Source organism: Mobula hypostoma, chromosome 5, assembly GCF_963921235.1.
Source record: "Mobula hypostoma chromosome 5, sMobHyp1.1, whole genome shotgun sequence".
In the NCBI taxonomy this organism is placed as follows: Eukaryota; Metazoa; Chordata; class Chondrichthyes; order Myliobatiformes; family Myliobatidae; genus Mobula; species Mobula hypostoma.
Window position 1 is genome coordinate 2309438 of NC_086101.1, and position 108779 is coordinate 2418216.

The 108779-nt window shown below is 52.1% G+C and overlaps 1 protein-coding gene and 1 long non-coding RNA gene across 2 annotated transcripts; one reads left to right on the plus strand and one right to left on the minus strand.

Moving 5' to 3' along the window:
- Window positions 1-13185: 13185 nt before the first annotated feature.
- rnf5 (ring finger protein 5) lies at window positions 13186-40363 on the minus strand. The gene is made up of 6 exons (XM_063047860.1): window positions 40158-40363; window positions 27997-28015; window positions 26559-26671; window positions 25203-25257; window positions 19307-19409; window positions 13186-13406 (listed from the first exon to the last, which is right to left on the minus strand). The coding sequence occupies exons 1-6, from the start codon at window positions 40316-40318 to the stop codon at window positions 13270-13272; spliced, it is 588 nt and encodes a 195-aa protein (XP_062903930.1). The 5' UTR covers window positions 40319-40363; the 3' UTR covers window positions 13186-13269.
- Window positions 40364-55110: 14747 nt separating this feature from the next.
- LOC134346076 (uncharacterized) lies at window positions 55111-61086 on the plus strand. Its single transcript, XR_010017821.1, has 3 exons — window positions 55111-55415; window positions 59020-59215; window positions 60427-61086. It is a non-coding gene; the product is annotated as an uncharacterized LOC134346076 (long non-coding RNA).
- The last annotated feature ends 47693 nt before the right edge of the window (window positions 61087-108779 follow it).

Sequence of the window (108779 nt, forward strand, 5' to 3'; positions counted from 1 at the left end):
TTAAATCTCGCACCATCCCCCGCGTGAATCTGTCCCGGTCCGATGTCCCGATTAAATCTCGCACCATCCCCCGCGTGAATCTGTCCCGGTCCGATGTCCCGATTAAATCTCGCACCATCCCCCGCGTGAATCTGTCCCGGTCCGATGTCCCGATTAAATCTCGCACCATCCCCCGCGTGAATCTGTCCCGGTCCGATGTCCGGATTAAATCTCGCACCATCCCCCGCGTGAATCTGTCCCGGTCCGATGTCCGGATTAAATCTCGCACCATCCCCCGCGTGAATCTGCCCCGGTCCGATGTCCCGATTAAATCTCGCACCATCCCCCGCGTGAATCTGTCCCGGTCCGATGTCCCGATTAAATCTCGCACCATCCCCCGCGTGAATCTGTCCCGATTAAATCTCGCACCATCCCCCGCGTGAATCTGTCCCGGTCCGATGTCCCGATTAAATCTCGCACCATCCCCCGCGTGAATCTGTCCCGGTCCGATGTCCGGATTAAATCTCGCACCATCCCCCGCGTGAATCTCTACCGGTCCGATGTCCGGATTAAATCTCGCACCATCCCCCGCGTGAATCTGTCCCGGTCCGATGTCCCGATTAAATCTCGCACCATCCTCCGCGTGAATCTATCCCGGTCCAATGTCCCGATTAATTCACCACCATCCCCGGCGTGAATCTGCCCCGGTCCGATGTCCCGAAGAAATCACGCACCATTGCCGGCGTGCAAGGTTGAAGAGCTTGCCGTCGGACCTGGTGTGTAGGTATACCCCGTCATCAGATGTCCTGAAAGCGCACAACAGTTCGAGGGAGAAGATGATCCTGAAGAGCGTCGGGGCATGGACGCAACCCTGTTCCACTCCGCTTCGGATGGGGAAGGGCTCTAAGGATGATTCATCGAGTTGTACTGTCCCCTGCATGCCGTCATGGAAAGAGTCGATGAGATTCAGCAGCTCAGAAGGGCATCCGATCTTCTTCAGGAGTGCGAAGAGGTCTCTTCTGCTAACCAGGTCGAAAGCCTTGGTCAGATCGATAAACCATATAACAATTACAGCATGGAAACAGGCCATCTCGGCTCTTCTAGTCCGTGCCGAACTCTTACTCTCACCTAGTCCCACCGACCTGCACTCAGCCCATAACCCTCCATTCCTTTCCTGTCCATATAGCTGTCCAATTTAACTTTAAACAACAACATCGAACCTGCCTCTACCACTTCTGCTGGAAGCTCGTTCCACACAGCTACCACTCTCTGAGTAAAGAAGTTCCCCCTCATGTTACTCCTAAACTTTTGCCCTTTAACTCTCAACTCATGTCCTCTTGTTTGAATCTCCCCCACTCTCAATGGAAAAAGCCTATCCACGTCAACTCTATCAATCCCCCTCGTATATAGGCAACGTACAGAGGCTGTTTCTGTTCCCAGCTCTTCTCCTGTAGCTGCCTGAGTGAGAAGATCATGTCGATGGTGGGTCTCTCTGCTCTGAAGCCACACTGGGACTCAGGGTAGGCGCGTTGTGCCAGTGTCTGCAGTCGCTTCAGAACCACTCGGGCAAATGCCTTGCCAATGGTGTTGAGCAGGAATATGCCTCTGTAATTGTTACAGTCGTTGTGGTCTCCCTTATTCTTGAACAATGTGATGATGTTTGAGTCTCGCACGACTTGGGGAACTGATTCCTCCTCCCAGCACTGACAGAGCAGCTGGTGAAGATGGCTCAGGAGCACTGGATCACTTCTGCAGGGGTGCTGTCGTTGCCTGGTGCCCTGCCGTGAGCAAGCGAGTCGATGGCCTTGCTGAGTTCTTCCTCCGTTGGGGGGTAGGTCCAGCTCTTTCATGACGGGTAGGGCAGGGGTACTGGCGAGGGCTGACTCAGTGACCATGTTCTCAGTGGAGTACAGGTTCTGGTAGTGCTCGGCCCACCTCTCCATCTGCCTGGCACGGTCTTTGATGACTTCACTGTCCTTGGACTTCAACGGAGCCATCTTGCTAGCGGTGGGCCCGAAGGCTTTCTTCATCCCCTCATACATGCCTTGCACGTTGCCACTGTCGGCGCAGGTCTGGATATTCTGGCACAGGTTCTGCCAGAAGTCAATTGCCATCCTTTGAGCTTTGTTTCTTGCCATTCTCAGTGCAGTGAGATTCTTTTCTGACGAGTCTCCTTTGTAGTTGATCAGAGCTTCCCTCTTGGCATCAATATACGCACATTAAGCAACCACAACTCACCACGTAGGTAATTGATGACAGGCAGTGAAAAGAACTGACAGGCACAATAGCAAAAGTAAAATGTTCAGCACTTTATTAACAACGAATTACCAACATCCATTCCGTGTTGACTGTTACAATTTGTAACAGAGTTGTAACTTGAAACACTGATAATGTAAATATGTGAAACTCTAAAATGTTTCAAAGTAAAGGTTGTGGTACTTATATTAATATAGAGAATTTCACAATTATATTAAAATAGATTTCAAAATTGTATTAACATTACATAAAAAGAACATTTCAGCTGTGTGCGTGGGAGCATTTCAGTTCCTGCACAACCACGCAGCTTTCAGGGAACGGTAATCCTAGGCTCAATGCCCCGTGTTGGGAGGTAGCTCCGGCACTCTGAGTATTTGGATTTGATGGCTCTGGGCGGGGTCTTGCATGTTGAGTTGGCGATAAGGAAAGCGACTGCAATATTAACATTCATTTCAGCAGGACTACAATACAAGCAAGGGATATAATGTTGGGACTTTATAAAACATTGGTCAGACCGCACTTGGGTCATTGTGGGCAGTTTTAGATCCCCGATCTAAGACGTATTGGCATTGGAGATGGTCCTGAGATCCACAAAAATGGTAATCCATGCAGAGCGTTGGTGGCCCTGGGTCTGTACTCGCTGTAGTACAGAAGAATGGGGGGGGGGGCGGAATTGACTTGAAACCTATTGGAAGTCCTAGATAGAGTGCATGTGGAGAGGTTTCATGCAGATGGGGAGTCTAGGACCAGAGGGCATGACCTCAGAATAGAAGGATGCCCATTTAGAACAGATATGAAGAGGAATTTCTTTAGCCAGGCAGTGGTGAATCTGTGGAATTCATTGCCGCAGACGACAGTGGAGGCCAAATCATTCAGTATATTTAAAGCAAGAGATTGATGCGTTCTTGATAAGTCAGGGAGTCAGAATGAGAATCAGGTTTATTATCACCGGCATGTGATGTGAAATGTGTTAACTTAGCAGCAGCAGTTCCATGCATAACATAATCTAGCAGAGAGATAAAAATAATAACAATAAATAAAAATGAAACATAATAATAAATAAACAAGTAAATCAATTACATGTATTGAAAAGATGCCCTGGGTGCTGGAGGTCTTTAATAATGGACGCTGCCTTTCTGAGACACTAAAGATGTCCTGGGTACTTTGTAGGCTGGTGCCCAGGATGGAGCTGACTAGATTTACAACTTTCTGCAGCTTCTTTCAGTCCTGTGCAGTAGCCCCCCCATACCAGACAGTGATGCAGCCTGTCAGAATGCTCTCCACTGTACAACGAGAGAAGTTTTTGAATGTATTTGTTGACATGCCAAACCTCTTCAAACTCCTAATGAAGTATAGCCGCTGTTTTGCCTTCTTTATAACTGCATCAATATGTAGGGACCAGGTTAGATCCTCAGAGATCTTGACACCCAGGAACTTAAAACTGCTCACTCTCTCCACTTCTGATCCCTCTATCAGGATTGGTATGTGCTCCTTCATCTTACCCTTCCTGAAGTCCACAATCAGCTCTTTCATCTTACTGACACTGAGTGCCAGGTTGTTGCTGTGACACCACTCCACTAGTTGGCATATCTCACTCCTGTACACCCTCTCGTCACCACCTGAGATTCTACCAACAATGATTATATCGTCAGCAAATTTATAGATGGTATTTGAGCTATGCCTAGCCACACAGTCATGTGTATACAGAGAGTAGACCAGTGGGCTAAGCACACACCCCTGAGGTGCGCCAGTGTTGATCATCAGCGAGGAGGAGATGTTATCACCAATCTGCACAGATTGTGGTTTCTGGTTAGGAAGTCGAGGATCCAGTTACATAGGGAGGTACAGAGGCCCAGGTTCTGCAACTTCTCAATCAGGATTGTGGGAATGATGGCATTCAATGCTGAGCTATAGTTGATGAACAGTATCCTGACGCAAGATCCAGTGGCAGAGTAGACTCAATGAGCCCAATGGCCCAATTCTGCTCCTATCTCTTGTGGGCCAATGGAACTGGGTTATGTAATTGTGAATGCGTACGTGGCTGATTCTGCAATGCCACGGCTCTTGATGGGACTAGACCAGGTTTGCTCTGGGTCTGTGGTCTGTGGAGCCAGGAAGGCGGGGGACTTCACCTCCACCCCGTTACGTCTGCTGTTTCCCCGACAATGTACTGGGAGCAACACTGCTGCTGTCCTGGTTTGCAGAGAGCCCCCCTCAGAACACAGAACAGTATGGCACAGGAACAAACTCTATAGAGCCCAATGTTGTGCCCGACTAGTTAGTAATCATGTGGTCGACTTTCTGCCTGCACAATGTCCACATCCTTCCACTGTCCTCACATTCGCTTCTACTGTATCTGCCCCTCGACCAGCACCCCAGGCAGAGACTTTACACTCAACACTAACCCCTCCCAGCTACAATGCATGCCCTCTGGAAATAGACATTTCAACCCTGGGGTAAAGATACCGTCTGTCTACGTCTCTCTTAGTCTTATCAACCTCCAGCAGATCCCCCCCTTCACCTCCGCCACTCCAGAGAAGTCAACCCAATCTTAGCACATGCGCTGGATCCTGAAGCTGGTCTGCACCCTCTGGAACACTTGGAAAGGGGAAAGGGAGAAGGGAATGCTCCAGACTGGACCGGCGGATGAGAGACAAACAAACCCAACCCGCTGTCGTGCTGTGCCTTACCTTGTTGTGTTTAGTGTCTGTTCTCTCGTTTTGTGGCCCTTCCTGGCTTGTTATTTTGCATTATTTCCATTACTGAAGTTATCGTTTACTGTTAAGTTGTTTCTACTATTCGGGGTTTGGGTCACGTTTCCTCTACATTTCCTGACAGGTGGTGACTGAACGGTGCTCCTACTCTCGGTTTGTAGGGAGTTTCCTGCAAAACTCTAACAGCTTGTGAGAAACCATAAGGCCATAAGACATTGGAGCAGAATTAGGCCATTTGGACCCATCGAGTCTGCTCCGCCATTTAATCATCACTGATCCTTTTTCCCCTCCTCAAACCCAGTTCCTGGCCTTCTCCCTGTAACCTATGATGGCCTATCCCATCAAGAACCTACCAACCTCTGCCTTAAATACGCCCAAAGACCTGTCCTCAACAGTTGTCTGTGACAAGAAATTCCACATTCACCATCCTCTGGCTAAAGAAATTTCTCCGCATCTCTGTTTTGAATGGACTCCCCTCTATCCTGAGGCTGTGCCCTCTTGTCCCAGACTCTCCCACCTGGGGAAACATCCTTTTCACATCTACTCTGTCTGGGCCTTTCAACATTTGAAAGGTTTCAGTGAGATCCCCTTTCATCCTTCTGAATTCCAGCGAGTACAGACCCAGAGCCATCAAACGTTCCTCGTATGATAACCCTTTCATTCCTGGAATTATCCTTGTGAACCTCCTCTGGGCCCTTTCCAATGCCAGCACATCTTTTCTAAGATGAGAAGCCCAGAACTGTTCACAATACTCAAGGTGAGGCCTCACCAGTGCCTTATACTGGGAGGGGGAGGGGGAGGGGAAAGAGGTGGGGGGGGGGGAAGAGGTAGGGGGAGGGGAAAGAGGTAGGGGGAGGGGAAAGGGGGGGAAAGAGGTAGGGGGAGGGGAAAGAGGTAAGGGGGAGGGGAAAGAGGTAGGGGGGAGGAAACACCCGAGAGACATTCTGTAATGATCAATAAACTAAATGTTTGTAATCAAGTGATTCTGCTGGTGCCTCAGGGCTGGGTGTGTCGGCACCCACACCACCCCCGCCACCTGTCCCACACCCCTCCGTGACACACCACCCCTCCACGTAACCCACACCCCTCCGTGACACATCACCCCCGCCACCTGACCCACACCCCTCCGTGACACACCCCCACGTGACCCACACCCCTCCGTGACACACCACCCCCACCACCTGTCCCACACCCCTCCATTTGAGGTCTCAGGTTGTGCCCATTGACAACGGGGGCGGGGGGCAAGTTTTACTTGTTGAGGACAGTAATGCAGGTGTACGCACATGTCGGCACGAACACCACGCCGACACACACAAAACACGCACGTAGCGGCAAGCATCACGCAGACACACACACAATGGATCCGCAAATGTTCCTCGTGTGAGATGTGGGAAATTTGGGAGACCTCCTGAATCCCTGATAACTACATCCGCGTGAGGTGCACCGAGCTGCAGACCATATTAAGGAACTGGAGCTGAAGAGGTGATGGCTGCAGGACGGTCATCCTAGGTTGCAGGAGGCAAGTACCGACTGCCGGGAGAGGGAACGGGGAGCCAGTTCAGAGTGCCCCTATGGCCAGTCTCCTCACTAACACCGCTTTGGATTTTGTTGGGGGTGGCGGTTGCAACAACCTGGCCTCTGTTCTGTGGCTCAGAAGGGAAGGTGCGGGAGAAGAGTTCAGTGGTGATACAGGATTCATAATTAGATGAGCAGAAATCAATGGTGTGGACATGTAAGAGGACCCGTGTGGCTTGTTGCCTCCCAGGTGCCAGTCAGAAATATCTCGGACAGCGTCCAGGGCATTCTAAAGCAGGGGACCGAACAGCCAGGAGCTGTGGTACACAGAGGTGATAATGGCATCTGGTGGGAAAAGGAGAAGATCCTGAAGAGACAATATGGAGATTTAAGTAAAGAACTGAAAAGCAGAGTAGTAATCTCTCGACTGTTGCCGGTGGGGGCACGAATCAGTTCAAGGAACAGGGGTTCAGATTTCGGGACCATTGGAATCTGTCTGGTGTGGAGGGGCTACTGCACAGGACCAAATGAAGCTGCAGAGGATTGTAAATGTAGTCAGCTCCATCTTGGGCACTAGCCTACAAAGTACCCAGGACATCTTCAGGGAGCGGTGTCTCAGAAAGGCAGCGTCCATTATTAAGGACCTCCAGCACCCAGGGCATGGCCTTTTCTCACTGTTACCATCAGGGAGGAGATACAGAAGCCTGAAGGCACACACTCAGCAATTCAGGAACAGCTTCTTCCCCTCTGCCATCCGATTCCTGAATGGACATTGAACCCTTGGACACTACCTCACTTTAAAAAAATATACAGTATTTTTTGCACGTTTTTATACGGTAATTGATTTACTTATTTAGTATTTTCTCTTCTATATTATGTATCGCATGCTGCCAAATTGAAGAATTTCACGTTGGTGATAACAAACCTGATTCTGTTGGGGAAGGCAAAAGCTGTACAAAAAGAACACCTTGGGAGGTCTGCCAGAGCTGATGGGGTGGGTTGAAACTAATTTGGCGCGGGGGTGGGGACCAGCCTGGTAGGGCTGAGGATGGGGCAGTTTTATACAAGGACAGGCAGATGACAGGGCAAGATTACAGTTAGTGGGATGAGTTAAAGTGTAACAAAGGGGCAAATCAAAAAGGGTAATGAACACAGCATTGAAGGTGTTGTGTCTGAACACACGCAGCAAACGGAATAAAGTTGATGACCTTGTAACGCAGTTAGAGATTGGCAAGAATGACGCTGTGGGCATCTGAGTCGTGGTGGAAAGAAGATTATACCTGGGAGCTTAACGTCCAAGGATACACATTATGACAAAATGATATACAGGTAGGCGGGTGGCGAGGCTCTGTCTCTAATAATAAAATCAAATACTTGGAAAGAGGTGACATTGGATTGGAAGATGAAGGATGCTTGTGGGTAGAGTTAAGAAACTGCAAGGGAGTTTTATACCGGCCTCTGAACAGGAGCCAGGTTGTGGGCTACAAATTACAACGGGAGAAAGAAAGGGCGTGTCAAAAGGGCAATGTTACAAAGTCATGGGGGATTTCAATAAGCAGGCGTCGTGCACTGGGAAAATTAGGTTGCTGTCGAGACAGCTTTTAGAGCAGCTTGCCGTTGAGTCTACTCGGGGAACGGCAATTCTGTAATGGGTGCTTTGTAAAAGAACTTTTGGGATGCAGTGACCATATTCGAGAATTCACCCTACAGTTTGAGAGGAGATCAGTATTACAGTGCAGTAAAGGGAATTACAGAGGCACGAGAGGAGCTGACCAAAATTGATTGGAAGGGGGAGACCAGCAGGACAGCAATGGTTGGAGTTCATGAGGGAAATTCAGAAGGCGGCGCAGTATAGATACATCCCAAAAAAGAAATATTCAAAAGGGAGGATGACACAACCGTGGCTGACAAGGGAAGTCAGACAGCATGAAACCAAAAGAGAGGGGATACAACACAGCACAAATATTGCGGGAAGTTAGAGGATTGGGAAGCTTTAAAAACCAACAGCAGGCAACTAAAAAGCCAAGGAGAGCAAAGATTAAATATGATAGTAAGCTAGTCAAGGTTACCAGAAGTTTTTTTTTCCCAGATACAGTGCCTATAAAAAGTATTCACCCCCCCACTCCCCTTGGAAGCTTTTATGTTTTATTTTTACAACATTGAATCACAGCGGATTTAAGTTGGCTTATTTCACATTGATCAACAGAAAAAGGCTCTTTCATGTCTAAGTGAAAACAGGTCTCTACAAAAGTGATCTAAATTACAAATATAAAACACAAAGTAAGTATTGTATAAGTATTCACCCCCGTTAATATGACACACCAAATCACTGGTGTAGCCAATTGGTTTTAGAAGTCTCATAATTATTTAACGCAGAACTGTTTTTAGAGACCTGTGTACAGTCAAGATGTTTTAACTGATTGTAGGAAAAGTACACCTGTATCTGGAAGGTCCAACTGCTGGTGAGTCAGTATCCTGGCAAAAAGTACACAGTGAAGACGAAAGAATACTCCAAGCAACTCTGTGAAAAGGTTATTGAAAAGCACAAGTCAGGAGATGGATACAAGAAAATTTTCAAGTCACTGAATATCCCTTGGAGTACAGTTAGTCAATCATCAAGAAATGGAAAGAATATGCCACAGCTGTAAATCTGCCTGGAGCAGGCCGTCTTCAAAAACTGAGTGACTGTACAAGGGGACCAGTGAGGGAGGCCACCAAAAGACCTATTCTATGACAGCTCTGGAGAGCTACAAGCTTCAGTGGCTGAGATGGGAGAGACTGTGCGTACAACTGTTGCCCGGGTGCTTCACCAGTCACAGCTTTGGGAGTACAAAGAAGGTTCACTAGATTGATTCCTGGGATGGCAGGACTTTCATATGAAGAAAGACTGGATGAACTGGGCTTGTACTCGTTGGAATTTAGAAGATTGAGGGGGGTTCCGATTGAAATGTATAAGATCCTAAAGGGATTGGACAAGCTAGATGCGGGAAGATTGTTCCCGATGTTGGGGAGGTCCAGAATGAGGGGTCACAGTTTGAGGATAAAGGGGAAGCCTTTTAGGACCGAGATGAGGAAAAACTTCTTCACACAGAGAGTGGTGAATCTGTGGAATTCTCTGCCACAGCAAACTGTTGAGGCCAGTTCATTGGTTATGTTTAAGAGGGAGTTAGATATGGCCCTTGTGGCTACGGGGGTCAGGGGGTATGGAGGGAAGGCTGGGTTCTGAGTTGGATGATCAGCCATGATCATAATAAATGGCGGTGCAGGCTCGAAGGGCCGAATGGCCTACTCCTGCACCTATTTTCTATGTTTCTATGTTTATGGGACAGTGGCAAAGAGAAAGCCACTGTTGGAAAAAAAACTCACATGAAATCTCAGCTAGATTTTGCCAGAATGCATGTGGGAGACTCTGAAGTCAGCCGGAAGAAGGTTCTATGGTCTGATGAAACCAAAATTGAGCTTTTTGGCCATCAGACTAAACACTATGTTTGGCGTAAGCCAAACACTGCACATTATCAAAAACTCACCATCCCTACCATGAAGCATGGTGGTGGCTGCATCATGCTGTGGGGATGCTTCACTATAGCGGGCCCTGGAAGGCCTGTAAGGTAGAGGGTAAAATGAATTCAGTGAAATACAGGGAAATCCTGATGCAGTCTGCAAGAGAACTGTGACTTGGGAGATCTGTTTTTCAGCAAGACAATGACCCCACACATAAAGCCAAAGCTACACAGGAATGGCTTTAAAAACAACAAAGTTAATATCCTGGAGTTGCCAAATCAGAATGCAGACCTCAATCCAATTGAGAATTAGTGACTGGACTTAAAAAGGTCGGTTCACTCATGATCCCCATACAATCAGTTTTGTAAAGAAAAATAGGGGAAAATTGCAGTGTCCAGATGTGCAAAGCTGATAAACCCAAGGCTGTAATTGCTGCCAAAGGTGCTACCATCTGCTAAATACTGACTTGAAGGGGGTGAATACTTGTGCAATCAATTATTTTGTGTTTTACATTTGTAATCTAGATCACTTTGTACAGATCTGTTTTCACTTTGATGCAAAAGTGTCTTTTTCTGTTGATCAGTAACAATAAAACCAAAATAAATCCATTGCAATTCAATGTTGTAAAACAATAGAACATAGAAGCTTCTGGGGGGGGGGGGGGCCCCCTGAATACTTTTTATAGACAGAGTATATAAGGAAGAGAGACAAGAGTGGATATTGGACTGCTGGAGAGGTAATGGGGGGCGGGGGCAATGAAATGGCAGAGGAACAAGTACTTTGCGTCAGTCTTCACTGTGGAAGGCACTAGCAGAATGCCAGGAATTTGAGTCAGGGGTAGAAGTGTGTTGTTGCTATTAGTAAGGAGAAGGTGCTTCGGAAGCTGAAAGGTGTGAAGGTTTTTACTTGGACCAGATGGATGACACACCAGGGTTCTGAAAGAGATAGTGGAGATATTAATAATTATCTTTCAACAATCACTTGGTTCTGGAGGACTAGTAAATTGCAAACGACACTCCACTCTTTAAGAAGGGAGGGAGGCAGAAGAAAAGAAATTATAGGCCAGTTAGCCTGACTTCAGTGGTTGGGAAGATGCTGAAAGTCCATTATTAAGGATGAGGGTTTGGGGTATTTGGAGGCACAACATAAAATAGGCCAAAGTTAGCACGGTTTCCTTTGGGGAAATCTAGCCTGACAAAGCTGTTGGAATTCTTTGAGGAAATAACAGTCAGGATAGACAAGAGAGGGTCAGTGGACGGTGTTTACTTGGATTTTCAGAAGGCCTTTGACAAGGTGCCGCACGTGAGGCTGGTTAACACAGTAAGAGCTGGTGGTATTACAGGAAAGATACTGAAATAGACAGAACCATGGCTGACTGACAGGAGGCAAAGAGTGAGGACAGGCTGGCTGCCAGTGACTAGTAGTGTTCCAAAGGGGTCAGAGTTGGGACCACTTTTTTTCATGTTCTATGTCAATGATTTGGATAAAGGAATTGATAACTCTGGCCAAGTTTGTGGATGATACTAAGCGGATAAGGCAGAAGAATGATGTTAAGAGGGATAATAAATCAGCCATGATGGAGGAGACTTGATGGGCTGAATGGCCAAATGTACTCATGTTTTATGGTCATAACTCACACACAGGCTCACAGCATCAAACAAACACACACACACACACACACACAACACTAAAGCCTGTTCTCCAGGTTACAATCATTTACAGAGCGAGCCAGACAGCACTGATTTTCGATGACCGCAGAGCGCAATGCATTCCAGTGCCGACGGTCAGGCAGGCGGGCAGGCAGAAGGAGGACAATCTCCACAGACGCCCGAGTCCGTTCCCAACCGCCCGCAGGGAGTGCGCTTCACACACCCAGCACAGGCAGTCGGCCCAGGGTCACACCGCGAGGCTGCTGATCGATCGCATTATCTGCCGGTGGACAGGATGAAGCTGTCTCCCCTCAAACGGAGGGATGTTGGGTCTGGTGTGAGGGGGGGGGAGGTGACTGCTCCATATACACTGCGTGCTTAGGGGAGAGGCAGCCAAAGCCCTGACATGTGGGGATGTGGGATAAACAGCGGCTGGGGACCAGGGCAGGGAGGGGGGGGAGAAAACAGGGAGGAAAAGGGGATACAACAGCTGGGAACTGGGAAGGGGGGGCAGAGGGGTGAGACAGCAGCCAGAGACGGGTGGGGCGGGGAAATATGAGAGTAGTCAATGGGGGAGGGACGGGAGAGACAGTGGCCAGAGATGGGTGTTGTAGACAGTGGAAAATGGAGGCGGGAGGTGGGAGGAGGGAGGGGGAGCAGCGGCTGGGAACTGGGTGAGCTGAGCTTGGGGAGGGGTGCAGTTACCAGGGGAGGAAGTGGAGAGACAGGGGCCAGGGAACAGGAGAGGGAGAGGCAGCAGTGGGAAAACTCACCCATGGATGGTAGATCCGAGCACAGATCTTGTGGGAGAAGGGCCAGCCCAGCTCAGAGTGGTCTGGGGGGGGCGAAGGGACTGGCTGTCCACCAGGTACAGGCTGGGAAAGCCCAGCCCAGCTCAGAGTGGCTTTGTGGGGAGGTTGCCCCTCCGAACCTGTGAACACCGACCCCAGGACAAGGGGACAAAGTGGCCACAGCAAACACCCTGAGGGCCAGTGGATATACCGACAGAGGAACTTAGCATCTGCGAGGGGGAATCCATATCGAATTCAATGTGCTGGTTTGACTTTAGCTTGTCATACAGTGGCTGTTCTTTTGTGTGAATGTTACTGGTTATCGGCTCCTGCCCGAACGTTGTCTAACTCCTGCGGCACTGTAGGGGCGGTCGGGGAGGATAGCCTCCTCCGGTGAAGGGGCTCCCTCAGCGTTGGCCCCCACCAGACACTCAGCTCTCCCCTGTGGCTCCAAGTAGCCGTTTGCACTTCGACAGGCCGGTTAAACCAGGTGGAGGGCCCCATCCCGTACCCCAGTGAGAGGGGGACGTGCCCGCTCTGGCAGACTGGGCAAATGGGATCCAACAGCCGGGAAGGTGGTTCGCACCGCTCCCCGGAGCTGGCACAGAAATCACCGTCATCCACTACAACCAAGGTGGTCTCGGACCACCGGGGCGGGGGGAAGCTGACCCTGAGAGTGGGTTCTGGAGGCCGGCAGCTGAGAGACGGGGCAGGAAGAACCAGAGGGAAAGACAGCATGTGCAATCTCCCATCTCTGTGGGCGGAGGCGGAGGCTGAGGCTGAGGAATAGGCCAAGTCTTTATTGATCCACAGCGGGGTAATCCAGCAGTCTACCCCGCGCACCCCCACCCCAGGGGAAGCAGCTCAGACGCTGAGCAGCCAGAAGAAGAAGAAGACAGCGATAAAGAGGAAGAGGGAGTCCCAGTTATTGTTGCTGGCGGCTCCGCGATTGGCCCCGAGGAAGGAGTCCCAGTCACTGGCGGGGTGATCGTATCCACGCTCTGCGAGGGCAGGGAGGGTAACACAGAATCAGCAGCCTATCAAGGGGGTCCATTCCCAGCACCCCCCAAAACACCCCATGTTAAACCACTCCCCACCCCAGTACCCTCCTCAAACCTTTCCCCAAAACACCCCACATTAAACCACTCCCCAGTACCCTCCCCAGTACCACCCCAGTACCCTCCTCAAACCTTTCCCCAAAACACTCCACATTAAACCACTCCCCAGTACCCTCCCCAGTACTACCCCAGTACCCTCCTCAAACCTTTCCCCAAAACACTCCACATTAAACCACTCCCCAGTACCCTCCTCAAACCTTTCCCCAAAACACTCCACATTAAACCACTCCCCAGTACCACCCCAGTACCCTCCTCAAACCTTTCCCCAAAACACCCCACATTAAACCACTCCCCAGTACCCTCCTCAGTACCCTCCCCAGTACCCTCCTCAGTACCCTCCCCAGTACCCTCCTCAAACCTTTCCCCAAAACTCCAAACACCCACAAAGTCCACCACCTCCCCAATCTTCCTGCCCTCTTACACAATCCCACTCTCCTTCTTACAAAACCGTCCCACCCCTCCCAACCCCCTCTCACTTCACAAACCCTCCCCATCAGATAACCCCAATCCTACACCTCCCACCACCATACACCTCTCCCCAAAACACTAACCACTCCCCAAAACCCTTCGCAAAACATCCTTGCACAAGCAGCCTGCCCCAAAACTCCTCCCTATTATCTAAACACTGTTCCACTTCAAAAAGACATAAACACTTATCCACTTCCCCATACATAAACCTCCTCTCTGCCACAAGACTTCCCCAGAACGCCTGTCCCAAGTCCACATCACCCCCTACAAATATCCCTCTCCATTCTAAAACAATCTCCCCAAATCAGCAACCCCCTCCACAAACCCTCTCGACCAGAGAACACTTTTGCCGAACACCTGTCCCAAATTCACTTCCCCATTCACGAACCCTCCTTCCACCAAACACTTCTCCCGATCACCTGTCCCAAATCCACATCACCCCCCACAAATATCCCTCTCCATTCCAAAACAATCTCCCCAAACGCCTGTCCCAAATCTGCATTCCTCTCTACAAACTCCCCTCTCCATTCCCAGAACATCTGCACAAATCTCCCTTCCTCTCTACAAACTCCCCTCTCCATTCCCAGAACGTCTGTGCAAATCTCCCTTCCTCTCTACAAACTCCCCTCTCCATTCCCAGAACGTCTGCACAAATCTCCCTTCCTCTCTACAAACTCCCCTCTCCATTCCCAGAGCGTCTGCACAAATCTCCCTTCCTCTCTACAAACTCCCCTCTCCATTCCCAGAACGTCTGCACAAATCTCCCTTCCTCTCTACAAACTCCCCTCTCCATTCCCAGAACGTCTGCACAAATCTCCCTTCCTCTCTACAAGCTCCCCTCTCCATTCCCAGAACGTCTGCACAAATCTCCCTCCCATCCACAATTCACCTCTGCCCCAGAGGTGACTTGCCCCCCCACCCGAATGCCCGTCCCAAATCCAAAGCCCCTTTCACAAACCCTCTCTCGATCACAAAACACTCCCCTGAAATACCATCCCAAATCCGCATCTCCTTTTCACAAACCTCCTCTCCACCATAAAACACCCACCCTAACCCTAACCCAAATCCCCTTTCACAAACCCTCTCTCCATCACACAACACCCACCCGAATGCCTGTACCAAATCCAAATCCCCATTTACAAACCCCCTCTCCACCATACAACAACCCGCAAGTGCCCTCCCCGAATCCGCCGTCCCCTCCCCGAATCCCCTTCCCCGCCCGATTCTCCTCCCCGAATCCCCTTCCCCGCCCGATTCCCCTCCCCGAATCCCCTTCCCCGCCCGATTCCCCTTCCCCGTCCGATTCCCCTCCCCGAATCCCCTTCCCCGTCCGATTCCCCTCCCCGAATCCCCTTCCCCGTCCGATTCCCCTCCCCGAATCCCCTTCCCCGCCGATTCCCCACCCCGAATCCCCTTCCTCGTCCCATTACCCTCCCCGAATCCCCTTCCCCGTCCGATTCCCCTCCCCGAATCCCCTTCCCCGTCTGATTCCCCTCCCTGAACCCCTCCCCGAATCCCCTTCCCGAATCCGCTTCCCCGTCCAATTCTCCTCCCCCGTCCGACTCCCCTCCCCCAAACCCCTTCCCTGTCCAATTCCCCTCCCCCGTCCGACTCCCATCCCCGAAACCCCTTCCCCGTCCAATTCGCCTACCCGAATCCCCTGTCCCCTCCCCGAATCCCCTTCCCCGTCCCATCCCCCTCCCCGAATCCCCTTCCCCGTCCGAATCCCCTCCCCGAAACCCCTTCCCCGTCCGATTCCCCTCCCCGAAACCCCTTCCCCGTCCGATTCCCCTCCCCGAATCCGCTTCCCCGTCCGATTCCCCTCCCCGAAACCCCTTCCCCGTCTGATTCCCCTCCCCGAACCCCCTTCCCCATCACATTCCCCTCCCCGAAACCCCTTCCCCTTCCGATTCCCCTCCCCCATCCGATTCCCCTTCCCGAATCCCCTCCCCCGTTCGATTCCCCTCCCCGAATCCCCTTCCCCGTCCCATCCCCCTCCCCGAACCCCCTTCCCCGTCCGATTCCCCTCCCCGAATCCCCTTCCCCGTCCGAATCCCCTCCCCGAATCCCCTTCCCCGTCCGAATCCCCTTCCCGAAACCCCTTCCCCGTCCACCGTCCCCTCCCCGAATCCCCTTCCCCGCCTGATTCCCCTCCCCGAATCCCCTTCCCCGTCCGATTCCCCTCCCCGAAACCCCTTCCCCATCCGATTCCCCTCCCCGAATCCACTTCCCCGTCCGATTCCCCTCCCCGAATCCCCTTCCCCGTCTGATTCCCCTCCCTGAACCCCCTCCCCGAATCCCCTCCCCAAAACCCCTTCCCCGTCCAATTCCCCTCCCCCGTCCGACTCCCATCCCCGAAACCCCTTCCCCGTCCAATTCGCCTACCCGAATCCCCCGTCCCCTCCCCGAACCCCTGTCCCCTCCCTGAATCCCCTTCCCCGTCCCATCCCCCTCCCCGAATCCCCTTCCCCGTCTGAATCCCCTCCCCGAAACCCCTTCCCCGTCCGATTCCCCTCCCCCAAACCCCTTCCCCATCTGATTCCCCTCCCCGAATCCGCTTCCCCGTCCGATTCCCCTCCCCGAAACCCCTTCCCCGTCCGATTCCCCTCCCCGAATCCCCTTCCCCGTCCGATTCCCCTCCCCGAATCCCCTTCCCCGTCCGATTCCCCTCCCCGAATCCCCTTCCCCGTCCACCGTCCCCTCCCCGAATCCCCTTCCCCGTCCGATTCCCCTCCCCGAACCCCCTTCCCCGTCACATTCCCCTCCTCGAAACCCCTTCCCCTTCCGATTCCCCTCCCCATCCGATTCCCCTTCCCGAATCCCCTCCCCCGTCCGATTCCCCTCCCCGAATCCCCTTCCCCATCCGATTCCCCTCCCCGAAACCCCTTCCCCGTCCACCGTCCCCTCCCCGAATCCCCTTCCCCGCCTGATTCCCCTCCCCGAATCCCCTTCCCCGTCCGATTCCCCTCCCCGAAACCCCTTCCCCATCCGATTCCCCTCACCGAATCCCCTTCCCCGTCCGATTCCCCTCCCCGAATCCCCTTCCCCGTCTGATTCCCCTCCCTGAACCCCCTCCCCGAATCCCCTTCCCGAATCCGCTTCCCCGTCCAATTCTCCTCCCCCGTCCGACTCCCCTCCCCAAAACCCCTTCCCCATCCAATTCCCCTCCCCCGTCCGACTCCCATCCCCGAAACCCCTTCCCCGTCCAATTCGCCTACCCGAATCCCCCGTCCCCTCCCCGAACCCCTGTCCCCTCCCCGAATCCCCTTCCCCGTCCCATCCCCCTCCCCGAATCCCCTTCCCCGTCTGAATCCCCTCCCCGAAACCCCTTCCCCGTCCGATTCCCCTCCCCGAAACCCCTTCCCCGTCTGATTCCCCTCCCCGAATCCGCTTCCCCGTCCGATTCCCCTCCCCGAATCCCCTTCCCCGTCCGAATCTCCTCCCCGAATCCCCTTCCCCGTCCGAATCCCCTCCCCGAAACCCCTTCCCCGTCCACCGTCCCCTCCCCGAATCCCCTTCCCCGCTTGATTCCCCTCCCCGAATCCCCTTCCCCGTCCGATTCCCCTCCCCGAAACCCCTTCCCCATCCAATTCCCCTCCCCGAATCCCCTTCCCCGTCCGATTCCCCTCCCCGAATCCCCTTCCCCGTCCCATCCCCCTCCCCGAATCCCCTTCCCCGTCCGATTCCCCTCCCCAAATTCCCTTCCCCGTCCGATTCCCCTCCCCGAATCCCCTTCCCCGTCCGATTCCCCTCCCCGAATCCCCTTCCCCGTCCGATTCCCCTCCCTGAATCCCCTTCCCCGTCCGATTCCCCTCCCCGAATCCCCTTCCCCATCCACCGTCCCCTCCCCGAATCCCCTTCCCCGTCCGATTCCCCTCCCCGAACCCCCTTCCCCGTCACATTCCCCTCCCCGAAACTCCTTCCCCTTCCGATTCCCCTCCCCCATCTGATTCCCCTTCCCGAATCCCCTCCCCCGTCCGATTCCCCTCCCCGAATCCCCTTCCCCGTCCACCGTCCCCTCCCCGAATCCCCTTCCCCGCATGATTCCCCTCCCCGAATCCCCTTCCCTGTCCGATTCCCCTCCCTGAAACCCCTTCCCCATCCGATTCCCCTCCCCGAATCCCCTTCCCCGTCCGATTCCCCTCCCCGAATCCCCTTCACCGTCCGATTCCCCTCCCCGAAACCCCTTACCCATCCGATTCCCCTCCCCGAATCCCCTTCCCCGTCCGATTCCCCTCCCCGAATCCCCTTCCCCGTCCCATCCCCCTCCCTGAATCCCCTTCCCCGTCCGATTCCCCTCCCCAAATCCCCTTCCCCGTCCAATTCCCCTCCCCGAAACCCCTTCCCCATCGGATTCTCCTCCCCGAATCCCCTTCCCCGTCCACCGTCCCCTCCCCGACTCCCCTTCCCCGTCCGATTCCCCTCCCCGAATCCCCTTCCCCGCCCGATTATCCTCCCCGAAACTCCTTCCCCGCCCGATTATCCTCCCCGAATCCCCTTCCCCGTCCGATTCCCCTCCCCGAATCCCCTTCCCCGTCCAATTCCCCTCCCCGAATCCCCTTCCCCGTCCAATTCCGCTCCCCGAAACTCCTTCCCCGTCCGATTCTCCTCCCTGAATCCCCTTCCCCGTCCCATTCCCCCTCCCCGAATCCCCTTCCCTGTCCGATTCCCCTCCCCAAATCCCTGTCCGTCGTCCCCTCCCGAATCCCCTTTCCTGTCCGCCGTCCCCTCCCCGAATCCCCTTCCCCGTCCGATTCCCCTCTCCGAATCCCCTTCCCCGTCCGCCAACCCCTTCCCCTTCCGCCGTCCCCTCCCCGAATCCCCTTCCCCGTCCCATCCCCCTCCCCGAACCCCCTTCCCCGTCCGATTTCCCTCCCCGAACCCCCTTCCCTGTACGATTCCCCTCCCCGAATCCCCTTCCCCGTCCGATTCCCCTCCCCGAATCCCCTTCCCCGTCCGATTCCCCTCCCCGAATCCCCTTCCCCATCCACTTCCGCTCCCCGAAACTCCTTCCCCGTCCGAATCCCCTTCCCCGTCCGATTCTCCTCCCCGAATCCCCTTCCCCGTCCCATTCCTCCTCCCCGAATCCCCTTCCCTGTCCGATTCCCCTTCCCAAATCCCCTTACCCGTCCGATTCCCCTCCCTGAACCCCCTTCCCCGTCTGATTCCCCTTTCCGAATCCCCTTCCCCGTCCGATTCCCCTCCCCAAATCCCCGTCCGTCGTCCCCTCCCGAATCCCCTTCCCTGTCCACATCCCCTCCCCGAATCCCCCGTCCACAATTGCCTCCCCAAACCCCCCTTTGCCCGGCACACACCTCCGTTGTGCGGGTTGTGGGTGGAGTTGAAGACAGTGGTGAAGAACCCAAAGGGAAATGCTCCGATCCCAAACGACAGGTGGAAACCAGTGTCACCAAAGCCCTGGGGGGATATCAGAGACAGTGAGAGGCAACGGCTCGGAGGGACCAGGAGCAGGGATGGAGATGACACTCTGTGTCAGAGACGGGTTCGATGCAGGGGAAGGAAGTGATGATCAAGACGGGGTAGGTGCTGTAGGGGCTGGAGGGTTTCACAGAGACCGGGGGGGGGGGGGGATACAGGAACTGGAGGATTTCACAGAGATCGGGGGGGGGTGGGATCTAGGGACTGGAGGGTTTCACAGAGATCGGCGGGGGGGGGAATAGGGACTGGAGGGTTTCACAGAGACCGGGGGGATATAGGGACTGGAGGGTTTCATAGAGAATGGGGGGGGAAATCTAGGGACTGGGGGGTTTCACAGAGACCGGGGAGGGGGATATAGGGGCTGGAGGGTTTCACAGAGATCGGGGGAGGGGGGGATCTAGGGACCGGGGGGTTTCACAGAGGCCGGGGGGGGGGTGGATATAGGGGCTGGGGGGTTTCACAGAGACCGGAGGGGGGGGTGGATATAGGGGCTGGAGGGTTTCACAGAGACCGGGGGCGGGGGGGGATATAGGGACTGGAGGGTTTCACAGAGAATGGGGGGGATTCTAGGGGCCGGAGGGTTTCACAGAGACCGGGGGGAGGGGATATAGGGGCTGGGGGGGTTTCACAGAGATCGGGGAGGGGGATATAGGGGCTGGGGGGTTTCACAGAGATCGGGGGGGGATATAGGGACTGGAGGGTTTCACAGAGACCGGGGGGGTGGATATAGGGGCTGGGGGGTTTCACAGAGACCGGGGGGAGGGGGGATATAGGGACTGGAGGGTTTCACAGAGATCGGGGGGGGATCTAGGGACCAGGGGGTTTCACAGAGACCGGTGGGGCGGATATAGGGGCTGGGGGGTTTCACAGAGAATGGGGGAGAATCTAGGGGCCGGAGGGTTTCACAGAGACCGGGGGGGGGGGGGGGATATAGGGACTGGAGGGTTTCACAGAGACCGGGGGGGGGGATACAGGAACTGGAGGATTTCACAGAGATCGGGGGGGGTGGGATCTAGGGACTGGAGGGTTTCACAGAGATCGGCGGGGGGGGGGGAATAGGGACTGGAGGGTTTCACAGAGACCGGGGGGCGGGGGGATATAGGGACTGGAGGGTTTCATAGAGAATGGGGGGGGGAAATCTAGGGACTGGGGGGTTTCACAGAGACCGGGGAGGGGGATATAGGGGCTGGAGGGTTTCACAGAGATCGGGGGGGGTGGATATAGGGGCTGGGGGGTTTCACAGAGATCGGGGAGGGGGATATAGGGGCTGGGGGGTTTCACAGAGATCGGGGGGGATATAGGGACTGGAGGGTTTCACAGAGACTGGGGGGGAGGGGATATAGGGACTGGAGGGTTTCACAGAGACCGGGGGGGGGGGGGATATAGGGACTGGACGGTTTCAGAGAGATCAGGAGACTAGGATAACAACAGCTGGGAGATGTTCACAGTCGGGGTACCCCTGGGAGACGTTAACAGTCAAGGTACAGCTAGAGTATCATATGGGAGATGTTCACAGTCACAGTACAGTCAGAATGACACCTGGGAGACATTTGCCAGAATGCAGTCAGAACATCACCCGGGAAACGTTCACAGTCAGGGTACAGTCAGAAAATCACCTGGGAGACGTTCACAGTCAGAATATCACCCGGGAGACGTTCACAGTCAGGGTACAGTCAGAAAATCACCTGGGAGACGTTCACAGTCAGAACATCACCCGGGAGACGTTCACAGTCAGAACATCACCAGGGAGATGTTCACAGTCAGAACATCACCAGGGAGATGTTCACAGTCAGGGTACAGTCAGAACATCCCCTGGAAGAAGTTCACAGTCAAAACATCACCCGGGAAATGTTCACAGTCAAGGTACAGTCAGAAAATCACCTGGGAGATGTTCACAGTCAGAACATCACCCGGGAGACGTTCACAGTCAGAACATCACCCGGGAGATGTTCACAGTCAGGGTACAGTCAGAAAATCACCTGGAAGAAGTTCACAGTCAGAACATCACCCGGGAGACGTTCAGAGTCAGAACATCACCCGGGAGACGTTCACAGTCAGGGTACAGTCAGAACATCCCCTGGAAGAAGTTCACAGTCAGAACATCACCCGGGAGACGTTCCCAGTCAGAACATCACCAGGGAGATGTTCACAATCAGAGCATCACCTGGGATAGGTTCACAATCAGATTATACAGTGGTATGCAAAAGTTTGGGCACCCCTGATCAAAATTTCTGTTACTGTGAATAGTTAAGGGAGTTGAAGATGAACTGACCTCCAAAAGTCATAAAGTTAAAGATGAAATATTCTTTTCAACATTTTAAGCAAGATTAGTGTATTATTTTTGTTCTGTACAATTTTAGAGTGGAAAAAAGGAAAGGAGCACCATGCAAAAGTTTGGGCACCCCAAGAGATTTGAACTCTCAGATAACTGCTACCAAGGTCTCTGACCTTAATTAGTTTGTTAGGGCTATGGCTTGTTCACAGTCATCGTTAGGAAAGGCCAGGTAATGCAAATTTCAAAGCTTTATAAATACCCTGACTCCTCAAACCTTGTCCCAACAATCAGTAGCCATCGGCTCCTCTAAGCAGCTGCCTAGCACTCTGAAAATTAAAATAAGTGATGCCCACAAAGCAGGAGAAGGCTATAAGAAGATAGCAAAGCATTTTCAGGTAGCTGTTTCCTCAGTTCATAATGTAATTAAGCAATGGCAGTTAACAGGAACGGTGGAGGTCAAGTTGAGGTCTGGAAGACCAAGAAATCTTTCTGAGAGAACTACTCAGAGGATTGCTAGAAAGGCAAATCAAAACCCCCTTTTGACTGCAAAAGACCTTCAGGAAGATTTAGCAGACTCTGGAGTGGTGGTTCACTGTTCTACTGTGTAGTGACACCTGCACAAATATGACCTTCATGGAAGAGTCATCAGAAGAAAACCTTTACCGGGTCCTCACCACAAAATTCAGCGTCAGAAGTTTGCAAAGGAACATCTAAACAAGCCTGATACATTTTGGAAACAAGTCCTGTGGACTGATGAAGTTAAAATAGAACTTTTTGGCCACAATGAGCAAAGGCATGTTTGGAGAAAAAAGGGAGCAGAATTTCATGAAAAGAACACCTCTCCAACTGTTCTGCACGGGGGTGGATCGATCATGCTTTGGGCTTGTGTTGCAGCCAGTAGCACGGGAAACATTTCACTGGTAGAGGGAAGAATAAATACAATTAAATACCAGCAAGTTCTGGAAGCAAACATCACACAGTCTGTAAAAAAGCCGAAGATGAAAAGAGGATGGCTTCTACAACACGATAATGATCCTAAACACACCTCAAAATCCAAAATGGACTACCTCAGGAGGTGCAAGCTGAAGGTTTTGCCATGGCCCTCACAGTCCCCTGACCTAAACATCATCGAAAATCTGTGGATAGACCTCAAACGAGCAGTGCATGCAAGACAGCCTAAGAATCTCACAGAACTGGAAGCCTTTTTGCAAGGAAGAATGGGCGAAAATCCCCCAAACAAGAATTGAAAGACTCTTAGCTGGCTACAGAAAGCATTTACAAGCTGTGGTACTTGCCAAAGGGGGTGTTACTAAGTACTGCCATGCAGGGTGCCCAAACTTTTCCTTCTTTGTTATTCTGAAACTGTAAAAGATGGAAATAAAAAAGTAATCTTGCTTAAAATATTAAAGAAATGTGTCATCTTTATCCTTATGCCTTTTGGAAATCAGGTCATCTTTTACTCACTTAGCTATTCACAGTAACAGAGATTTTGACCAGGGGTGCCACTGTAGTTAGAAAATCACCTAGAAAATGGTCAGTCAGAACATCCCCTGGGAGATGATCACAGTCAGAGTACAGTCAGAACTTCACCTAAGCAGATGATCACAGTCAGATCATCCCCTGGGAGATGATCACAGTCAGAGTACAGTCAGAACATCACCTAAGCAGATGATCACAGTCAGAACATCCCCGGGAGACGTTCACAGTCAGAACATCCCCTGGGAGACGTTCACAGTCAGAGTACAGTCAGAACATCCCTGGGAGATGTTAACAGTCAGAACATCCCCTGGGAGACATTCATAGTCAAGGCTGATTTATACTTGTGCGTCAAAAGGCAGGAGAAGATGGCGGTGTGACGCAGCTCGCAGCGGCCACTCCGGTGGTGATTTCTGTTATCTGTCAAGTAGGGTGCCGTGCACAATCCTGATTTGATGGAGACAGACGTGAGAGTGCGGAGGAACATTTGGTGAAACTTCTGAAATGCCTGTTTCACTGCTGCTGCTACTGTGCGATCCAGAATCTCCGGAGGGGAAGGCCCCGAGTCCTCGGCTTTGCTTGTTGCTCGGCGGCCGGGATGGGGTCGAAGCGCTCGACAGAGGATAGCTCTCGGTGCTCAGTGTCGGAGGACTGGTCGGAGGCTCAAACACTCAGAGTCGGGTGCTTCCAATGCAACAGCAAGTTTGCGGCGCTTGGAGGTTCATGGCAGGGAGAGTTTCTCCCTTTTACGGTCTGCGTGAGATGATGGGGCTATAGAGACTTTGAGACTTTTTTTTACCATGCCCATGGTCTGCTCTTTATCAGATTACGGTATTGCTTTGCACTGTTGTAACTATATGTTGTAATGATGTGGTTTTGTCAGTTAGTCTTGGTTTGTCCTGTGTTTCTGTGATATCTTTCTGGAGGAACATTGTATCATTTTTAATGCATGTATTTCTAAATGACAATAAACGAGGACTGAGTGTCCTCATAATCCAAAAAAAATCTAAATGTATGCTGCTGGTACAGTGTAGCCGCGTACCCTACGCTGTACTCTTTGCCAACCCTACGCCATATGCCTAACGCTCACCTCTCCCAAAATATGCGTCACGGCGACACAGACCGAACAACTGTGATGGGTCCGCTTGGTAGCATCGTATTTCCTCCTGCGCTGCTATAGCTTCCCATTGGGCGACTGAAGGGCAGGGAAGGAACTCTGGCTGAAATGCTTTCCATAAAGCTTTACAGACCTCCGAAATTATGGAGGATCCTGTGCTTGACGCCAGTTTGTAGCTAGCTGCTACAGCCTGTTGACTTCCACCTGAAGCTAAAACTCGAATGGTGATTGCCAGTCTCTGAGTATACTGTGTGTACACTGATGCGAAGTAAATGGTTGGAGATGATGAACCAAATCGTCAAATCTACCTGCCGACATCCGAAAATGTTTGAAATGCATTTCCTCGTCCATGTCTCTCAGTGGCCGGACAAGCACAGAAAATTCACCCTCCTTCAGTTTGCAGTTTGAGTTTCTTCGTGTTGAGTTTCAACACAGTGGCATAGAAACCCCACCGCCAACTAGCGTTTTGGTGGTGAATTGCAAAGTGACGCAGACACACCAACGCACAAGTATAAATGCTCACAACAGTGTAGCCCACTTGCGTAGGCTGCCACGTAAGTTAGTACACACAAGTATAAATCAGCCTTCAGGGTACAGTCAGAACATGCCCTGGGAGACGTTCACAGTCACAACACCATCTGAGGGACGTTCACAGTCAGGGTACAGTCTGAACAACACCTGGGAGACGTTCACAGTCAGATTACAGTCAGAACATCTCCTGGGAGATGCTCACAGTTAGAAACCCCCCTGGAGATGACTATAATCAGGGTACATTTAACACCCCCGCCCCACCGGGAGGGCCTGTCAGCCTCAGTGGTCTTGTGAGGGAGGGTGGGGGCACTTCCGGATACGGTTACCCCACAGGTTTTACATGGGACGCAAGAGGATGTTGAAGGAGTGTTACCCCTCTATGTCCGGGATCCGTCCTCTGTCCCTGGGGTCTGGGTGGGGTCTTCAGCCTGTGGAGGAGAGAAGGCGTTTATCCAGTGGTTCCCATTCCAAAATCCCAGACCCTACGGATCCTCGGAGTGAGTGGGATTCTCTTCTGTGCCATTGGCCAGCTCCCTCACTTCAGGGACAAGAGGCAGGGAGTGGGGGTTGGTGATCCGTAAGCACCCCTCACCCCGGCAACCAGGTCTACCACAGCTGGGAGCTGTGCCCACAGCAGACAGCCCTCAGCCTCTGGTAAAAAAATACAACAGCAGACCAAGGCCCTTCAGCCCACAATGTGTTGTCCCTAACCTCCTCTCAGATCAATCTAACCCTCCCCCCTCCTCCACAGCCCTCCATTTTCCATCGTCCATGTGCCACGAGTCTCTGTGTCCCGTCTCTACCACCACTGATGGCAGGATGCTCCCCACACCCACAACTCTCTGTGGGAACAACTTACCCCTGACATCTCCTCTGTACCTACTCCCCAGCACCTTAAACCTGTGTCCTCTTGTGGCAACCATTTCAGCCCTGGGGAAAAAGCCTCTGACTATCCACACGATCAATGCCTCTCATCATCTTATACACCTCTACCAGGTCACCTCTCATCCTCCATCGCTCCAAGGAGAAAAGGCCAAATTCAATCAACCTGTTCTCATAAGGCATGCTCCCCAATCCAGGCAACATCCTTGTAAATCTCCTCTGCACACTGTAGTTATAATGCGAACTACAGTTATCCTGTAGTTAGAACGTGCACTGCAGACATCCCGCAGTTATAATGCGCACTGCAGTTATCTTGTAGTTATGTTAACCATCGATATCCCGTAGTTATAATGCGCACTGCAGTTATCTTGTAGTTATGTTAACCATCGATATCCCGTAGTTACAATGCGCACTGCAGTTATCCTGTAATTATGTTAACTGCAGTTATCCTGTAGTTATAATGTGAACTGCAGTTATCCTGTAGTTATAATGCAAACAGCAGTTACCCTGTAGTTATAATGCAAACAGCAGTTACCCTGTAGTTATAATGTGAACTGCAGTTATCCTGTAGTTATAATGCAAACAGCAGTTACCCTGTAGTTATAATGCAAACAGCAGTTACCCTGTAGTTATAAAGTGAACTGCAGTTATCCTGTAGTTATAATGCAAACAGCAGTTATCCTGACACCACTGAGGACAACTCTTCTTCCCAAACATACAGCATGAGCCAATTATCGTTCCAGGGCCACACTTTCTGGCCACTGCTCACATCTCTACCTTGCAGCCGGAAGGTTCTCCCATCAGTCACTCACACCTCCCCCTCCCCCTCATGGTAACTCACTCCTACCTGGGGTCCTCTTGACTGTTGCCCCCGCGCCCGTACAACGGGATGACTTTCTCCGCGCTGATGCCCGCTTTGCAGACGGGACACTCCTGTCGATCAGGTCTCGTCTCCAACCACTGGGGGGGGAGGCAGAGGGGATAGGGCTTAGAAACTGTGGCAGAGTCAACGTGACAGGCTGCAGTTGGGCAGAGGGTCATGGAAGTGGACAGAGGTTAAGGTAGGGGTCAGTGATGAGCATGTCATGGAGACGGTCAAACGTTAGGGGTCACAGGATTAAAGGCCTTGGGTTTGGGGAGAGAGGAAGGGGGTCGGGCACAGAGTTTGAGGTAGGGGTTAAAGTTGGGGCAGATCCTTCTGCCTGCACACTACACCCACAACTCACCCCACCTGATTCTCCCTTGCATGTCTCAGGTCAGCCCACATCTCACTGGCCAATTCCCCTCCTACCGACACACACAAGCCACACAATACTGGCTTGCAGACTAGCTCCAGAAGGGAAAACAACCCCTCCCCAGTCTGGTCATCCCAACAGCTCTCATCTCTCCTGTCCCCAGCTCCATCCTCGTCTGTCACCCAGAAACCTCACCTTCACTCCAAACTCCTCAACAATCTCACCCCCACCCAGTCATTCCTCTCACTACTCCCTGCTCCCGAGGGTCTCACAACCCACCCGTCCCCCGTCTCTCCATCATTCCCCTCCACCTACCCATCTCCCATCTCTCCGTCATTCCCCCCCCCGAGGGTCTCACAACCCACCCGTCCCCCGTCTCTCCGTCATTTCCCTCCCCCCCGAGGGTCTCACAACCCACCTGTCCCCCGTCTCTTCGTCATTCCCCTCCACCCACCCATCCCCCATCTCTCCGTCATTCCCCACCCCCCCCGAGGGTCTCACAACCCACCCGTCCCCCGTCTCTCCGTCATTTCCCTCCCCCCCCCGAGGGTCTCACAACCCACCTGTCCCCCGTCTCTTCGTCATTCCCCACCCCCCGACACTCATCCCGATCTCTCCGTCATTCCCCTCCACCCACCCATCCCCTGTCTCTCTGTCATTACCCCCCCGAGGGTCTCACAACTCCACTCGTCCCCGTCTCTCCGTCATTCCCCTCCCCCCCGAGGGTCTCACAACCCCACCCGTCCCCCGTCTCTCCGTCATTCCCCACCCCCCGACACTCATCCCGATCTCTCCGTCATTCTCCTCCCCCACTACTGCTAAGGGTCTCACCCCTCACCTGTCTCCTCCCCTGTCTCTCTGTCATTCCCCTCCACCCCCCAAAGGATCTCACCAGCCCCACCCATCCCATCTCACCATCATTCCCCTCCCCAAACCACCACCCCCCGAGCAGGACAAGGGGGGAGATGGCGGGCGCGGGTGGGAGAGAGGGGGGCGAGGGGGGTACAGAGCGGGCGAGGGGAGCGGGCAATACTCCAGACATGGGCTTACCTGGTGGAGACAGGGCCAGCTGGTACATCGAGCAGGGCATGGGGGTGAGAGAAAAAACAGGTGGACAGAGTTAATGTCAGGCAGCAAGATTGTGCAGAGACAAGCCCCCAACTCCGACATATACACTCCTCCCCGACGGCCCAAATCTCTCTCTCTCTCACACACACACACACATTCACTCCTCTCCGACGGCCCAAATCTCTCTCTCTCTCTCTCTCTCTCACTCACACACACACACACACACACACACACACACACACACACACAGTCCGCACCACATGGTGACCCTGATCCTCTGGGCGTACTCTCCCCACTGTGTATTGATCCCTGACCCCTGGGGTACACACACCCCCAAGCCCACAACAGTCAGTGATATTCCCCCCCCCCACCCACAGTCAGTGACGACAGAGGGAGAGGAAGAGAGAATTAATCTCAGGAAGCAGCCCCTCACCCAGCTGCTCTCTGGCACCACCAGTCACTGACAGTCCCACCCCACCCCAGCAACAGACCCAGACGGCTTTGGGAGTGACAGCCACCAAACCCGTCTTCAGATTCCTTTACTCCTCAGCCGCCCACACCCAACAGGGACCTCTCCCCTTGATGGTGCATCTCAAGCCCTGGCATATTCCTCGTAAACCCCCTCTCTCCCACACTAATGCAGGCTCCCAAGTCATCCCCAGGGATCACAGATGCAGAGATCCACTGGGGCACCTCGGCATGGGTCCAGACACACTCTGTCCCCCTCCCTGTACAGTGGAGACTGCTTCCTTATAGCCGGGGGTGGTCGTGGGCACAAGCTCCCACTACCTGTTCAATGCTGCCAATGACATGTGTCTCAACTAGCCTCTGACAATCAAGTCCAGCTCCAGGCCTTTACACTTGGCTCAGGTATTAAACACGGTGGAACAATTTCTACCGACAGGAGAAGGTGCAAAGGCGGGTTCCTGATGCCTTAAAACCAGTCACCGGGCGGATGGGCTCCTCAGTCATGGTTGGCAGCTGCATCCAGAGGGAAAACTCCAATCTCAGATCTCCGCTGCCTTGCGGTTAACCTGAGGAAAATTCTGGAGCTGGAGTCCCTAAGGCAGTCGTACGTTGTTCAACGCTGACTGGCAACCCCTGCAACGCCACTGGTGCCAAACTGTTTGGCCTCTGCCGTTCCTTTGGGTTGATCAGCTGTGGGGAGAGGGGAAGCCTGCTGCGTGAGCAACAGCCTGCCCCCCACATCGTACTATCCTGACGTGCACACCGACAGCCGGTGCTGCCCCATCAACACCGAGAACTGGGAAGCAATTCCCATGACTGACCCCAACCGGGAGGGCGTCGTGGGCAGGCAATGAACGTGCACACCTACATGGCGACGCCAGTGGGCAGGACTGGAAAATGCTACACCCTCTCTCCCCACCCCTGACACGTCTTCCTCTCAGCGAGGAGGTACACAAGCCTGAAGATGCTCACTCAATGTTTCCAGAACAGCTCCTTCCCCTCCACCATCAGATGTGTGAACCTGTGAGCACAGTGGCTCTATTCTGCCCTCTTCTTGTGCCAGTCTGATGCATTCTTATCATAATTTACAGTAATAAATGGTGGTTTTGTGTGTGACACACGCTTAACAGGTAAAAGCCATTCAGTCTGCTCGCCCCGAGACAGGAAGGATGCGTAGGCTCTGGGGAGGGTGCAGAGGAGGTCTACCAGGATGCTGACTGCATCAGAGAACCCGTGCTATCATGAGTAGCTGGACAAACTTTGGTTTGCTCTGGAGCGCCAGTGGCTGAGGGGAGATCTGAGAGAGGTTTATGTGATTATGAGAGGCACAGATAGTATAGACCATAAGATATAGGAGCACAAGTAGGCCATTCGGCCCATCGAGTCTGCTATGCCATTCAATCATGGGCTGATCCAATTCTTCCAGTCATCCCCATTGTCCTGCCTTTCCCCCAAACGCTTTAATGTCCTGGCTAATCAAGAACCTATCTATCTCTGCCTTAAATGCACCCAATGACTTAGCTTCCACAGCCACTCGTGACAACAAATTCCACAGATTTACCAGATTCAGTCCTCCCACTAACGTAATTTCTCTGCATCGTCGTGCCCGCTTGTCCTAGACTCCCCTACCATGGGAAGTAACCTTGCCATATCTAATCTGTTCAGGCCTTTTATCATTCAGAATGTTTCTATGAGATTCCCCCCTCATTCTCCTGAACTCCAGGGAATACAGCCCAAGAGCTACCAGACGTTCCTCATACGGTAACCCTTTCATTCCAGGAATCATTCTCGTGAATCTTCTTTGAATCCTCTCCAATGTCAGTATATACTTTCTAAAATAAGGAGCCCAAAACTGCACAAAATACTCCAAGTGTGGTCTCACGAGCCTTATAGAGCCTCAACATCACATCCCTGCTCTTATATTCTATATCTCTAGAAATGAATGCCAACATTGCATTTGCCTTCTTCACCACCAACTCAACCTGGAGGTTAACCTTTAGGGCTCCCAAGTCCCTTTGCATCTCTGCATTTTGAATTCTCACCCCATCTAAATAATAGTCTGCCCATTTATTTCTTCTACCTAAGTGCATGACCATACACTTTCCAACATTTACCACTTCTTTGCCCATTCCCCTAAACTATCTAAGTCTCTCTGCAGGCTCTCTGTTTCCTCAACACTACCTGCTCCTCCACCTATCTGTGTATCATCAGCAAATTTAGCCACAAACCTATTAACACTATAGTCCAAATCACTGACATACATCGTAATAAGCAGCAGTCCCAACACTGACCCCTGTGGAACTCCACTGGTAACTGGCAGCCAGCCAGAATAGGATCCCTTTATTCCCACTCTCTGTTTTCTGGCGATCAGCCAATGCTCCACCCAGGCTAGTAACTTCCCTGTAATTCCATGGGCTCTTATCTTGCTAAGCAGCCTCATGTGCGGCACCTTGTCAAAATCCAAGTATACCACAACTATTGCATCTTGTAATTTCCTCAAAAAATTGCAGGAAGTTAATCAGGCAGGATTTTCCTTTCAGGAAGCCAGGCTGGCTTTGGCCTATCTTGTCATGTGCCTCCAGGTACTCCGTAATCTCATCCCTAACAATCGATTCCAACAACTTCCTAACCACTGATGTCAGGCTAACAGGTCTATAGTTTCCTTTCTGCTGACTCCCACCCTTCTTAAATAGCGGAGTAACATTTTCCAGTCATCTGGTACAATGTCAGAATCTGCCCATTCTTGAAAGATCATTGTTAATGCCTCCGCAATCTCTCTAACTATTTGCTTCAGAACCTAAGGGTGCAACAGGTCCAGGAGATTTATCCACCCTCAGATAATTAAGCTCCCTGAGCACCTTCTCAGTCGTAATTTTCACTGCACAAACTTCACTTCCCTGACACTCTTGAATGTCCGGTGTACTGCAAATGTCTTCCACTGTGAAGACTGATGCAAAATACACATTCAGTTCCTCTGCCATCTCTGCATCTCTCATTAGAATATCTTAAGCATCATTTTGTATTAGTCCTATATCTATCCTCGACTCTCTTTTACCCTTTATATACTTAAAAAAGCTTTTAGTACCTTCTTTGATATCAGTCACCATCTTCCTCTCATAATTCACCTTTTCCTTCCTAATGAGCCTCTTAGTCACCTTCTGCAAGTTTTTAAAAGATTCCCAATCCTTTATCTTCCCACTAGCTCTGGCTTCCTTGAATGCCCTCTCTTTTGCTTTTACGTTGGCTCTGACTTCACTTGTCAGCCACGGTTGTGTCCTTCTTCCATTTGAAAATTGCTTCTTATTTGGAATATATCTGTCTTGCACTTCCCTCACTTTTCGCATAAACTCCAGCTATTGTTGTTCTGCTGTCCTTTCTGCTAGTGTCCCTTCCCAGTCAACCTTAGCCAGTTCCCCACTCATGCTCCCTCACCTCCACCCCTCTGACTCTCAATACAGGAGACTCTCAGGGCTGCGTACTGAGTCCCCTCCTTTACTCCCTGTATACCCAAGACTGTATCACCTTCCACAGCTCCAATTTGCTAATTAAATTTGCTGACAACACTACATTGATTGCCCTCATCTCAAACAATAATGAGGTGGCCTACAGGGGAGAAGTCATCTCTCTGACACAGCGGTGTCAAGAAAACAACCTCTCCCTCAATGTCACAAAAACAAAGGAGCTGGTTGTAGATTACAGGAGGAATGGAGATGGGCTAATCCCTATTGACATCAATGGCTCTGGGGTTGAGAGGGTAAACAGCTTTAAGTTCCTCAGCATCCACATCACCGAGGACCTCACGTGGTCTGTACACACCAGCTGTGTGGTGAAAAAGGCACAACAGTGCTTCTTTCACCTCAGACAATTGAGGAAGTTTGGTACGGGCCCCCAAATCCTGAGAACTTTCTACAGGGGCACAACTGAGAGCATCCTGACTGGCTGCATCACTGCCTAGTATAGGAACTGTACCTCCCTCAATCACAGGTCTCTGCAGAGAGTGGTGCTGACAGCCTAGCACATCTGTAGATGTGAACTTCCCACTATCCAGGGCATCTAGAAAGACAGGTGTGTAAAAAAGGGTCCGCAGGATCACTGGGGACCCGAGTCACCCCAACCACAAACTGTTCCAGCTGCTACCATCCGGGAAGCGGTACCGCAGCATAAAAGCCAGGACCATCAGGCTCCGGGACAGATTCTTCCACCAGGCCATCAGACTGATGAACTCACGCTGATTTGAGTGTACTCTGTATTACACTGACTGTTCTATTGATTATAAATTATTATAAATTACTATGATTGCACAATGCACATTTAGTTGGATACGTAATGTAAAGATTTTTACTCCTCATGTACGCGAAGGGTGTAAGAAATAAAGTCAATTCAAATCAATTCAAAATACCGGCACATCGGAATTTAATTTCTCCTTCTCAAATTTCAAAGTGAACTGAATCATATTGTGAACACTATTCCCTGAGGGTTCCTTAACCTTCAGCTCTCCCGATCAATGCACAACACCCAATCTCAAGGAAGTCATGGAGGGATTGTCCACTCAGTCTGTGTGGGTGGAAGTTCGGAACAGGAAAGGGTCAATTACTTTTCTGGCTGTGCTTTATAGACACCCCAATAGCAACAGGGACATCCAGGAGCAGATAGGGAGACAGATTCTGGAAAGATGCAATAATAACAGGTTTGACATAGAAACATAGAAAACATTCAGCACAATACAGACCCTTTGGCCCACAAAGCTGTGCCGAACATGTCCTTACCTTAGAACTACCTCGGCTTACCCATAGCCCTCTATTTCTCTAAGCTCCATGTATCCATCCAGGAGACTCTTACAAGACCCTATCGTTTCCACCTCTACCACCGCCAGCAGAAGCCCATTCCATGCACTCACCACTCCCTGCGTAAAAAACTTACCCCTGATATCTCCTCTGTACCTACTTCAAAGCACCTTAAAACCCTGCCCTCTCATGCTAGCCATTTCAGCCCTGGGAAAAAGCCTCTGACTATCCATACGATCAATGCCTCTCATTATCTTGTACACCTCTGTCAGGTCACCTCCCATCCTCCATCGCTCCAAGGAGAAACGGCCGAGTTCACAGAACACAACACAAGACATGCTCCCCAATCCAGGCAACATCCTTGTAAATCTTCTCTGCACCCTTTCTATGGTTTCCCATCCTTCCTGTAGTGAGACGACCAGAACTGTGGGGTCTGACCAGGGTCCTATAGAGCTGCAACATTACCTCTCGGCTCCTAAATTCAATTCCACGATTGATGAAGGCCAATGCACCGTATGCCTTCTTAATCGCAGAGTCAACCTGCACAGCAGCTTTGAGCGTCCTATGGACTCAAACCCCAAGATCCCTCTGATCCTCCACACTGCCAAGAGTCTTACCATTAATACTATATTCTGCCATCATATTTGACCTACTAAAATGAACCACTTCACACTTATCTGGGTTGAACTCCACCTGCCACTTCTCAGCCCAATTTTGCATCCTATCCATGTCCCACTGTAATCTCTTGACAGCCCTCCACACTATCCACAACACCTTCAACCTTTGTGTCATCAGCAAACTTACTAACCCATCCCTCCACTTCCTCATCCAGGTCATTTATAAACATCTGAGAACAGATCCCTGAGGCTCACCACTGGTCACCAATATGACCCAGAATATTGCTAATCATATTATGCTAATCACACTGGATCGCTGATCCAATCTTCTTCTCAGCTCCAATCTTTTGCTTTATCCCATATGCCCTAACCAAACCAGAATCTATCAAACTTTGCCTTAAATATACATAAAGATTTGCCCTCCAAAGCTGCTTGTGATAAAGAATTCCACAGATTCACCACTCTCTTAATGAGGAATTATATGCAGAATTAGAAGGGCGAGAACCTAACTGACTTATTGGCAGCTTGACAAGTCGTGCTGTGAGAATAATGTCTGAACAAAGTGTTTGTTCCAGGAGAAGCTTCTCAGTCTACTCTTATCTAAATATGATAACAATGCATATCAACAGCTCCAAACAGTATCCTGGGCTCACTTGGCTGCAGATTTTCTCAGGCAGTGAGCGGAGACTCTGTGTTGCCAAGGGGGACGCAAGCTTGCTAATAAACAGTATGTACCTCTAAGTAAACTGTGTTTGACAGTTATTCCCTGGATTTGAACCTAAAGGCCTCTGGTACAGAGGCAGATCGACGTCTTGGCGCTGTGAGCAGGGTCCCAATATAGAAACATAGAAAACCTACAGCACAGTACAGGCCCTTCGGCCCACAAAGCTGTGCCAAACATGTCCTTACCTTAGAACTACCTAGGCTTACCCATAGCCCTCTATTTTTCTATCCACATGATCAATGCCTCTCATCATCTTATACACCTCTAATACGTGGCAGACCCCTCGCCAAAATTGAATAAGTGGACGGACGGACCATTGGGGTGAATCAGAGACGAACGGACCCACAAGGTAAGCTTTAACCCTGGTTCCTCTCTGCTCTCTGACGACTGTTTGTTCCCTCATTTTGGTGGGGAAAATCCACTGACGGGGCCCAAAGGGAATAGTAAATTCAAGACAGGCAGTTTGAGTCCCCCAGAATAGTAAATTCAAGATAGGCGGTTCAAGTTCAAGATGGGTGCGTGCTTAGGCAAAGGGGGGGGGGAGTAGTCCGTTACAGAAAATGATAGAGAAATATTAAGACAATGAAAAGAAACTGAGACAAATGTCTAAACTTCTAGGAAAAGACAACTGACCTGCCTCTGTGGCTGTCAGTACTCATCACAACACTGAATCTGTGGAATTTTTTGCCACAGAGACAGTTCAGTGTTGAGGTGAGTACTGACGGCCACAGGCCACGGAGACAGTTCAGTCAGTCAGTCTTCCTCATTGGGTGCATGGGGAAAATGGATTATTCCACAAACAGCTGACCATAACTACTCCACCCAAATCGAATAAGACAACACCCCTCAAGTTGGGCTGTTGGAATGTCCGCACAGTGATGACTGGACTTGACCAAAACCTCAAGGATATCGAAGATGCACAAAAAACAGCGGTCATTAACAACGAGCTACTAAGACTCAAGGTAGATATAGCTGCCCTACAAGAAACATGTTTGACGGATTCAGGTACACTGAAGGAAAGGGACTACACATTTTTCTGGCAGGAAAAGAACCAAGACGAGCCCCGCGAGCATGGAGTGGGTAATGGAGGAGCCACCAGAAATGGATCAGAACGACTTATCACTCTCCGCCTACACACCAGTCATGGCCCAGTAACTCTCGTCAGTGTGTATGCCCCTACCTTGAACTCCACCTCTGAGGCAAAAGACATGTTCTACGACAAATTAGAAGCTGTTGTCAGGAATATTCCCAGTGATGAGCACTTCGTCCTCCTTGGTGACTTCAACGCCAGAGTGGGAGCCGATAATGATTCCTGGCCGTCTTGTCTTGGCCACTTTGGAATTGGCAAGATAAATGACAATGGACAACGTCTCCTGGAGTTCTGCTACTATCATGTAACTGTGTAACAAACCCCTACTTTCAGACAAAGTTGCAGTACGAGGTCTCATGGGGACATCCACGGTCTGAACACTGGCACCAACTAGACATGATCATCACCAGGCGCTCTTCCATCAACTCTGTACTGATCACCCGCTCGTACCACAGTGTAGACTGCGATATGGATCATGCTTTAGTATGCTGCAAGATCAAACTACTTCCGAAGAAAATCCACCACTCCAAACAAACTGGAAAACCTCGCATCAACAAAACAGAGATGAAACAGTCAGAAAAGGCTGACCAGTTTGCCAAGTCAGTACAGGGTGCTATGACTACCTCCTCACAAGGAGATACTGCAACAGAACAATGGTCATACCTTTGCAACCCCATCCACGAATCAGCACTCTCTATCTTTGGAAGAAAGACCACAAAGAGCAGTGACTGGTTTGAGGCGAAGTCCAACATCATGACTCCTGGAACTCATTTGGAGTTGTGATAAGTCTCTTAGTGGCCTCCCTCACTGGTCCCCTTCTTGCACGGTCGCTCAGTTTTTGAGGATGGCCTGCTCTAGTCAGATTTACAGTTGTGCAATATTCTTCCCATTTCTTGATGAGTGACTTAACTGCGCTCCAAGGGATACGCAGTGACTTGGGAATGTTCTTGTATCCATCTCCTGGCTTGTGTTTTCAATAACCTTTTCGTGCAGTTGCTTAGAGTGTTATTTTGTCTTCATGGTGTAGTTTTTGCCAGGATACTGACTCTCCAGCAGATGGACCTTCCAGATACAAGTGTATTTTTACTACAATCAGTTGAAACACCTTAACTGCACACAGGTCTCTAAAAACAAATCAGCATTTAAATAATTATATGACTTCTAAAACCAATTGGCTGTGCCAGTGATGATATGGTGTGCCATCTTAAAGGGGTGGGGGTAAATACTTACGCAATCAATTGTCTTTTATATTTGTAATTAATTTAGATCATTTTGTAAAGATCTGTTTTCACTTTGACAAGGAAGAGTATTTTTTTGTTGATCAGTGTCAAAAAAAACCAAATTAAATCCACTGTGATTCAATGTTGTAAAACAATAAGACATAAAAACTTCCCAGGGGAGGAGTGAATACTTTTTATAGACATTGTAGAACTGTTTGTGCACCATGCCTTGATCAAAACAACTCTCAAGGGACCTTGGAAGAATCGTAGAGATGCATGAAGCTGGAAAAGGTTACCAAAGCGTTTCTAAAGACCTGATCTAAAGTGTTCACCAGTTCACAATAAGAGAAATTGTCTCCAAATGAAAGAAACTCAGTACTATTACTACTTTCCCTAGGAGTGGGCGCCCTGCAAAGATCAGACCAACAGCAGAACATGCAAAGTTGAAGGAGATGAAAAGAACCCAAGGGTTACAGCAAAAGACCTGAAGAAATCTCCAGCACTTGCTAAGATCTTTGTTCATGTGTCTACTATGAGTAAAACACTGAACAAGAATGGTGTTCATAGAAGGACACACAGAGGAAACACTGCTACATGTCTCAGACTTGCAAAAGATCACCTGGATGTTCCACAATGCTTCTGAGACAATGTTTAGTGGGCAGATGTGACAGAAGTTGAACTTCTTGGCAGAAATGTTTGGAGGAAAAAGTGTCAGGCACACCAACACCAAAACCTCATCTTAACAGTGTGGGAAGGTTGGTAGAAGGAGTATCATGGACTGGGGCTGGTTTTTTGCCTCAGGATCCAGACAGCTTACAATTGTTGAGGGAACAATGACTTCGAAATTGTATCAAGACATTTTACAGGAGAATGTCAGGGTGGCTGTCCATCATCTGAAGCTTAATAGAAGATAGATTATGCAACCAGACAATGATCCAAAAGACAAGAGCAACTCAACAACGGAATGGTTTAAAAAGAAGATTTTGTGATTTGGAATGGCTGAATCAAAGTCCCGATCTTAATCCTATAGGAATGTGGAAGGACCTGAAGCTAGTAGTTCATGTAAGGCAGCCCACCCACATTCCAGAGAGGAAACAGTTTTGTAAGGAGGAATGGACTACAATTCCTCCAAGCCAGTGATCAACAGTTACCGGAAACGTTCAGCTGAAGTTATTGCTGTACAACGGGGTCACACCAGTTACTGAAAGCAACTTTTTCCAACAAACACATGTGATATTGGATCATTTTTCTCAGTAAATAAATGGACAAGTATAATGTTTTTGTGTTATTTGTTTAATAGGGTTCTTTCTTTTAATCTAGTTTTAGGACGCATGAAGATTTGATCACATTTTAGGTCACATTTACGCAGAAAGAGAGAAAATTCAAAAATTTAACAAACTTTCTGGCGTGTGTGTGTGTATATATATATATACACACACATATATACATACATACACACTATGTACTGCTGCTACAAAACAACAAATTTCACAACGTAAGCCAGTGAGACTAAACCCGGTTCTGATCTCACTTCTGGGACTTGCTCTACTCTGCCCTTCCACAAGACAACCCCTACACTCCCGTTCTCCAACCCCTCCAAAGACCAACTGCAGGTCACACACACACCTCATTCCTTCTCTCCCCTCACCGTTAGCACACCCCTCCCAGGATCACCCTCCCTCCTCAGCTCCATCTGGAATCTCCCCTGCATGGGATCGCCTTAAACCAGACACATCCTCCCCCCCAGGACCACAAATTCCTACACAGATTGCCCAACCACCCCCCCCCCACCACTCCAAGTCCAGGACATCCCCTCTGGCATCACCTCAACCCAGATATCTTCCATCCTCGGGTCTATCCCACCCAGAAATACCCTGCCTCCTTGGGACCCCATGCCCACCTCCACCACGCCAATCACCCATCCAGGATTACCTGAACCCAGACAACCCATTATCCACTGACACTCTCCCCACCTGATAGCCCCCACCCCTGTACAGACCTTAAACCCAACATCCCCATGTCTTCATCAACCCAATCTGAGATGTCCTTCACCTCTCTCGGCTCCACTCCCCAGGAACCACCCCCTCAGAGACTCACCCTTGGACCTCTCCCCTACCGAGTATTGATCCCCCCAGATCGAAACTCCGGAAATAACCCCCCTTTCCCCAGAACAGACCTCCTTACTTTTCCTCAGGTTCAAACCACTCCCCAGGATCTCTCCACTCTCTCCCCGCTCCTTCCTGGGACCTGCCCCCTCTCCCCCCCACTTCCTTCCCGGGTTCCACCCACTCTCTCCCCCCTCCTTCCTGGGATCTGCCCCCTCCATCCCTCCCTCTCCCCCCCTTCCCAGGATCTGCCCCCTCTCCCCCCCTCCTTCCTGGGATCTGCCCCCTCCATCCCTCCCTCCCCGGGATCTGCTCCCTCTCCCCCTCTTCCCAGGATCTGCCCCCTCTCCCCCCTCCTTCCCGGGATCTTCCCCCTCTCCCCCCCCTTCCTGGGATCTGCCCCCTCTCCCTCCTCCTTCCCGGGATCTGCCCCCTCTTTCCCTCCTCCTTCCCGGGATCTGCCCCCTCTCTCCCCCCTCCTTCCCGGGATCTGCCCCCTCTCCCCCCAACCTCCTTCCCGGAATCTGCCCCCTCTCCCCCCTACCTCCTTCCCAGGATCTGCCCCCTCTCCCCCACACCTCCTTCCCGGGATCTGCCCCCTCTCCCCCTCTCCTTCCTGGGATCCGCCCACTCTCTCTCCCCTCCTTCCTGGGATCTGCCCCCTCCATCCCTCCCTCTCCCCCCCCGTCCCAGGATCTGCCCCCTCTCCCCCCCTCCTTCCTGGGATCCGCCCACTCTCCACCACCCTTCCTGGGACCTGCCCTCTCCCCCCCCACTTCCTTCCCGGGTTCCACCCACTCTCTCCCCCCTCCTTCCCGGGGTCTGCCCCCTCTCCCCCCTCCTTCCCGGTATCTGCCCCCTCTCCCCCCTCCTTCCTGGGATCTGCCCCCTCCATCCCTCCCTCCCCGGGATCTGCCCCCTCTCCCCCTCTTCCCAGGATCTGCCCCCTCTCCCCCCTCCTTCCCGGGATCTGCCCCCTCTCCCCCCTCCTTCCTGGGATCTGCCCCCTCCATCCCTCCCTCCCCGGGATCCGCCCCCTACCTTCCTCCCCTCCCATGCTCCAGTCCGGGGATCCGCTCCCTCCCCCGGACCGACCTCCTCCCAGCCCCGTACCCCTCCCTCCCGGCCCGCTCACCAGAAGAGGTGTCCGCACATACTGATGACCGCATCCCTGGCCGTGTCCAGGCATATGTTGCATTCGAAGCTGGCCCTGTCGCCCGGGGGCGACCCTGGGGCCTGGGACCGGGCCTCGGGCTCGCCAGGACGCTTCTCCCTGTCATCGGCAGCTGCCGCCATGACTGAACAATACGGAGCGACCCGCCCTCGGCCGAGAGGGAAAACACAACGCCTTGACGTCCGATTGGTCTGTCATTACGTCAATCAATATGTTTTCTCCCGGCAGTGACCGGCGATAGGCTGGTTGCGCTGACTATCTCAAGCCGCTGCCGGTTTCTGATCTATTGATTGGCCAGTATATCTATCAATAACTGAAAACAGACCCGCCCTTTTCGGCGTTGGGGGGAGGGTCATCGACCTGTTGATCCTTCACCTTATGACCCGACCCGCTGGTACGTGTGGTCCAGGATTTTATTTCCAATTCAGATGCTTTGCTTTTCAATGTCATGACCGCTGTTGGCAGTTTTGAAGTGACTGATTATTCATCCTGGGTGGCTGCAAACCAATCCGTTGTTTAACCGGACTGTCAATCAGTTGAATGGCGTCGATCGCTATTGGTGAGGTAACTCAGTCGTAAGGCGGGTCCTATAGTCTATTGGCCATTGAGTGTGTCACTCACGCTCTCGGTGCTGATTTGCTGGAAACTGATTTGCTCGCCTTGCCATTAATCAGCAGTGACAGATTAATGGGCGGGTTAACATCCTGCGTCCCGTCATTCAGCCCGTCATATTTATGACTATCCCCTTCTCAGTACCCCCAGCGCATCTACAGCATTCTTTTCCAGCTCTACAGACCCCCCCACCCCCGTCACTTTCTCCATGCCCTCTGTCTGGCAGTTTTTCGCGCAAATATTTTCATTTGCACTTGAAAAAAAATCACTTTATGTTTAATTTATATTCAGTGTGTTCTTTGAACCTACGTGTCTGTGATTTAGCGCCATGCAAGATTTCCATTGCAACCGCACCCGCACGGACTCTGTATACACCTCAGTAAAGCAGCCAGTGGAATCAAAGATCTCCCTCCCATCAGGCAAAGGTACACGAACCGAAAAGAGCATACCGCCCGACTCAGGTAAGGCTTCTACCGCGCTGTTATCAGAACCCCAGTCAGAGAATGGTAGACCCTTGACTGCATCGTGGCCCCGCACCTGACTGGCTGCCAGCACTGTACTATCTCTCTAATACAGCGCAGGAACAGGTCCTTCTGCCCACAACCTTGTGCCAAACCAAATAAATTAGCAATCAAATAGCTAATCTTTTCTGCCTGCACAAGCTCCATTTCCCACACATTCATGTGCCTATCTAAACAACTCTGAAAAGTCGCTAACATTTCTGTCTTTACCACCACCCCAGGCAGCATCCAGGCACCCACCAGTTTATTTTAAAAAAACTTTGAAATTACCGCGCTGTTATCGGAACCCCAGTCAGAGAATGGTAGACCCTTAACTTTGAAATTACCCCCTCTGACCTTCATTGCATGACCTCTGGTATTAGACATTTCCATAAGACCATAAGACAAAGGAGCAGAAGTCGACCATTCGGCCCATCGAGTCTGCTCCGCCATTTTATCATAAGCTGATCCATTCTCCCATTTAGTCCCACTCCCCTGCCTTCTCACCATAACCTTTGATGCCCTGGCTACTCAGATACCTATCAATCTCTGCCTTAAATACACTCAATGACTTGGACTCCACTGCCGCCCGTGGCAACAAATTCCATAGATTCACCACCCTCTGACTAAAAAAATTTCTTCGCATTTCTGTTCTGAATGGGCGCCCCTCAATCCTTAAGTCACTCCCTCTCGTACTAGACTCCCCCATCATGGGAAACAACTTTGCCACATCCACTCTGTCCATGCCTTTCAACATTCGAAATGTTTCTATGCGGTCCCCCCTCATTCTTCTAAACTCCAAGGAAGACAGTCCAAGAGTGGACAAATGTTCCTCATATGTTAACCCTCTCATTCCCGGAATCATTCTAGTGAATCTTCTCTGTACCCTCTCCAACGTCAGCACATCAAATCACATTTCAACCCCTGGAAAACGATACTGTCTGCCTCTCATAATCTTATAACCTTATATCTGATATCTTCTCGGTAGCTCATTACGTGTGAGAATAATAAGCCAATTGATAATCCTCACTGCGGTGTATAAGGTTTTATTGAAAATTGACAATCTACACTGGGATATATAAGGTGTTATTGACAATTGACAATCTACATAGGGAGAAACATAGAAACACAGAAAACCTACAGCACAATACAGGCCCTTTGGCCCACAAAGTTGTGCCGAACATGTCCCTACCTTAGAAATTACTAGGCTTCCCCATAGCCCTCTATTTTTCTAAGCTCCATGTACCCATCCAGGAGTCTCTTAAAAGACCCTATTGTATCTACCTCCACTACCGTTGCTGGCAGCCCATTCCACGCATTCACCAATCTCTGAGTAAGAAACTTACCGCCGACATCTCCTCTGTACCTACTCCCCAGCACCTTAAACCTGTATCCTCTTGTGGCAACCATTCCAGCCCTGAGAAAAAGCCTCTGATTATCCACATGATCAATGCCTCTCATTATCTTGTATACCTCTATCAGGTCACCTCTCATCCTCCATCGCTCCAAGGAGAAAAGAACGAGTTCACTCAACCTGTTCTCATAAGGTATGCTCCCCAATCCAGGCAACATCCTTTTTTATATCTCCTCTGCACCCTTTCTATTGTTTCCACATGATGCGACCAGAACTGAGCCCAGTACTCCAAGTGAGGTCTGACCAGGGTCCTATATAGCTGCAACATTACCTCTCGGCTCCTAAATTCAATTCCACGATTGATGAAGGCCAATGCATCGTATGCCTTCTTAATCGCAGAGTCAACCTGCGTAGCAGCTTTGAGTGTCCTATGGACTCGGACCCCAAGATCCCTCTGATCCTCTACACTGCCAAGAGTCTTGCCATTAATACTATATTCTGCCATCATATTTGACCTACCAAAATGAACCACCTCACACTTATCTGGGTTGAACTCCATCTGCCACTTCTCAGCCCAGTTTTGCATCCTATCGATGTCCCACTGTAACTTCTGACAGCCCCCCACACTATCCACAACACCTCCAACCTTTGTTATTGACAACTGACGGTCTACACTGCGATATATTACCCCTCAACAATCAGCCTCTTCACTCTACTTGCCCCATCATTCAAATGTTCCTACAAGGAACAAACTCACTTCGAGGCCTCTTCATCTCATGTTTTCAATATTATTTATTATTATTATTTCTTTAAACATAGAAACATAGAAAACCTACAGCACAATACAGGCCCTTCGGCCCAGAAAGTTGTGCTGAACATGTCCCTACCTTAGAAATTACTAGGCTTACCCATAGCCCTCTATTTTTCTAAGCCTGACCCGGTTCATCACCTAGTACCAGATCTGGTATGGCATTCCCCCTGGTCGGCCTGTCCACATACTGTGACAGGAATCCATCCTGGACACACTTAACAAACTCTGCCCCGTCTAAACCATTGGAACTAATCAGGTGCCAATCAATATTAGGAAAGTTAAAGTCACCCATGATAACAACCCTGTTATTTTTGCACCTTTCCAAAATCTGCCTCCCAATCTGCTCCTCTGTATCTCTGCTGCTACCAGGGGGCCTATAGAATACCCTCAGTAGAGTAACTGCTCCCTTCCTGTTCCTGACTTCCACCCATATTGACTCAAAAGAGGATCCTGCTACATTACCCATCCTTTCTGTAGCTGTAATAGTATCCCTGACCAGTAATGCCATCCCCTCTTCCCTTTTTCCACCCTCTGTATCCCTTTTAAAGCACTGAAATCCAGGAATATTGAGAATCCATTCCTGCCCTGGTGCCAGCCAAGTCTCTGTAATGGCCACTACATCATAATTCCATGTATGTATCCAAGCTCTCAGTTCATCACCTTTGTTCCTGATGCTTCTTGCATTGAGGTACACACATTTCAGCCCTTCTACCTTACTGTCTTTACACCGTTTATTCTGCTTCTCTTTCCTCAAAGCCTCTCTGTATGTTAGATCTGGCTTTACTCCATGCAGTTCTTTCACTGCTCTATCGCTCTGGGTCCCATCCCCCTCGCAAATTAGTTTAAACCCTCCCGAACCATGCTAGCAAACCTACCTGCAAGGATATTGCTCCCCCTCGAGTTCAGGTGCAACCCATCCAATCTACAGGTCCCACCTTCCCCAGAGGAGATCCCACTGATTCAAAAATCTAAAACCCTGCTCCCTGCACCAACTCCTCAGCCACCTGGTCAGAGACATCCCGGAACCTGGCACCCGGGAGGCAACAAACCATGCAGGTGTCCTTCTCACCTCCACAAAATCTCCTGTCTGCTCCCCTGACTATAGAGTCTCCAATGACAACAGCTCTCCTCTTCTTCTTCAAGCAAGGAGTACTGCACACAGTACTCCAGATGCAGCCTCACCAGTACCCTGTATAGTTGCGACATAACCTCCCTGCTCTGAAATTCAGTCCCTCTAGCAATGAAAAACAACATTCCATTTGCCTTCTTAACAGCCTGCTGCACCTGCAAACCAACCTTTTGTGATTCATGCATCAGCACTCCCAAGTCCCTCTGCACAGCAGCATCCTGCAATTTTTTGCCATTTAAATAATAATCTGAACTTCTATTTTCCCTTCCGCACATTTACCAACATTGTACTCCATCTGCCAGACCCTTGTTCACTTACTTAACTGTATCCTCTGCACAGTTTGCTTTTCCACTCAATTTAGTGTCATCAGCAAACTCAGATACAGTACACTCGGTCCCCTCTTCCAGATCGTTAATGTATATCATGAACAGTTGCAGGCCCAGCACCGACCCCTGTAGCACATCGCTCACCACTGATTGCCAACCAGAGTAACAACCACGTATCCCAACTCTCTGCTTTCTATTAGTTAACCAATCCTCTATCCATGCTAATATATCAGCCCGAACTCTATGCATCCTTATCTTATGGATAAGTCTTTTATGTGGCACCTTATCGAACGCCTTCTGGAAATCCAAGTAAATAACGTCCATCTGTTCCTCTCTATCCATTGCGCTCGTTATATCTTCAAAGAACTCCAGAAAGTTGGTTAAGCAGGACCTGCCTTTGCTGAATCCATGCTGCATCTGCCCGATGGATCCATTTCTTTCCAGATGCCTGACTAATTCTTCTTTAACGATGACTTCAAGCATTTTCCCAACTACAGACATTAAACTAACTGGCCTACATCCTTTTATGAACAGTGGTGTGACATTTGTCTTCTTCCAATCTGCCGGGACCTGCCCAGAGTCCAGAGGATTTTGGTAAATTATCACCAAAGCCTCAACTCTAACCTGTCATTTCTTTCAGAACCCTGGGATGCGTTCCATCAGGACAACGGGACTTCTCTATCTTCAGGCCCACAAGTTTGCTCAGCTCTACCTCTTTAGTGACAGCTATTGTATCGAGATCCTCATCGCATCCATATTATCTCCCTTCGGCATGTAGACATGCCCTCCACTGTGAAAGCTGACACAAAATAGTCATTCAAAGCCTCGGCTATTTCCTCATTACCCAATATCAACTCCCCCTTCTCGTCCTCCAAGGGACCTACATTCACTTTAGTCACCCTTTTCTGCTTTATATAATTATACAAACTTTTACCATCCATTTTCATATTTTGTGCTAGTTTATTTTCAGAGTTACAAAATACACGTGGACTAAGATGTTAACTGTCCTGTGCTATCACCAGTGGGATCATCAGTTGATCTGCCACCTGCCTTCAGGAGTTTCGGCCCGCTTATGATCAAGACTCCCTCGAGGTGGTGGGCCAGTGGGAGTCTTGATCATAATCTATCTTCCCTTTCTTTATTGCTCACTTTGTGGTTCTTTGTTGCTTTTTAAAGTTTTCCCCAATCTTCCAGTTTCCCAGTACTCTTGGTGACTTTGTACGCACGAGCTTTTAGTTTGATGCCTTCTTTTATTTCCTTAGTTATTGATGACTCTCCCCACCCTTACTGTCCTTGCCTTTAATTGGAATATACTTTTTTTGAGCACTGTGAAAAATCTCTTTGAAAGTCTTCCACTGTTCCTCAACCGTCCCATCATATAGCCTGTGTTCCAGTCTACGCTATCCAACTCCTCCCTCATCCCTTTGTAGTCTCCCTTGTTTAGGCATAATACACTGGTTTTAGCTCAAACTATTGCACCCTCTATTTGTATGAGAAACTCAATCATACCATGATCACTCTTTCCAAGAGGATCCCTAACTACAAGATTACTAATTTTACCTGTCTCATTGCAGACGACCAGGTCTAAGACAACGCGTTCCCTTGTAGGAGTAACATGCAGTTCAAGAACGTTATCGCGTATTCACTCTATGAAGTCCTCAAGACTGACTCGACCAACTTGATTCACCCAGTCTATGTGCAAGTTGAATTTCCCATGATAACTGCTGTTCCATTCTTACATGCTTCGTCTTTATTGCCTGTGCCACTGTAATATAGAAACATAGAAACATAGAAAATAGGTGCAGGAGTAGGCCATTCGGCCCTTCGAGCCTGCACCGCCATTTATTATGATCATGGCTGATCATCCAACTCAGAACCCTGCACCAGCCTTCCCTCCATACCCCCTGATCCCCGTAGCCACAAGGGCCATATCTAACTCCCTCTTAAATATAGCCAATGAACTGGCCTCAACTGTTTCCTGTGGCAGAGAATTCCACAGATTCACCACTCTCTGTGTGAAGAAGTTTTTCCTAATCTCGGTCCTAAAGGGCTTCCCCTTTATCCTCAAACTGTGACCCCTCGTTCTGGATCCCCCCAACATCGGGAACAATCTTCCTGCATCTAGCCTGTCCAATCCCTTTAGGATTTTATACGTTTCAATAAGATCCCCCCTCAATCTTCTAAATTCCAACGAGTATAAGCCTAGTTCATCCAGTCTTTCTTCATATGAAAGTCCTGCCATCCCAGGAATCAATCTGGTGAACCTTCTTTGTACTCCCTCTATGGCAAGGATGTCTTTCCTCAGATTAGGGGACCAAAACTGCACACAATACTCCAGGTGTGGTCTCACCAATAATGTTATTATTTGATGGCCGATAGAGAACTCCCACCAGTGATTTTTTCCCTTTACTATTCCTAATCCCTACCCAGATGGATTCAACTCGTCTCTCACAAACACCCTGATCTCATCTTAATTAAGAGTGCTACCCCACCTCCCTTATCTTCCTGCCTATCCTTCCGTATCACCTGATATCCTTGGATCTTTAATTCCCAAACCTCTCCAACCTGCAACTATGTCTCTGTAATGCCCACTAAATCATACCCCTTTATACTGATCTGTGCCTCAATTTCACTGACCTTGTTACGAATACTACGGGCATTCAGATAACGTGTCCTTACACTCATTCTGCCTTTAAAACCTGTAATCTTTTCTCTTTTGCACCTGACTTTTCTGCACGCCACTCTTACTTTTCGCTTCTTCATCATTTGCTTTTCCTCGGTCTTTATCCACGCCTTTCTCTTTTACTTTATCCATACTCCTCCAATCTGTTGAGCCTAGACCCCGACTATTTAGCTTAGAGCCCTATCCACAGCCCTAGTTATGCGAATTGCTAGGATCCGGGTCCCAACACAGTCCAGGTGAAGCATGCCGGACTGAAGATGCTGTATTTAAATGTGTGTAGCATTCAGAATCAGGTGAACTCATAGCACAATTAAAGATTGTCGTGAGTCCCTGAGTCCCGGCTGAAAGAAAGCCATCGTTCGGAGTTTAACATCACGGGACATACTTTGCATTGAAAGGACAGGCAGGAAGGCATGGGTGGTGATGTGGCTCTGTTGATAAGAAGTGGAATTACATCTTTAGAAACAAGTGACATAGGGTCAGAGGATGTTGAATCTTTGCGGATGGAGATAAGAAACTGCAAAGGTAAAAAAAATTATGGGAAATCATATATAGGCCTCCTAATAGTAGCTGAAATGTGGGGTTGAGATTGCAAAGGGAGCTGGAAAAGGCGTGTAATAAGGGTAATGACACAATTGTAATGGGGATCTTCAAAATGGGAAAATCCCCTTGCATATTGAAGTCCCCCATAGGTTGGTGTTGGATCACAAGAGAGGGAATTTGTTGAATGCCTACGATGGCTTTTTAGAACAGTTTGTGCTTGAGCCTACTCAGGGAAGGCTGTCTTAGATTGGTTTTGTGTAATAACCCAGATCTTATTAGAGAGCTTAATGTAAGGGAACCCTAAGGAGGCAGTGATCACAATTGCATTGAATTCCTACTGTAGTTTGAGAGGGAGAAGCGTAACTCCCTTGTATCAGTATCACAATGGAATAAAGGGAATTACAGAGGCATGAGAGAGGAGCTTGACCAGGTGGATTGGAGGAGGATACTGGCAGGGATGAAGGCAGAGCAGAGATGGCTGAAGTTTCTGGGAATAGTTCACCAGGTGCAGGACAGATAAGACAGCTGGACCGGATGGACTACATCCCAGAGTCCTGCGGGAGTTGCTGAAGAGATAGCAGGTGAATTGGTCATGATCTTTCAAGAATCACTTGATTCTGGTGTTGTCCCAGAGTACCGGAAGATTGCAAGTGACACTCCACTCTTTAAGAAGGGAAGAAGACAAAAGTCAGAGGATGGTAAATCTGTGGAGTTTGTTGCCACGAGCGGCTGTGGAGGCCAAGTCATTGGGTGCATTTAAGGCAGAGATAGATAGGTTCTTGATTAGCCAGGGCATCAAAGGGTATGGGAAGAAGGCAGGGGAGTGGGAATGACTGGAAGAATTGGATCAGCCCATGATTGAATGGTGGAGCAGACTCGATGGGCCAAGTGGCCTACTCCTGTTTCTAAATCATAAGGCAATTTTAGGCAAGTTAGACTCACCTCTGTGGTTGGGAAAGTGTTGGAGTCTATTATTTAGGACAAGGTTTTGGGGTACTTAGAGACTAATGATAAAATAAATCAAAGTCAGCATGGATTCTGTCAAGGGAAATCTTCCCTGGCAAATCTTCGAGGAAGTAACAAGCAGGGTGGATCAAGGAGAGGCAGTGGATGTCACTTATTTGGATTTTCAGAAGGCATTTGATAATGTGTCACACATGAGGTTGCTTAACAAGGTTTTGATCCTGGACCCATCCCACAGACCCATGTTCAATACCAGAACCCCTACCCCCTCCCAGAGATCCGGGTGCAAACCAGAGCTGTCTGTGCAGAGTTTGCACATTCCCCTTATAATCTGTCTGCTCGTTTCCTCCTCCTTATCAGATGTAGCACGTGGGGGTTTTAAAGACCAACATAAATCCCCCCTCCCCCCGATGTGGGAGTCAGGTAGAATCAAGGTCATGGAATGTGGGTGCTGTAGAAGGGGGTCACTCTGGTACTTAGTGAGAGGCAAGATCAGTGAGGGGACAGATTCGTCAAAGGGGGGCAGTGACAGCGAATGTTAGGGAGGAGGACTGGTAGAGAGGGGGAGGGGTGACGGAGAGGGGAGGGGTGATGGAGAGGGGAATGGCTGACGGAGAGGGGGAGGGGTGACGGAGAGGGGGAGGGGTGACGGAGAGGGGGAGGGGTGACGGAGAGGGGAGGGGTGACGGAGAGGGGGAGGGGTGACGGAGAGGGGAATGGGTGACGGAGAGGGGGAGGGGTGACGGAGAGGGGAATGGGTGACGGAGAGGGGAGGGGTGACGGAAAGGGGGAGGGGTGACGGAGAGGGGAATGGGTGACAGAGTGGGGGAGGGGTGACAGAGAGGGGGAGGAGTGACAGAGAGGTTGGGAGGGCTGACGGATGGGGGGAGCGGTGATGGAGAGGGGCCTGTCTCTCTCTCACACACACATCACTGACACGCCACTGACAGGAGTCGATCCTCTGCTCTCGGAAGGCTATCTGTTCACTCAGTGACTCGATCTGGTCCATTTGTTGCAGATGGGAGATGAGATTCCAGGTGTTTTCTGGGCTTGTCAGGTCATCCAAGTGTGTCCGATTGGAGACGGGAACCAAGAGGTGCGAAAGTGCGAAAGTGTGCCAAGAGCCCACACCATCTTATCCAAGCAACACACATCAAAGTTGCTGGTGAACGCAGCAGGCCAGGCAGCATCTATAGGAAGAGGCGCAGTCGACGTTTCAGGCTGAGACCCTTCGTCAGGACTAACTGAAGGAAGAGTGAGTAAGGGATTTGAAAGCTGGAGGGGGAGGGGGAGATGCAAAATGATAGGAGAAGACAGGAGGGGGAGGGATGGAGCCGAGAGCTGGACAGGTGATAGGCAAAAGGGGATACGAGAGGATCATGGGACAGGAGGTCCGGGAAGAAAGACGGGGGGGGGGACCCAGAGGATGGGCAAGAGGTATATTCAGAGGGACAGAGGGAGAAAAAGGAGAGTGAGAGAAAGAATGTGTGCATAAAAATGAGTAACAGATGGGGTACGAGGGGGAGGTGGGGACCTAGCGGAAGTTAGAGAAGTTAATGTTCACGCCATCAGGTTGGAGGCTACCCAGACGGAATATAAGGTGTTGTTCCTCCAACCTGAGTGTGGCTTCATCTTTACAGTAGAGGAGGCCGTGGACAGACATGTCAGAATGGGAATGGGATGTGGAATTAAAATGTGTGGCCACTGGGAGATCCTGCTTTCTCTGGCGGACAGAGCGTAGATGCTCAGCAAAGCGGTCTCCCAGTCTGCGTCGGGTCTCACCAATATATAAAAGGCCACATTGGGAGCACCGGACGCAGTATATCACCCCAGTCGACTCACAGGTGAAGTGATGCCTCACCTGGAAGGACTGTTTGGGGCCCTGAATGGTGGTAAGGGAGGAAGTGTAAGGGCATGTGTAGCACTTGTTCCGCTTACACGGATAAGTGCCAGGAGGGAGATCAGTGGGGAGGGATGGGGGGGACAAATGGACAAGGGAGTTGTGTAGGGAGCGATCCCTGCGGAATGCAGAGAGAGGGGGGGAGGGAAAGATGTGCTTAGTGGTGGGATCCCGTTATCCAAGGGTCAGTTTTGGAGCTCCGCACTGGGACAGGGAGCAGTGGATTCATTCTGAGGGGCTCCCCAGTAGGGATCAGGTAAGTGGATTATTCACGTGGAGATCCAGGCGGGTGACCCCATCCTGTGGAGCTCCGCACTGGGACAGGGAGAGATAGCTCCATCCCTGGAGGTCTACACTGGTGACAGGGAATGAGAGCCAATTCCTGAAGCTCCACACTGGGGACAGGGAGGAACAGAACAGAACAATGGGGTCAGAGCTCTACACTGGGGACAGACAGGAACAGAGCTATGGGGGGACAGAGCTCCGCACTGGGGACAGGGAGAAATGGAGCCATGGGGGGACAGAGCTCCGCACTGGGGACAGGGAGGAACAGAGCCATGGGGGGGACAGAGCTCCGCACTGGGGACAGACAGGAACGGAGCCATGGGGGGACAGAGCTCCGCACTGGGGACAGGGAGGAATGGAGCCAATGGGAGACGGAGCTCCACACTGGGGACAGACAGGAACGGAGCCATGGGGGGGACAGAGCTCTACACTGGGGACAGGGAGGAACAGAACAATGGGGGCAGAGCTCCGCACTGGGGAGAGACAGGAACGGAGCCATGGGGCATCAGAGCTCCGCACTGGGGACAGAGGAAGAGAAGGAACTATCCTCTGGAGGTCTACATTCAAGACTGAAAGAGAGCTGTACCCACCCTCTGTAGCTCTGCACAGAGGAACAGGACCCTGACTCTGAATCTTCACGTCGGTGTGAAGGCTCAGGTTCAGAACTCGTCCCAGCTGCAGCACCTTCCCAACACCCTGTTGCCCTGTCTCACCCCACCTCGGTCCCTACACCCCACAGCTGAGGAAGCGCCTGTCCCATCTCGAGCTCCGCCACCCCTATCCGAGTCTCCAGTTTCACTCCGGAAGGAAGCAGAGGACATTTCCCCAAACCTGGTCATCGGGAGGCAGACGTGTCCAGGGGTGGACTCACCGACAGCAGCCCTTTCGGTACACAGGCCCCTCCCTGCTCCACACGGGGGCTGTCGGGTGGGGCAAAGCCTGGGTCCAGCCCCAGAGTACCCACCTCCTCCAACACCTCCGGCCTCCGATTCCTTCCCTCATCTGTATCTGTCCCATCCTGCGAGGAGAGCTTGAAGGAAAGATTGGCTTTATTTGTCACAGGTACTCCGAAACGTACAGTAAAATGTGTGGTTTGCGTTAATGACCAACACGGGGAATAAGTGCTGGGGCAGCCCGCAAGCGTTTCTGACAACGACTAACCGAACTGCTACGTCTTTGGACTGTGGGAGGAAACTGGAGCACCCGGAGGAAACTTCCATGGTCACTGGGAGAACGTACAGATACCGTACGGACATCGGCAGGAACCGAACCCGGATCCTACAGGAGTGTACTGTAAACTGTTAGACTCTCAGGAACCGAACCCGGATCTCACAGGGGTGTACTGTAAACTGTTAGAGTCTCAGCCTGGGGGAACGTACAGATTCTGTACGGACATCGGCAGGAACCAAACCCGGAACTGACTGTAAAATCTCATGCGGTGGCCAAGAGGCGGATCGAGAGGATAATTAAATGCAGAGGGTTGCAGGATGGGAAGGAGTCCCGGCCTCAGTTCCCTCGCGTCCCACAGTACCCAGACCCTCTCCCCTCTCCCCATCACCCTGCCAAGGGAGGGAGAGGAGGTGGAATGAGGGTGGAGGGATGGGGAGGGAGAAGGTAGGGAGGCGAGGGGGAGGGATGGGGAGGAAGAGGTGGAGAGTACGAGGGGGTGGAATGAGGGTGGAGGGATGGGGAAGGAGAAGGTGGAGAGTATGAGGGGGTGGAATGAGGGTGGAGGGAGAAGGTGAAGAGGACGAGGGGGTGGAATGAGGGTGGAGGGATGGGGAGGGAGAAGGTGGAGAGTATGAGGGTGGAGGGATGGGGAGGGAGAAGGTGGAGAGTACAAGGGGGTGGAATGAGGGTGGAGGGATGGGGAGGGAGAAGATGGAGAGCACAAGGGGGTGGAATGAGGGTGGAGGGATGGGGAGGGAGAAGGTGGAGAGTATGAGGGTGGAGGGATGGGGAGGGAGAAGGTGGAGAGTACAAGGGGGTGGAATGAGGGTGGAGGGATGGGGAGGGAGAAGGTGGAGAGGACGAGGGGGTGGAATGAGGGTGGAGGGATGGGGAGGGAGAAGGTGGAGAGTATGAGGGTGGAGGGATGGGGAGGGAGAAGGTGGAGAGTATGAGGGTGGAGGGATGGGGAGGGAGAAGGTGGAGAGGACGAGGGGGAGGAATGAGGGTGGAGGGATGAGGAGGGAGAAGGTGGAGAGTACGAGGGAGTGGAATGAGGGTAGAGGGATGGGGAGGGAGAAGGTGGAGAGTATGAGGGTGGAGGGATGGGGAGGGAGAAAGTGGAGAGTATGAGGGTGGAGGGGTGGGGAGGGAGAAGGTGGAGAATACGAGTGGGTGGAATGAGGGTGGAGGGGTGCGATGAGGGTGGAGGGGTGGAATGAGGGTGGAGGGGTGGGGAGGGAGAAGGTGGAGAATACGAGTGGGTGGGATGAGGGTGGAGGGGTGGGGAGGGAGAAGGTGGAGAATACGAGTGGGTGGGATGAGGGTGGAGGGGTGGAATGAGTGTGGAGGGGTGGGGAGGGAGAAGGTGGAGAATACGAGTAGGTGGGATGAGGGTGGAGGGGTGGGGAGGGAGAAGGTGGAGAATACGAGTAGGTGGGATGAGGGTGGAGGGGTGGGGAGGGAGAAGGTGGAGAATACGAGTGGGTGGGATGAGGGTGGAGGGGTGGGGAGGGAGAAGGTGGAGAATACGAGTGGGTGGGATGAGGGTGGAGGGGTGGGGAGGGAGAAGGTGGAGAATACGAGTGGGTGGGATGAGGGTGGAGGGGTGGGGAGGGAGAAGGTGGAGAATACGAGTAGGTGGGATGAGGGTGGAGGGGTGGGGAGGGAGGAAGGTGGAGAATACGAGTGGGTGGGATGAGGGTGGAGGGGTGGAGAGGGAGAAGGTGGAGAATACGAGTGGGTGGGATGAGGGTGGAGGGGTGGAGAGGGAGAAGGTGGAGAATACGAGTGGGTGGGATGAGGGTGGGGGGGGGGGGAGGGAGAAGGTGGAGAATACGAGTGGGTGGGATGAGGGTGGAGGGGTGGGGAGGGAGAAGGTGGAGAATACGAGTGGGTGGGATGAGGGTGGAGGGGTGGAGAGGGAGAAGGTGGAGAATACGAGTGGGTGGGATGAGGGTGGAGGGGTGGGGAGGGAGAAGGTGGAGAATACGAGTGGGTGGGATGAGGGTGGAGGGGTGGGGAGGGAGAAGGTGGAGAATACGAGTGGGTGGGATGAGGGTGGAGGGGTGGGGAGGGAGAAGGTGGAGAATACGAGTGGGTGGGATGAGGGTGGAGGGGTGGGGAGGGAGAAGGTGGAGAATACGAGTGGGTGGGATGAGGGTGGAGGGGTGGGGAGGGAGAAGGTGGAGAATACGAGTAGGTGGGATGAGGGTGGAGGGGTGGGATGAGGGTGGAGGGGTGGGATGAGGGTGGAGGGGTGGGGAGGGAGAAGGTGGAGAATACGAGTAGGTGGGATGAGGGTGGAGGGGTGGGATGAGGGTGGAGGGGTGGGGAGGGAGAAGGTGGAGAATACGAGTAGGTGGGATGAGGGTGGAGGGGTGGGGAGGGAGAAGGTGGAGAATACGAGTAGGTGGGATGAGGGTGGAGGGGTGGGGAGGGAGAAGGTGGAGAATACGAGTGGGTGGGATGAGGGTGGAGGGGTGGAGAGGGAGAAGGTGGAGAATACGAGTAGGTGGGATGAGGGTGGAGGGGTGGGGAGGGAGAAGGTGGAGAATACGAGTAGGTGGGATGAGGGTGGAGGGGTGTGATGAGGGTGGAGGGATGGAATGAGGTCGGAGGTGGAGAGGGGAAGAGAGGAATCTCCACACCAGAGGAGTTGCAGTGCATCATCATTCCCGGTACGTGGATCCTGGTCATGACACAACTGGGAATAACAACGGACAGAGACGGACTGATCCGAATCCAGTTCGAAGGAAAATCCGCCAGGAGTCCCTCAGAGCTGCAGAGCCAAGATGAACCGCAGGCCGTTCGGCCCACCAGGCACAGTCTGTACGGGGAGGAACGAGGCAGATCAGTGAAGCCTTTCTGGCTGACCTACTGAGCAGTCCCACTGTCTGGTGAAAAACGTCAACTGTCCTGACACCCATGGGTGCAGCCTTCCAGGTGGGTGAACCCACCAGCACCCAGATCTCACACACACACACACGGGGGAGGGGGTAAAGAGTGAGGGGGGAAGGGTTCGAGGGAGAGGGGGAGGGAAGAGGAGAGGGAGGAAGGAGAGGAGGGAGAGGGGAGATGGGAGGAGGGGGAGGGAGAGGGAGAGATAGGGGAGAGGGAGGGATGGATGAGGAGGGGGCAATACGGAAGGAGGGGTGGTGTGGGAGGGAAGAGGAGGTGTGAGTAGGGTGAGAGGGTGAATAGGGGAGGATGGGTGAGGAGGGGAGGAGGTAGAGGGTGGACAGAAAGGATGAGGGGGAGATAGGGAGGAAGGAGAGAGATCGCTGGGTACGTCTACCCATCACTCCCTCCGGCTCTTTTTCTACTTCCTTCCTACAACCATCCTCAACTCAGCCCCTCATTGCCCTCTGTCCCTTATACACACGAAGTTATTCTACTACCGTAGTCTGAATTATAACCTTTTCTAAATATCTCTATCAAACATGTACTTGCCTTGGTTACATTTTTAACCATCCTATTAACATAACTGTCGCATCTGTAAATATCGATAGAAGTCTTGTTTTTCTGATAAGTGTTTCTCTTTGGGCATTTCAAAACTGAACAGTGTTCCTTCTTTCATTATATTGCAAATAGCTGTTATTCCTTTAGCTGTCCAGTCCTCAAATCTAGCATCCAGTTTATTCAGCGTAAAATCTGAGTCATAGGCACACCATTTAAGAATTACAATGTCTCTCTCTAGTTTATATTTTATAATAGTTTTCCATATTTTAAGAGACCGTTTCACCCATGGGTTATCAATAATATTTATGTAACTTTGTAGGTTGTTATCAGTCAAAATTGCCTGTATGGGGATGGAAAGTATCCCCCCCCCAATATTTCTCCATTGAGTGTCATATGATGGGTTGCACCAGCATATCACAGCTCTCAACTGTGCTGCAAAATAATAATCTCGAAGAGAAGGTAGGCCCCATCCCCCCTTTTCCTTGGCTAATTGCTAAGTTTTGAGACGAACTCTAGGCCTTTTACCTTGCCGTATATACCTTGATAGCATCTTGTTCCATTCATTGAATTGATTTTGGTTAATCTCTATTGGTCGGGTCTGAAAGAGATATAGTAGTCTGGGCAGTATATTCATTTTAATAGATTCAATCCTTGAACTGAGACCAAGAAAAGGAATTAGTTTCCATCTTGTTATATCTTCCTTAATTTTTTTATATATAGGCAGATAATTGCATTCTGATAATTTTGCCAAATCTTTTGGCATAATGATGCCCAAATATGTGACGGACTCTGTTTGCCATGCCCAAGTATATCTACTTTCAATTTCTCTTGATGGGCTATAGTTATATGAAAGTAGTTGGGTTTTTATCTCTGTTGATCTTGTATTCTGATAATTGGCCATATTGTTCAAAGGATTGCATCAATTTTGGTAAAGAGTATGTTGGTTGCCCGAGATAGATCAAAATGTCATCGGCGTAACAGGCCAATTTATGCTCTGTCTCTTTAATAGTAATTCCCCTGATATCTTCATTTTGTCTGATGTATTGAGCTAGTGGTTCCAGATACAATGTGAAAAGTAGCGGTGACCATGCACAACCCTGTCTCGTGCCCCTTTCTAGGGTAAAACTATTAGATAAATATACATTGATTTTAATCCTGGCAGTAGGATTGTCGTATAGTGCCTGTATAGTTTTAATAATTGTGTCATGTAGACCAAATCTATGTAAAACTCTGTAAAGAAAATTCCAATTAACCGAATCAAATGCCTTTTCAGCATCCACACATCACTATTGCTTGAATTTCATTTTTTTTATATGATCCATAATGTGAGGTGTCCTTCGTATATTGTCTTGTGTTTGGCGTTGTTGTATAAAACCTGTCTGATCATTATGTATCAGTGTGGGTAGAAACTCTTTTAATCGTTTGGCCATGATGGATGTAAATATTCTACAATCCACATTAAGAACAGATATTGGTCTAAATGACCCACATTCCATTTTATCCTTGCCTTCTTTCGGTATAGCTGAGATTATCGCCTCCTTCCAGCTGGGGGGCATTTGTGCCTTTCTTAGAGCCCAGTTCAGTGTGGGGAGTAAAACAGGAATTAACTTACTTCTAAATTCTTTATACCACTCTGCCGTATATCTACCTGATCCTGGTGACTTGCTTAATTTAAGCCTACTAATTGCAGTTATGTCAGCAGTCATCGTTCTATTTTGTTCTTTGCTTAAAGTGGGTAACTCTAAAGAATTCAGGAAGGTGTCAGTCTGGGTTATGCTTCCCCCTGGAACTTTGGAATATAGAGTTTTGTAAAACACTTCAAAAGCTTCCTGAATTTCACTTAGCTTATTTTTTTTTTATCACTTTTGTTCTTGGATGCCTAATTCTATAAATTGTATTTTCTATCTTTTTTTTCCAGTTTCCACGCCAGTATTTTCATAGATTTAGATCCACTTTCATAGTGACTCTGTTTCAGATACATTAATTTTTTTCTAATTTCTTGTGTAGCCAAACTATTAATTTCATTCCTAATTTTTAAATCTCCTCTAGTGTATCCTGTGTCAAACTCAATTTGTGTTTTTTTCTAGTTCCTTCAGCTTATTTTGTAATTCCTCTAATGTTTTATTCCTTATTTTTTTCTTATATGAAGATATCGCTATGATTTTCCCTCTTAAGACAGCCTTCAGAGTATCCCATAGAATGGGAGGTGAAACCTCTCCATTATCATTGAATTCTAAGTTAAGACCAATTTCTTTTTTAATTTGTTCCTTAAAATAGGGATCATTGAGTAGACTTGAATTTAATTTCCAAATCGTAGTCTTTGGTTGTAGGTCAAAATCAACAGATAAATATATAGGTGCATGGTCACTTACATCTACTGTCCCAATTCCACAGGCGATTATTTTGTCTTTATCTTTTCCAAATGTTATGAAATAGTCTATTCTTGTATATACGGAATGGAGGGGCAGAATAATGAGCGTAATCCCTACTGTCAGGGAAAAGGTCCCTCCATATATCAATTAGACCAACATCCTCAAAAAGAGTGTTAACTTTCTTATGTAAGGACTTTGTTTCATAAGTTTTTCTATTGGAAGAGTCTAACTTTGGTTGTAATTGTAAATCTCTCCCACATATCAAGAGACTTTCTGTTTCCGTTACCATAATATTAGTAATTTTCTGGAAGAAACTAATATCACTTCCTGGGGGTGTGTATATATTCAATAAAGTAACTGGATTTCCATCTATATTCCCCCTTACCAGAATATATCTGCCCTCCTTATCTCCCATTTCGAATACTTTTTCAAAATTTAGCTTGCTTGAGATGAGAATAGCAACTCCTCTCCTATGTCCTGATTTATATGAGGAGAAAAACAAATTAGTGAAGCCCATTCTCTTTAATTTTCCATGCTCATTATCACTTAATTGAATTTCCTGTAAATATACTACATGGGCTTGTTCTTTTTTCATTTTTGTTGGAATTTTACTTTGTTTGATTGGATTCAACAGTCCATTGACATTAAAAGAAATGAATTTTACTTTGTCCTTAGCCATGTGTATTTACCTGTTAGTGTATCCTTGTAATTTGCAGAATATAACTTAATCGATCTACTCCCTGAACAAATAAGAACCAAGAAACGCGAATAATGAAAGAAAAGGTAACGGAGGTGTGATTCCAAGGCTGGGGTCTCTAGATGACCCGGGGTTGAGCTAGAGGAAACGTCTAGCCATGGGGGAGAGCCCCTCCTACCTGTGAGTCGAGGGCCCCTGCTGCAGTACCTATAAAAGTAAGTAAAAAAAAATCTTATGTCCATTACACAGAAATGATTTCCCTGTGTATTCCTCCCATATATATATATTCTCATTTAGGTGGGAAAAAGGAGTGAATGAATGAATAAAAAAATTGAGTAATATAAAATCCACATTATAACACGTTTTTCTCGAGATAGGTATATCACCATCTATTTTTGCTTCCGTTTAGTTTATCAGCACTTTTAAAGTGAGCCAAACCTTATGGCTCTTCTGGAGGAGGTGAGGGCTGCCCTCGGAGAACTCACAGTCTCTTCCTAATATCCTCTCTCGTCCTGTTCCCGTCCCCTGCTTTCTCAGTTCTCTTACTATTTCCCAAACAGATCGGGACAACTGCTCAGCCAGACTTTCCCTTGGTTTGACCACGCTAATGGACAGTCCTCTGTTGTTTGTGTCTGTAGTCGCCTCCTCCACCATCTGGTACAGTCGCCTCCCTTCTTGGTAAAATACCCTCAGTTCAGCAGGGTACGGGGTTTGGAATTTAATCTTTTCTTGCTTTAATATTCGTTTCGCTTCGGAATATTCCTTCCGTTTCTGTAGGACCGCCGGGGGGTAATCATGATCGAAGTATATTAACCTCCCATTCCAAAACACCCTCTGCTTACCCCAGGCCCTTCGTAGAATCTCCGCCTTGCTCTTAAATCGAAGGAATCTGAGTACCATTGATCGCGGTTTACTTTCTCTGTCTCCGGGAGGCCTCGGGACGAGCGAATGATGCTCCCCCTCAGTTTCAATCTCCCTAGTCGGGGGAATCTCCAGTGCTTCCCGCAGCAACTTTCCTACAAACTTCATCATCGACAATCCCTCCGCTCCTTCCGAAACATTATAAATCCTGATATTTTTCTGTCGCGATCTTCCCTCCTGGTCAGGCAATTTACTTTCCTGTTGGTTTAATATTTTTATCGTCTAACTTAGTATATGTTCCACGTTTTACACGCGATCTCCCACCTTCTCAATTCGAGTCTCTGCCATCGCTATTTTCTGGTTGACCTTGGCCAGCTCTGACTGTATATCGTTGAGTTGCTGTTTTATATCCCTTGTCTCCTCCAGAATCCTCATCATATTTGCCGCTTGGAGCGAGGCCCCGGGTCAGCATCGCCGCCGCTCACACGTGTAGGAGAGACTCTCTTCCATCGGCTCCGCACTGATGCTTTTTTAATCTCCATTCTTTTTCCCCTTATCAATTCAGATATTTTCGGAAGATCTTATACTTGATGGATTAGCGGGGCAACGTATGCGTTTTTCCGAAGGAGCTGTCGATTTAAGCTGCCATTCTGAACGATGCCGTCACCGGAACCCTCAGTAGTCACAGTGTCAACACCACCGGTCACCGACCCAACACCTCCGGTCACCGGGCCCCACACCACCGGTCACCGACCCAACACCTCCGGTCAACAGTCCCATCACCTCCGGTCAACAGTCCCATCACCACCGGTCACCGACCCATCACCACCGGTCACCGGGCCCCACACCACCGGTCACCGGGACCCACACCACCGGTCAACAGTCCCATCACCACCGGTCACCGACCCACCACCACCGGTCACCGGGCCCCACACCACCGGTCAACAGTCCCATCACCACCGGTCACCGACCCACCACCACCGGTCACCGGGCCCCACACCACCGGTCACCGGGACCCACACCACCGGTCAACAGTCCCATCACCACCGGTCACCGACCCACCACCACCGGTCACCGGGCCCCACACCACCGGTCAACAGTCCCATCACCACCAGTCACTGACCCATCACCACTGGTCACTGACCCACCACCACCGGTCACCGGGCCCCACACCACCGGTCAACAATCCCATCACCACCAGTCACCGACCCACCATCACCGGTCACCGGGACCCACACCACCGGTCACCGGGCCCATCACCACCGGTCACCGACCCACCACCACCGGTCACCGGGACCCACACCACCGGTCAACAGTCCCATCACCACCGGTCACCGACCCACCACCACCGGTCACCGGGACCCACACCACCGGTCAACAGTCCCATCACCACCGGTCACCGACCCACCACCACCGGTCACCGGGCCCCACACCACCGGTCACCGGGCCCATCACCACCGGTCACCGACCCACCACCTCCGGTCACCGGGCCCCACACCACCGGTCACCGGGCCCATCACCACCGGTCACCGACCCACCACCTCCGGTCACCGGGACCCACACCACCGGTCAACAGTCCCATCACCACCGGTCACCGACCCACCACCACCGGTCACCGGGCCCCACACCACCGGTCACCGGGCCCATCACCACCGGTCACCGACCCACCACCACCGGTCACCGACCCACCACCTCCGGTCACCGGGCCCCACACCACCGGTCAACAGTCCCATCACCACCAGTCACCGACCCATCACCACTGGTCACTGACCCACCACCACCGGTCACCGGGCCCCACACCACCGGTCACCGGGCCCCACACCACCGGTCAACAATCCCATCACCACCAGTCACCGACCCACCATCACCGGTCACCGGGACCCACACCACCGGTCACCGGGCCCATCACCACCGGTCACCGACCCACCACCACCGGTCACCGGGACCCACACCACCGGTCAACAGTCCCATCACCACCGGTCACCGACCCACCACCACCGGTCACCGGGACCCACACCACCGGTCAACAGTCCCATCACCACCGGTCACCGACCCACCACCACCGGTCACCGGGCCCCACACCACCGGTCACCGGGCCCATCACCACCGGTCACCGACCCACCATCACCGGTCACCGGGACCCACACCACCGGTCACCGGGCCCATCACCACCGGTCACCGACCCACCACCACCGGTCACCGGGACCCACACCACCGGTCAACAGTCCCATCACCACCGGTCACCGACCCACCACCACCGGTCACCGGCCTGCATTCTGTACAAAGTGTCATGGACCCCGTGACAGGAATAAAGAACCAGCAGAGATGGAAAACACTTTGGAGTCTAGTATTGCTATAAACTAATAATATTTATTGGTAACTACGCAATACAGTAATATAAATGAAGATAAATCACACAAGTTAGCAATGATTATATATAAAAGTAAGTGTGGAATATATATGTATGAAAAACCAAGCTTCTTTAAGTCTGGGGTAAAAAGATACTGTCTTACAATGTTGAGTAAAGTTCAGTTCAGTTCAATTCGTGGTATTTATTAGAGTAATGACGGGGAGAGAGAGAGAGTGAACTGAGTCCTCAGGTGAGCTGATGCCGTCGATCTTCTCCTCGTCCTCCGAAATCCTTTACACATCACCGACTGTGACTTTAACCAGGGGGACCGGTTTTCTGTGGTGGAGCTATCACCCCGGCAAGGGTGGACACAATGACAACTCCTCACCAGTCAACCCTTCTTCACGCTGGAATAGCAATTTGGATCGATCCGCCTGATCGATCCTCCAAAACCCACTTTCTCTGTGGGCACAACAATGCTCATTCAGTGTCCAGATCATGTGTCTGAGGTCTGTATCATCTGACCTCCCATTTATTTCACCAGGTTGAGCATCACGTCATTCAGAGAGTCCCTCCTTCCTTTGTCTGTAAAGGAATGCACAAGCAGGCAACAAGTCCTTGGAAGTAACGTTAATAATGTGCTGAAAATCATAACATTGAGTGTCCATTAAATAACACCACCTTCAGTCACCATAGCAATTTACGAGCTGCTCAGTGCTGTCTCCAACTCCAAACTCAGTAGAAATCCAAAGTTACTTCCACTGCCTTAAAGTGACAGTCCAACCGTTGATCTTCGTCTCTCTCTCCTTTCCAAACAACCCATCAATGATAAATGTCTCTCTGTCTCTCGTCAATCACTTAATAGGGGCACTCCTGGATCCCCTCACAAAAGGAACAGTTCAGAGTTCAGCTCCAGCACTGCGGGTAAGGAGTTTGTATGTTCTCCCTGACAGCTTCCTCTGGGTCTTCCTGATTCTTTCCACATCCCAAAGTTATACCAGTTATTCAGTTAATAAGGTACAGAGTGGAATCAGGCCTTTTGACTAACTGAATCTACTCCACCATTTCCCTCTCAGCCCCATACTCCTGCCTTCTCCCCGTATCCCTTCATGCCCTGACCAATCAAGAATCCATCAAACTCTGCCTCAAATATACTCAAGGACCTGGCCTTCAGCGAATTCCACAGATTCTCCACTCTTCAGGTTAAAGAAATTCCTCCACATGGACACCCCTCAATTCTGAGGCGGTGTCCTCTGGTCCCAGACTCTCCCACCATGGGAAACATCCTCTCCACATTCACTCTGTCAAGGCCTTTCACCATTCGATAGGTTTCATTCTTCTGAATTCCAGTCAATACAGGTCCAGAGCCGTAAACTGCTCACAGTACTCCAAGTGAAACCTCACATAATACTACTTATTATAAATTACTTAAAATTGCACATTGCACATTCAGACGGACATGTAGCGTAAAGAGTTTTACTCCTCATCTATATGAAGGATATAAGAAATAAAATCAATTCAATTCTTTGCTTCATAAAGCCTCAATATTATATCCTTGCTTTTATATTCTAGTCCTCTTGAAATGAAAGCAAACATTGTATTTGCCTTCCTCACCACAAACTCAACCTGCAAAGTAACCTATAGAAAATCGTGCGCAACTCATAACCACAGCTGGTTCAGGAGGCTGATAACTCTAATCCCACTGCCCCGATCTCTCCCCAACTAATCCCACTATCCCGATCTCTCCCCAACTAATCCCACTATCCTGATCTCTCCCCAACTAATCCCACCGTCCCGATCAATCCCCAACTAATCCCACTGCCCCGATCTCTCTCCACACTAATCCAACTGCCTCGATCTCTCCCCAGCTAATCTCACTATCCCGATCTCTCCCCAACTAATCGCACTGTCCGATCTCTCCCCAACTAATCCCACTGTCCCGATCTCTCCCCAACTAATCCCACTGTCCAATCTCTCCCCAACTAATCCCACTGTCCCGATCTCTCCCCAACTAATCCCACTGTCCGATCTCTCCCCAACTAATCCCACTGTCCCGATCTCTCCCCAACTAATCCCATTGTCCGATCTCTCCCCACACTAATCCCACTGTCCAATCTCTCCCCAACTAATCCCACTGTCCCGATCTCTCCCCAACTAATCCCACTGTCCAATCTCTCCCCAACTAATCCCACTGTCCCGATCTCTCCCCAACTAATCCCACTGTCCGATCTCTCCCCAACTAATCCCACTGTCCCGATCTCTCCCCAACTAATCCCATTGTCCGATCTCTCCCCACACTAATCCCACTGTCCCGATCTCTCCCCAACTAATCCCACTGTCCCGATCAATCCCCAACTAATCCCATTGCCCCGATCTCTCTCCACACTAATCCAACTGCCTCGATCTCTCCCCACACTAATCCCACTGTCCCGATCTCTGCCCAACTAATCCCACTGTCCCGATCTCTCCCCAACTAATCCCATTGTCCGATCTCTCCCCACACTAATCCCACTGTCCCAATCTCTCCCCAACTAATCCCACTGTCCGATCTCACCCCAACTAATCCCACTGTCCGATCTCTCCCCACACTAATCCCACTGCCCCGATCTCTCTCCACACTAATCCCACTGTCCTGATCTCTCCACAACTAATCCCATTGTCCGATCTCTCCCCAACAAATCCCACTGTCCGATCTCTCCCCAACTAATCCCACTGTCCCGATCTCTCCCCAACTAAACCTACTGTCCGATCTCTCACCAACTAATCCCACTGTCCTGATCTCTCCCCAACTAATCCCACTGTCCGATCTCTCCCCAACTAATCCCACTGTCCCGATCTCTCCACAACTAATCCCACTGCCCCGATCTCTCCCCACACTAATCTCACTGACCCGATCTCTCCCAACACTAATCCCACTGTCCGATCTCGCCCCAACTAACCCCACTGTCCCGATCTCTCCCCAACTAATCCCACTGTCCGATCTATCCCCAACTAATCCCACTGTCCGATCTCTCCCCAACTAAACCCACTGTCCCGATCTCTCCACAACTAATCCCACTGCCCCGATCTCTCCCCACACTAATCTCACTGCCCCGATCTCTCCCAACACTAATCCCACTGCCCCGATCTCTCCCCAACTAATACCACTGTCCCGATCTCTCCCCAACTAATCCCACTGTCCGATCTCTCTCCAACTAATCCCACTGTCCGATCTCTCCCCAACTAATCCCACTGTCCCGATCTCTCCCCAACTAACCCTACTGTCCGATCTCTCACCAACTAATCCCACTGTCCTGATCTCTCCCCAACTAATCCCACTGTCCGATCTCTCCCCAACTAATCCCACTGTCCCGATCTCTCCACAACTAATCCCACTGCCCCGATCTCTCCCCACACTAATCTCACTGACCCGATCTCTCCCAACACTAATCCCACTGTCCGATCTCGCCCCAACTAACCCCACTGTCCCGATCTCTCCCCAACTAATCCCACTGTCCGATCTATCCCCAACTAATCCCACTGTCCGATCTCTCCCCAACTAATCCCACTGTCCCGATCTCTCCACAACTAATCCCACTGCCCCGATCTCTCCCCACACTAATCTCACTGCCCCGATCTCTCCCAACACTAATCCCACTGCCCCGATCTCTCCCCAACTAATACCACTGTCCCGATCTCTCCCCAACTAATCCCACTGTCCGATCTCTCTCCAACTAATCCCACTGTCCGATCTCTCCCCAACTAATCCCACTGCCCCGATCTCTTCCCAGCTAATCCCACTGTCCCGATCTCTCCCCAACTAATCCCACTGTCCGATCTCTCCCCAACTAATCCCACTGTCCGATCTCTCACCAACTAATCCCACTGTCCTGATTACTTCCCAACTAATCCCACTGCCCCGATCTCTCTCCACACTAATCCAACTGCCTCGATCTCTCTCCAGCTAATCCCACTATCCCGATCTCTCCCCAACTAATCGCACTGTCCGATCTCTCCCCAACTAATCCCACTGTCCCGATCTCTCCCCAACTAATCCCACTGTCCCGATCTCTCTCCAACTAATCCCACTGTCCCGATCTCTCCCCAACTAATCCCACTGTCCAATCTCTCCCCAACTAATCCCACTGTCCCGATCTCTCCCCAACTAATCCCATTGTCCGATCTCTCCCCACACTAATCCCACTGTCCAATCTCTCCCCAACTAATCCCACTGTTCCGATCTCTCCCCAACTAATCCCACTGTCCAATCTCTCCCCAACTAATCCCACTGTCCCGATCTCTCCCCAACTAATCCCACTGTCCGATCTCTCCACAACTAATCCCACTGTCCGATCTCTCCCCAACTAATCCCACTGTCCGCTCTCTCCCCACACTAATCCCACTGCCCCGATCTCTCTCCACACTAATCCCACTGTCCTGATCTCTCCACAACTAATCCCATTGTCCGATCTCTCCCCAACAAATCCCACTGTCCGATCTCTCCCCAACTAATCCCACTGTCCTGATCTCTCCCCACACTAATCCCACTGTCCGATCTCTCCCCACACTAATCCCACTGTCCCGATCTCTCTCCAACTAATCCCACTGTCCGATCTCTCCACAACTAATCCCACTGTCCCGATCTCTCCACAAATAATCCCACTGCCCCGATCTCTCCCCACACTAATCTCACTGACCCGATCTCTTCCAACACTAATCCCACTGCCCCGATCTCTCCCCAGCTAATACCACTGTCCGATCTCTCCCCAAAAAATCCCACTGTCCCGATCTCTCTCCAACTAATCCCACTGTCCGATCTCTCCCCAACTAATCCCACTGTCCCGATCTCTCCCCAACTAATCCCACTGTCCGATCTCTCCCCAACTAATCCCACTGTCCCGATCTCTCCCCAACTAATCCCACTGTCCCGATCTCTCCCCAACTAATCCCACTGTCCGATCTCTCCCCACACTAATCCCACTGTCCCGATCTCTCCCCAATTAAACCCACTGTCCGATCTCTCCCGAACTAATCCCACTGTCCCGATCTCTCCACAACTAATCCCACTGCCCCGATCTCTCCCCACACTAATCCCACTGACCCGATCTTTCCCTACACTAATCCCACGGCCCCGATCTCTCCCTACACTAATCCCACTGTTCTGATCTCTCCCCACACTGATCTCACTGCCTCGATCTCTCCCCAACTAATCCCACTGCCCCGATCTCTCCCCACACTAATCCCACTGCCTCACTCTCTCCCCACACTAATCCCACTGCCCCGATCTCTCCACAACTAATCCCACTGCCGCGATCTCTCACCAACTAATCCCACTGTCCTGATTACTTCCCAACTAATCCCACTGCCCCGATCTCTCCCCACACTAATCCCACAGTCCCGATCTCTCCCCACACTAATCCCACTGTCCGATCTCTCCCCACACTAATCCCACTGTCCCGATCTCTCTCCAACTAATCCCACTGTCCGATCTCTCCCCAACTAATCCGTCCCGATGTCTCCCCAACTAATCCCACTGTCCGATCTCTCCCCAACTAATCCCACTGTCCCGATCTCTCCACAACTAATCCCACTGCCCCGATCTCTCCCCACACTAATCTCACTGACCCGATCTCTCCCAACACTAATCCCACTGCCCCGATCTCTCCCCAACTAATACCACTGTCCGATCTCTCCCCAACTAATCCCACTGTCCCGATCTCTCCCCAACTAATCCCACTGTCCCGATCTCTCTCCAACTAATTCCACTGCCCCGATCTCTCCCCAACTAATACCACTGTCCGATCTCTCCCCAACTAATCCCACTGTCCCGATCTCTCCCCAACTAATCCCACTGTCCGATCTCTCTCCAACTAATCCCACTGTCCTGATCTCTCCCCAACTAATCCCACTGTCCGATCTCTCCACAACTAATCCCATGCCCCGATCTCTCCCCAGCTAATCCCACTGTCCCGATCTCTCCCCAACTAATCACACTGTCCGATCTCTCCCCAACTAATCCCACTGTCCCAATCTCTCCCCACCTAACCCCACTGTCCGATCTCTCCCCACACTAATCCCACTGACCCGATCTCTCCCAACACTAATCCCACTGTCCCGATCTTTCCCCAATTAAACCCACTGTCCGATCTCTCCCCAACTAATCCCACTGCCCCGATCTCTCCCCACACTAATCCCACTGCCCCGATCTCTCCCCACACTAATCCCACTGCCCCGATCTCTCCCCACTCTAATCCCACGGCCCCGATCTCTCCCCACACTAATCCCACTGTCCGATCTCTCCCCACACTAATCCCACTGTCCTGATCTCTCCCCACACTAATCTCACTGCCTCGATCTCTCCCCAACTAATCCCACTGACCCGATCTCTCCCCACGCTAATCCCACTGCCCCGATCTCTCCCCACACTAATCCCTCTGTCTCACTCTCTCCCCACACTAATCCCACTGCCCCGATCTCTCCACAACTAATCCCACTGCCGCGATCTCTCACCAACTAATCCCACTGTCCTGATCACTTCCCAACTAATCCCACTGCCCCGATCTCTCCCCACACTAATCCCACAGTCCCGATCTCTCCCCACACTAATCCCACTGTCCGATCTCTCCCCACACTAATCCCACTGTCCCGATCTCTCTCCAACTAATCCCACTGTCCGATCTCTCCCCAAGTAATCCCACTGTCCCGATGTCTCCCCAACTAATCCCACTGTCCGATCTCTCCCCAACTAATCCCACTGTCCCAATCTCTCCCCAACTAACCCCACTGTCTGATCTCTCCCCACACTAATCCCACTGACCCGATCTCTCCCAACACTAATCCCACTGTCCCGATCTCTCCCCAACTAATCCCACTGTCCGATCTATCCCCAACTAATCCCACTGTCCGATCTCTCCCCAACTAAACCCACTGTCCCGATCTCTCCACAACTAATCCCACTGCCCCGATCTCTCCCCACACTAATCTCACTGCCCCGATCTCTCCCAACACTAATCCCACTGCCCCGATCTCTCCCCAACTAATACCACTGTCCCGATCTCTCCCCAACTAATCCCACTGTCCGATCTCTCTCCAACTAATCCCACTGTCCGATCTCTCCCCAACTAATCCCACTGTCCCGATTTCTCCCCAACTAACCCTACTGTCCGATCTCTCACCAACTAATCCCACTGTCCTGATCTCTCCCCAACTAATCCCACTGTCCGATCTCTCCCCAACTAATCCCACTGTCCCGATCTCTCCACAACTAATCCCACTGCCCCGATCTCTCCCCACACTAATCTCACTGACCCGATCTCTCCCAACACTAATCCCACTGTCCGATCTCGCCCCAACTAACCCCACTGTCCCGATCTCTCCCCAACTAATCCCACTGTCCGATCTCTCCCCAACTAATCCCACTGTCCGATCTCTCCCCAACTAATCCCACTGTCCCGATCTCTCCACAACTAATCCCACTGCCCCGATCTCTCCCCACACTAATCTCACTGCCCCGATCTCTCCCAACACTAATCCCACTGCCCCGATCTCTCCCCAACTAATACCACTGTCCCGATCTCTCCCCAACTAATCCCACTGTCCGATCTCTCCCCAACTAATCCCACTGTCCGATCTCTCCCCAACTAATCCCACTGCCCCGATCTCTTCCCAGCTAATCCCACTGTCCCGATCTCTCCCCAACTAATCCCACTGTCCGATCTCTCCCCAACTAATCCCACTGTCCCGATCTCTCCCCAACTAATCCCACTGCCCCGATCTCTCCCCACACTAATCCCACTGCCCCGATCTCTCCCCAGCTAATCGCACTGTCCGATCTCTCCCCAACTAATCCCACTGTCCCGATCTCTCCCCAACTAATCCCACTGTCCAATCTCTCCCCAACTAATCCCACTGTCCCGATCTCTCCCCAACTAATCCCACTGTCCGATCTCTCCCCAACTAATCCCACTGTCCCGATCTCTCCCCAACTAATCCCACTGTCCGATCTCTCCCCAACTAATCCCACTGTCCTGATTACTTCCCAACTAATCCCACTGCCCCGATCTCTCCCCACACTAATCCCACTGCCCCGATCTCTCCCCAACTAATCCCACTGTCCCGATCTCTCCACAACTAATCCCACTGTCCGATCTCTCTCCAACTAATCCCACTGTCCGATCTCTCCCCAACTAATCCCACTGCCCCGATCTCTCCCCAACTAATCCCACTGTCCGATCTCTCCCCAACTAATCCCACTGTCCGATCTCTCCCCAACTAATCCCACTGCCCCGATCTCTCCCCAACTAATCCCACTGTCCGATCTCTCCCCAACTAATCCCACTGTCCGATCTCTCCCCAACTAATCCCACTGTCCTGATTACTTCCCAACTAATCCCACTGCCCCGATCTCTCTCCACACTAATCCAACTGCCTCGATCTCTCTCCAGCTAATCCCACTATCCCGATCTCTCCCCAACTAATCGCACTGTCCGATCTCTCCCCAACTAATCCCACTGTCCCGATCTCTCCCCAACTAATCCCACTGTCCCGATCTCTCTCCAACTAATCCCACTGTCCCGATCTCTCCCCAACTAATCCCACTGTCCAATCTCTCCCCAACTAATCCCACTGTCCCGATCTCTCCCCAACTAATCCCATTGTCCGATCTCTCCCCACTAATCCCACCCATCTCTCCCAACTAATCCCACTGTCCATCTCTCCCCAACTAATCCCACTGTCCAATCTCTCCCCAACTAATCCCACTGTCCCGATCTCTCCCCAACTAATCCCACTGTCCCGATCTCTCCCCAACTAATCCCACTGTCCGATCTCTCCCCAACTAATCCCACTGTCCGATCTCTCCCCAACTAATCCCACTGTCCCGATCTCTCCCCAACTAATCCCACTGTCCCGATCTCTCCCCAACTAATCCCACTGTCCCAATCTCTTCCCAGCTAATCCCAGTGTCCCAATCTCTCCCCAACTAATCCCACTGTCCGATCTCACCCCACACTAATCCCACTGTCCCAATCTCTCCCCAACTAACCCCACTGTCCGATCTCTCCCCAACTAATCCCACTGCCCCGATCTCTCCCCACACTAATCCCACTGATCTCTCCCCAACTAATCCCACTGTCCCGATCTCTCCCCAACTAATCCCACTGTCCGATCTCTCCCAACTAATCCCACTGTCCGATCTCTCCCCAACTAATCCCACTGTCCGATCTCTCCCCACACTAATCCCACTGCCCCGATCTCTCCCCACACTAATCCCACTGCCTGATTCTCCAATAATCCCACTGCCGATCTCTCCCCACACTAATCCACTGCCCGATCTCTCCACACTAATCCCACTGTCCGATCTCTCCCCAACAATCCCACTGTCCGATCTCTCCCCAACTAATCCCACTGTCCCGATCTCTCCCCAACTAACCCACTGTCCGATCTCTCCCCAACTAATCCCACTGTCCGATCTCTCCCCAACTAATCCCACTGTCCGATCTCTCCCCACACTAATCCCACTGTCCTGATGTCTCCCCAACTAATCCCACTGTCCGATCTCTCCCCAACTAATCCCACTGTCCCGATCTCTCCCCAACTAATCCCACTGCCCCGATCTCTCCCCACACTAATCCCACTGACCCGATCTCTTCCAACACTAATCCCACTGCCCCGATCTCTCCCCAACTAATCCCACTGTCCGATCTCTCCCCAACTAATCCCACTGTCCCGATCTCTCTCCAACTAATCCCACTGTCCGATCTCTCCCCAACTAATCCCACTGTCCTGATCTCTCCCCAACTAATCCCACTGTCCGATCTCTCCCCAACTAATCCCACTGTCCCGATCTCTCCCCAACTAATCCCACTGTCTGATCTCTCCCCACACTAATCCCACTGACCCGATCTCTCCCAACACTAATCCCACTGTCCCGATCTCTCCCCAATTAATCCCACTGTCCGATCTCTCCCCAACTAATCCCACTGTCCCGATCTCTCCACAACTAATCCCACTGCCCCGATCTCTCCCCACACTAATCCCACTGACCCGATCTCTCCCCACACTAATCCCACTGCCCCGATCTCTCCCCACACTAATCCCACTGCCCGATCTCTCCCCACACTAATCCCACTGTCCCGATCTCTCCCCAACTAATCCCACTGCCCGATCTCTCCCCAACTAATCCCACTGCCCGATCTCTCCCCAACTAATCCCACTGCCCCGATCTCTCCCCACACTAATCCCACTGCCCCGATCTCTCCCCACACTAATCCCACTGCCCCGATCTCTCCCCACACTAATCCCACTGTCCCGATCTCTCCCCAACTAATCCCACTGTCCGATCTCTCCCCAACTAATCCCACTGTCCCGATCTCTCCCCACACTAATCCCACTGTCCCGATCTCTCCCCACACTAATCCCACTGTCCCGATCTCTCCCCACACTAATCCCACTGTCCCGATCTCTCCCCACACTAATCCCACTGTCCGATCTCTCCCCACACTAATCCCACTGTCCCGATCTCTCCCCAACTAATCCCACTGTCCGATCTCTCCCCAACTAATCCCACTGTCCCGATCTCTCCCCAACTAATCCCATTGTCCGATCTCTCCCCACACTAATCCCACTGTCCAATCTCTCCCCACACTAATCTCACTGCCCCGATCTCTCCCAACACTAATCCCACTGCCCCGATCTCTCCCCAACTAATCCCACTGTCCCGATCTCTCCCCAACTAATCCCACTGTCCGATCTCTCCCAACTAATCCCACTGTCCGATCTCTCCCCAACTAATCCCACTGCCGATCTCTCCCCAACTAATCCCACTACTCCACTGTCCATCTCTCCCCAACTAATCCCACTGTCCGATCTCTCCCCAACTAATCCCACTGCCGATCTCTCCCCAACTAATCCCACTGTCCCGATCTCCCCAACTAATCCCACCCCGATCTCTCCCACACTAATCCCACTGTCCGATCTCTCCCACCAGCTCCCATGTCCGATCTCCCACTAATCCCACTGTCCCTGATCTCTCCCCACACTAATCCCCACTTAATCCCACTGTCCCGATCTCTCCCCAACTAATCCCACTGTCCGATCTCTCCCCAACTAATCCCACTGTCCCGATCTCTCCCCAACTAATCCCACTGCCCCGATCTCTCCCCACACTAATCCCACTGTCCCGATCTCTCCCCAACTAATCCCACTGTCCCGATCTCTCCCCATCTAATCCCACTGTCCCGATCTCTCCCCAACTAATCGCACTGTCCGATCTCTCCCCAACTAATCCCACTGTCCCGATCTCTCCCCACACTAATCCCACTGTCCCGATCTCTCCCCACACTAATCCCACTGCTCCGATCTCTCCCCACACTAATCCCACTGTCCGATCTCTCCCCACACTAATCCCACTGTCCCGATCTCTCCCCACACTAATCCCACTGCCCCGATCTCTCCCCACACTAATCCCACTGTCCCGATCTCTCCCCAACTAATCCCACTGTCCCGATCTCTCCCCAACTAATCCCACTGTCCCGATCTCTCCCCACACTAATCCCACTGTCCCGATCTCTCCCCACACTAATCCCACTGTCCGATCTCTCCCCACACTAATCCCACTGTCCCGATCTCTCCCCACACTAATCCCACTGCCCCGATCTCTCCCCACACTAATCCCACTGTCCCGATCTCTCCCCAACTAATCCCACTGTCCGATCTCTCCCCAACTAATCCCACTGTCCCGATCTCTCCCCAACTAATCCCACTGCCCCGATCTCTCCCCACACTAATCCCACTGCCCCGATCTCTCCCCAACTAATCCCACTGTCCCGATCTCTCCCCAACTAATCCCACTGTCCGATCTCTCCCCAACTAATCCCACTGTCCGATCTCTCCCCAACTAATCCCACTGTCCCGATCTCTCCCCACACTAATCCCACTGTCCCGATCTCTCCCCAACTAATACCACTGTCCGATCTCTCCCCAACTAATCCCACTGTCCGATCTCTCCCCACACTAATCCCACTGTCCCGATCTCTCCCCAACTAATCCCACTGTCCGATCTCTCCCCACACTAATCCCACTGTCCCGATCTCTCCCCAACTAATCCCACTGTCCCGATCTCTCCCCACACTAATCCCACTGCCCCGATCTCTCCCCAACTAATCCCACTGTCCCGATCTCTCCCCACACTAATCCCACTGTCCCGATCTCTCCCCACACTAATCCCACTGCCCCGATCTCTCCCCACACTAATCCCACTGCCCCGATCTCTCCCCACACTAATCCCACTGCCCCGATCTCTCCCCAACTAATCCCGCCCGATCTCTCCCCACTATCCCACTGCCATCTCTCCCCACTCCCACCCGATCTCCCAACTAATCCCACTGTCCGATCTTCCCCAACTAATCCCACTGATCTCCCACATCCCACCCCGATCTCTCCCCACACTAATCCCACTGTCCCGATCTCTCCCCAACTAATCCCACTGTCCGATCTCTCCCCAACTAATCCCACTGTCCCGATCTCTCCCCAACTAATCCCACTGTCCCGATCTCTCCCCAACTAATCCCACTGTCCGATCTCTCCCCAACTAATCCCACTGTCCGATCTCTCCCCACACTAATCCCACTCCCGATCTCTCCCCACACTAATCCCACTGTCCCGATCTCTCCCCACACTAATCCCACTGCCCGATCTCTCCCCAACTAATCCCACTGTCCCGATCTCTCCCCACAACTAATCCCACTGTCCGATCTCTCCCCAACTAATCCCACTGTCCCGATCTCTCCCCAACTAATCCCACTGCCCCGATCTCTCCCCACACTAATCCCACAGTCCCGATCTCTCCCCACACTAATCCCACAGTCCCGATCTCTCCCCACACTAATCCCACTGTCCGATCTCTCCCCACACTAATCCCACTGTCCCGATCTCTCTCCAACTAATCCCACTGTCCGATCTCTCCCCAACTAATCCCACTGTCCCGATCTCTCCCCAACTAATCCCACTGTCCGAATCTCTCCCCACACTAATCCCACTGCCCCAATCTCTCCCCACACTAATCCCACTGTCCCGATCTCTCCCCAACTAATCCCACTGTCCCGATCTCTCCCCAACTAATCCCACTGCCCGATCTCTCCCCAACTAATCCCACTGCCCGATCTCTCCCCAACTAATCCCACTGCCCCGATCTCTCCCCACACTAATCCCACTGTCCCGATCTCTCCCCAACTAATCCCACTGTCCGATCTCTCCCCAACTAATCCCACTGCCCCGATCTCTCCCCACACTAATCCCACTGCCCCGATCTCTCCCCACACTAATCCCACTGCCCCGATCTCTCCCCACACTAATCCCACTGCCCCGATCTCTCCCCACACTAATCCCACTGTCCGATCTCTCCCCACACTAATCCCACTGTCCTGATCTCTCCCCACACTAATCTCACTGCCTCGATCTCTCCCCAACTAATCCCACTGCCCGATCTCTCCCCAACTAATCCCACTGCCCCGATCTCTCCCCACACTAATCCCACTGTCCACTCTCTCCCCACACTAATCCCACTGTCCCGATCTCTCCACAACTAATCCCACTGCCCCGATCTCTCCCCAACTAATCCCAGTGTCCCAATCTCTCCCCAACTAATCCCACTGTCCGATCTCACCCCACACTAATCCCACTGACCCGATCTCTCCCAACACTAATCCCACTGTCCGATCTCTCCCCACACTAATCCCACTGTCCCGATCTCTCTCCAACTAATCCCACTGTCCGATCTCTCCCCAACTAATCCCACTGTCCCGATCTCTCCCCAACTAATCCCACTGTCCGATCTCTCCCCAACTAATCCCACTGTCCCGATCTCTCCCCAACTAATCCCACTGTCCGATCTCTCCCCACACTAATCCCACTGACCCGATCTTTCCCCACACTAATCCCACTGTCCCGATCTCTCCCCAACTAATCCCACTGTCCCGATCTCTCCCCAACTAATCCCACTGTCCGATCTCTCCCCAACTAATCCCACTGTCCCGATCTCTCCACAACTAATCCCACTGCCCCGATCTCTCCCCACACTAATCCCACTGCCCCGATCTCTCCCCAACTAATCCCACTGTCCGATCTCTCCCCAACTAATCCCACTGTCCCGATCTCTCCACAACTAATCCCACTGCCCCGATCTCTCCCCACACTAATCCCACTGCCCCGATCTCTCCCCACACTAATCCCACGGCCCCGATCTCTCCCCACACTAATCCCACTGTCCAATCTCTCCCCACACTAATCCCACTGCCTCACTCTCTCCCCACACTAATCCCACTGCCCCGATCTCTCCCAACACTAATCCCACTGTCCCGATCTCTCCCCAACTAATCCCACTGTCCGATCTCTCCCCAACTAATCCCACTGCCCCGATCTCTCCCCACACTAATCCCACTGCCCCGATCTCTCCCCACACTAATCCCACTGCCCCGATCTCTCCCCACACTAATCCCACTGCCCCGATCTCTCCCCAACTAATCCCACTGTCCCGATCTCTCCCCAACTAATCCCACTGTCCGATCTCTCCCCAACTAATCCCACTGTCCGATCTCTCCCCAACTAATCCCACTGCCCCGATCTCTCCCCACACTAATCCCACTGTCCCGATCTCTCCCCACACTAATCCCACTGCCCCGATCTCTCCCCAACTAATACCACTGCCCCGATCTCTCCCCATCTAATCCCACTGTCCTGATCTCTCCCCAACTAATCCCACTGCCCCGATCTCTCCCCACACTAATCCCACTGTCCCGATCTCTCCCCACACTAATCCCACTGTCCGATCTCTCCCCACACTAATCCCACTGTCCCGATCTCTCTCCAACTAATCCCACTGTCCGATCTCTCCCCACACTAATCCCACTGTCCGATCTCTCCCCAACTAATCGCACTGTCCGATCTCTCCCCAACTAATCCCACTGTCCCAATCTCTTCCCAGCTAATCCCAGTGTCCCAATCTCTCCCCAACTAATCCCACTGTCCGATCTCACCCCACACTAATCCCACTGACCCGATCTCTCCCAACTAATCCCACCCCAACTAATCCCACTGTCCCGATCTCTCCCCACACTAATCCCACTGTTCCGATCTCTCCCCAACTAATCCCACTGTCCGATCTCTCCCCAACTAATCCCACTGTCCATCTCTCCCCAACTAATCCCACTATCCGATCTCTCCCCAACTAATCCCACTGTCCCGATCTCTCCACAACTAATCCCACTGCCCCGATCTCTCCCCACGCTAATCCCACTGCCCCGATCTCTCCCCACACTAATCCCACTGCCCCGATCTCTCCCCACACTAATCCCACTGTCCCGATCTCTCCCCAACTAATCCCATTGTCCGATCTCTCCCCAACAAATCCCACTGTCCGATCTCTCCCCAACTAATCCCACTGTCCCGATCTCTCCCCAACTAACCCTACTGTCCGATCTCTCACCAACTAATCCCACTGTCCTGATCTCTCCCCACACTAATCCCACTGTCCGATCTCTCCCCACACTAATCCCACTGTCCCGATCTCTCTCCAACTAATCCCACTGTCCGATCTCTCCACAACTAATCCCACTGTCCCGATCTCTCCACAAATAATCCCACTGCCCCGATCTCTCCCCACACTAATCTCACTGACCCGATCTCTTCCAACACTAATCCCACTGCCCCGATCTCTCCCCAGCTAATACCACTGTCCGATCTCTCCCCAAAAAATCCCACTGTCCCGATCTCTCTCCAACTAATCCCACTGTCCGATCTCTCTCCAACTAATCCCACTGTCCTGATCTCTCCCCAACTAATCGCACTGTCCGATCTCTCCCCAACTAATCCCACTGTCCCAATCTCTCCCCAACTAACCCCACTGTCTGATCTCTCCCCACACTAATCCCACTGACCCGATCTCTCCCAACACTAATCCCACTGTCCCGATCTCTCCCCAATTAAGCCCACTGTCCGATCTCTCCCGAACTAATCCCACTGTCCCGATCTCTCCACAACTAATCCCACTGTCCGATCTCTCCCCACACTAATCCCACTGACCCGATCTTTCCCCACACTAATCCCACGGCCCCGATCTCTCCCTACACTAATCCCACTGTTCTGATCTCTCCCCACACTAATCTCACTGCCTCGATCTCTCCCCAACTAATCCCACTGCCCCGATCTCTCCCCACACTAATCCCACTGCCTCACTCTCTCCCCACACTAATCCCACTGCCCCGATCTCTCCACAACTAATCCCACTGCCGCGATCTCTCACCAACTAATCCCACTGTCCTGATTACTTCCCAACTAATCCCACTGCCCCGATCTCTCCCCACACTAATCCCACAGTCCCGATCTCTCCCCACACTAATCCCACTGTCCGATCTCTCCCCACACTAATCCCACTGTCCCGATCTCTCTCCAACTAATCCCACTGTCCGATCTCTCCCCAACTAATCCGTCCCGATGTCTCCCCAACTAATCCCACTGTCCGATCTCTCCCCAACTAATCCCACTGTCCCGATCTCTCCACAACTAATCCCACTGCCCCGATCTCTCCCCACACTAATCTCACTGACCCGATCTCTCCCAACACTAATCCCACTGCCCCGATCTCTCCCCAACTAATACCACTGTCCGATCTCTCCCCAACTAATCCCACTGTCCCGATCTCTCCCCAACTAATCCCACTGTCCCGATCTCTCTCCAACTAATCCCACTGCCCCGATCTCTCCCCAACTAATACCACTGTCCGATCTCTCCCCAACTAATCCCACTGTCCCGATCTCTCCCCAACTAATCCCACTGTCCGATCTCTCTCCAACTAATCCCACTGTCCTGATCTCTCCCCAACTAATCCCACTGTCCGATCTCTCCACAACTAATCCCACTGTCCTGATCTCTCCACAACTAATCCCACTGTCCGATCTCTCCCCAACTAATCCCACTGCCCCGATCTCTCCCCAGCTAATCCCACTGTCCCGATCTCTCCCCAACTAATCGCACTGTCCGATCTCTCCCCAACTAATCCCACTGTCCCAATCTCTCCCCAACTAACCCCACTGTCCGATCTCTCCCCACACTAATCCCACTGACCCGATCTCTCCCAACACTAATCCCACTGTCCCGATCTCTCCCCAATTAAGCCCACTGTCCGATCTCTCCCGAACTAATCCCACTGCCCCGATCTCTCCCCACACTAATCCCACTGCCCCGATCTCTCCCCACACTAATCCCACTGCCCCGATCTCTCCCCACACTAATCCCACGGCCCCGATCTCTCCCCACACTAATCCCACTGTCCGATCTCTCCCCACACTAATCCCACTGTCCTGATCTCTCCCCACACTAATCTCACTGCCTCGATCTCTCCCCAACTAATCCCACTGACCCGATCTCTCCCCACGCTAATCCCACTGCCCCGATCTCTCCCCACACTAATCCCACTGTCTCACTCTCTCCCCACACTAATCCCACTGCCCCGATCTCTCCACAACTAATCCCACTGCCGCGATCTCTCACCAACTAATCCCACTGTCCTGATCACTTCCCAACTAATCCCACTGCCCCGATCTCTCCCCACACTAATCCCACAGTCCCGATCTCTCCCCACACTAATCCCACTGTCCGATCTCTCCCCACACTAATCCCACTGTCCCGATCTCTCTCCAACTAATCCCACTGTCCGATCTCTCCCCAACTAATCCCACTGTCCCGATGTCTCCCCAACTAATCCCACTGTCCGATCTCTCCCCAACTAATCCCACTGTCCCAATCTCTCCCCAACTAACCCCACTGTCTGATCTCTCCCCACACTAATCCCACTGACCCGATCTCTCCCAACACTAATCCCACTGTCCCGATCTCTCCCCAATTAATCCCACTGTCCGATCTCTCCCCAACTAATCCCACTGTCCCGATCTCTCCCCAACTAATCCCACTGTCCCGATCTCTCCACAACTAATCCCACTGCCCCGATCTCTCCCCACACTAATCTCACTGACCCGATCTCTCCCAACACTAATCCCACTGCCCCGATCTCTCCCCACACTAATCCCACTGTCCCGATCTCTCCCCACACTAATCCCACTGTCCGATCTCTCTCCACACTAATCCCACTGTCCGATCTCTCCCCAACTAATCCCACTGTCCCGATCTCTCCCCAACTAACCCTACTGTCCGATCTCTCACCAACTAATCCCACTGTCCGATCTCTCCCCAACTAATCCCACTGTCCCGATCTCTCCACAACTAATTCCACTGCCCCGATCTCTCCCCACACTAATCCCACTGTCCTGATCTCTCCCCACACTAATCTCACTGCCTCGATCTCTCCCCAACTAATCCCACTGACCCGATCTCTCCCCACGCTAATCCCACTGCCCCGATCTCTCCCCACACTAATCCCACTGTCTCACTCTCTCCCCACACTAATCCCACTGCCCCGATCTCTCCACAACTAATCCCACTGCCGCGATCTCTCACCAACTAATCCCACTGTCCTGATCACTTCCCAACTAATCCCACTGCCCCGATCTCTCCCCACACTAATCCCACAGTCCCGATCTCTCCCCACACTAATCCCACTGTCCGATCTCTCCCCACACTAATCCCACTGTCCCGATCTCTCTCCACACTAATCCCACTGTCCGATCTCTCCCCAACTAATCCCACTGTCCCGATGTCTCCCCAACTAATCCCACTGTCCGATCTCTCCCCAACTAATCCCACTGTCCCAATCTCTCCCCAACTAACCCCACTGTCTGATCTCTCCCCACACTAATCCCACTGACCCGATCTCTCCCAACACTAATCCCACTGTCCCGATCTCTCCCCAACTAATCCCACTGTCCGATCTCTCCCCAACTAATCCCACTGTCCCGATCTCTCCCCAACTAATCCCACTGTCCCGATCTCTCCACAACTAATCCCACTGCCCCGATCTCTCCCCACACTAATCTCACTGCCCCGATCTCTCCCAACACTAATCCCACTGCCCCGATCTCTCCCCACACTAATCCCACAGTCCCGATCTCTCCCCACACTAATCCCACTGTCCGATCTCTCTCCAACTAATCCCACTGTCCGATCTCTCCCCAACTAATCCCACTGTCCCGATCTCTCCCCAACTAACCCTACTGTCCGATCTCTCACCAACTAATCCCACTGTCCGATCTCTCCCCAACTAATCCCACTGTCCCGATCTCTCCACAACTAATCCCACTGCCCCGATCTCTCCCCACACTAATCTCACTGACCCGATCTCTCCCAACACTAATCCCACTGTCCGATCTCTCCCCAACTAACCCCACTGTCCCGATCTCTCCCCAACTAATCCCACTGTCCGATCTATCCCCAACTAATCCCACTGTCCGATCTCTCCCCAACTAATCCCACTGTCCCGATCTCTCCACAACTAATCCCACTGCCCCGATCTCTCCCCACACTAATCTCACTGCCCCGATCTCTGCCAACACTAATCCCACTGCCCCGATCTCTCCCCAACTAATACCACTGTCCCGATCTCTCCCCAACTAATCCCACTGTCCGATCTCTCTCCAACTAATCCCACTGTCCGATCTCTCCCCAACTAATCCCACTGCCCCGATCTCTTCCCAGCTAATCCCACTGTCCCGATCTCTCCCCAACTAATCCCACTGTCCGATCTCTCCCCAACTAATCCCACTGTCCGATCTCTCACCAACTAATCCCACTGTCCTGATTACTTCCCAACTAATCCCACTGCCCCGATCTCTCTCCACACTAATCCAACTGCCTCGATCTCTCCCCAGCTAATCGCACTGTCCGATCTCTCCCCAACTAATCCCACTGTCCCGATCTCTCCCCAACTAATCCCACTGTCCAATCTCTCCCCAACTAATCCCACTGTCCCAATCTCTCCCCAACTAACCCCACTGTCTGATCTCTCCCCACACTAATCCCACTGACCCGATCTCTCCCAACACTAATCCCACTGTCCCGATCTCTCCCCAACTAATCCCACTGTCCGATCTATCCCCAACTAATCCCACTGTCCGATCTCTCCCCAACTAAACCCACTGTCCCGATCTCTCCACAACTAATCCCACTGCCCCGATCTCTCCCCACACTAATCTCACTGCCCCGATCTCTCCCAACACTAATCCCACTGCCCCGATCTCTCCCCAACTAATACCACTGTCCCGATCTCTCCCCAACTAATCCCACTGTCCGATCTCTCTCCAACTAATCCCACTGTCCGATCTCTCCCCAACTAATCCCACTGTCCCGATCTCTCCCCAACTAACCCTACTGTCCGATCTCTCACCAACTAATCCCACTGTCCGATCTCTCCCCAACTAATCCCACTGTCCCGATCTCTCCACAACTAATCCCACTTCCCCGATCTCTCCCCACACTAATCTCACTGACCCGATCTCTCCCAACACTAATCCCACTGTCCGATCTCTCCCCAACTAATACCACTGTCCCGATCTCTCCCCAACTAATCCCACTGTCCCGATCTCTCCCCACACTAATCCCACTGTCCCGATCTCTCCCCAACTAATCCCACTGTCCCGATCTCTCCACACACTAATCCCACTGCCCCGATCTCTCCCCACACTAATCCCACTGCCCCGATCTCTCCCCACACTAATCCCACTGCCCCGATCTCTCCCCACACTAATCCCACTGTCCCGATCTCTCCCCAACTAATCCCACTGTCCGATCTCTCTCCAACTAATCCCACTGTCCGATCTCTCCCCAACTAATCCCACTGCCCCGATCTCTCCCCACACTAATCCCACTGCCCCGATCTCTCCCCACACTAATCCCACTGCCCCGATCTCTCCCCACACTAATCCCACTGTCCGATCTCTCCCCACACTAATCCCACTGTCCTGATCTCTCCCCACACTAATCTCACTGCCTCGATCTCTCCCCAACTAATCCCACTGACCCGATCTCTCCCCATGCTAATCCCACTGCCCCGATCTCTCCCCACACTAATCCCTCTGTCTCACTCTCTCCCCACACTAATCCCACTGCCCCGATCTCTCCACAACTAATCCCACTGCCGCGATCTCTCACCAACTAATCCCACTGTCCTGATCACTTCCCAACTAATCCCACTGCCCCGATCTCTCCCCACACTAATCCCACAGTCCCGATCTCTCCCCACACTAATCCCACTGTCCCGATCTCTCCCCACACTAATCCCACTGTCCCGATCTCTCTCCAACTAATCCCACTGTCCGATCTCTCCCCAACTAATCCCACTGTCCCGATGTCTCCCCAACTAATCCCAGTGTCCCAATCTCTCCCCAACTAATCCCACTGTCCGATCTCACCCCACACTAATCCCACTGACCCGATCTCTCCCAACACTAATCCCACTGTCCCGATCTCTCCCCAACTAATCCCACTGTCCCGATCTCTCCCCAACTAATCCCACTGTCCCGATCTCTCCCCAACTAATCCCACTGTCCCGATCTCTCCACAACTAATCCCACTGCCCCGATCTCTCCCCACACTAATCTCACTGACCCGATCTCTCCCAACACTAATCCCACTGCCCCGATCTCTCCCCACACTAATCCCACTGCCCCGATCTCTCCCCACACTAATCCCACTGTCCGATCTCTCTCCAACTAATCCCACTGTCCGATCTCTCCCCAACTAATCCCACTGTCCCGATCTCTCCCCAACTAACCCTACTGTCCGATCTCTCACCAACTAATCCCACTGTCCGATCTCTCCCCAACTAATCCCACTGTCCCGATCTCTCCACAACTAATCCCACTGCCCCGATCTCTCCCCACACTAATCCCACTGACCCGATCTCTCCCAACACTAATCCCACTGTCCGATCTCTCCCCAACTAACCCCACTGTCCCGATCTCTCCCCAACTAATCCCACTGTCCGATCTCTCCCCAACTAATCCCACTGTCCGATCTCTCCCCAACTAATCCCACTGTCCCGATCTCTCCACAACTAATCCCACTGCCCCGATCTCTCCCCACACTAATCCCACTGCCCCGATCTCTCCCCACACTAATCCCACTGCCCCGATCTCTCCCCACACTAATCCCACAGTCCCGATCTCTCCCCACACTAATCCCACTGTCCGATCTCTCCCCAACTAATCCCACTGTCCGATCTCTCCCCAACTAATCCCACTGCCCCGATCTCTCCCAGCTAATCCCACTGTCCCGATCTCTCCCAACACTAATCCCACTGTCCGATCTCTCCCCAACTAATCCCACTGTCCGATCTCTCACCAACTAATCCCACTGTCCTGATTACTTCCCAACTAATCCCACTGCCCCGATCTCTCTCCACACTAATCCAACTGCCTCGATCTCTCCCCAGCTAATCGCACTGTCCGATCTCTCCCCAACTAATCCCACTGTCCCGATCTCTCCCCAACTAATCCCACTGTCCAATCTCTCCCCAACTAATCCCACTGTCCCGATCTCTCCCCACACTAATCCCACTGTCCGATCTCTCCCCAACTAATCCCACTGTCCCGATCTCTCCCCAACTAATCCCATTGTCCGATCTCTCCCCACACTAATCCCACTGTCCAATCTCTCCCCAACTAATCCCACTGTCCCGATCTCTCCCCAACTAATCCCACTGTCCAATCTCTCCCCAACTAATCCCACTGTCCCGATCTCTCCCCAACTAATCCCACTGTCCGATCTCTCCCAACTAATCCCACTGTCCGATCTCTCCCCAACTAATCCCACTGTCCGATCTCTCCCCACACTAATCCCACTGCCCCGATCTCTCCCCACACTAATCCCACTGTCCTGATCTCTCCACAACTAATCCCACTGTCCGATCTCTCCCCAACTAATCCCACTGTCCGATCTCTCCCCAACTAATCCCACTGTCCCGATCTCTCCCCAACTAATCCCACTGTCCGATCTCTCACCAACTAATCCCACTGTCCTGATCTCTCCCCACACTAATCCCACTGTCCGATCTCTCCCCAACTAATCCCACTGTCCCGATGTCTCCCCAACTAATCCCACTGCCCGATCTCTCCCCAACTAATCCCACTGTCCTGATCTCTCCACAAATAATCCCACTGCCCCGATCTCTCCCCACACTAATCTCACTGACCCGATCTCTTCCAACACTAATCCCACTGCCCCGATCTCTCCCCAGCTAATACCACTGTCCGATCTCTCCCCAAAAAATGCCACTGTCCCGATCTCTCTCCAACTAATCCCACTGTCCGATCTCTCTCCAACTAATCCCACTGTCCTGATCTCTCCCCAACTAATCGCACTGTCCGATCTCTCCCCAACTAATCCCACTGTCCCAATCTCTCCCCAACTAACCCCACTGTCCGATCTCTCCCCACACTAATCCCACTGACCCGATCTCTCCCAACACTAATCCCACTGTCCCGATCTCTCCCCAATTAAGCCCACTGTCCGATCTCTCCCCAACTAATCCCACTGTCCCGATCTCTCCACAACTAATCCCACTGCCCCGATCTCTCCCCACACTAATCCCACTGCCCCGATCTCTCCCCACACTAATCCCACGGCCCCGATCTCTCCCTACACTAATCCCACTGTTCTGATCTCTCCCCTCACTGATCTCACTGCCTCGATCTCTCCCCAACTAATCCCACTGACCCGATCTCTCCCCACACTAATCCCACTGCCTCACTCTCTCCCCACACTAATCCCACTGCCCCGATCTCTCCACAACTAATCCCACTGCCGCGATCTCTCACCAACTAATCCCACTGTCCTGATTACTTCCCAACTAATCCCACTGCCCCGATCTCTCCCCACACTAATCCCACAGTCCCGATCTCTCCCCACACTAATCCCACTGTCCGATCTCTCCCCACACTAATCCCACTGTCCCGATCTCTCTCCAACTAATCCCACTGTCCGATCTCTCCCCAACTAATCCCACTGTCCCGATGTCTCCCCAACTAATCCCACTGTCCGATCTCTCCCCAACTAATCCCACTGTCCCGATCTCTCCACAACTAATCCCACTGCCCCGATCTCTCCCCATCTAATCCCACTGTCCCGATCTCTCCCCAACTAATCGCACTGTCCGATCTCTCCCCAACTAATCCCACTGTCCCAATCTCTCCCCACCTAACCCCACTGTCCGATCTCTCCCCACACTAATCCCACTGACCCGATCTCTCCCAACACTAATCCCACTGTCCCGATCTTTCCCCAATTAATCCCACTGTCCGATCTCTCCCCACACTAATCCCACTGCCCCGATCTCTCCCCACACTAATCCCACTGCCCCGATCTCTCCCCACACTAATCCCACTGCCCCGATCTCTCCCCACACTAATCCCACGGCCCCGATCTCTCCCCACACTAATCCCACTGTCCGATCTCTCCCCACACTAATCCCACTGTCCTGATCTCTCCCCACACTAATCTCACTGCCTCGATCTCTCCCCAACTAATCCCACTGACCCGATCTCTCCCCACGCTAATCCCACTGCCCCGATCTCTCCCCACACTAATCCCACTGTCTCACTCTCTCCCCACACTAATCCCACTGCCCCGATCTCTCCACAACTAATCCCACTGCCGCGATCTCTCACCAACTAATCCCACTGTCCTGATCACTTCCCAACTAATCCCACTGCCCCGATCTCTCCCCACACTAATCCCACAGTCCCGATCTCTCCCCACACTAATCCCACTGTCCCGATCTCTCCCCACACTAATCCCACTGTCCCGATCTCTCCCCACACTAATCCCACTGTCCGATCTCTCCCCACACTAATCCCACTGTCCCGATCTCTCCCCAACTAATCCCACTGTCCGATCTCTCCCGAACTAATCCCACTGTCCCGATCTCTCCACAACTAATCCCACTGCCCCGATCTCTCCCCACACTAATCCCACTGCCCCGATCTCTCCCCAACTAACCCCACTGTCCGATCTCTCCCCACACTAATCCCACTGACCCGATCTTTCCCCACACTAATCCCACGGCCCCGATCTCTCCCTACACTAATCCCACTGTTCTGATCTCTCCCCACACTAATCCCACTGCCCCGATCTCTCCCCACACTAATCCCACTGTCCCGATCTCTCCCCACGCTAATCCCACTGCCCCGATCTCTCCCCACACTAATCCCACTGCCTCACTCTCTCCCCACACTAATCCCACTGCCCCGATCTCTCCACAACTAATCCCACTGCCGCGATCTCTCCCCAACTAATCCCATGCCCCGATCTCTCCCCAGCTAATCCCACTGTCCCGATCTCTCCCCAACTAATCACACTGTCCGATCTCTCCCCAACTAATCCCACTGTCCCAATCTCTCCCCACCTACCCCCACTGTGCGATCTCTCCCCACACTAATCCCACTGACCCGATCTCTCCCAACACTAATCCCACTGTCCCGATCTTTCCCCAATTAAACCCACTGTCCGATCTCTCCCCAACTAATCCCACTGCCCCGATCTCTCCCCACACTAATCCCACTGCCCCGATCTCTCCCCACACTAATCCCACTGCCCCGATCTCTCCCCACACTAATCCCACGGCCCCGATCTCTCCCCACACTAATCCCACTGTCCGATCTCTCCCCACACTAATCCCACTGTCCCGATCTCTCCCCACACTAATCCCACTGTCCTGATCTCTCCCCACACTAATCTCACTGCCTCGATCTCTCCCCAACTAATCCCACTGACCCGATCTCTCCCCACGCTAATCCCACTGCCCCGATCTCTCCCCACACTAATCCCACTGTCTCACTCTCTCCCCACACTAATCCCACTGCCCCGATCTCTCCACAACTAATCCCACTGCCGCGATCTCTCACCAACTAATCCCACTGTCCTGATCACTTCCCAACTAATCCCACTGCCCCGATCTCTCCCCACACTAATCCCACAGTCCCGATCTCTCCCCACACTAATCCCACTGTCCCGATCTCTCCCCACACTAATCCCACTGATCTCTCCCAACTAATCCCACCCGATCTCTCCCCACACTAATCCCACTGTCCCGATCTCTCCCCACACTAATCCCACTGTCCCGATCTCTCCCCACACTAATCCCACTGCCCGATCTCTCCCCAACTAATCCCACTGCCCGATTCTCCCCGATCCACTAATCCCACTGTCCCGATCTCTCCCCAACTAATCCCACTGTCCGATCTCTCCCCAACTAATCCCACTGTCCCGATCTCTCCCCACACTAATCCCACTGCCGATCTCTCCCCACACTAATCCCACTGCCCCGATCTCTCCCCACACTAATCCCACTGCCCATCTCTCCCCACACTAATCCCACTGCCCCGATCTCTCCCCACACTAATCCCACTGCCCCGATCTCTCCCCACACTAATCCCACTGCCCGATCTCTCCCCACACTAATCCCACTGCCGATCTCTCCCCACTAATCCCACTCCCACCTAATCCCACTGTCCGATCTCTCCCCACACTAATCCCACTGTCCCGATCTCTCACCACACTAATCCCACTGCCCCGATCTCTCCCCACACTAATCCCACTGCCCCGATCTCTCCCCACACTAATCCCACTGTCCCGATCTCTCCCCAACTAATCCCACTGTCCGATCTCTCCCCAACTAATCCCACTGTCCCGATCTCTCCCCAACTAATCCCACTGTCCCGATCTCTCCCCACACTAATCCCACTGCCCCGATCTCTCCCCACACTAATCCCACTGCCCCACTCTCTCCCCACACTAATCCCACTGTCCCGATCTCTCCCCACACTAATCCCACTGCCCGATCTCTCCCCAACTAATCCCACTGTCCCGATCTCTCCCCAACTAATCCCACTCCGATCTCTCCCCAACTAATCCCACTGCCCGATCTCTCCCCACACTAATCCCACTGCCCCGATCTCTCCCCACACTAATCCCACGCACCCGATCTCTCCCCACACTAATCCCACTGTCCGATCTCTCCCCACACTAATCCCACTGTCCGATCTCTCCCCACACTAATCCCACTGCCTCACTCTCTCCCCACACTAATCCCACTGCCCCGATCTCTCCACACTAATCCCACTGCCGCGATCTCTCACCAACTAATCCCACTGCCCTGATCTCTCCCCAACTAATCCCACTGTCCCGATCTCTCCCCAACTAATCCCACTGTCCGATCTCTCCCCACACTAATCCCACTGCCCCGATCTCTCCCCACACTAATCCCACTGTCCCGATCTCTCCCCACACTAATCCCACTGCCCCGATCTCTCCCCACACTAATCCCACTGTCCCGATCTCTCCCCACACTAATCCCACTGTCCCGATCTCTCCCCACACTAATCCCACTGTCCCGATCTCTCCCCAACTAATCCCACTGTCCCGATCTCTCCCCACACTAATCCCACTGCCCCGATCTCTCCCCAACTAATCCCACTGTCCCGATCTCTCCCCACACTAATCCCACTGTCCCGATCTTTCCCCACACTAATCCCACTGTCCCGATCTCTCCCCACACTAATCCCACTGTCCCGATCTCTCCCCACACTAATCCCACTGTCCCGATCTCTCCCCACACTAATCCCACTGCCCCGATCTCTCCCCACACTAATCCCACTGCCCCGATCTCTCCCCACACTAATCCCACTGCCCCACTCTCTCCCCACACTAATCCCACTGTCCCGATCTCTCCCCACACTAATCCCACTGCCCCGATCTCTCCCCACACTAATCCCACTGCCCCGATCTCTCCCCACACTAATCCCACTGTCCTGATCTCTCCCCACACTAATCTCACTGCCTCGATCTCTCCCCAACTAATCCCACTGACCCGATCTCTCCCCACACTAATCCCACTGCCCCGATCTCTCCCCACACTAATCCCACTGCCTCACTCTCTCCCCACACTAATCCCACTGCCCCGATCTCTCCACAACTAATCCCACTGTCCTGATCACTTCCCAACTAATCCCACTGCCCCGATCTCTCCCCACACTAATCCCACTGTCCCGATCTCTCCCCACACTAATCCCACTGTCCCGATCTCTCCCCAACTAATCCCACTGCCCCGATCTCTCCCCACACTAATCCCACTGTCCGATCTCTCCCCACACTAATCCCACTGTCCTGATCTCTCGTCACACTAATCCTACTGTCCGATCTCTCCCCTACTAATCCCACTGCCCCGATCTCTCCCCAACTAATCCCACTGTCCCGATCTCTCCCCAACTAATCCCACTGTCCGATCTCTCCCCAACTAATCCCACTGTCCGGTCTCTCCCCAACTTATCCCACTGTCCCGATCTCTCCCCACACTAATCCCACTGCCCTGATCTCTCCCCACACTAATCCCACTGCCCCACTCTCTCCCCACACTAATCCCACTGTCCCGATCTCTCCCCACACTAATCCCACTGACCCGATCTCTCCCCACACTAATCCCACTGCCCCGATCTCTCCCCACACTAATCCCACTGTCCCGATCTCTCCCCACACTAATCCCACTGCCCCGATCTCTCCCCACACTAATCCCACTGTCCCGATCTCTCCCCACACTAATCCCACTGTCCCGATCTCTCCCCACACTAATCCCCCTGCCCCACTCTCTCCCCACACTAATCCCCCTGCCCCACTCTCTCCCCACACTAATCCCCCTGCCCCTATCTCTCCCCACACTAATCCCACTGTCCCGATCTCTCCCCACACTAATCCCACTGCCCCGATCTCTCCCCACACTAATCCCACTGCCCCGATCTCTCCCCACACTAATCCCACTGTCCTGATCTCTCCCCACACTAATCTCACTGCCTCGATCTCTCCCCAACTAATCCCACTGCCCCGATCTCTCCCCACACTAATCCCACTGCCCCGATCTCTCCCCACACTAATCCCACTGTCCTGATCTCTCCCCACACTAATCTCACTGCCTCGATCTCTCCCCAACTAATCCCACTGACCCGATCTCTCCCCACACTAATCCCACTGACCCGATCTCTCCCCACACTAATCCCACTGCCCCGATCTCTCCCCACACTAATCCCACTGTCTCGATCTCTCCCCACACTAATCCCACTGTCCCGATCTCTCCCCAACTAATCCCACTGTCCTGATCACTCCCCAACTAATCCCACTGCCCCGATCTCTCCCCACACTAATCCCACAGTCCCGATCTCTCCCCACACTAATCCCACTGTCCCGATCTCTCTCCAGCTAATCCCACTGTCCCGATCTCTCCCCACACTAATCCCACTGCCCCAATCTCTCCCCACACTAATCCCACTGTCTCGATCTCTCCCCAACTAATCCCACTGTCCCGATCTCTCCCCACACTAATCCCACTGCCCCGATCTCTCCCCACACTAATCCCACTGTCCCGATCTCTCCCCACACTAATCCCACTGTCCCGATCTTTCCCCACACTAATCCCACTGTCCCGATCTCTCCCCACACTAATCCCACTGCCCCGATCTCTCCCCACACTAATCCCACTGTCCCGATCTCTCCCCAACTAATCCCACTGTCCCGATCTCTCCCCAACTAATCCCACTGTCCCGATCTCTCCCCACACTAATCCCACTGTCCCGATCTCTCCCCACACTAATCCCACTGTCCCGATCTCTCCCCACACTAATCCCACTGCCCCGATCTCTCCCCAACTAATCCCACTGTCCCGATCTCTCCCCACACTAATCCCACTGCCCCGATCTCTCCCCACACTAATCCCACTGTCCCGATCTCTCCCCACACTAATCCCACTGTCCCGATCTCTCCCCAACTAATCCCACTGTCCCGATCTCTCCCCACACTAATCCCACTGCCCCGATCTCTCCCCACACTAATCCCACTGCCCCGATCTCTCCCCACACTAATCCCACTGTCCCGATCTCTCCCCACATTAATCCCACTGTCCCGATCTCTCCCCACATTAATCCCACTGTCCCAATCTTTCCCCACACTAATCCCACTGTCCCGATCTCTCCCCACACTAATCCCACTGCCCCGATCTCTCCCCACACTAATCCCACTGCCGCGATCTCTCACCAAGTAATCCCACTGTCCTGATCACTTCCCAACTAATCCCACTGCCCCGATCTCTCCCCACACTAATCCCACAGTCCCGATCTCTCCCCACACTAATCCCACTGTCCCGATCTCTCCCCAACTAATCCCACTGTCCCGATCTCTCCCCACACTAATCCCACTGCCCCGATCTCTCCCCACACTAATCCCACTGTCCCGATCTCTCCCCAACTAATCCCACTGTCCCGATCTCTCCCCACACTAATCCCACTCTCCCGATCTCTCCCCAACTAATCCCACTGTCCCGATCTCTCCCCACACTAATCCCACTATCCCGATCTCTCCCCAACTAATCCCACTGTCCCGATCTCTCTCCCCACACTAATCCCACTGTCCCGATCTCTGCCCAACTAATCCCACTGTCCCGATCTCTCCCCACACTAATCCCACTGTCCCGATCTCTCCCCACACTAATCCCACTGCCCCGATCTCTCCCCACACTAATCCCACTGCCCCACTCTCTCCCCACACTAATCCCACTGTCCCGATCTCTCCCCACACTAATCCCACTGCCCCGATCTCTCCCCACACTAATCCCACTGCCCCGATCTCTCCCCACACTAATCCCACTGTCCTGATCTCTCCCCACACTAATCTCACTGCCTCGATCTCTCCCCAACTAATCCCACTGTCCCGATCTCTCCCCACACTTATCCCACTGCCCCGATCTCTCCCCACACTAATCCCACTGTCCTGATCTCTCCCCACACTAATCTCACTGCCTCGATCTCTCCCCAACTAATCCCACTGACCCGATCTCTCCCCACACTAATTCCACTGCCCCGATCTCTCCCCACACTAATTCCACTGCCTCACTCTCTCCCCACACTAATCCCACTGCCCCGATCTCTCCACAACTAATCCCACTGTCCTGATCACTTCCCAACTAATCCCACTGCCCCGATCTCTCCCCACACTAATCCCACAGTCCCGATCTCTCCCCACACTAATCCCACTGTCCCGATATCTCTCCAACTAATCCCACTGCCCCGATCTCTCCCCACACTAATTCCACTGTCCGATCTCTCCCCACACTAATCCCACTGTCCTGATCTCTCCCCACACTAATCCTACTGTCCGATCTCTCCCCAACTAATCCCACTGCCCCGATCTCTCCCCAACTAATCCCACTGTCCCGATCTCTCCCCAACTAATCCCACTGTCCGATCTCTCCCCAACTAATCCCACTGTCCCGATCTCTCCCCAACTAATCCCACTGTCCGAATCTCTCCCCACACTAATCCCACTGCCCCAATCTCTCCCCACACTAATCCCACTGCCCCACTCTCTCCCCACACTAATCCCACTGTCCCGATCTCTCCCCACACTAATCCCACTGCCCCGATCTCTCCCCACACTAATCCCACTGTCCCGATCTCTCCCCAACTAATCGCACTGTCCGATCTCTCCCCAACTAATCCCACTGTCTCAATCTCTCCCCAACTAACCCCACTGTCCGATCTCTCCCCACACTAATCCCACTGACCCGATCTCTCCCAACACTAATCCCACTGTCCCGATCTCTCCCCAATTAAGCCCACTGTCCGATCTCTCCCCAACTGATCCCACTGTCCCGATCTCTCCACAACTAATCCCACTGCCCCGATCTCTCCCCACACTAATCCCACTGCCCCGATCTCTCCCCAACTAACCCCACTGTCCGATCTCTCCCCACACTAATCCCACTGACCCGATCTCTCCCAACACTAATCCCACTGTCCCGATCTCTCCCCAATTAAGCCCACTGTTCGATCTCTCCCCAACTAATCCCACTGCCCCGATCTCTCCCCACACTAATCCCACGGCCCCGATCTCTCCCCACACTAATCCCACTGTCCAATCTCTCCCCACACTAATCCCACTGTCCTGATCTCTCCCCACACTAATCCCACTGCCTCACTCTCTCCCCACACTAATCCCACTGCCCCGATCTCTCCACATCTAATCCCACTGCCGCGATCTCTCACCAACTAATCCCACTGTCCTGATCACTTCCCAACTAATCCCACTGCCCCGATCTCTCCCCACACTAATCACACTGTCCCGATCTCTCTCCAACTAATCCCACTGTCCCGATCTCTCCCCACACTAATCCCACTGCCCCGATCTCTCCCCACACTAATCCCACTGTCCCGATCTCTCCCCAACTAATCCCACTGTCCCGATCTCTCCCCACACTAATCCCACTCTCCCGATCTCTCCCCAACTAATCCCACTGTCCCGATCTCTCCCCACACTAATCCCACTATCCCGATCTCTCCCCAACTAATCCCACTGTCCCGATCTCTCTCCCCACACTAATCCCACTGTCCCGATCTCTGCCCAACTAATCCCACTGTCCCGATCTCTCCCCACACTAATCCCACTGCCCCGATCTCTCCCCACACTAATCCCACTGCCCCGATCTCTCCCCACACTAATCCCACTGCCCCGATCTCTCCCCACACTAATCCCACTGTCCCGATCTCTCCCCACACTAATCCCACTGCCCCGATCTCTCCCCACACTAATCCCACTGCCCCGATCTCTCCCCACACTAATCCCACTGTCCTGATCTCTCCCCACACTAATCTCACTGCCTCGATCTCTCCCCAACTAATCCCACTGACCCGATCTCTCCCCACACTAATCCCACTGCCCCGATCTCTCCCCACACTAATTCCACTGCCTCACTCTCTCCCCACACTAATCCCACTGCCCCGATCTCTCCACAACTAATCCCACTGTCCTGATCACTTCCCAACTAATCCCACTGCCCCGATCTCTCCCCACACTAATCCCACAGTCCCGATCTCTCCCCACACTAATCCCACTGTCCCGATATCTCTCCAACTAATCCCACTGCCCCGATCTCTCCCCACACTAATTCCACTGTCCGATCTCTCCCCACACTAATCCCACTGTCCTGTTCTCTCCCCACACTAATCCTACTGCCCGATCTCTCCCCAACTAATCCCACTGCCCCGATCTCTCCCCAACTAATCCCACTGTCCCGATCTCTCCCCAACTAATCCCACTGTCCGATCTCTCCCCAACTAATCCCACTTTCCCGATCTCTCCCCAACTAATCCCACTGTCCCAATCTCTCCCCACACTAATCCCACTGCCCCGATCTCTGCCCACACTAATCCCACTGCCCCACTCTCTCCCCACACTAATCCCACTGTCCCGATCTCTCCCCACACTAATCCCACTGCCCCAATCTCTCCCCACACTAATCCCACTGTCCCGATCTCTCCCCAACTAATCGCACTGTCCGATCTCTCCCCAACTAATCCCACTGTCTCAATCTCTCCCCAACTAACCCCACTGTCCGATCTCTCCCCACACTAATCCCACTGACCCGATCTCTCCCAACACTAATCCCGCTGTCCCGATCTCTCCCCAATTAAGCCCACTGTCCGATCTCTCCCCAACTAATCCCACTGTCCCGATCTCTCCACAACTAATCCCACTGCCCCGATCTCTCCCCACACTAATCCCACTGCCCCGATCTCTCCCCAACTAACCCCACTGTCCGATCTCTCCCCACACTAATCCCACTGACCCGATCTCTCCCAACACTAATCCCACTGTCCCGATCTCTCCCCAATTAAGCCCACTGTCCGATCTCTCCCCAACTAATCCCACTGCCCCGATCTCTCCCCACACTAATCCCACTGCCCCGATCTCTCCCCACACTAATCCCACTGCCCCGATCTCTCCCCACACTAATCCCACGGCCCCGATCTCTCCAGACACTAATCCCACTGTCCGATCTCTCCCCACCCTAATCCCACTGTCCTGATCTCTCCCCACACTAATCCCACTGCCTCACTCTCTCCCCACACTAATCCCACTGCCCCGATCTCTCCACATCTAATCCCACTGCCGCGATCTCTCACCAACTAATCCCACTGTCCTGATCACTTCCCAACTAATCCCACTGCCCCGATCTCCCCCCAGACTAATCCCACAGTCCCGATCTCTCCGCACACTAATCACACTGTCCCTATCTCTCTCCAACTAATCCCACTGTCCCGATCTCTCCCCACACTAATCCCACTGCCCCGATCTCTCCCCACACTAATCCCACTGTCCCGATCTCTCCCCAACTAATCCCACTGTCCCGATCTCTCCCCACACTAATCCCACTGTCCCGATCTCTCCCCAACTAATCCCACTGTCCCGATCTCTCCCCACACTAATCCCACTGTCCCGATCTCTCTCCCCAACTAATCCCACTGTCCCGATCTCTCTCCCCACACTAATCCCACTGTCCCGATCTCTCCCCAACTAATCCCACTGTCCCGATCTCTCCCCACACTAATCCCACTGCCCCGATCTCTCCCCACACTAATCCCACTGCCCCGATCTCTCCCCACACTAATCCCACTGCCCCACTCTCTCCCCACACTAATCCCACTGTCCCGATCTCTCCCCACACTAATCCCACTGCCCCGATCTCTCCCCACACTAATCCCACTGCCCCGATCTCTCCCCACACTAATCCCACTGTCCTGATCTCTCCCCACACTAATCTCACTGCCTCGATCTCTCCCCAACTAATCCCACTGACCCGATCTCTCCCCACACTAATCCCACTGCCCCGATCTCTCCCCACACTAATTCCACTGCCTCACTCTCTCCCCACACTAATCCCACTGCCCCGATCTCTCCACAACTAATCCCACTGTCCTGATCACTTCCCAACTAATCCCACTGCCCCGATCTCTCCCCACACTAATCCCACAGTCCCGATCTCTCCCCACACTAATCCCACTGTCCCGATCTCTCTCCAACTAATCCCACTGTCCCGATCTCTCCCCACACTAATCCCACTGTCCGATCTCTCCCCACACTAATCCCACTGTCCTGATCTCTCCCCACACTAATCCCACTGTCCGATCTCTCCCCACACTAATCCCACTGCCCCGATCTCTCCCCACACTAATCCCACTGTCCCGATCTCTCCCCAACTAATCCCACTGTCCCGATCTCTCCCCACACTAATCCCACTGTCCCGATCTCTCCCCACACTAATCCCACTGTCCCGATCTCTCCCCACACTAATCCCACTGTCCCGATCTCTCCCCACACTAATCCCACTGTCCCGACTCTCTCCCCACACTAATCCCACTGTCCCGATCTCTCCCCACACTAATCCCACTGTCCCGATCTCTCCCCACACTAATCCCACTGCCCCGATCTCTCCCCACACTAATCCCACTGTCCCGATCTCTCCCCACACTAATCCCACTGCCCCGATCTCTCCCCACACTAATCCCACTGTCCCGATCTCTCCCCACACTAATCCCACTGTCCCGATCTCTCCCCACACTAATCCCACTGTCCCGATCTCTCCCCACACTAATCCCACTGTCCCGATCTCTCCCCACACTAATCCCACTGCCCCGATCTCTCCCCACACTAATCCCACTGTCCCGATCTCTCCCCAACTAATCCCACTGTCCCGATCTCTCCCCACACTAATCCCACTGTCCGATCTCTCCCCAACTAATCCCACTGTCCCGATCTCTCCCCACACTAATCCCACTGTCCCGATCTCTCCCCACACTAATCCCACTGCCCCGATCTCTCCCCACACTAATCCCACTGCCCCGATCTCTCCCCACTAATGCGAATGCGCGGCCCTGGTCTCTGTCCAGACTTGTCTATCATCACACTCTCTCGTCACACCGACACTTCTCTCTCTCAGGGACATACCTGGGTTCGGACTCCCCGGAACAGCGGAGGTCTCCAAGGGTGGGGAGTGGTGAGGCCAGACCATGGCACGTGACAGAGGCTGCAAGAGCTTCACCCTCCCTGCCGGCTTTCCCAGTGTACACACACCCACAGGGTGGGGAGTTCTCCGCTTCCTGACTGCCACATCTCATGGAAATGTGCAGGAAATGCCAGAGGGAAATCAGATGGAATCGTGTCCCCCGGGACTGCCATAGCGAGAGGTGGTTACACAGATCCAGATAACTGCCTCACTCAGCGGGCGGGGAGGGGCTCCTGGCACTGGGCAGGCATTCCGACACAGTCCGGGGAGACCGACAGACGGGACAGGGTCCGGGGATAGTGACGGAGGGGATATGGTCTGGGGAGAGTGACGGTGGGCGGGGGGACACAGTCCGGTCCGGGGAGAGTGACGGAGGGGACACGGTCCGCGGAGAGTAACAGGGGAGACATGGTCCGGGGAGAGTGAAGAGTGTGGGTGCAGACCAGAGTAGCTGACAGTGGGAGCAGAGTCTGGGGTGTCTGACATTGGGGGGTGCGGAGGGAGGGTGGTGGTACAGTGGGAGGCAGAGGGGGAAACGGTGGCGTGAAGAGGGATGAGGCGAAAGGGAGGGAGGAGGGAGGAGGCTGAGTGAGAAACATGCGGAAGTGGAGGCAAGAAGGAGGGATCTGGTAAGGAGGGGTGAGGGAGGATGGACCGAGGGGAAGAGGAAGGAGGGATGAGTTAAGGAGGGGTGACGGAGGTTGGACAGAGGAGGGGAGGAGGAAGGTGGGGAAGGATGCGGAGAAAGCAGGCGGTGGTTGGGGAGGGATGGAGGTGGGAGTGTTGAGGGAGGAAGGGAGGAGGGGAATGGGAGATAGGGAAGTGAGGAAAAAGGGAGGTTTGTGAATTTGGGAGGGAGGCGCGGCACAGGAGGTTGTGGAGGGTGGGATGAGGGGAAGGGGAAAGGAGGGAGGTGAGAGGGAGGAGGAGAGGATGGAAGAGGAGAAGCGGGGTATGGGGCGGACAGGCAGGGAAGGGCGAGGAGAAAGGAAGGGATGAAGGTCAAGGGAGCAGAGGAGGGTAGAGGGGAGTGTGTGCTAGGATGGAGCGAGGGAGGAGGGAAGGATGAGGAGGAGGGGAAGGGGAATGATGGTGGAGGAGGAAGGGAGCGAGGAGGTGAAGGGAATGGAGGGAAGGATGAGGAGAAGGAAGGAAGGGACGGAGGGAAGAGGAGAAAAAGAGGGGGATATAGGTGAGGGAGAGAGGAGGGGAAGTAGAGGTGGCAAGAGACAAGGAGGGGACATGGGGAACCGGTGGGGAGGTGGGAAGGAGGGAGGAGGGCAAGGGAGGGGCAAGTGATAGAGGGAGGTTGGAATGGTGGGTGGAGGGGACGGAGAGTTGGGTAGGGAGGCGGGGTGGAAGGGGTAGGGAGGGAGATGGGGAAGGGGTGGGGAAGGAGATGGGGATGGGGGTAGGGAGGGAGATGGGGATGGGGGTAGGGAGGGAGATGGGGAAGGGGTGGGGAGGGAGATGGGGAGGGGGTAGGGAGGCAGGAGTGGAAGGGGTGGGGAGGCAGGGGTGGAAGGGGCCGGGAGGGAGATGGGGAAGGGGTGGGGAGGGAGATGGGGAGGGGGTAGGGAGGCAGGAGTGGAAGGGGTGGCGAGGCAGGAGTGGAAGGGGTGGGGAGGGAGATGGGGAAGGGGTAGGGAGGCAAGAGTGGAAGGGGCAGGGAGGGAGATGGGGAAGGGGTGGGGAGAGAGATGGGGGTGGGGAGGGAGATGGGGAAGGGGTGGGGAGGCAGGAGTGGAAGGGGTAGGGAGGGAGATGGGGAAGGGGTGGGGAGGCAGGAGTGGAAGGGGTAGGGAGGGAGATGGGGAAGGGGTGGGGAGGCAGGAGTGGAAGGGGTGGGGAGGGAGATGGGGAAGGGGCGGGGAGTGAGATGGGGATGGGGCGGGGAGGGAGATGGGGAGGGGGTGGGGAGCAAGATGGGGAAGGGGTAGGGAGGGAGGAGTGGAAGGGGTAGGGAGGGAGATGGGGAAGGGGTGGTGAGGGAGATGGGGAAGGGGTGGGGAGGGAGATGGGGAAGGGGTGGGGAGGGAGATGGGGAAGGGGTAGGGAGGCAGGAGTGGAAGGGGTGGGGAGGGAGATGGGGAAGGGGAGAGTCGTGGTGGGAATGGGCAGGCAGAAGTTGGAGGAAGGTAGAGGAGGGAGGGAGGAGGTGGAAGGAGAGTGAGGGTGACTGTGAAGTTGGAAGGAGGGGAGGGGGAGAAGGGAGGGAGGGAGGAACAAGGGTAAGAAGGCAGGGTGAAGCAGGTGAAGAGGAGGTGAAGGGGATTGGGAGGAGGGAAGGAGGGGAAGTGAGGGTCAGGAGGGAGAGAAAAGGGAACGGCAGGTAGAGGAGGAGGGAGGAGGGGAGGGGGAGAAGGGAGGGAGGGAGGAACAAGGGTAAGAAGGCAGGGTGAAGCAGGTGAAGTGGAGGTGAAGAGGATTGGGAGGAGGGAAGGAGGGGAAGTGAGGGTCAGGAGGGAGAAAGAAGGGAAGGGCAGGTAGAGGAGGAGGGAGGAGGGGAAGGTTCATCAGGAGGGACGGGAGGGAGGAGATAAAGAGGAGGAGGGAGTGAGGGAGGAGGGGAAGGTGAAAGGGGAATGGAGAGGGAGATGAGAGGAAAGCTGTAGTGAGGGATGGAGGGGAGGGTGGAAGGGAGGAAGGGGAGATGGGGAGGGAGCGAGTGAGCTGGGATGGAGGAGATGTAGGAGAGGGGAGGAGAGACGGGAGAGGGAGAAGGGAGGGGAAGGATAGAGGGATGAGGATGAAGGGGAGGGTGGGAGGAGGGGAAGGGGAGGGAGGAGGAGAGAGAACACAGCAATAAATAACGAGAACATGAGTGAATGAGATAGCAAGTCCTCAAAATGCGATCATTGCTTGTGGGAACATCTCAATGGGTGGACAAGTGAATGGAGTTCAGAATCACAATCAGGTTTAATATCTCTGGCATGTCTTGAAATTTGTTAACTTTACAGCAGCAGTACAATGAAATACATGATAATATAAAAAAGATAAATAAATAAATTACTTAAGGTATATTAAATAGTTAAACTAAAAATTATGCAAAAACAGAGATAATATTTTTAAAACTGAGGCATTGTTCAAGGGTTCAATGTCCATTTAGTAATGGGATGGCAGAGGGGAAGAAGCTGTTCCTGAATCGATGAGTGTGTGCCTTCAGGCTTCTGTACCTCCTACCTGATGGTAACGGTGAGATGAGGACAAGTCCTGGGTGATGGGGGTCCTTGATAATGGATGCCTCCTTTCTGAGGCACCGCTCCTTGATGATGTCTTGGACACTACGGATTTTGAACCCAAGATGGAGCTGACTAATCTTATAACTTTCTGCAGAAACATAGAAAACCTACAGCACAATACAGGCCCTTTGGCCCACAAAGTTGTGCTGAACATGTCTCTACCTTAGAAATTACTAGGCTTACCCATAGCCCTCTATTTTTCTAAGCTCCATGTACCTATCCAGAAGTCTCTTAAAAGACCCTGTTGTATCCGCCTCCACCACCATTGCCGGCAGCCCATTCCACGCACTCACCACTCTCTGCGTAAAAAACTTACCCCTGACATCTCCTCTGTACCTACTCCCCAGCACCTTAAACCTGTGTCCTCTTGTGGCAGCCATTTCAGCCCTGGGAAAAAGCCTCTGACTATCCACATGATCAATGCCTCTCATCATCTTATACACCTCTATCAGGTCATCTCTCATCCTCTGTCGCTCCAAGGAGAAAAGGCCGAGTTCACTTAACCTGTTTTCATAAGGCATGTTCCCCAATCCAGGCAACATCCTTGTAAATCTCCTCTGCATCCTTTCTATGGTTTCCACATCCTTCCTGTAGTGAGGCGACCAGAACTGAGCACAGTACTCCAAGTGGGGTCTGACCAGGGTCCTATATAGCTGCAACATTACCTCTCGGCTCCTAAGTTCAATTCCACGGTTGATGAAGGCCAATACACCGTATGCCTTCTTAATACTATGTTCTACCATTATATTTGACCTACCAAAATGGACCACTTCACACTTATCTGGGTTGGTAGTCTCTTTCGGTCCTGTGCAGTAGCCCCTGCATATCAGACAGTGATGCAGCCCTTCAGAATGCTCTCCACAGTACATCGGTAGACGTTTTTGAGTGTTTTAGGTGACAAATCAAATCTCTTCAAACTCATGAAATATAGTTGCTGTCTTGCCTTCTTTATAACTGCATCAATATGTTGGGACCGGGTTAGATCCTCAGAGATCTTGACACCCAGGAACTTGAAACTGCTCACTCTCTCCACTTCTGTTCCCTCTGAGGATTGGGATGTGTTCCTTCCTCTTACCCTTCCTGAAGTCCACAATCAGCTCTTTGGTTTTACTGATGCAAGGTTGTTGCTACAACAGCACACAACTAGCTGGTATATCTTGCTCCTGTATGTCCTCTCATCACGATCTGAGATTCTGCCAGCAATGGTTGTATCGTCAGAAAATTTATAGATGGTATTTGAGCTATGCCTGCCCAACAGTCATGTGTACATAGAGAGTGGAGCAGTGGGCTAAGCACACATCTCTGAGGTGCACCAGTGTTGATCGTCAGCAAGGAGGAGATGCTGTAGCTTATTGATTGGGAGTGTGGGAATGATGGTGTTAAACACTGAGCTGTAGTCGACAAACAGCATCCAGACAGAGTGTAGGTGTTTGTATCATCCAGGTGCTCTCGGGCCATTGAGACTGCACCTGCTGCAACCCTATTGTGGCATTAGACACAATTTCCCTTTTGTTCAGGAGCCTGATGGTTGTGGGGTAGAAATTGCTCGGACCCGGTGGAGTGCGTCCTCAGTTTCTTCTACCTGATGGCAGCAGTGAGAAGAGACTTGGCCGAGATGGTGGGATCCCTGGTGACTGGTGCTGCTCTCCCACGACAGTGTTTCATGTGGCTGTGCTCAATGATTAGGAGCGAATCCACTTCCCATTTCAAAGGCATTGGTGTTCCCATAGCAGACCATGATGCAGCTGGTCAATGCAATCTTTACCACCCATCTATAGAAGGTTCTCAGGAGCTTGGATGCCGTGCCAAATCTGCAGAATCCTAAGGTAGAAACACTGCTGTACTTTCTTCGCAATTATGTGCTAGGTCCAAGACAGGACAGGACAAGTCCTCTGAAACAGTAACACCCAGGAATTTAATGCTAACCCTCTCCGTAAAGGTGTACAGGAATGAGATACAGCATCTGGAGGAGTGGTGTCACAGCAACAACCTGGCACTCAACGTCAGTAAGATGAAAGAGCAGATTGTGGAGTTGAGGAAGGGTAAGACGAAGGAAAACATACCAATCTTCATAGAGGGATCAGAAGTGGAGAGAGTGAGCAGTTTCAAGTTCCTGGGTGTCAAGATATCGAGGACCTAACCTGGTTCCAACACATCGATGTAGTTATAAAGAAGGCAAGACAGTGGCTATACTTTATTAGGAGTTTGAAGAGATTTGGCGTATCTACAAATACACTCAAAAACTTCTATAGTTGTATCGTGCAGAGCATTCTGACAGGCTGCAGAGGACTGAAAGAAGCTGCAGAAGGTTGTAAAGCTAGTCAGCTATGTCGGGTACTAGCCAAGAAAGTACCCAGGACATCTTCAGGGAGCGGTGTCTCGGAAAGGCAGCGTCCATTATTAAGGACCTCCAGCACCCAGGACATGCCCTTTTCTCACTGTTACCATCAGGGAGGAGGTACAGAAGCCTGAAGGCACACACTCAGTGATTCAGGAACAGCTTCTTCCCCTCTGCCATCCGATTCCTAAATGGACATTGAACCCTTGGACACTGCCTCACTTTAAAAAAAATATAGTGTATCTGTTTTCTGACGTTTAAAAAAAATCTATTCAATATACGTAATTGATTGAGTTGTTCATTTATTTTTTTCTTTCAGCTTGATCATGTATTGAACTGCGGCTGCTAAGTGAACAAATTTCACGTCACGTGCCGGTGATAATAAACTTGATTCGGATTCCACCTCTGATCGTCAATGAGGACTGCCCAAGTGGTTTTTAACTCTTGTTAAGGTATCCTCCTCTTTCAGATACTGGGTAAAGGTGTTGTCCCTCCGCTCTCTATTAAAACACCCGTTAGAGTGATTTTTCGGTTTAGGTCATTTACATTTAGCCAGTGGCTTTAGCTACCTGTCTTCTGTTCCTTGAAAATGTATTGCGGATTTAATTTGGAACAATGCATTCCTAAAACGCTGTGAATCCCAGATGCTGGCGTCTGTGGGATGGATGCAAATCAGAAGCTGTGAAGTTTGCATGCAGCTTCAAATGAAGCATTGTCTATTCTTTGCAAATACGGAATTGTCCTTTGTGTTTTGCAAATAAAGAGCCCCACCTTGGGCCAGCTGACCTTTCCACCAAAAGCGTCTCCGTATAATGCCTGCTGTACCTTGTTCTGTCGAATAAAGAAGCTGCTTTGCATCTACCAGTAACTCTCTCTCCGGCGATTTCATTCACGCAGGCACCTTACACTGACCCTTCCACCATGAACTCAGCCAGCTTCGACAACAGTCAGTGCGGACTGCTCCCCACTATGATGTCCGCTGCCTCAGCACCCACACCAAGGAACAGTTATTACCTCAACCACCAGGCTCTGGAACCAGAGCCACAACCAATCGACATTTTGGTGTGGAACTTGTGGTAACGGCTGCCCTCTCTCACCGCATCTCCTTCCTGTGAGGCTCCTCTCCCTTCCCTTTCTTCCATGGTTTCTGTCCTCTCCTATCAGATTTCCCGCTTCTGTATTTCTCTCACCAAGCAACATTCCAACTTTTTACTCACCCCCCCCCCGAGGTTCACCTACCACCTAGTACTTCTTCCCCTCCCCCCACTTTCTTCTCGTCCTTTTCTCCCCAGTCCTGATGAAGCCCCAAACAGTGACTGTTTACTCTTCTACACATTCTGCCTGGCCTGCTAAGTTCCTCCAGCATTTTGTGTACGCCTGGAGAGCCTCCAACCTGGTGGAATGAGCATCACTTCCTTGAACTTCTGGTAATCTGCACTCCCTCTCATCAGTCCTCATGCCCATCACCTCCCTCTGGAGCTCCTGCCCCCTCCCACATCCCCTTTTTCCTGGTCTCAAGACCATGAAGACATAGAGCAGAACTTGCTCTGTCGAGTCTGCTCCACCATCTCATCATGGCTGACCCTACTTTCCTCTCAGCCCGTCTCCTGCCTTTTCCCCATCTCTTCATTCCCTGACCAATCACGAATCTATCAACCACTGCCTTAAATACACATAAAGACCTGGCCTCCAGCGCTGCCTCTGTCACAGATTCACCACTCTCTGTCTAAAGAAATTCCTCATCGCCATTCTAAAAGCATGTCTCTCTAGTCTGAGGCTGTGTTCTCTGGTCTTAGATTCTCCCACCATAGGACACATCCACTCCATTACGGCCTTTCCCCATTCAACAAGTCTCCATGAGGTCACCCCTCTCGTGAATAGAGGCCGAAAGCCATCAGATGCTCTTCATATAAGTTGTTCAACCTAGAATGATTTCCGTGAATCCTCTGCTGTTTCAGCACATCCCTTCTACGTAAGGGGCCCAAAACTGCTCATAATACTCCACAAGTAGAGCCTCACCAGTGCTCGATAAAGTCTCAATGTTATATCTAGTCCTCTTGAAATCAATGCCAACATTGCATTTGTCTTCCTCACCAGACTCAACCTGCAAATGAACCTTTAGGGAACCCTACACAAGGACTCCCAAGTCCCTCTGCATCTCCGTCTTTTTAGAAAAAATTTTCTCCACTTAGAAAATAGTCAAACCTTTCATTTCTCCTACCAAAGTACATGTCCATAACTTCCTGACTCTGTTCAATCTGCCACTTCTGTGTCCATTCTCCTAATCTAAGTCATTCTGTAGCCTCTCTACTACTTTGAACTACCTGTCCCTCCACCTATATATGCATTGCCGGCAAACTTTGATCAAGGCGCATGGACATCAGCAAGTTAGACCGGCGGAAAGAATTTAAAAGGAGATCATTTTTCTTCAGTGGTTTGATCAAGGCGTGACAGGGGTGGCAAATGGACACCAGCAAGTTACACACGGGAGGTACTTAAAAAGACAGCTTTATAGAGCGGGTGTCAGAGTAGGAGGGCTTTGGCTCAACAGGGCTTCGGTGATAACAGGTCGAGGCAAGTTACTTGTGAAGAACAGGAACAGGACGTATGTCTGTGAGGCCGGTGTTCTGTACTGGGTGTCGGATGTGGGATGTCCGGGAGTCTGTGCCAAGTGCGTCGAGCTGCAGCTCCTTAGGGACCGGGTTAGGGAACTGGAGATGCAGCTCGATGACCTTCGACTGGTCAGGGAGAGTGAGGAGGTGACAGATAGGAGCTTTAGGCAAGTAGTCACTCTGGGGCGTCGGGAGACAAATAAGTGAGTAACAGTCAGGAGAGGGAAGAGCAAGAGTCAGATACTAGACAGTACCCCTGTGGCTGTCCCCCTTGACAATAAGTACTCCTGTTTGAGTACTGTTGTGGGGGACAGCCTACCTGGGGGAAGCGACAGTGGCCGCGCCTCTGGCACAGAGTCTGGCCCTGTGGCTCAGAAGGGTAGGGAAAGGAAGAGGGTGGCAGCAGTGATCAGGGACTCTTATAGTTAGGGGATCAGACAGACGATTCTGTAGATGCAGGAAAGAAACACGGATATCACATAAAAATTGCTGGTGAACGCAGCGGGCCAGGCAGCATCTATAGGAAGAGGTACAGTTGATGTTTCGGGCCAAGATAGTAAGAGAGTTGAAAGTGGGAGGGGGAGGGGGAGGGATGGAGCTAAGAGCTGGAAAGTTGAAGCTCTCAGCTCCATCCCTCCCCCTCTCAAATCTCTTACTATCCCTTCTTTCAGTTAGTCCTGACGAAGGGTCTCCGCCCGAAATGTCGACTGTACCTCTTCCTAGCGATGCTGCCTGGCCTGCTGCGTTCACCAGCAATTTTTATGTGTGTTGCTTGAAATTCCAGCACCTGCAGATTTCCTCATGTTTGTGTTTTTAAAGAAACATGGATGGTACTTTGCCTCCCAGATGCCAGGGTCCGGGATGTTTCAGATTGCGTCCACGATATCCTGCAGTGGGAAGGTGAACAGCCAGAGGTCGTGGTACGTATTGGTACCAATGACATAGGCAGGAAAAGGGAGGAGGTCCTGAAAACAGACTACAGGGAGTTAGGAAAGAGGTTGAGAAGCAGGACCTCATAGGAATCATCTCAGAATTACTGCCTGTGCCACGTGACAGTGAGTATAGGAATAGAATGAGGTGGAGGATAAATGTGTGGCTGAGGGATTGGAGCAGGGGGCAGGGATTCAGATTTCTGGATCATTGGGACCTCTTCTGGGGCAGGTGTGACCTGTACAAAAAGGACGGGCTGCACTTGAATCCCAGGGGAACCAATATCCTGGCGGGGAGGTTTGCTAAGGCTACTGGGGAGAGTTTAAACTAGAATTGTTGGGGGGTGGGAACCGAACTGAAGAGACTGGGAAAGAGGAGTTTGGCTCACAAATAGAGAAAGCTTGGAGACAGTGCGAGAGGGAGGATAGGCAGGTGATAGAGAAGGGACGCGCTCACTTGGATGGTTTGAGATGTGTGTTTTAATGCAAGGAGTGTTGTGAACAAAGCAAATGAGCTCAGAGTGTGGATCAGTACTTGGAGCCATGATGTTGTGGCCATTACAGAGACTTAGATGGCTTCATAAAGGACAGGGAGGGAGGCAAAAGAGGTGGGGGCATGGCACTGCTGATCAGAGATAGTGTCGGCTGCAGAAAAGGAGGAAGTCATGGAGGGATTGTCTACGGAGTCTCTGTGGGTGGAAGTTAGGAACAGGAAGGGTCAGTAACTCTACTGGGTGTTTTTTATAGACTACCCAATAGTAATAGGGACTTCAAGGAGCAGATACGGAGACAGATTCTGGAACAGTGCAATAACAGGGTTATGACGGGAGATTTTAATTTTCTCAATATTGATTGGCATCTTCCTAAAGCAAGGGGTTTAGATGGGGTGGAGTTTGTTAGGTGTGTTCAGGAAGGTTTCCTGACACAATATGTAGATAAGCCTACAAGAGGAGAGGCTGTACTTGATCTGGTATTGGGAAATGAACCTGGTCAGGTGTCGGGTCTCTCAGCGGGAGAGCATTTTGGAAATAGTGATCACAATTCTATCTCCTTTACCATAGCATTGAAGAGGGATAGGAACAGACAAGTTAGAAAAATGTTTAATTGGAGTAAGGGGAAATATGAGGCTATCAGGCAGGAACTTGGAAGCATAAATTGGGAGCAGATGTTATCAGGGAAATGTACGGCAGAAATGTGGCAAATGTTCAGGGGATATTTGTGTGGTGTTCTGCATGGGTACGTTCCAATGATCAGGGAAAAGATGGCAGGGTACAGGAACCATGGAGTACAAAGGCTGTTGAAAATCTAGTCAAGAAGAAGAGCTTATGAAAGGTTCAAAAATACTAGGTAATGATTGAGATCTCGAAAATTATTAGGCTAGCAGAAGGAGGTTAAGAAATTAAATTAGGAGAGCCAGAAGGGGACATGAGAAGGCCTTGGCAGACAGGATTAAGGAAAACCCGAAGGTATTCTACAAGTATGTGAAGAGCAAGAGGTTAAGACGTGAGAGAGTAGGACCAAGTGTGGCACTGGAAAAGTGTGTATGGAACCAGAGAAGGTAGCAGAGGTATTTAATGAATACTTTGCTTCAGTATTCACTACGAGAAAGGACCCTGGCAATTGTAGGGATGACTTGCAGCGGACTGA

Bases quoted from the DNA above. Each gene is read 5' to 3' on its own strand.
- rnf5 (XM_063047860.1), bottom strand. From the start codon at position 40,318: ATGGCGGCAGCTGCCGATGACAGGGAGAAGCGTCCTGGCGAGCCCGAG. The intron at 19,410-25,202 runs GTAACACTCCTT...ATATCCCCCCAG, and splicing joins CGGATCCCGGACATAGAGGG to GGCTTTGGTGACACTGGTTT. The intron at 13,407-19,306 runs GTGTGTGCCGGG...CTGCCCTCGCAG, and splicing joins CCACAACCCGCACAACGGAG to AGCGTGGATACGATCACCCC.